We start from the raw sequence: 120189 nt of genomic DNA on the forward strand, positions 1-120189 counted from the left end.
ATAACATTTTTCTAGCAGAAATGAGTTTTAAAAAGACGTTAAAATTTACCGTATGCGACCGTGTCTGAAACTATATGCAATCTAAAAAATAAAAATAATAAAGACTTAATGAAAAGACTTTTAGTTTTAAAGGGGTAATATCTGTCAAATTCATGATCACCGATTTGACTCAAATTTTCCTATTACATCCAAATTACATTTAGTCTAAAATAATCATTTAACAATGCATGTACTCGACAACATATATTTATCAGAATTTCGTGTATATTTCAGTCTAGACGCCATCTAATTAACTTATCGAGATGACCTCCTCCAAAGACTGCCAGAGGTCACATAACCCGATATAAACATAAACATGCATATAAACAGATATCGACCTCGTGCACATGGATTTTTCTATGTCTGTTTAATTTCGTGTTAAAAAGAGTTTTAAAAAAAGTTAATTATCGTTCAAACCTATATAAGAATGATTTATTGCGGATCGAATTATTCAACGAAATTACTCACCTTTGTTTCACTTTCAATGTTAACATTCTTTTCCTTTTATTGGCTGAACATGACTTATACATACGTAACCAATCTCTATCTAATGGTTTAAATTGAAGGTCACATGAAAATGGATTCACATGATGAACTCGAATTATTTACTTGCAAGTGAATAATTCATCAGCAATGTTTTCCCGCTTATTTTGACAAAAATGAACCTTAAATTGGCTTTTCAAGTGAATTATTATTTCAATTTTTCAATTTGATAATGATTGAACAAAAAAAATCGTACTCATATATATTTTCATATCTCGAAGCTAAAGCCCCTTTAATTATTAACAATAATTGGAATAATATCTTCTGTAACTGTAATACTTGTTGTTACGTATTATATTGTTGTTTTATTGTCATGAATACATCTTGTAAATTAAATAACATTAAGCAAATAATGCATTATATACACCGAAAACAAAATTTTGCTTAATAATATATAAGGAGAGATAACTCAAGTAATCTAGGTTTTTTTGTAAAGAATGTAATGTAAAGCTTACTAATTTGTTATGCAGATTGAGAAAGAAAACTTGGGGTTCCGCTCTCTAATAGAATACTTAGCATAGCTTACAGATATAAGTGCAGGTTTAGTTTGACATAATTTTTCATAATTTTGTTTGATCTGGTCCAGGAATGTAATTTTGAAAAAAAAAACCAAATGATTTCCTAATATCCATCAATCCAATCACCATTTTTTTTAAACATGTAAACAACCACATTCCATTGAGAAACGAAAAGAGAAAAAGAATGTATATCATTTGTGAATCAACACCGTAGATAAGCTATCTAAAATAAAAATAAAATGTCTATAATATTACAAAAGTACAACAAATTTAGGTCAAACGAAAACTAGGGAAAATATAGAACAAACAGAGATGATGGAAATCGAAAGGAAATATGATACGATTAGTTTAGATAGATGTGTTGGTGAAGCAAAGCATATAGACTTAGCATTAGCCTGCCTTTCAAAATACGTCCCCAAAAAATATTGTAAAAAGGATTGATTTTAAAGGGGACACTGACTTACTCCAAGATTATTAATAAAATAATAGAATATATTTTTTAACGTGTCACTTTAACAAATTGCCCCTGCTTTTTCGTCCACCTGTACGCTAGGACTGCGTATGACCCAACACCAAACCCTTTATTTCAAATACTGAGCAGTAATTTTGATAAAGATATTATTTTAAGTAATAATGATACAATAATCAGTGCCATACCAGCCCAAAGAGAGTAAATCTGTTATTTTATAAAAGAAACAAAACAAATTGCCACAACGATAGTTGTATTTTTGAAAATAGGGGGCAACTTTTGAAAGTGACACGAAAAAAAACTTTTCTATAGTTTAATTAAAGTCTTTTATTATGCAGTACGGTTTAATTATTTTTTTCATTAGTGCAGACCTTTATTTAGATATTATTCTTTGCCGTCTGAAAAATTTAAATAATGTTCACCCTCTCAATACATCAAAGTGTATTATTTGTAAGAAACTATCTCATATAAAGTTTATACCACTTGTGACATACCATTGCATCTCTTAAAAGGTTAGCCACTTTAAAAGATGCTGCTTTTAGAGCATGCAACGTTGAAATGATTTACCAATTAGAGGAAGAGAATTTGCTCAATAATGCAGTTTATCATGTGGCATGTTTGACCACATACTTGGCATATAGACCAAACACCTCTGATAGATATGCGTATGATTTGGCCTTTTTTTAAAGAAAGGTGAAACTATGGACAGAGACCTTATTTTTGACAAAAATTCTCTTGTAATGTCATCAATTTTGACAATTTTCGGCTCTCCCTTGACACCATTTGCGAGTATGGTCTTGACGAAACGATGATAGTCCGTCGGAAGGGGACGATAAATGGCTGACCCGTGTTAAGAGATAGCCATATCTCTTGCACGTTAAAGACACCCTTGTACATTGTTGTAGATTTCGAAAAAGAGTAGGCTAATGCCGCTACAAGGCAGCATTCGCACCTGCAAAGTGGAAAGGGATTAATATAAGTTGCAAAACTTGTTTTCCAATCCACTATAAATAAATATGTTTAAACTAATTTTGACAATATATCGTTTTCAACCAGATCAAATTAGTAAGACCTACTGTAATTCCTCTTACTTTAAGACTAAACTTGAGTAGCACAACAGGGGTGCCATAGTGTTTATTGCTCAACAAGGACAATGTTAATCTAAAATTGTATTTGCTATCAATATTTATATTGCAGCCGCTGAATAATCTATCCATATGTGATTTGATTACTTTCTCAATTTCGTATGGAAAAGGGGGTTGGGGTTTCCTAAAGAATAACATGCACTTCATATTGAACAGATGGAAAGTTTGTGCATGCACAATTTCTTTCAGTTTACTTCAGTATGAACTTTATTTAAACCTGACAACTGTAACTAGTGCATTTCAAAGTGGTTTTTTTCAGATTGAATTTTTGAAGTGAAGAGTCATTTGCTTGAAGAAGCAAAAGACATGTGTTGAATGTCAAAAGCATTAGCAATCTTTGATTTTAAAACAAATTGAAAGTTTATACTTGAAATCAAAAGTCTCTGTTTACAATATGTATTTAGGTTCCCTTGATTCTTTGAGAGCATTATGTAATCTTGATGTTTTTTTGACAGACATCTTGTCTTCTTAGATATTGTAAAAGTGCAGTTCTTCCAGTAGAGAGGACATGAAAAGTAAAACTGATTAAAAAGTTCATTTAGAACATACAGAAACAAAAATATATCTGAATGAAAAAGTAAAGTTCCTTTAGAACGAAGGGCACATGAATAAAAACTGAGTGAAAAAATTCAGTTCATTCACTGTAAAGGGTATGAAAATTTATACAGTGTAAGCCAAATTTAAATTAAAAAAAAAAAATAAGAAAACGTATATGACAAAGCTACTTGTAGGTCTTATTCCTCCTCTTATTATTATATACGACCGTAAAAAAAGTTTGGGGTCGTATATTGCTATCACGTCATCATGTCGTCAGTGTTTTCCGTTTTGGTTTCCGGACAATAACTTTAGTTTAAGTGTACGGATCTCTATAAATCTTAATCAAAGATTCAATGCCACAAAAGGAATATTGGGATTGTGTTTTGGGGGTGATGGCCCCAACCGTTAAGGAACTAGGGTCCAACAAGGGGATTTTTTTTGGGTGGTCAATTGTTTTCCTCGACATTAAAGAAATTATCAATTTTCCAAAGCAAAATGATGACGAGAATGAAGACGAAGGAAGCCAGCTGAGATTTGAAGAGAATTCACCAATGTTTTACAATGTGTTTCTGATTTAGTTGATATTGAGGTAAAGGAGACGTGCTATTGTGTACCCCAGTGTATTATTAGATGACAACTAACGCTTTTTACTATGTTAAAAACACCCTCATTATTCCCTTTTCACGAATGTGACCTACCGAATTAGACTATTTACCGGATTTGTAATAACATAAGCAACACGACAGGTGCCACATGTGGAACAGGATTTGCTTACCCATCAGGAGCACCTGAGATCACCCCCAGTTTTTAGTGGGGTTCGTGTTGCTTAGTCTTTAGTTTTATATGTTGTGGCTTGTGTACTATTATTTGTCTGTTTGCTTTTTTATTTTTAACCATGGCGTTGTCAGTTTATTTCCGATCTATGAGTTTTACTGTCTCTCTGGTATCTTTCGTCCCTCTGTTTGGCAGATTTCTACATTCTATCATTTCTAGCAACAGAAACGGGTGTGATTATTTTCATGTATAATTATAAAACGGATACACTGTTTGTTTCAGAAGATTTGACATTTTGTGATGAAAATACTTGAAAGCTCAATATGGCTAGCTTGAAGATTTTTTGTTATTTTGGCCGAATTGTTTTATTAAAGAAACAACGCATTCATAAATCGATTGAGAGAAAAACAAATCCGGGTTACAAACTAAACCTGAGGACATTAAGAGGAGAATTACAACACAACAGAAACACAACACTAAAATGTAACACACACAGAAACAAACTATAATATAACAATGGCCATTTTCCCGACTTGGTACAGGACATTGTAAGAAAAAAATGGGGAGTTGAACCTGGTTTTGCGGCTAGCCAAACTTTGCGCTTGTATGGCAATGTTAAATATAACATTAAAATGACAACATTTATTTACATGATAAAAATACAGTACAAATAAATGCAAGAACATTCAGGACAAAGAAATACACAAATAAACATTACAAAAGAACATTTCGACATGCTAATAGTTATCAAAGGCACCAGGCTTATAATTTAATACACCATACGTGCGTTTCGTCTACATAAGACTCACCAGTGACGCTCCGATCCAAATAGTAAAGAAAACCAAACAAGTACAAAGTTTAAACTAGTTCCAGATTAAATTTTTGATAAAATGAATATTTTCCCCATTCATCAAAATGAATTATCAAAACCTTAAGCTAAATTTTTGAAAAAGGACAACAAAAAAGAAAGTATATAATTGCTCCTGCAATGTACATCTCGAAATCTGAATACTTTAAGAGCACAAAACAAAGTTTTGAAGAAATTGAACATTTAATCAAAAAGAAGCAACAACAGGAACATGACTAGCTCAAAATGCCTAAAAATGTTTTGTCAGAAACAATATAGCACTGCAGCGCTGAAGAGAGTGAATATCGATAAAACAGTTGATCAGTCATGATATGTCAATGTTAAGTTCATAACTTATATCAAACATTTTCAAAGAAAGAGAATTGTCAGCTGTTCAGATTTTTTATGGCATTTGCTGTCGTTGGGCAGTAAAACTGTGCTTACATGTATACATCATTGTTTGTCCAAAACCTTTTTGTCGAGCCTTTGACTTTCGAAAAACCGAGTCATAGCGATCCTACATTCCGTCGTCGTCGTCGTCGTCGTCCGCAGCGGCATCCACAAATATTCACTCTGTGGTGAAAGTTTTTGAAATTATATTAACTTTCTTAAACTATCCTGTATTTCTGTCAAACTTGTTTTTAATCATTAGATAGTGTACAGAAGTTAATTTTGTGAAAACATATCACTTTTTTTCCGTATTTTACTTATGAATGGACTTAGTTTTTTCTGCGAGGAAATATTACATTCACTCTGTGGTTAAAGTTTTTAAAATAACTTTCTTAAACTATCCTGGATTTCTACCAAACTTGGACAGAAGCTTGTTTATGATCATAATATAGTACGTATCCAGAAGTTAATTTTGTAAAAAAATAATCCTGTTTTTCCGTATTTCACTTATAGATAGACTTAGTTTCTGCGAGGAAATAGAATGAAATTCAAAACAGTGAGGCTGTGGCCATTGATTGACACATTAAATTCATCCATTGACTGGGACAATTTACGTGAACTTTTGTCTGTAACGACCACTGTTCACGACGTACCTACGATAGACATTTAAACTGTGGGGTTACCAAAGGTTTCTTAACGCCTTTAATTATAAAATAATTCGAAAAAATAATCAGGAATAACCTTTATGTTTTGATTTATATAATTGATATAAATCAAAACATCGGTTATTTCTGATTAATTTTTCGAATTACTTTATTAAGGTGTTGAGAACCTTTGGTGGCCCCATAGTTTAAGTGTCTTTAAAAAGTACATAGTGAGCAGTGGTTGTTACATACAAACGTTCACCTAAATTGTCCCAGTCAATGGATGAATTTAATGAGTCAATCAATGGCCACAGCCACACTGTTTTGAATTTCATTCTATTACATTCACTGTGTGGTTAGTTTCTGCTAGGACATAATTTTTTTATTACATTCACTGTGTGGTTAGTTTGTGCGAGGAAATATTACATTCACTATGTGGTTAAAGTTTTTAAAATTTTAATAACTTTCTTAAACTATCCTGGATTTGTACCCAAACTTGGACAGAAGCTTGTTTGTGATCAAAATCTAGTATCTAGAAGTAATTTGGTTAAAATTTCGTTCGTGTTTTTCTACATTTTTCTTCTAAATAGTCTTAGTTTTCTTCCAGTTAACATTACACACAGTCTGCAGTTAAAGTCTTTTATACATTTATTAGATTTTATAAATTATCCTGGATTTTTACACACTTTGACAGAGGCTTCTTACAATCAAAAGATAGTATCTAGAGGAACATATTTTATTAATTTTTCTCATCTTTTTTGTTGAGCCTGCGACTAACAACAAAAGTAGACGAGACACTGGGTTCAAAGGAACCTTTAAGATTATTTTTTTGTAACTGAAATTGGAAGTTTAAAACATTTTTAAAAGTTATCAGCATCATGTTACATTACAATATGATATGACTATATTTTGCATCATGATTTATGACAATAATAATTTTATATAAATTTTTGGATTCACAAACTTTTTTTTTATCTTAAAAATCTAAACTCAAAAATACCGTGAAACGTGGATTTCAACTTTGGATTTTCAACTATCTGTACTTATGAATTTAACATAGTTTTGTACTATTAATTATAACCCTTTCTTCTCTGAACAATGCATGAAATATAGAAATTACAGAAATAAGTTGTCTGTCATATAAACTTCGTTGTCCTATTCAATTTAAAAAAAAATGGAAAGGGTAGTACACAAGGTTGTTAAAGTTTTACCAGAATTATTTCCCTTTGAACTTGTTTAGTAATTTAGTCAAACGTTTGAATGGTTCAGAGCTAACATTCAATTTTTTTCTTCGGATATTGAACTTATGAAACGTTGGTCACTGTCATTTAAATCATGAATAAAGATTGTAATCTTTGTCGAATATTTTTCATGTGCAAATTTTGAATTTAAATTATTAGAAAAGGATCAGTTAAATGTATGCAAACATAATTTTGAAACATTAAAAAAATCAATTCAATTCAATTCCTAAATTCGTGTTGCTTAGGCGTCAGTTTTCTATGTTGTGTCTTGTGTACTATTGTCTGTCTTTCTCTATAGCCATGGGGTTGTCATTGATTTTGAATGTCCCTATGGTATCTTTCGTCCCTTTTCTAAATGTATGGCAATGAGTATCACATTAAAACAAGGTCACTAGGTTCCAATGACACTATGAAATGTTTTAAATTAGAAAAGGCGGTATAGGTAAGAAATCAAATTGCTAGAAACCTATGCAAGATAAATGAAAAACAGCTAGGAGTTGGAGGACTATATTTACCTACAAATTGTTTCAATTATTTGCAAATGAAAGAATCACCAATGATCATATTGTGCATCGATATCCCTTCGTAAACGGTTTATTATATACATAATTGATAACAGAAGTCACTTACAGGGTTAACATATAACTGAAATGTCGAGAATGTTTTAACAAGCACACACTGTATATTACAAGCTGTTAATCGCATGAGGAGATGTAAATTAAGGAAACAACCAAATATGAAAACTCGCATCTAATTTTCTTTAGACCATGGAAGTAATATTACTCCCATGATTTAGACAAACTAAAGTTACATTTATTGATATGATACTTTGCATAAACTTGTAATTAGGGTTTACACTACCAACGTATGTCCCTATTTATTGGGTGAAACACAGAAGATACTTCACAAAATAAAACAATGAAAACAAAATTGGAAAAAACTATTTCCTGTTCATTTCCATTATTGACCATGGGATTTTGTGCTATCCATGTCTGCCACTCTGTTATTTTGGAATCAAACAGTAGTCTTTCCCTATTATGCCTGCAAATATAGATCTCATTTGTAGATAGTTGGTATTCCTATGGATACTACTTGTGTATCACTAATGACCGAATAGTATGTGTACTCAATTCATACTCATAGATACCAGGCATATATTTCGTCTACAAAATACATTAATAAAGCATAAACAGTCCTAGATCCATGCACAAGAAAGTGAAAATTTCATATCTTCTCTCAATTATAAAACGGTTAAGTAGTGCTATAAATCTGTCATTTCATACTGATAAGGCGACCGATAATATAACTTAACTAACAGATGTTTTAAACACAAAATTGTAAATCTTTAAAAGTTTTAGGAAAATGCACTGGCACATTTTGGGTTGACCCTCCCCCTTTTTTCTAAATTTAAAAAAAAATAAATTTGGAAATATTTTTGATGTATCCTGCCTTTCAAGATTTATTTGAAAACTTCATTATTTTTTTGATATGGTTTTTAAACCAGTTTAATCTTGCAATTTATTGAAAAAATTAAATTTTGTAAAAAAAATCAAAATCACATATATATAATGAAAAAAAAGATACTTTTCTTGATTGGTATTGTGTATTTCATTTTTATCCCTTCTTGCAACAATTTAAATTGTCACCTATAGATTGAAAGAGAAACCATGTGGTGTCTGTGAACTAACATAATATAATTGATGTGACAGTTTAATTGAAAATATGGTGTTTTCTAAGTGGTGCAGGAGATAAGTTCACTTTTTATTCAACATTATTTTGATGCAAATTCTTGGGCTTAGTTCATAGACTGTAAATACATCTTCAGGTCTTACCAATAGATAATAAACAAGACTTAATAGATCATTGGTTGGATGGAAACTGGCCGAAAGTCAGCAAATGAAATAGCCAGACATTGTTTGCAAAATAATAAATAAAAAGTTCATACATATTTTTGTTGTGCAAAATGAATCAATGCAATCTCTTTTGATGATTATGTTTTTTGTTGCACTTCAGTGTTTCTGTTGTTTCCTGGTTTCCCTCTTAAAAGGTGATGTATTTCCCTCGGTTTTAGTTTGTAACTCGGATTTGTTTTCTCTGAATCGATTGATGAATTTCGAAAATATGAAAATATACTACTGCTGCCTTTATTTAGGTACTACACTACACTGGTTTATCGTAGTAAGTTACAACATTGTGTCATTTGTTAATCCGCGTTTAGTCACTATAACTAGTTGTGATCGATAAACTCATCATAGATACCAGGACTAAATTTAGTATATACGCCAGACGCACGTTTCGTCTACAAAAGACTCATCAGTGACACTCGAATCCAAAAAAGTTAGAAAAGGCCAAATAAAGTACGAAGTTGAAGAACATTGAGAACCAAAATTCCTAAAAGTTTTGCCAAATACAGCTAAGGTAATCTATGCCTGAGGTAGAAAAGCCTTAGTATTTCAAAAATTTCAAAAATTTGTAAACAGTAAATTTATAAATATAACCATATCAATGACAATTCATGTCAGCACAATAGAGACATCATAGTACATTATTGTGCAAAAATAGCTTCAGGCACACATCTACTACAGTCTAATATTTAAATATACAATTCCTTGAAAAAAGTATCATCGATATGTGAACCGTGCAATGTTAACAAATATAGTTCTATCACATTTTCTTTTGTGCATCTGCCCTTCACGGGAAACCGAAGGAAGACAGCTACTGAAAATAAATGAACACCGTTCCACTAGATGCCAGAACGTTAACAATAAAACAGAATGTGATATGCTCATGCCGACTATACCGTATCGGTATCTCATTGATGAAGGCCGTACAATTGCCTATAATTGCATGCTACATGCTAAATGCATTTCATATAAACTTGAGTAGATTGTTGTTTCATTGGCAATCATATCACATTTCCTTATTTTTTTACAATATGAGTATTAACCAATAAACCTAAAACTGGGCTACACTTTTTCATAGCTTGGAAAAAATAGAAGCTACAGAACCTGCATGAAGAGCTTTTATATACAAGCTGCACATGAAACAATTTTTTGGTATTTTTTTTATTCTCTCATCACGATTTCTAATACGAAACCAGATAATGATAAGAAGAAAAAAAAAATTCCAACTACACTGTTTAATTGGGGGATTGTACTGTGGTGCGTGCCAAGGATAATAAACTTTTGAGATTTTTCGAACATTTTTTTATAAAATTTATGTTCAAGATTAGGCTTTTACAGTACACAAACTTTTTTCTGACAGAAAAGATACTGTTATACTTACGATATGTGATAAAACTACTGTCACATTCATACAAGTGACAGATATTTTACGTTTCTAAGTGTCTATATACAGTATGTTAGTTTCCCTGTTTCAAAATATCAAGCTTTTTAAAAGACTGTTATGAATTGAAAGTATGAAAACAACGAAACTAAAAAGAATATAAGGAAATGAAATGCCCGTGTCCTTGTTTTATTGATTTTAGCCATTGAAAAATTGGCGGAAATTGATTCTATATTTTTTATATATTTTTAACATTGGCATTTTTTCAAAGCTATGAAAAGTGACAAGGATTTTAAAAATTTTGTGTTTAATGATTTTCAGACATCATGTTATTTATTAAAAAACATAATTGGCGAGCAAAATAGTTATAGTAGTACTACATGGATAAAACACGGGATTTTAAATAAAACAATACCAGCAAACATCTTCACCTTTATATTTTATTCAATTTGAACTTTCGGTGTAATTATATTGCATGGGTCTTAAATATTACATGTGGAGTACCATATATAACAAAAAAAAAAAGGTTTACACTTGGTGTTGGACCCGATTAAAACTTATGAATCATTTTGCTTTTGGTCTTTTATGTAGAAGGTATTTCGTTTATTTTCATTGTTTAAAAATTAATCAATCTGGTTCATCGACACGTAAAGTAAACTCCCACTTAATAATGATAACATCTTTCTCACATATAACATATGGAGTGAAATACTTAAACACATTTTTTGTTATCGTTTAACTATTATTTCTATTGGTTTACAAGATATAAATCGTGATGATGAGAAGTGAACTTCCACTTCATCAAGATAAAAATTTTCTCAGAAATAAAAATGGCTGCCTCTTTAGCCCATTTGTTTGGAGATCGATTTATTATACTGTGATCTTCTTTCCATTTCAGTTTACTTATAAGCGACTGTTTATTTCTTCATCAAAAGAGGAAATCATCAGCAACAAGGTTATAAAGGTACCTACCATAATTTTATTTATTTTGAGGCATGGTAGTATTTGATAAAGGAGCCTGACTATATGACTAAAGAAGGATTAGATTTTTTTGTTTAAAATAGAATAGAAAAGCGTGTTCAGTTACTTTTGGATTAATCATTTTACATTTTGAGGGTTGCTTTTTTATTCTAATCATTACTTAGTACTTGGCGATATTTATCATCATTCTCACAAAAGAACCAGGTTTCAAACCCCTCAGGCAAATTTTACCTTTAATGGATTTTGCAATTTGTTAGCCTTCATAACTCTCATATTATCATGCATAGATTTTGCTATTTTATATGTCCTTGTTTGTCTTATACAATGTATCTCTCCAACTTTTTCGGTTCTGATTCATCTCTGGCTTCTTAATATTTGTCTTTGCGCGTTTTAGATGAATGTACATCATGGAAAGCATGTCAGACGTATGCAATTCATAACGTGTTGTTTTCATATTTTAGCACTCGCTCGATATCTCTGTTGGTGGACTATCGGTCCCGGAAGGTATCATCAGCTCATTAGTCAGGACTCCAGTACTCGATATCTCTGTTGGTGGACTATCGGTCCCGGAAGGTATCATCAGCTCATTAGTCAAGACTCCAGTACTCGATATCTCTGTTGGTGGACTATCGGTCCCGGAAGGTATCTTCAGCTCATTAGTCAGGACTCGCTCGATATCTCTGTTGGTGGACTATCGGTCCCGGAAGGTATCATCAGCTCATTAGTCAGGACTCGCTCGATATCTCTGTTGGTGGACTATCGGTCCCGGAAGGTACCATCAGCTCATTAGTCAGGACTCGCTCGATATCTCTGTTGGTGGACTATCGGTCCCGGAAGGCATCATCAGCTCATTAGTCAGGACTCGCTCGATATCTCTGTTGGTGGACTATCGGTCCCGGAAGGTATCATCAGCTCATTAGTCAGGACTCGCTCGATATCTCTGTTGGTGGACTATCGGTCCCGGAAGGTATCATCAGCTCATTAGTCAGGACTCGCTCGATATCTCTGTTGGTTGACTATCGGTCCCGGAAGGTATCATCAGCTCATTAGTCAGGACTCAAGTACTGTAAACCAACTTATTTTCGCGACTTTCGCGAGTAGAAAAATAACTCGAATATAAATCGTCGCGAATATGTGAAACTTGGATCTTTCCCTATTAAACTTCATCAAGGAAATCAGATAATCGCGAAATTAAATAGCCGCGAAGTGGTCAAGAAAGGGTAAAACGCGAAATAAAGTATCCGCGAAAATAAGTTGGTTTACAGGACTCGATATCTCTGTTGGTGGACTATCGGTCGCGGAAGGTATCATCAGCTCATTAGTCAGGACTCCAGTACTCGATATCTCTGTTGGTGGACTATCGAACCCGGAAAGTATCATCAGCTCATTAGTCAGGACTCCAGTACTCGATATCTCTGTTGGTGGACTATCGGTCCCGGAAGGTATCATCAGCTCATTAGTCAGGACTCCAGTACTCGATATCTCTGTTGGTGGACTATCGGTCCCGGAAGGTATCATCAGCTCATTAGTCAGGACTCCAGTACTCGATATCTCTGTTGGTGGACTATCGGTCCCGGAAAGTATCATCAGCTCATTAGTCAGGACTCCAGTACTGACATTACATGATCTATATCGTAAAGTTCGTTTATAAATTGGAAATAAAAAGATATTCAGGTTTAGACTCCTTTAAGCTAGAATGTAAACAAACACCAACATATCTTTGATTAAATCGGTAAAACAGGCATTTTATTTTATTATTTAGGTTGCACTTTGTAAAATCTACAATCCCCTTCCCTTTCATTGAATGAGACCTACCGAATTAGTCTATTTACCGGATTTGTTATCACATAAGCAACACGACGGGTGCCACATGTGGAGCAGGATCTGCTTACCCTTCCGGAGCACCTGAGATCACCCCTCGTTTTTGGTGGGGTTCGTGTTGTTTATTCTTTAGTTTTCTATGTTGTGTCATGTGTACTATTGTTTGTCTGATTGTCTTTTTCATTTTTAGTCATGGCGTTGTCAGTTTATTTTAGATTTATGAGTTTGACTGTCCCTTTGGTATCTTTCGTCCCTCTCAACTGTTTCTCAAACCACGCCTCTTTTGGGGAGATTTAGAATATACATAGCAAATTAATTTTGTTTACATACTGGTTCTCAGATATGCTATCTGTGTTCCATCTCATAGAGACATAACTTGGGAATGTTAGGCAGCAACCATTTGATTTTCTGGGGGGGGGGGGGGGGGCTATGGTTTTTTTTTCTGGACAAAATTTTTCTTTCGCCTGCGGCGAAAAACAATCTATTTTTTTTGTGCATATTGTTTACATTGAAATCTGGTGTAACCCTTTATTCGAGGTTAAGAAAATTAGTGTTAGTTTAAACTCTGAAAAGTTCAGGGCATGTAAACGTTGAAAATATGCCGCACAGCCCTATATTTTGACCTTTGAAAAAAAATGTAGTGCATTTGAACTTTCAATTCTAGGATAAGATTTTTTTTAAAACTTCATAGTAAAAGTGGAACAGTTTCAGCCGTAAAAGGAGTTCCTATGGGAAATTGCATTGTCAATATTTACAGAAATGCAACCTTTAAGTCAATAACTCCTTAAATGAGTCTTCGATCTGCTATTTTTGATCAAATTGATAGTATGAAGATTTTGAGATTGGTATCATTTTTGCTATGCCAGATTTATTCTATAGATACAGGTTTTCAAGATACAGGTCTATTTATTCATTAATTTTTTTTAGCCAAACAGTTGAATAAACAAAGTTCTGAGCAGGTGAGCTAAAACGTAAACTCGGACCATACCGTCTGTAATTAAACTTGAAAGCATTGAACCTTTTTTTATTTTATTTCATGACAACTTAGCATCAACCCCTAGGGGTATAAATGTGCATACATTAAAGAAAGAAAGATATGAGTAAATATCAGTTATGATCTAGATTGACCCAAAATTACATGCTTAAAATGCCTCAAAACATTTCTATCATGTATGCTTTTTATTACTTATTTTTTTTACTATCGAACGTCAATTCATTACAATAGTAAAAGAAAAACACTATACAATTATTTTCGTGTAAAATATCACATTTTCGTTAAAAATATCCCTTTATTAAAAATACAATATTATTAAAAAGGTATTAAAAAATGGCTGATTAGTCATACATATAATCTCATTGGTACTATTATTTTGATTTAAACAAGGCTATTTTCTCCTTTATTTCTCTTATGTAAATTAGCATTTTACACGTGCTATAAAAAGTTATCAAAGGTACCAGGATTATAATTTAGTACGCCAGACGCGCGTTTCGTCTACATAAGACTCATTAGTGACGCTCATATTTTTGAGAGTCTATTTGTAGCTTAGTTGAATTTTGATCTTTCAAAGTTTTATAGGAGAAAAACGTTGGTTTTTTTACATAATGTTCTAAACACTCGATGCACTTAAATAAAACAGCCATGACGATAAAAAAAATTGGTGCCCTTTAGCTCTTTGAATGATTTAAATGCGTGTTAAGCAAGTGAAATATAAAGGGGTTATCGATACACGAATTCATATACGAATTGGACAAACAAGGAAATGAAATGTCGTTTAAATGAGGTTATATTTAATACATAAACTATTTAGAAGAAAACATTATCGTTTTATTCATCATTCTCTGTTTTAAAAAAGCACGGAAGACTTCATGTTTTCCAACCCTGACAATATATAAATAGAAAACACAAGATGTTTTTAAACGGATATTTAGATATGTTATGGTGAACATAGCTTTATTTATAAAGGGTCAATTACATTTTAATATTTCGTTAAACAAAATAAAATATTACCGTACACTTTTACTTGTTGTATAAATCGAAATATTTGTTCAATGTGGTATCATAAAATACATAAAAGGTATGATTTGACTTGATTTAATGCGCACCTGGTTTAACTCAGGAAGGACTATTTTTAAACTGATTATATATTTCAGCGCAGTACTTCCTTGTTTGAGTTTTGTATTGAATATGAAAATGACATGACATCCAAAGAAGGTACCGATGAAGACATAGTGTGGTCTGATGAAACACAGAGCATCAGAGATGTGGTATACTCAAGTATGCCAGCCATTGTGCGGGTGGCTGAAGGATTTTATGGAGATAATGATGCAGAATCATTTTCAAGAGGAGATTTGTTAAAACTGGACTTTGTGAAAAGTATTCAAAAAGTATATGCAACGGTTGTTTCATCATGGAGCGAAGCCATTCTGGAAGACCGAACGGGTTATATTCAACCAGACCGAGAAATTATCATTCCACTCGGGTACAAAGGAAAGGTTGTTATTACAAGACCGCCAACCGAATTTAAAGTGTATACTAATGTCACAGAACTAATGAGGGACTTTCCACGTTTTGTTAGGGTTGATACTCCATTCTTTGCACAGTCAAATCAAGATCAAGCTATACGTATAGAATCTGGCAAAAGATTAGAGTTGGATCGGTTTTTACCTAACCAGGGACTAATTGCAAAATATGACGATGATGTTGTAGTCCTTAACAATAGTGTGAAAGGTCGGTTTGTTCCACTACCAGACGAAACAGAATACACACTGACAGATGTAATAGATAAACTGCCACTTCCACAATTCGTAAGATTTGTAGAAGATGAGTTTGAAAAGGTTCTTACGACAGATTTGCAAAGCGCAGTTGAAAACGTCCAAGCATTTACTGGCTGTGTAAAACTTAAACGAGTATTTAGAGAAGAAGTAGTCGTTGGTCATCATAAACCACAACTACCATACATGCCTGAAAGTTTAAGGATTGAAAATGAAAAGTATGTTCATAGAAGTATAGTTCTATTGCCGTTAAGTAGGGATGCTGTCAACGAAATTGAAGTAAATGTACCAATTTATTCTGAGCCAGATGAATACGAACTTCTGGCAGTTCGTAATTTTTCACAAACGTCGCCAAATATGGATGTTATTGATGGAAGTCTGTATCTGGAATTTGCAAAGAATCCAAGGAGTTTTTACGTGATTGATGACACAGAAGGAGGAGAGACAAAGAGATCTTCGTTTATACCTGAAGCACCACCCCCTGTGCCGCCTCGTCCTGGTCATCATATAGAAGGTATATATTTCTAGAAATGTTTACATTCCAATCTACACTATGGTAGTTTTATTTATACTTATTTGAAAATTAGAGCCGACTTTCATTTGTAATAAATATACACGTGCACAACTCTATAGGTTAAGTGTACATACTCGCTTGTTATTTCATTTATTTGATTTCTAATGAGACAATAGTTAAGAACCAACCATTATTTTTAAATGAAGTCGAATTGTTGTGTTATTATAATTAATTGTTCACTTTTCTTTAAACGGATATTTGCTTCAAAGGCTCTGAGAGTAAAATTTTATACCAATTTTATACATATATGTGAACATGCTTTCTCCGCCGGTGTAATGCATACATGTTGTCAGGTCATTAAAGATTGTATATTTTGGCGTTAATATTGATTCACTTATAGGATCTTTGCATCGGAACTAAACACATGTATTCAAAAACCAGTTGTTGGCATGACACGGGTTATGTTCTTCTCATATATGTTATGATGGTATGATACTTAACCCCTAACGGGAAGGATTGTGCCTGATGTTCATATGATGAAATCATAATCTTTCAGTCAGTTTAATTGAAGTCTGGAGCTGACATGTCAGTTAACTGTTAGTAGCCTGTTGTTATTTATGTATTATTGTCATTTTGTTTATTTTCTTTGGTTACATCTTCTGACATCAGACTCGGACTTCTCTTGAACTGAATTTTAATGTGCGTATTGTTATGCGTTTACTTTTCTACATTGGCTAGAGGTATAGGGGGAGGGTTGAGATCTCACAAACATGTTTAACCCCGCCGCATTTTTGCGCCTGTCCCAAGTCGGGAGCCTCTGGCCTTTGTTAGTCTTGTTTTATTTTAATTTTAGTTTCTTGTGTACAATTTGGAAATTAGTATGGCGTTTATTATCACTGAACTAATATATATTTGTTTAGGGGACAGCTGAAGGACGCCTCCGGGTGCGGGAATTTCTCGCTACATTGAAGACCTGTTGGTGACCTTCTGCTGTTTGTTTTTTTCTATGGTCGGGTTGTTGTCTCTTTGGCACATTCCCCATTTCCATTCTCAATTTTATTTTTTACAGAGTTTGTCTTTAGTGCAGTGTGGAGGCAGTAGAGTGCCTCCCCGTGCTTCAGGTTTATGCTCTTATAATATACTAGATTATGGAGTGTGTGTCCGAGCGAGAACTGCTCTAGTTCATTACTTTAGGAATATTTATCAAAAAGTAGTATTTCAATATTCAGCCCCATTCTACTATTTAGTCAGCCATCAATCCTACCCTGATATACCCTATCTTTTTCGGGTAATTAATACTGATAGCGTTTGACATTTTTAGCCGAACAGATTTGTCAATTTTACATATCTTAAATTATTGTATGCTGGTTCATATTATGGACGCCAGTCTTTGCTCCTTTATAATATAATTCACTAACAAAAAACAATTATGAAGCTTAGAAATGGAAAATTATTAAATACTAAACTTGTTCAAAGGGTATCTACACGTTTCAATCTTCAAGATCGGTTATCTAAAAATACTACCATCGCTAACATTTTTAACAATACAAATCGTGGTTACCCTTCTATCGATAAGTGGCATGCCAAAAAATGACTAACATGTCCCCGTCTTTCCACTAACAATACGGTAAGGTCCACGTTTAATGGTCGCACATTTTCTTTGAATTTTGAAACTGATATAACTTGAAAAACAAACAGTATTATTTATTTACTCACATGAAACAAACCGTGATGTGGTATTCAGTACGTAGGAGAAACTGGACGATATTTATCTAAACGCACCCAAGAACATCTGTATCGTTTTAAAGACCCAATAAATTCAAAATTATCATTTACCAACACCTTAAGAAGCACAACCATCCTTTAAAATATTTAGCAGTTCAACCTTTAGAAGTAGTAAATAAGCAGCCTGGTGAATCTCATTCAAAGTTTGTACGATCACGGAAAATAATTGAATTAAATTGGATTAAAAAATTACAGACGGTCTACCCTCTCGGTCTTAATGATAATATCATGGGAATTGGTAATATATCTAGAACCGATTCCGTTAACATTTTGAATATAGTTTCTAAAACTGTTCGTAAAAACCGTTCTCACGGTCGTAGAACAAATCGCAATCAAAGAAAATTTCGGACCAATCATACCAATATTTCGAACCTAATTTCTATTTCAAAAAACAACGGCAGACATTATCTGTTAACAAAACTCTGTTCATTACCGGTGAATAAGTTGAATACTTCGGTACTGGCATGAAAATACGGATTTTTTTTGTGTTATTAAAATTTGCTGTTACAAAATATTAGAAATTAATATAAATTAAGGAATGTATCTCCCTCGTGCAAAGCTCTGATTCCTTTCACGGATTTGGCTATACTTTTTGGACCGGCTTTTGGATTATAGCTCTTCATCTTTTATATAAGTTTTGGATTTCAAATATTTTGGCCACGAGCATCACTGAAGAGACATGTATTGTCGAAATGCGCATCTGGTGCAAGAAAATTGGTACCGTTAATTTTATTACTACCACTGGGTCGATGCCTCTGCTGGTGGACTATCAGTCCCCGAGGGTATCACCAGCTCAGTAGCCAGTACTTCGGTACTGGCATGAAAATACGGATTTTTTTGTGTTATTAAAATTTGCTGTTACAAAATATTAGAAATTAATATAAATTAAGGAATGTATCTCCCTCGTGCAAAGCTCTGATTCCTTTCACGGATTTGGCTATACTTTTTGGACCTTTTGGATTATAGCTCTTCATCTTTTATATAAGTTTTGGATTTCAAATATTTTGGCCTCGAGCATCACTGAAGAGACATGTATTGTCGAAATGCGCATCTGGTGCAAGAAAATTGGTACCGTTAATTTTATTAAATAAAATTTTGGAGGATTGCAACACAATTTCATATAGCAGTTCTTAGTATGAAATTGTTCAAATTATTATGGCATATTGTTATTCTAAACTATTTCCCAAAATTGATCGCCCTGAAGATCATAAAAAACATTTTATTAAAATAAAGTATGTCAATAAAGGTTTTGATTTTGTAAATATTGCCGGTATATTTAACGACCATTCTGTTAAAGAACAAATTCCTGGATATTTTGACAATACTGAGTTACCTCTTATTTGTTATATTTACAAGAAATCTACTCGGAAATTTGTGTTTAATTATAGTCAACTGTGTAAAGATGTTAATATCAGTGAAAATACACCTACTTCATGTTATTGTAGTACCTCCGAATATATCTATGGACCCATTTCCCATGTTATAACAGGAGATCTTAGCATCGTTCAAGACCGAGAGTTAAAATCATTCCTCAGTAAAGAACCTAAATATCGTCCCCCGTCAATTATTAATTGGAATGAGTGTCGTAATATCATCAACGACTTACTCCATACTTACTGTATGAAATGGATAAAACGGGAAAAAGCTGACAAAAAATCTTTGGACTCTTTTTTTAATTCAGTAATGAAGATAGTTGATATACGTATTCAACATTTTAAAGAACATTTTACTATTAGCAATAACCACAAAAAACCAATTTCTCGTATCAAACATAAACTAAAAGAACTATCCAAGAAATTGTTTTTGTCCCGGCCGATAAAGCTGCTAATAATATTATTATTGTTTGACGTAAATTTTACATTGAGGTTCTGAAAAAAGAAATCACCAATTCACCAACATTCCAACTGACTCCATTTTCAGAAAACGACATCTGTAACAAACATAAACTTTTAGCTACCGCTTTACAAGCAGAGCCAAATACAATGAAAGTCCCAACTATGTACTGGCTTCCGAAGCTACACAAAACACCTTACAAATATAGATATATTTCGTCTTCAAGCCATTGTTCCACTACTAAATTGTCTATTCTTCTTACCAGCACACTTGGTACAATTAAAAACCTGATAATAAATTGTTCAAATAAGGCCTTCGAAAATAGTGGAATTAATTATTTTTGGAGTGTCAAGAACTCGTTGGAAGTACTTGATAAATTGCATGCTTATATTGGTGATTTTGAATCTGTTCAAAGTTTTGATTTTTCTACCCTGTATACCACATTGCCTCACATTCTCATTAAGAAAAAATTCACACACCTAATTAAATGGGCATTTAAAAAGTCAGAATGTGAATATATATGTTCAAACTCTTTTATGTCATTTTTTAGTAGCAATAAACAAAAAAACTATGTCAATTGGACATGCTTTGATACTATATATGCCCTTGAATTTTTACTAGATAACATTTTTGTTCGCTTTGGGGATTCCGTATATCGTCAGATTATCGGAATTCCAATGGGGACTAACTGTGCACCACTTATTGCGGACCTGTTTTTGTATTGCTATGAGTTACAACTTATGACAAAAATAAGCAAAGACCCATCGAAACAACATCTGATAAACAAATTTAATAATACTAGATATTTGGATGATATTTTGGCTCTCAATAATGACGACTTCAGTATGTATATTAAAGAAATTTATCCTGTTGAACTTACTTTAAATAAAGCTAATACTAACAATGACCACTGTCCTTTCCTCGATCTTGATATCTATATCACTAACGGAAAGCTGAATACTAAAATTTATGATAAAAGAGATGATTTTTCATTTCCTATCGGTAATTATCCATTTTTAGATGGTGACGTTCCCTTGTCACCATCTTACGGTGTTTATATATCTCAACTTGTACGATTCGCTCGTGTATGTAACAATGTTTTAGATTTTAACGAGAGAAATTCATGTAATACTGAAAAATTATTACACCAGGGTTTTCGATATCACAAACTAGTCAAAACATTTACTAAATTTTATCATCGGTATAAGGACATCATTCGTAAATAAAGCTCAACATGCAGACTTCTTATACGTTCAGGTATTTCACATCTAAGAAACTTTAGCAACTAAGAAAGCATCGTAAAGATAACTCCTTGCGCCTATGTAAAATTAATAGCAGAATGCTTTGTTAGGTTTATTGAAAATGATATAGAAAAAAAACATATTAAAGAAATATGCCCCCTTAAAAAAAATCACGGACTTAATTTGCTGAAATGTTGTAAGAAACGGTGTTGATTTAAAGGAAGCATTTATTTAATTCAGAGTAAAAGCAATGAATATTATGAAAAGGAAACATTGATGTTTAGATAGGCTTACTAATAAAATCTATTATTATCAAGATATCACATTTTTTTAAAGGAAACAAAAGATGAATAAAAGCGATGAATTACTGAAAATAATATCTTAGGATTATTTAAAGAATGAATTCATTTGAAAATTCATAGCTTATGATTATTTTGAGAATTAAGATAACACGTTAAACATTATAGATGTTAGATATGAGCATCCTTAGTATTTCATTTGTTTTCAGAATTTGTTAATTAAACTGCCACAACTTTGTAAGGCTAAAAAAGTGATAGAATTAAACATGTAAAAAATTGTTATCTTTAAACATACATAGCGTACCGATGTTCCAAATAAACATCAGCCAAAACTGACATAGATTCGTATCATAATTTCACAAAGTCTTAACTCGATTGTTTGCCTATAAAACATTCTTTTCTTATTCCAACAATAGCCCATTCACAAAAGAGGTTGTCTCAAACAACGATTTAAAACATATTTTATTAATTGTAATTCTAGAAAGACAAAGGATAAGATATTCTTCTGTAAAAATTATAATTTGTCTCCTGTTATAAACCCTTTTGATAATGGTAAATTCAAAACACACGGAGAAAATATACTTTTTAATAACATTAATTGTTCTTAAAAATATGAAATAGGTGTTGCATAAAAAAAGATATATTGTTCGTTTATTCATGATTCAACCAATTATGGAATATGCATGCGAGTTATGAGATAGTTAAGTTTGAATCAATATGGATAGTAACAAGGTTGCTCGCGTGTGCTTGATATACGGACTTCCTAAAATATTATCGAGTTGAAACGAAAAATAATAAACTAAATTTATGCACCCAAAACCTACTTTAGTTGTTGTATTAGAAAACGCAATGTTAGTCATAACCCCTGTTGTCATTGTCTAAGTTCTCCATTAAAGACTTGGTCAAAGATAACTTTGAACAAGGAACAACATGATCAAAGTCATCTGATGTCAATTCCTAAGATTTACAAAGACAAAAAAAGGCTCTATAATACTTCTGACAGCATGATGACAGCCGGCATTACTGCTTTGTACTTTCACTAGTGTGTTCCCTGTTTTATCATTTATAGTAGGTTAGTTAAAAATCGTGCAAGAGTGATAAAAAACTGTTAAGAAGAAGACAGAACATAATCTCCAACACTCTCCATTAAAAATTTCAAAGTGAGAATCGCATCGAATTCAGGAAATATTTTACAATGAACATTCATTCTGCTTTTAACTAAAAAGTAAGGTAACACAAATACCGAAATAAAGTAAAATTCAAAATGGAAAGTCCATTATCAAATGACAAAATCAAAAGGTTAAACACATCAAAGGAATTGCAAAAAAATGTCATATTCCTGATTTATTTGGTACAGAATTTCCTTATGAAGAAAATGGTGTATTAAACATCTCACTGATAAAGTTGAATCACTAATTGAAATAAATTCAATAAATTCATTTTCAGTTCATTTCTAGTAAATTTTCTTTTTTGCTGAAACGAATCCCAATTTTTCCGCTTAGTGCTTTTATAGTGTAACCTCAAATTGCACCATTCTTAAACTTCACTTTGATTAGCTAATTACCGTCAAAAAAATATGGTAAAACTTAGCATTAACCATCCGAACATTTGATTCCTTTCTTAGACTTAAATGAAAATAGTTGTTAGAAGACAATTTCTGTATTATGATGCATTTAAGAAAACCGAATTTTCTTACGATCAATTTCGAAATTAATATGAGGTTCAACTTTGTACTTGTTTGGCTTTATAAATATTTTGATATGAGCGTCACTGATGAGTCTTATGTAGACGAAACGCGCGTCTGGCGTACTAAATTATAATCCTGGAACCTTTGATAACTATTCAATCGAGGCTATTAATTCTTATTTCATTATATTTCATGCACTGATTACTAATTAAAATTTAATTGAAAAACTCGGTTTTCTTAAATAAAATATGGAAAATTATATATACATGCTATATGTGTGTCATCACAAATTTTGTTTTGACACTTTTGTTAAACAGTTGAGTGCCTTTATTTACTATTGCATAATAATGTCCCTGTATATACTTGATTTAAAAAGATTATTGATTTTTCAGATGTAAGTTTAAAATAAAGAATTGAATACGACCAACATTCCTTCAAATTCAGTTAACAATTAAACCTGCATATTTGTAAATCTCTCGTGCTTCTGGAACTAATTTGTTGGATTTTCAGGACATAAACTTTAAAAAACGTTTTTTACGTTTGCTATCTAATTGCACATTTATGCACTTGTGAAAATTGAATTCTCCCAAGCATAGAACATAATCTAGACTAAACGTCACATATGTGCGTATTATGCACTTGCTACACCTGTGTTTACCATTGTTTAGTCTTCAAGAGGGACAAAAGATACTAGAGGGACAGTCAAACTCATCAATCGAAAATAAACTGACAACGCAATGGCTAAAAATAAAAAAAGACAAACAGACAAACAATAATACACATGACCCAATATAGAAAACTAAAGAATAAGCAACACGAACCCCAACATTCACTCTCCCATCCAAATCTTTTTGTCACTAAATACTAACAATCAACATATCAGGTTGGTTTTATTTTTACAATATATACTGTTATAAGCATTGCCTCCCTCTACATAAACCCTGTTTTACCACTATTGTGGACTAGTTAAAACATTCAATTGCCATGATATAATCTATCATTATCTTTGATTCCTTCTAATGATGATTAAGTATATCATGAGAATATAATATATACTGCTAAAACTAATATACATCTTGTCTTTTTTCTGAGAGAGTTCATCGGCGGATATCAGAGCCTTTTTAATGAATGTTCCGTGTCGGCTTCACAAATAATATACGATGGTCTTAAAGTTTAGATTTTAGGTACTGGCGTTCTTTATCAGATCATCTTAATAACGTGTTATCGTATTTTTTTATTTGTCTTTTAAAATATTAATTTTGCTGTTTAGTCTAGTTTTCGTAGTGTCGTTGACATGGCTCGGTACTTGTACATCCTGCCATTTGTTGGCATATGTGTTTGTATGTATGACTTTGTGAATTATAACACAATGTTGATTGCTGAACCCCTATTTTAACATTTTATACCTATCATGTCTGTTTTGGTTTTACAGATCGTTATCAATATATAGAATTTTTGGGATTGCTTACAAGTGAGAGGTTTAAGTAAGGAATCTGACAGTTGTTTTCCATTCGTGTGATGTGTTTGACCTTTTGAATTTGCCCTTTGCTGATAGACTTTCAGTTTATAATTTTCGTAGGAGTTCGGTATTTTTGTTATTTTTACCTTTCTGTATTCAAACTAAAATTAAGAAAATGTAATGAATGACTAGGCTGTATTCATATTTTATGTGTACAGTTCTTCATTCTGCGATGGTTACTTTTTTAACTGATGAAAAATCTGATCCTGCGGGTATATATTGTAAATATAAGATGGCATTAATACATACACTTTCCAAAATGATGGTTTTAAATTACTATAAAACAAAATCAATATCAATACTAATACCAATAAAAACCATCTTCAAAGACATAATTATATTGTCGAATTGGTAAGTTTTTAGAATATTTTTATTTAAAGGAGTGTTGAATTTACCCGTAATAATTAGGATCTGTTATTCCGTTCAAAATACGTTTTCTTTTAAAAGGGACAATCAAACTTACAAACCTAATATTTGTATCAATGGAAGAATGTTGTAAAGCATGCTGACTTATCAGCTTATAATTTATCAGTAATACATAGATTACGTTCATTGAAAACCGAAACGTAACTCCAGATACGTCACCGTTCAAAAATGGAAAATTAACAATAGGAAAAGTAAAATTGTTCTTTTTTTCGTAAACTTTTGTGGAAAACTGAAATATTTAAACTAGGAAAGGACAGTTATTGATTCTAATATTATCTCATTATAAATGAGTATTTGGGTAACATTTTGTTGCAGCAAATCAAAAATATGATTGATAGCTGCATGTTTTCTATGAACATTCTTATTTGTCTCAATATTAAACCGTGGTAACGCAATAAGCATAATAAAAATATATGTTTAGATATTCCTTTGAAAATATCATACTTAAGGCTAGAACATATAAAATCATGACATGATGTTTAATAAAAAATGAAACCAGTATATTTTTTAATGTAATTTTTCTGACTTGATGACACAAGTTTTTATGAACTACCTGGGTCTCATTTTCATAGATCATAGAGGAAGATTTGCATTGAATGCTTGATATGACTTAATTAATTTTGTTTTAATTCAAACATGTCTTCGCTCTTTGCTTCTTATTGTGGACACGCCTTATACTATAATAACGCGGAAAGGAGTATAAGTTGTGTTTTTTTTAAGTTGGTTACCGAAATTTAAGCTTATCCAAATATGTGACCCAGACCCAAGAGAGTAACAGATATATATAGGACTATTAATAATAGGACCCCCAAACAATATGAAGTGTTAATATGGACTTATCCCTCTGCAGAAGTGTAAGAAGGTATTCAATATTCAATTCAATATTGTGTCGATGGTTGTCTTCCATATTTTTTTATTCTTATGTACATCATGTATGTATTATGTTCATTAATTTGAAGCGGATTTAATGATTGAGTTGTTTTTCCGATGTTGTATTGTTTCCTTTGAAATATCCTGTCAATGACTTCCGGTTGTGGTATTCTCTTCATTTGGTGCCAGTCTATATTTTCCTATTCCACTTCAACACATTGTGCATAGGTGTTTCCTCATATCTCGTGGGATATAACAATCAAAGCTCGATTCTCCGAATTGTTTGGCATGGTATTATAAAAAAAAAACAAAAAAAAAAACAAATGGATCGTTATGATTCATTTCCGCCGTATTTTTTTTTAATTTTAGTTTTTATTCAAAATTTCCAATATGTTGGTTGAAAATATCTTTCCAAGAAAAAAAAATGAAAATAATTCATACTAATATGTTTTTAGTCACTTAATTAAAGTTTCACATTATTTGGTGCTTAAGTACTTAAATGTGAGGGTTTGTACTTAGCGACATCTGCTTCTTTTATTAAAATACAATCTTTGGATTGAAAATGTATTTGCTGCAACTCATATAAAGCCTTCTTTTGTATTGTAAAATGTAAATCCGTCTAATTTAGATTTTTTACTAGAAAAATAATAACACTTATCGTAACCTGGATGATATTTTGGCTTTCAATACTAAAACATCTCTAATCACAGTGAGAACATTTACCAAAGGGGCTGCTTTTGAATAAATCAAAAAGGAATAATATTAATTGTCCTTTTTGAAATCTGAATTTATCAGTTTCACATGAGAGGATCTATACTAAAAATGCTGACCAGATGGACGATTCATTGTTTCCTATGGTTAATTTTCCTTGTTTTTGTACGATGATGTTCCTTTGACTCGTTTGCTATATCCATTTCGTTGTGACGTCTTATATTTCAATAAACGTAATCTTCTATAAATGGTAAGTTATTTCAAGCCTGGGATTTCGTTATCAAAATTTACATAATACCTTGCTATTTTTTTCATTTATACAAATATTTGGTTTTGAAGTTAGGCAATAACTGTAGACATATTATTCTTAATGTGATATCGCATCCTCATATTAAACGATGACATTGTTTGAAGAGACCTTTATTATAGATAACCACGAAAACATTGTGTTTTGCATATGCAATGACCGTAGATTTGCCCTATTCATTTTCCTGTTCGGAGTTATTTCAGTTGAGGACAAAAATGTATGATCTTGCCGGACGGAGTAATAAAGTCCTATCTACTGATTAAATCATTTGTTTAGTTTGTGATAAATAGATTATAGCATGTTTTTTCCTATTTGAGCCTTGGTATCACCCCTCAATCAATATGAGCCCACGGATGGCGCCTTGGGCTAGTTGTCTCATTGGCAATCATACCACGTCTTATAAAAGTTATCAAAGTACCAGGATTATAATTATGTTTTATATTATTTTGAAAATTTAATTATGTATCACTGTAGTCAATTCGTTGAATATTGTCTTCCTCGCTACTAACATTGATTTTGTTTTTAATCGATCAAAACATAACTAAATATGTAATTGTATGGCTATTCAGTTAAGAACACTTACGGTCATGCATCATGACGATATGAATACTTTGGCATTGTACAAGACCATGCTTTTCGCAGTCAGATAATAACATCTTTACACTCAATCCATTTAATATGTTCTGTTTGAAATTATAGTTTGGAAAACATGGTTTATTTATTAGTTGGAATTGGTTTTCAACTAGCTTTCAGTATCTGCGAGTTCTCTTAGATTAGTATCTTGTGTTTGGTTTTTTTTCTTTTTCTAAGGAATATGAGTACCTACTTCCAATCTATCAAGTCAAGTCTGTTTCAATTGATATTTTAATAATTCATGTTTTTGTTTTTCGGTTACACCACTGTGTCATATTGAAGAGGATTGAGTGCTGAAAAGCATGGTTTACTTAGGGATGCCTTTTAGGGCCATACTTATCTACTTTTTCAAATATTTTAAATGTGACTTTCCCGAGCTAGGAGTCTGTGATTCAGTTTTTGTCGTTCCATGTTGTTTGCCATTTTCGTTTCTCGTTTCTTTTTTAGAACCTTTAAAAACTAGAAGGTCATACTTTCTTTTTTTTTTCCTTTAGAGTAAAACTGTAATCCATAAAAAATGGACTCTAGCTGTCAGCATCATTTTACTGTTGAGTTTCGAAAATTATTATTCAATGCGATACTAAGATTTTTACTTAAATTTTTTATCGTAGCAAACCTTTAGTTTTATAATGTAGCGGTTTGGGATCTTTTTTTTATTCCTCCTCCCCTAAAATGAAATTCAAAGGGACGTCCTCTTAACTAGGCATACTTTTCATACACGACTTATGTTGCTTCAGTATGAATTCAAGCAAATTCCAAATCTAAAATAATTTATACACAGAAACTTTCATCTTATCTACAGATCGGGATAAAATGTAACAATCATTGTATAAAATATACAACTTTATTCGATACGATGATACGAAGGAGATGCTGGTCACTAAATCATATCTTACTGTTTATTTCAGTAGAAAGGAAAGCTCCGATACCTCCACCAAGGCCAAGTGTATCTGATGCTGATGATGATCGTGAAGATTATGAAGTAGTTGGACAACCAATGAAACGTAAGTATCTTTAACATCTCAGTTATATATATTTATGTATGTTGGCGTTTGTTTTTGTTATCCGTTTGTGTCTTCTTGCAGTTGACGTGTTTCCCTCAGTTATGGTTTGTGACCCGAAATTTTTTCAGTTAATTCGATTTTTGACTATTGAACATAGGTATACTTCTTGTGCCTTTTTTTATTGCAGTTTGGTGTTTCTGTTGTTATAGTTGATGTGTTACCTCGGTTTTGGTTTGTGAACCGGAATTGTTTTCGCTTAATTGATTTATGACTTTTGAACAGCGGTATTCTACTGTTGCCTTTATTTATACAAAGCTGCAAGTATTGGTTACTTCGGTGCTTAGCTGTTTTTCACTTTTCCCATCTGCACAATTCCATAAACATACAGAATATAAGGCCGAAAACAATTATTATAAAAGCAGACCGATCGATATGAAGGGCTAAAACTTGACTTTCATAGAAAATGAGGATAACAGATGTATCATGACTTGATGGGGAATAGATACTAAAATGCTGTTTTAAATCAGGTCTACGTGTGTGCCTTACAGAGTTCCTGTGAAGGACTCTTTAAACGTTCAGAAAACTTGGTAAATTTTCACCAAATGAATATCACAAAAAATCTACAGAGCAAATTAAGCAATCGTAATTAAACCATTATACTTTGATACAATAACCAGTACAAAGAAGCTTTATAGACACGAAATGTATTATTATATAACTAATAATACAGGTAAGTACGGGATTACTTTGTTCCTTTATACTCTTCCTGCTTCAAATCAGGCTCGTCGACAACCACCGATTGTCTATATTTTCAATTCAGATTACTGAATAGAATAAAGAGGGTCGAGATGGGGTTTTATGAGTAGATTATTAGGTCTCAATTTTTTTTTGAGCAAAACATATAAAGAACAGAGAATAGCGGGGTGCAAAAGTATCAAGAATAACAGTAAAAAATAAAATAAAAGGGTAAAGTAAAACTAAATACAGAAATTAACGATGTTAAGAATAAAAAGAAATGTATAATTTCATAAAAATTCAGGAGTAAAATCATTTTCATGATAATTTTGCAGAGGCAATCTAAACATTAAAATTTTGAATAGACGTCCTGTCGATTTTTAAAAATCATCCTCATTTATATATATTGATTTAAAAAAGTCCTTCGTCTAGCACCAAAAAAAAACACATTTGCTTCAGCCGACAAAACACAGTTATCATGTTTAAACTGAGTAAGTCATAGACATTTGTTTTAAAGTTGTTAATCAAATATTCTACATTAATCTTTCGGCATGTTCATTTTTTGTTTGTATAAGATACTGTTCACGTCATAATCCATAGTACGTTTATTACGTCTATACTTTCGCGGACCATTGCACTTTAGCGTGTGTAGGCATCGTACTTTAGCGTAGACCATCGCACTTTAGCGTGAACATCGTACTTTAGTGTCCCAATCGCACTTTAGAGTCCTACATATATATTTCGGACTTCCCAACAATCGTGACATTCATCTTATTTAGACATTAACTACAAGCGGGATCATTCATATTATCATTCGGATAAAAAAATATCAGTACACAGTTTGTACAGGCATCTGAACAGAACATGAACATTTATGACACATTGACATATAAATGTCTACCCATTGTTTTAATACCATCGTGAAATTACATCTGATTGAAATATTTGATAATCTAAAACAAAGTGACCAATACCAGCGGTACGTTTGTGTATATAAACTCATCATAGATACCAGGACTAAATTTTGCATATACGCCAGACGGGCGTTTTGTCTACAAAAGACTCATCAGTGACGTTCGAATCCAAATACCTTTATATAGGAAAACTGTTAAGCTTTTCAAAGCTGTCGAAGCATGCGCTCGTCAATTCAAACATGTTTAAAATTGTACAGTGATGCATAATTAAACGTACTTTGCCAAATTAAACGATATGAATAAAGGCAACAGTAAAATTGAGAAAGGAAATGGAGAATGTGTCAAAGCAACAACAACCCGACCATAGAGTAGACAACAGTCGAAGGCCACCAATGGGTTATCAAAGTAGCGAGAAACTCCCGCACCCGGAGGCGTCCTTCAGTGGCCCCTTAAAAAAATGTTTACTAGTACAGTTATTATGGACGTCATACTAAACTCCGAATTATACACAAGAAATACACAAGTAGTATACCGGTGTTTAAAAGTCATACATTGACTGAGAGAAACAAAATCAGGGTAACAAACTAAAACAGAAGGAAACACATCAACTATATAAGGAAAATAAATGAACAACAGGAACACCGAAGTGTAACAAAGTACGGGAGATGTCGTTTTTATTTCAGCGCCAGTAGTTGCTCCACGAATCACTAAACAGCATGACATTCATCAGAACCAATCAAAACAAGACCACAAAACACCAGGAGGTAAGTACGATCGTAAGGGGTTCAACCTAGCGCTGAGATATATTATGTTTTTGTAAAAAAAAAAATATATGCAAAATGACCGTTTAATTTATTTCAATATTTTGCAAAAAATATTCTAAAGAGATGAAAGTGTTTTAGTTTGGTTTTTTCTTTTTTTCTTATTACGAAACTTAAAAGAACTGATATCATTCAATGTATTAAACTTCTGTTTGAGAGGATATGATAATATGCATACATAATTTATTTACATGACACAAAGGCACAATATAATCACTTAGCACAAATCTATACTATTTGTCCTGTCTGCATCAAACTAGAAATAAAATACATCACAAACAGAAGATAGGGCTTGATATTATTAACAAAGTGACATAACGTTATACATGCTTCATTCAGTATATTTACCACACTTGAATATCTAAGGAAATGTCATTGAAATAGAAAAGTGGGTTATATATATAAATATATATAATATCAAAGGGAGTTTACACAGTTGTCGAAAAGTTATTTCCTTCCTGTGTGCAACGCAATACATTTTTAAGGTCAACAGGCCCTAAGGATATTATCTTGAAAACATTGTAGCCTACAGAAAAACTCTCCATGACAAAAATTATTAATAGGACAAGATCTACTGAACAATTAACTCAGCCAAAATCGCCAGACGACTCCTTATATGTGTTCTGATTCATGACTTAAGATTATTATCCATCTATTTAGGTTTGTTTTTTCGGCAAAAAATATTATAGAAAGAGTAAATGCTAAAAGGAAAGATGACTATTTCTACCAATGTTTTTTTTTTTTATATTTGGAGCCTAAGTAGATAAAGAGAAAGTGTAAATAACAAAGGTAATCAACATGACAAGATCTGCTTCCTGAAACTATCTGAATATTGGTATTGCATTGTATCATGTTATGCCAAATAACCAAGCTCGTCGGATACATTAGTTTTAAGAGCATGCAACAGAAGTGGTTTTGACAGTATTTATCTAAATAAAACATTTCTTGATCAACAAAATATATATGCAAAATGTAAACAAGTCTTTTTTATCCTTTTTTTTTGTTTGTGGTTGGGGAGGGGAGATTGAATTCAGAGTTTGGATTCGCTTTTAAATCAGCTTTAATATAAAAGATTCACCTTTAAAAATTAATATTTTGTGAATTTTTACCAATTTTGATTATCAAGATATATACCCGTTCCCTAAAAAATCAAGCCACTAACCACAAAACCCACCCAACCATTGAACATTCCCGATGCTTAGAAACGTGCAATACAATTGCACGAAAGTTATCAGGTAAAATTTCAATTAACGTTCCAGTTGTCATTGATATGTTCCTAAATGACTGAGAGTTGCAGTTTAAGTAATGTCATTATACATTTGTTATCCCCTATCGAGTTTGGGTTAACCTGTTTTGATATGTCTTTGGTTTAGATATACGATAATGTAATCAAATTTTTCCAAATAAGGAGGACCGTATTTCTATTTTTATATCTTGTGCTTGGTGTTTTCACTCTACGATTCTTATCGTGGAAGGAAAAAAATTAAAAGAATTTTCCGGATAATCTTGTATTCTTTCAGACGAGAATAACTAGATGATTTGTCGTAGGTCTGGGTTTTAGTCTAGGTCCTGAAATCAAGAACTTTACAAATAATAAAAATATAAGTAAATGATAATGTATATATGAATGAATATATTTTCATTTTTGTCCTCACTTTGTTCTAAAATTTCACAAACGACCACTAGTGAATATGGCATAAAAAGATATATACTTATGTTCATTTTAATCAAAAGTTGATGTCCATTAATCCCTTTTGGCTTGTTATTTAGGAAATATCCAGTCTTTACAGAAAGATAAACAGACGTTTGACGATAAAGAAGTCGACGGACCGTTATTAATTTATGAAGTCCCAGGTAAGCATTTTTTTTAAACATTAAGCATAACGAATGAAGGCAAGGAAATTCTCGTTATATCCGTTTACACTTTTTATCAACAAAACAAGGCACCAATCAGATATGCTATTGTTACCTTTTATAATTACCCTTATCCTCTATATTTCAACGCACAAAATAACACATAAACCATGCAACATTTATATGCGTTATATATAGCTTTTTTTTTGAAAAAGACATGCTGGAATTATGGTTTGATATATGTTTGCTCTTGTACAAGGACATGTACTGATTCACTACAATGAAGAGCTTACAAGTTCATGAGAGATACACACCATATTTATTATAACTAGAATGTTAACATAGCAACTAAATGAGAAAAGGCCTAGGAAACATTGATTCCTTATGCAGAGCTCTCAATCGCGTTTTACCAAAAGAAGATAATTTTCTATTTTGCGAGTCAAATTAGGATGCAGAAAAGAAGTTATTTATTTCAAGAAGTTAAACTCACTAGTACCGCCTCTTTTGCATTATAAATCCGCGTAGACTTGAGATCATTATGGTCATAGGACGTGACGGGGAACACAACAAAAACAAATACATGCACAGGAATGAATCAATAAAAATACCTGATCTTGAACTTTCAATAAGAAATTTTGCCTCTAAATATACTGCCTGAAAAAAGAAAAAAAAATATTATCTAACTACTGTTATAAAATAATTTTTGAAATCCAAACAAGCATAAGCACACACAATAGAGACTAAGACACCAAAAATAATTATTAGTTGTCAAACATAAAAGTTGTAAATGTTAACCGGTATTTCATGGGCTTATTTTCCTCATGATTATAACCGATCAGACCAATATTGGAACTAAATAGTAGAACCTTTCTAATTCCGAGAAAAAGAGTTAGGTATACGCCATTTGAACAGAAACTTAACGATCAAAATAGCAAACGACATCTAAAAATCTACATTAATTTTAAAAACGGTCAGGTTTTGGTTTGATTATTTCTTGTTTTGTCATGCAAGTTACTATATTGCATAGCATAGGTGTTACTTATGTTGAAGACATTACGGTGATATTGTATTGCATACATCCACTCTCGTTGGTCTCTGATGGATAGTTGTCTAATCAGCTGTCACACCACATTTCATTATAGTTCACACTTGACACTTTTTGGATCTCGCACCGTCAATACGTTTTCGAATCTCATTTGACACCATTTGCGAGTAAGGGCTTTGGAAACGGTGACAGTCCGACGATAAATGACCGACCCATGTAAAGAGAGCCATATCTCTTGCAAGTAAAAGACATCCTTGTAGATTTCAATAAAGAGCAGGTTAATGCCTCTAAAAGGCAGCACTTGCACCCGCAAAGTGGAAAGGGATTAATGTAAGTTGCAATAACTCGTTTCACAATCCACTAAAAATGAATATGTTTAAACTAATATGTGAGAAGAAAAGCTATCATTTATATTGGTAAACATTCAGTACCCACTGTTTAGATAGCAATGTACACAGTCGGAGATCCTAGAAGGGTAAAATCAGATCGTAGGTAAAATCAGATCCTAGGAAAAAACAATTTCCTAGCTAAAAGTCAAAGGAAACAAAACAGGTTATAACTTACTTTATACTATTTTTCAGATGATTCTTCTGGCGAATATATTGCTTTACCACAAAAAAAAGATAAAATCTCTGTACCAAAGGTAAATTATATATTAGATTGTAATCAAATGAAACGAACACTCTACCTAACAACACCCGCACACACACCACTGTCAATTCAGACTTCTATGATTGGTAAGTACAAGTACAAGATGCCATGCTCAAATCGACCCAAATCTTGGAGCTTTTGGATAGAATTAGCTGGATCTGACGTTAATTCCTCCATCAGCTTCAATCCCCTAAAAGAGATAATTAAAGACCAATACTCCTGACTTTGGAAAAAACGTGTATATGGTGGGGTTAAACTTTTTGTTAGAAAAATAAGAAAGTACCAAAAAACTCGGTTCTGAAAAGCAAATAACTATTGTATACATTATCCAAGAATACTTTCAGGCTCCAAGTTCTTCATAATCATATAGTAGGAAACCAGTAGTATTACATAACAAGAAAAATAAACCGTACAGTATTATTAGTATTAACTACGTTCAATTGAATATTATCGAAGACGACAAATACATTTCAACGACTGTTTTATTTGCTGATTTTTATTAGATAACATTTTTGTTGAAATAATTTACGGTCGTACAGAAAACAAAATTAAATCAATGAAAACGTACTCAAACATCTGTCCATGATTTTAACTTTAAATCAGTGATTTTAACTTTAAATCAGTGATTTTAACTTTAAATCAGTGATTTTAACTTTAAAACAATAGTTGTTGCTAGCTAGTGATTATGTAAAAATATCATAAGGTCATAGTTGTATTGTTTTGGCGTTTTATTCATTCAAGTTGAGTTCTGGGTGTAAAAATACACCGAAAAATGTGTAGATTCAATACATTCAGCGCTGATTAATTATAAGAAGTTAATTCTCGAGATTTTCTACAATGATAAACAGTATAACAAAATGCTTTAGTAATTGGTATATCGTTGTAACCCCTCTATTAAATAAGGAGATATGGTATGGTTACCCGATGACATCAGTTTTAAAGAAAAATCTATGGATTGATTCCCAGATAAATAAGTTTGAAGATCATTTTTGACAATTTTACATATACAAATGTATTTTATTACAGTAAGCATCTATTAAAAACAAAAATCATTCGACAAAAATATTTCCAGCAAAAAAAGGGATAAATGTATTTATTTATTTGTTTTGATTTCGCCATTCAACATGCAAATTCTGAATGAAAAATCTTGTTAAAATCAGTAATATTTCCCATTTGATGTAATTTAAACCTATAAGTAAATGGCAAGGGCAGACGTTAATTAAGACTGCATTGTCCTTGAAGACTTAACATTTGTTTATGAGAAGGGTGGAGATAAATACCAGTCGTTGAAATTGCCTGTTTTTTTCCCTTCCAAATAAGCGTGATTCATTGTAAAAATAAGCCAAAAATAATAAATTTTAACTGGATGGTCCATATATCAATACCATTCTTATTTATGATACAGCTATTAGGGTTTAGTAGTTTATAGCTAGGGAATCCAGTTTGACCCTTGCCAATCGGTTAACACCTTTGTCGTTTACGTCAGTTACTGTATTAGAATATTCAGTATGTTTTGCCTTGTCAATCGTAGGAGTCAAGAAATAAACTGAAAGTGCTTATTACGGGGCGCCGAATGGGACTCTTGTGGTTTTGTACAAAATTCAATTCTGTCATAACAAAATCATTTTTGTCTTACAAAACTATGTGCTACAGACTTGTTTTGTGAGAACTTCAATTTTGTGATGACAAAATTCATTTTTGTAGACAAAATTCATATTTGTCATGACAAAAGTCAATTTTGTCTAAAAGGTATGCAAATATAAGATATTTGCATACAAAATTGACTTTTGTTACCTGATATGGAAATTAAATCACAAAAGTCAATTGTGTGAGGTAAGATTCAATTTTGTGAGACAAAATTGACTTTTGTGAGACAAAATTAACTTTTGTGAGACAAAATTGACTTTTGTGAGACAAAATTGACTTTTGTGAGACAAAATTCAATTTTGTCAATTTTGTTGAGACAAAAGTCAATTTTGTTAATTTTGTTGAGACAAAAGTCAATTCTGTCAATTTTGTTGAGACAAAAATCAATTTTGTTGAGACAAAAGTCAATTTTGTTAATTTTGTTGAGACAAAAGTCAATTTTGTCAATTTTGTTAAGACAAAAGTCAATTTTGTGACGACAAAATTCATTTTTGTGACGACAAAATTCAATTTTGTAACAACAAAATTGACTTTTATGAGACAAAATTGACTTTCGTGAGACAAAAATCAATTTTGTTGAGACAAAATTCAATTTTGTCAATTTTGTTGAGACAAAAGTCAATTTTGTCAATTTTGTTGAGACAAAAGTCAATTTTGTCAATTTTGTTGAGACATAATTCATTTTTGTCAATTTTGTGTAACAAAAGTCGATTTTGTATGCAAATTAGTTCACAGAAACCAAACTAAACTGATTTGAATACAAAATTGACTTTTGTCGCCCAATTTTCAAATTAGGTAACAAAATTCAAGTCTGTGTAACAAAAATTAATTTTGTCATGACAAAAGTGACTTTTGTCCGCTGATAGATAATTTTGTATGACAAAATTTTAAATTTGTAGTATGATACAAATTTTGTTAAACTGAACTTATTTTTGTTGAACAAAAGTCACTTTTGTCCGTACAAAATTGAATTTCGAGTACAAAACCACAAGAGTCCCATTCGGCGCCCCGTACTTATCATCAGGATGTACTTTCAAAAGACATTATTCTCTCATATCTAACCAGGAAGTCTATTTCACTGATAATTGAATTACATAATATATCTATATAACACATTATGTCTTGTGATCGATCTCAACATTTAATCTCTCTTAGTTTTTCATTCGTCGTTGAAACTATATCAGGGTATCATTTAGCCTAAAAAAATGTGGTTTTCCAAGTAAGAAAGAGTAAGATATGACAACTTCAGAGGGGTGTAAAGTCCCAAGCCAATAAAAAAACAGACCAAGGAAAAGGCCGAACGAAAAACTGAAGAAAAGAAATGTACTAAACAAACAGGAATCTAAATCTTGTGAAACATGAAGCCAGGGATGAACTCCGGTGCTATAGAAGGGTGATTTACAATTCAATTGCCTGTATATAAAAAAATGCATTCTCCATTTTGTTTATGACAAATAAAAAAAGTTGTATCCGATATATGTTTCCTATTTAGGGGCCAGCTGAAGGACGCCTCCGGGTGCAGGAATTTCTCGCTGCATTGAAGACCTGTTAGTGACCTTCTGCTGTTGTCTGTTCTATGGCCGGGTTGTTGTCTTTTTGACACATTCCCAATTTCCATTCTCAATTTCATTCCTACCATTCATTGCATTTTGGCGACATTCTTTTGTTTTGTCTTTCATGTGTCCGTTTGTCAGGGAAACAGATTGTCGATCCAAAATGTTCTTTAAATTGCACATGCGTTGAAGGAAACTGACTGATATAGTTACCTTATGCAATTTGTAGTCACCTATTTCATATGTTCACAAATTTGAAATATTATATTTAACTTTATATACATAGTTCAAATAAGATGTGGGGTAAACTTCAATAGAGCAACACCAAACAAAATATGTTCACCGACATTCACATCTATAGTTCAGTACATTCATTTTTCATATTTTAGTTATATCATTATGATTGTAATTTAGTAACGTTTCAATACATTCATGGGTTGAAAAGTACGAGACAACATTAACATAGATTAGATCTTACCCTATGATCTTATGAAAATGAAACAAAAGTCATGTCATTTATTTTTAAATGGGAAAATGACAAAACATTTCCTTTCCACTTGTATTGTATTTATCAATTTAGATATTTTGAACAATTAATGTTGTAACGAAATTCCTTATCACTGAAATTAAAATTTCCCCTCCTCAATAATGGGGCGGACATTGCAGAACATAGACTTTGTCTTTATTACACACTCACCTGAAACACCTCTTACCCAACAATTAACTTAGTGTGTTGAACATGTAGTCAAAGATTACATCAATAGTAAAATTAACCATTATTTTTTATAGAATAAAAAAAAATTGTTTGATGTGCTTATAAAAATGAAAGAGTAAACGTTATTTCAGTGTTCGATTTAATTAATTTTTTAAATTATGAAAATTATACCTTTTTTTCATTAAAGGAACAAACCTGAAACTGAAGTAGCTCTTTAGTATATATTACTCACACTCACTCAAAGTCATGCATTAAGTGTCTAATATATGTCATAATTGTCGTGATACCACAAAATGACAGAAATAAGCTAACTTAAAACGTTGACACTTATTTCAAAGTAACAATTGCATATATATATTTTAGTAGAAAAAGCTTTTACAATATGCATGTCTTCAACAATACTATTTAAGGAAAGACTATAAACACAATTTATTCAAACAGGGTGTCATTATAATAAAGAAAACAAGAAACGTAGAATATTTAAATGTCAACTCAAATCATGCCATAATACTTACCCGTTTCACAATTTTTTTCTATATAAGAGGGAGTTTGGAAAAAGAGAGACCATAATTATTCTACACCATATGATAAAAACTCTGTGAGACTCCAGGCAGTGAAAGTGGTTATGTTTTATTGATTATTAAACTCATTCAGCTACTTACTGACTAGAAAACAGTTTATATATGATTTAAAGAACTTGGGGTTTTTTTTTACAGTAAAGTCTTTCAGACATGTCTTTACTTCTATTTCAGCCATTTTATAAGAGGTTAATGCGTGTTCAGTCTGAGCTCAAAGCTAGGTTATTACCAAAGAGTCATCATACAGCGAAACTTTCACCGATTTCACCAACTATAGCGGTTACACAACCTCTTCCATCGCCAACTTACGACAAAAAACTCGAGACGCCGTTTCCGTCACAATCTTCTCCGAGAACTAAGACAAGACATAAGCCACCTCAGTCACCAACAACACAAGTACATCAAGAAAAGCCGAGCCCGTTACGTGTAAAAACCGCAGATACATTCAATTTACCACCTAGACCTAGGGGAAAGAAAGTTGTGCCAGTTCCGCCAATCAAAGAGTCACACTCTAAACCGGCACCCACTACCACAGATTTAAACCCCAAACTAGATGAAGAAATAAGTGATGAAGAAATGCAAGACTATGATTATCCAGACATATCGAAAATGCTTCCTATGTCACCACCCCAACAGTCACAAAACAGACCAGTAGTTAGAGTTCAACCAAGTACACGTAATATTACTTCAGTGACGACGTCTTCCGTACGTATGTCACAAATGTCCGTACAAGACGTGGTGCGATGTTTGCATCAATGTGCTTTAGCTAAACTCGCCAATTTATGTGATGAAAATGCAATTGACGGAAAATTCTTGTCAGATCTAAAAGATGAGGAACTGCGTGATAAACCGTTTTCATTAAACAATATAGAGGTCGCAAAATTGAAAAAGATGAAAGAAGGATGGCGGCCAAAAATAGATTGAGCCATTTGACAATCTTCAGCTTGCCAGAAGAACAAGTATTACAGGCACAATTTTTTGCAATATTCTTTTAAGTTACATTTATTTTTACATTCAGTTATTTGATTTATAGGAAACTGTAATAAGCACTTTACATTGCAATTTGAGACAATTATCATTTTTTATTCGAACATCTGTTTATTGTGTGTTATAACTCCAATCTTTAAATTTACACTTTATTTCCACATATATAATAGTCAGTACCCATAAAGAAAATGCCATTATCATTTCATTCCAATAAATAATGTATATATGAAATAATAATGCATTTAAAATCACTTTTTGTTAGTGACCTATTATATGCATTACTGTCCAATCCAAAAGAGGTGCAAAATCACGAATGTTTTATAACAAGTGAGGTATCAAGAAGTAAAATAACAAAAATATCGAACACTCAGGAAAATTCAAAAAGCGAATTCCCTCATCAAATGACCAATTCAAAAGCTCAAACGAATTGAAAACTTATGTAGAAAATGATGTATTAAACCTGGTTTTATTGCTAACTAAATAACTCACTTGTATGACAAACACCATAAACTGAAAACTGAAAGGAAGCGAAGACCAATTAGAATTAGACTGAAATTATATCCATGTATCGCTATCTGACAATAGTGATGACTGAAACAAAAAAAAATAGTGATACACAATGTGCTTCGTATTGGAATGTAAAGGTTTGTATTCAAAATCGTGTGCCAGAGTAAATCATTCTTAGAATAATCCGTAATAATCTTCATGGAGACTCTCATTCTGGTATGGCCTCTGCATGAAGATGACGAATTCAGTGAAAAATCCTATGTAGTATATACATATACATATATGTTGGTTTATGTTGTATATATGTATATTAATTGTTTGGTATTACTTTGTAGACGAATTATGCGACTGACGAACAAACTTGTATTTAATCCTTGTATTATGAAAAGTTAATTAGTACTAGTAATCTGTTTTGTATTTTTTGTTTTGTTTATGGCTTTTACATTATATAATTAAGGCATTTTTTTTCAAAATGTTGTATTAAAGACAAAACAGGCAAGTGACATTAAAGTTAATAGGGATTTAACGTGTCCGTAAGGGAATGAAAGTTGTCTCTTTTTTCTACCGCAAATCAGGTTATCTTGTAATGAAATCAACTTTTAAAGAACACAATCTCAAAACTTCAAATTATATAACATGAACAAATTATATTTTTCAGTGTCAGTAAACTCTCTTTATGTACACACTTAAACCCATTTCTTTAACAGGCCAGTTTTAGTGGGCAAAATCAAGAATGGTTCAGTTTCAAACATTACCTTGCATTTTGTATTTGTCAATTTAGTCCTAAGATGGGTTAACTTAGCGTAGGGCTTCAAACTAAGCATTTGCGCACTTTCCTCGCTTTTATAACACTGCAAAAAATATTTATTCAATTATTATAAATACATTTTGAAGACTATACTACGAAATAACGAGTTAAATCATTTTTTTCTTATCAAATTAAAAAACAGATTACGTTACTAAATCAAATATTTGTTGGCATATAAATATAGATTTCTTTGAAAGTTAAAACTGGTATGTGTTTTTTACCAAGATTATTTGTGTCAGGTGTATTGTATGTAGATTGAGAAGTTTATTATAAGCCGCAGAAAGAGTGATGCAATTAAAATTAATAAAAAGTTACTAGAATTGTTTTCTGATTTTTTTTGGGAGATTTTAGGACATTTTCATTTAAAGAGGACGACACAATGATCTATTTTTAAAACATTAATAATAAATAACAAATTTATGCACCAGGATTTATAAGGCATCTGCCATTTATATTTTTATTTCTGTTTGTTGTTGGGTTTATTTTAGAGAAAGGGGGAGGGGGGTTGGGCACGGGTTTTTCATAAAACATTTTTAGAAATAACATATTTATGCACCAGGATTAATAAAGCATCTGTCATTCATCTTTTTATTTCTGTTTGTTGTTTTGGGGGGGGGGGGGGGGGTTAGAGAGGGGGACATGGGTTTCTCAAAGTTGTTTTTGTTTTTGATCAAACTCGAAAAAAAATTATCTGTCAAGAAAAAAAAACACATGCCCCCACATAAAATGAATGTTTGGTGACGAAAGTAATTGATATATTTATATTGTCAGCCAGTATATATTCCGTCATATACAAATAGTTATCAAAGGTACGATGATTGTAATTTAATACGCCAGACGCGAGTTTCGTCTACACAAGACTCATCAGTAACGCTCAAAATAGTTATAAAGCCAATCAAGTACAAAGTTGAAGAGCATTGAGGACCCGAAATTTCAAGAAGTTGTGCCAAATACGGTTTAGGTTATCTATTCCTGGGATAAGAAAATCCTTAATTTTTTCAAAAATTTCAAAAGTTTTGTAAACAGGAAATTTATAAAAATGATCATATAATTGATATTCATGTCAGCACCGAAGTGCTGACTACTGGGCTGTTGATACCCTCGGGGAAGAAACGGACAAACATCGAGCAACGTAAAGTTCCAATGGTGTTCATCATGATGTCTTTTTACATATGTGTCGCTTGGTTTCAGTTTTGTATTTCTGACATGATGTTATTCTCTGAACAATGCATTGACTAAAACATACACCATTGATTTAAAATAGATAAAAGGTGGTAAGATTGCCATTGCACACGTATCCAATATAAACCACAAGACGAGGAGTATTTCAGTCTGTTCTCTTATAAAAACGAAATAGAGTGTAAGAATGCTTAAAATTTCTGTCGTGTTTGTAAGGCTCAAGTAAACAATAATATAGAATTGGCATACGCTGGCTTGGTTTTTTGCAATTTTCTATCGTTTTCTGTGTTGATTACAATTGATCGTTTTGACAAATGCCCTAGTTTTTATGATTTATACTTTACGATCCATTTTCTATATTCAAAACAAAATTTTCATCATTTACAACTGTTTTAGATATCCAAATGTAAACACTTCAAATCACAATCACCTTCAAATATATAAAACTATCTATCTTGTCATAAATGTGACATTTTTATCGTAGATAATGGATTTATATCCAAAAAATGTGAAGTAGCAATATATACTAGATGAGAAGGAAACAGATATTTGTTATCAGCACCAAAACAAGAAGAATTTGATACTAGTATTCTATTTGAAAGTTCAGTGATCAATCTTGCCGTTATGTTTCACTTTTACGAGTTGTTTCCCTTAAGAAGGACCTAAATTTTTATTGTCAATTGAGAACTATCGGAAAGAACCATTCCATCTGTTCGTTATGTATGAAATCCTCTTTTAAGTTTTTCAAATATTTTAATTACATTCGATATGGTTACGGTAACAATTTTCATATCAATATATAAATTTTTTTTGAAAATGATTAAATCGCCTATATATCACTTTCGATTCATCTTGTTTTACATGGGAAGCATTTCATTTTGACAGATTTAGAAGATGTCTGTATTTGGAAATTAGGTACAACTTGTGTTGCAACAATTTGATTAGCCAAATATACTTTTATTCACATGTCAACGGTGCTTCTAAATTAAATAGTGGAATTATGAAATTGAAATATTTCCATAAGGCATTAAAGGCAATAATCACAAAATAACACACTAAAGATAGTCAAAAGAAGCAATGGAATACGAGAATATCTGGAGGATTTGAATGCTAAAAATACTTTAGGTATATTTTTTAAGAATCAATTACGAATTAATAGCAAGTCCATACAAAATCCCTGTCTCTGCGCCTGTAATGCTTTTAGGACCTGTACAACCTCAAAATAATTGCTGAAATTCAGATGCTTGAGGAGAATGTCGTCTTGTCAGTCATGTTGATATCGAGTAATCAATCATGATATAGGAATAAAATGAAGAATGAAAATAATATTTAGAAATAATACGTCACATGATTTTAATCAGTAACGTCATGATTGCGTTCTTGGTAAACAGATCTTTATCTCGACAGGCAATATTTTGATTTGTTGTTGGGCTTCGTTAGTTCCATTGTATGCTTTTTATTTGTTTGATGCAGCTTTAGTTTACCAAAGTTTTTCTTCAATCTCCAATCAAATGTTGCCCAAACATAAAATGCAAATCCATCATGAACAGGGAATATCAAGTAAGTATATGTTCTCAATCACGTGAGGAGAAAAAAACACTGACTAAAGATCTGGTAATACCATCAAGTAATTATAGTCAATTACCACTAGCTGTGTCAATCCAGTGCTTATAAATGAAATAAACGATGTATAAATGTCGTGCATCAGAAGCGCTTTTCTGAATTTACTTTTCACCAGGAATGTTCAAACCCGAATATGTGAAAGCCAGTAGTGCGTAAATACGCTGCAACATTTGGAGCTATATGACCAAATTAACATATACGGAATAACCAAACTTATCTTGGGTTAAATTTACGCGAGTAAGTCGGAAAAAAATATAACAAATATACTGAACTTCAAACATTTATAACGGGAAAGTTCATAAAAACTAACAAAGCAAAGCACTATCATTTAACGGAACAAGTGAAAAACAAATGCCCTAATACTACATCATACATGTTAAAATGATTTCTTAATTTATGAACAGACTTCGGATGTACCGTTTAAACGAAATAAAGGTTAGCAATTGGAGAATCAATGATTACAGATTTAGGCAGAATATTTCTAAATATACAAATGTCACATAACATAACTTAAGACATCCTTAACTATTTTGTCCATTTTTTTGTAATATCCTTTTGGTGTAGTTCGGTACTTATGCATCGCGCCATTGTGTTGCTTTGCTGTGGTAATATTTTGTATTATTGTCTTTCGTGTGTGCCTATGTGCTTTGTCTTAAAGTCATTTCGTTTTTCTTTGTTGCCATCTTTTTTTATTTTTATACTGATTAAAATCATAACACAATGTTGACAACCGTACCCTATTTTTTTTTTTACATTTTTACCTAATATGTAGATATAAAAAGATGTGGTATGATTGCTAATGAGACAACTATCCATCCAAGTTACAATTTGTAAAAGTAAATGTTTGTTTGTTTTGTGAACCCATTATTGTCTATATCATGGAGTTTTATGTGCCTGTCATGCAAGTGAGAGGTTTATGTAGCTATAAAGGTTTAATCCACCATGCATAAGAAAATGTCTGTACCAAGTCAGGAATATGACATCAGTTTTACATTTGTTTGATGGGTTTGAGCTTTTGATTTTCCTAATTGATTAGGAACTTTCCGTTTCGTATTTTCCTCGGAGTTCAGTATTTTTGTTGTTTTACTTTTTACAATCCTTATTATATTGTTCTTGGAACTATCAACAACAACTTAGGAGTTTGTACACACTTTGTCGAATATGTAGGATGCAGTTCTTTCATCACATATGACTTTTATTAAGACTCCAAGATAAACGAAGTCATAATTCTCATCTGGAGAGTAACTCTATCGTTTCCTAAACATTGTAGTTGAATTCAAATGACTTCGAGTAAGTGACCATTTTCGTCTAACTCTCTTATTAAATAAAACTATATGATACATTACGGTTTGTCAACAACAAATCTAAAATTATCCTTAATAGAACAGACACTTGGGATTTACCATGCCGTCAATAGTCTGTTGTCGCGACCAAATACGACTCATTGTCTAATATAAATAGTATATACAGTCTGACTAATATCATATCTACGGATAGCTTGGATTATGATTTCATTGAAACCGCGTCTGGCCATTAGTTTAAGAATCCTTTTACCTACAATATCTGAAACAACGCCCAAAATAACAACGTAGACAATCTAGTCTTTTTCTAGCTATTTAGAACAAACATACAGTTAACTACAGACATTTTTTCAAAATATTGCAGCATTTTTGTTGTCATTTTGACCTATGTTTCTTCTAATCTCATAAGGGAGAGACATATAGCACAACTGATATTGAGCGTCTTTTTGGAGTACTTGGAAATGTAATAATCTTTCAAGTCTAGTTTCTTTCAGTTTTGAAATATAAGAGGGCTCAATCCTTCTGATTGTACTTTTTAATTAAATTTTCATATTCCTCGATATCCGATGAAACAGTTTAGTTTACTTATTTAAAATAAATTGAGTTTACTTATGTATATTTTTCAAGTGTGTCACTGCTGATATATTGATTAAATAGTTGGTGACGAGTACCTATATTTCAAATTCTGTATGGTTGATTCTTCCTAATCCAATCGTTTTGTTTCAGAAGTCTGTTCATATTTTTTTCTTTAATCTTGTCATCAATTTTTAGTTGCTTAGTAGTATGTGAATCATCAGCTAAGTAGTCAGTACTTCGGTACTGACACATGATGTATAGCAAACTATCTAAAGGAGGGGGGTCATCTAAAATTGCTAGTTTATACATTTTCTCTTTTTAATATTTGGTTTATAGGTATTCAACCTTTTTGGTCCCTATCCATCCTTGGCTCCCAAATATATATGGCTTTGAACGTTGCTGACAATGATAAATCCAGAAAAACGCGTAGGACGCATGACATTTATAGCGTGTTCAGTTATTTTTTTTAACAGCACTGAATTGATAACTCTGCTGGTGGATTATCAGTCCCCAAGAATATCATCAGCTCAGTAGCTAGTCTTCGGGACTGACATGATTTATAACAAACTTTCCAAAACTTCTCTTTTATAGATTTTATACAGAAACTTAAGTTTCAACACCCTCATGCAATATTGGCATTGGATGGATTTGGTTATATTTAAAGATGGATACAAAGTAAAATCACAAAAATACTGAATTCCTAGGAAAAATTCAATACGGAAAGTCCCTAGTCAAACGTCAACATGCTATACTCGCTATACCCGAATATATGAAAAAAGGCTATCTAGCTTTTTATATTTTCCTATGCTAAGCTATAGAATCAAGAGTTGTAAGTGGTAAAGTTGAAAATATTCCTTTAAAAATTTCCGGGCTACTTCGTGAGTTTGTTGATCGTCAGGAAATATCTGCTGCACATATGAAGACGGATGTGGTTCATAGTTCCAACGATTTAAGTCCCTGTACATCCTTGGCTTTCAAATATACGGCTTTGAAGGTAAATTCAGAAAAAACGCTACGGACGAATGGAATTTATACCGTGATGTTTTCATATTTTTTTTCTCATTCAGGTGGATGTCTTTCCTTTCCGTGTAACATTTCAAACTTATTGTTTCCTTTTTTTTATTTTGAGACTGGAATGTTTAAATACCTTGTCATATTCGATGATAACAATTGAAGATTTGCTAATTTTGTGATCAATCTTGCTGTTATGTTTCACTTGTACGAACTGCTTCTCTAATGGAGGACCTTAATCATCATTGTCAATGGAGAACTTAATCGATGATAACAATTGAAGATATTGATGTTGAAGGGATTTTATTGAGAAACCCCAGTTAACTGCTAATTCCTGAAAAGAATTTACACGACACAATTGAACATCTTAAATAATCTAATATGATAAAATGTTATGTCTTGGTTCTTTCTTGTTAATCTGTCGGAAGAAAGCGAAACGTTCCCAAACTTTTCTGACTCATTATCCTGAAGCTCTGACATTTGAAAATATTGAATAAAAATACCCAAAATATCAAACTCCAAAGAAAGTTAAACACGGAACGTCCTTTATTAAACAGCAAAATCAAAAGCTTAAACACATTATACGAATGGAAAACAACTGCCATATTTCTGACTTGGTACAGGCAATTCCTTATGTAAAAAAGTGGATTGAACCTGATAATCCATAGTTCCTAAAATCATATTCTGCAAATGTAATAGAACTGTCAAAAGAGTACTCATCTGCAATGGTACAACAAAAACGAGACGAAAAATACCAAAGAGATATTCAAACTCATATAGAAAACAAACTGACAATGCTATGGCAAAAAAATGAAAAGTACACAGCACATAAAAGACTGAGAAACACGAGCCACGCCAAAAACCGGTGGTTATCTCAGGTGCTTCGGAAGGGTAGGCAGATCTGCTTCATATGTGGCATCCGTTGGAGTGCTCAGTTAAGTACAAATCTGCAGCTGGCGATAAGTCGAATTCGGTGAGTCATATTTAGTTATAAATGGACAGGATTATGGTTACAACAACTGGTGCACATCCGTCGTCATATGTGCAGCAGATATTTCCTAACGATCAACAAACTCACGAAGTAGCCCGAAAAAAATGTAAAGGAATATTTTCAACTTTACCACTTACAACTCTTGGTTCTATAGCTTAGCATAGGAAAATATAAAAAGCTAGATAGTCTTTTTTCTAATACTAGTATTCGAGTATAGCGAGTATATCGGGTTGACGTTTGATTAGGGACTTTCCGTTTTGAATTTTTCCTAGGAATTCAGTATTTTTGTGACTTTACTTTGTACCCACCTTACAAATACTTGTGTAATAGGAAAGATAACTCAAATTCTTTACTTCTAGTTCTTATCAGCAACATATTCAAATGTTCTGTTCCCAGAGGAAAGGAAAGGAAAGATCGATCACCCCTCGTACATTGACATTTTTATTGAAAAGTAAAGATACGGTATATACGATTATTCCACAAAGAGTGAGAGGTGGCACAACTTTCAGGTTGTACTGAGTATGGTCTGCTCTGTTCATTGTTACACATGCTTGTTATGTTCTTATTGTGATAAGAAGTGTCATATGTTTACTTGTATGCATTAACATTTTTCAATTATACTTTTCAAAAATTAGTAATACTGTTTACATACTGTTTTGCTAACTCAGTAAATGGGATATAATGATTATTATATAGATCAACTGTCAAAAAGTAGTCAATTCTAGGTGATAAATTATTTTGTATCTTTTATTACAAATTCTATTTTTTCATAATATAATGTTGATACGTACAAAGAGATACAACTCTTATCTTCCTTCTTTTCCATGCACAACATATACATTAAAACCAATAATTGTTTTAGATACTTTTATCTTTATTTTCTCAATTAATATTTAACACAAATGATATATTGAAACTACATTGTATCTAATAAGAATTAAGCCTCATATACAATTAAAGATTGTCGTCGATTATCTCAACGTGATTAGTTTTTTTCTCGCTTGAGCCGAGACGACGAAAGCGAGAAAAGTTATCGAGTTGCGATGACCAATGATAATCTGTTTATCGCTATTTTACCTATGACGACGTTGTCAGTTTCATGTCAATTTCATTAAGAAAGCCACGTGCCCCCTTAGTTTTTAGCAATAATTTTCTCATCACTCGACTCTGCTGAGAAAGAAAACTATCAGTCCGTAGGATCAAAGGAAAATTTCGTAAATTAGCGATAATAAGGATTAATATCATTTTGAATTTTTTTTATACATTTTTCGTACATGAATGACAGTGCCACATAAGCCTCTAAAGGCTGGTTGGTATAAATATACATATTTATTGACTGCATATGTTTAAAAATGTAATAACTTGTATTTCATGTATGTGTACCAAGTTGTACTTTGAAATAAAAAAATATCTATCTATACATACATAAACACGCGCTACATGATTAAAAAAAATATGATTAAAACAAAATCATCTTTATGTCAATGTCGACGTAATAACTACTATGCTGATGAAACTGTCAGCCCATATCTTAGTAACAACATACATACCCTCTATCGTATCATTATGTTTCAATCTTGCTTGTTCAGACTATGCTGACTTTAAACAAGTGTGACTGCTCATTGCGCAAACAAATCTCCAAAAGAAGAGTTAAAGATACCAAACTCATAAATCGAAAATAAACTGACAACGCCATGACTTAAAAATAAAAAGACAAACAGAAAAATAGTAAAAAAAGACACAAAATAAAAAACTAAAGACTTAGTAACACGAACCCCACCACAAACTGGGGGGATCTCATGTGCTCAAGAAGGGAAAGCAGATCCTGCTCAACGATTGGCATCCGTCGTGTTGTTCATGTTATTACAAACCCGGTAAATAGTGTAATTCGGTAGGTCACGTTCGTGGTGAAAAGAGCAGTGGATTGTAGTTACGACATAAGGAACATGATTTATATAGCAATAATCATGAGCTTACTTGTTTGTTTGTTAATTAATGGTTACTTTCACTTTATACGAACTTGGTTATATGGTAATAGTTTGTAACCCGGATTTGTTTTCTCTTAATCGATTTATGACTTTCGAACAGCGGTATACTACTGTTGCCTTTATTTATTGGTGAATGACATAAAGTATCCGAAGAGAACCATCCACATCTGGCAGGGAAACTGGCAATATTTTATCAGAACACACATCACAATTCACAACCTCAGAGTCGACAGGTTAGTGAGCACAATAGATGAAATAATTAGAGCACTAAGACCCCTGGATCGCACTTGATTAAGTCGAATACGTGTCATGTACACGAATTATGGTGTGATACATTAGGATTTGTTTCTTTGATAACTAAATGAAATCATCATAGATACCAGGATTGAAATATTGTGTTTGTGCCAGACACGCGTTTCATTCTCAAAGACTCATCAGTGTCGCTCGAATCCAAAAAAAAAAAAAAAGGGCCAAAAGTGTTGCCAAATACAGCTAAGGTGATCTAATTCTGAGGTAGAAAATCCTTTAGAATTTCATGAATTCAAAGTTTTGTAAATAGTTAATTTATAATTATGACCATATCAATGATAATTCATGTCAACACAGAAGTGCTGACTCCTGGGTTGGTGATAACCTCGAGGAATAAAAACTTCACCAGGAGTGGCATTGACCCAGTGGTTGTAAATTAACTCATCATAGATACCAGGATTGAAATATTGTATTTGCGCCAGACACGCGTTTCATCTACAATAGACTCATCAATTACGCTCGAATACAAAAAAGGTAAAAGGCCAAATAAATTGAAAAGCTGCAGAGCATTGATGACCAAAATTTCCTACTAGTGTTGCCAAAAACAAATACAAATAATCATGAGGTAGAAAATCCTTAGTATTTCAAAAAAGGAGCGTTGAATTGCTCAAAATGAGATTTGATTATATTAATGCTTTTTATCTGTTGGTTTAATACAAAGATTTTTTAGATACCTTTTTGCTGTGGCTTTCTTATTCTAAATTTCCTGCTGCTTTAAGATAAAATTTCCATCTGATATCCGACGTGACAGACTGTAAAACAAAAATCATAAACTGTGTTACAAGTACTGTATGAGGGTCTTAAAACATTTTTTTTTCAATTCTTTTTAAAGGTTGTGTGGAATTTAAACCTTTATAAGATTTTAAAATATGAATATTTTAATTAAAATTATCGATATAAATAAACGAATTTGCGTTATCTAACAAATGAAATTAGCAGCAATAGTATAACAATTAACTGCCCAAAATACGAATTTTGACACTACATTTCTTTTGAGGGATGTTCCAGACCAAATTATTATGAAGAGTTCGTTAACCATTCAACAAGAGCTGATAAAAAGGAAGCTTGATCTTAGGTCTAAGAAGGAATAATTAAAACTTAATAATTCATTCCTAAATACAATACTGACAATAATAACGCACCAATGAGAGAAGAAGGAAGTATCATCTTCAGTAGCAAATATAGCTGAGGAATATTATCTTCGTGAAATTGTACACCATCTCCCTACTGATATATATCCACTTATTTTAAACGTTTTCGGTTTTTCCAAGTCACGAAAGCCCCTTGTGCAAGGTATACACTCAATTGTTTTGTAGATGTACTACATTTGTATATTCGGCATAATACCTCTATTCAAGGGATTACTAAAAATAGGTAGTCAGTCAATCGCAACAGGGTGATATTTTTTTATAAAGCATTATGGTTAAATCACGGTCAATGTCGATATTTTAAATATCTTAAAATTGCACATTGCTAGAAATTGCGCATTACTTTGCACCAGGAAGCAATATCTGACTGTATGTAAATAATGCAATGGAATCGACAGAAGAAACAATTGATTGGTCAGAAAAATCTGCACCCCTCAAAGAAATACTCAGAGACGAGAAACTGCCTATTCTCGTTAAAGTGGCAACAGGTTTTTATAACAATGATAGCGAATCATTTTCTCCAGGTGATCTCATAAGGCTGGATTGTCATAAGTACATTCAAAAGGTGAGAGCTGATGTTTTATCTGCAAAAAATAAAAAAATAGAAGAGATATTTATTCCGCTTGAATACAAAGGGAAAGTTACAACTACAGGAGTAAGAACGAAGGGAAAAGCTTTCCATTCTGTTGAAGAGTTAATAAAAGTTTTTCCTCGGTATGTAACTGTGACCGAGGCTTTCACATCACGAAATACAGAACGTTTTTCAGCAAGAACAGTTGAAAAAGGAGACAGTCTTGAACTTGATAGATTTCTTGATGGAATAGGTTTAGTTTGCACGGATATGAAAACTGGTGAACTTTTTGTCATTTCAACATCAGGGCAATACAACCTTACTTCCAAACCAGACAATAATCAGTACACCATAAAAGAGGTGATTGATCGCTTTCCTTTACCTCAAACTGTAACATTTGTCGATGAAGAGGTACAGAAATTTTTTACAACAAATCTTGATGAAGCACTACCCAATATCTGCACATTTACTGGTAGTTTGACACTTTTGGGATTCATTACCGAAGAAGTTGTCGTAGGCCATAGTAAGCCTCAGACATCACAGAAGGATGAGGGAAAGTTTGTACAGAGAAATGTCATCATGTTACCTACAAACGGGGATATCGTGAAAGAACTTGAAGTGTATCTTGCCATCAATCAAGGCGACAAAGATTATGAAATTTTACTGTCAACAAATGTTTCACAAAGCCAAGATATGTCAGCTGTTGATAGCATGCTGTATGTTGATATGGTTAAAAAGCAAAGACCTATGATAAATCTGAAGATCAGAGAAGAAGTGCCATATTCTGTACCACCTCCAAAACTTCCTCCTAGAAGACAAAGTTCAGGTATAAGTTAACATTTTATAAATTAAAATGAAAATAAAAATAAATGAGTTGTGGATATCTTACGTTTATATCATGACTGTAGATGGAAAAAACTGTAGGTTCCATGGAGCCCGGGATTATTGCTATAACTATTGGATCAATTATAGTTTTGAATACTATAGTATCTAAAACACAATAATTGGCTAAACTTGTCATTTAAAAGTTATTAGAGACAATTGTCGATTTTTATCATGTTGACATAATACTTGTAGGACTTATTTTCCTAATCATTTTGGCTCTTTGAACAATAATTTTAAACCAAAAACCCAAAACTAGAAAGAAATGTCAATTATTCGTCTTAGAATTAGCCTTACCATTTTGTTCGTGTTGACTTGTTTGTAGATCTGGTCTTGCTGAGTATTTATGTTATTTAAAATCTCTATCTATGTGTTATAGTTTATTTATAAGACATTAACTTAAAAACATGAACAATGAAAGGCAAATTAACTGCCATTTCGGTCATTGCAACTTACTATTGAATCTTTTCTTGCTGGTGAGTTTAACTGTTTACAGATTTTCTCTATCTTCTATAGTTTCGCCTAAGACGGGAATAGTATCAGTGAAGGGTTATAAGACATCAACACTTATAGTTGATTGATTATTTTGACCATTTTGACTTATGTATAGGTCTAGTTAAGTAAGGCAACTCCGCTTATTTAGTTTTTATATCTATTTATTGTAATTATCAAGGTTATAATTACCCGGTACCTGACGAAAAAAGTGTAAAAAATGTTATTCAGTGCAACCCATGTTTTGGCCTAAGAGCCATGCAACCAAGTCCAAAATGAAGTTGACTGAAAAAAAGGTTGTGTCGATATATGTAGCTGGTCATTTAAAACTGCTGTTACACGTTCCCATTATAGCCATAATCGCAAAAATGGTTAAAAAAACGGCTTTAATATGGCCTTTGACTTCGGAAATTTTGAAGAAACTTTGGTTCTAACTCCCTCGAGTAATTATGGTAGATTTAGTTGATATATAGGGTTCTTTTTTACTCTTGATCAAGTATTTTTTATTATCCTTGGATTTCAGAGTTTTGTTTTAAGCGTTCCTGATGAAGATTCAGAAAAGCACTAAGGACACACCAAATCAATGAAGCATAAGTTTAATTTTAAGGGCATTAACTCTAATAAGGAGTCAGTTTGTGTTTTTGTCATGTTAATTTATTTAAAGGTAATGTTTACTTTACTAAAGCCCCGGTCACAACAGATCGTACGATTTTTTGTCGTGGAAGATCTATAAAGATCTATAAACTAGTTGTCGTGGCACTGTCGTGCAAACTGTCAAAAAATACTTCGAGTGGTCACACGATATGTCCCCGATGGGTACACGACAGAGAAAAACAATTGTAATTATGCTGTCGTGGGTTTGTCGCAAGTAGGCCGTACAACAGTCGTGCGACAGTCGTACGACAATTGTGAGTTGTTTGAGCCTATATTTCAGGTTTTCATGCCATTGGATGCGCGTGTAACTGTCGTGTCACTGTCGTGCCGCTGTCATACTGAATACGAAACATAAAGACAAAATATACTTCTGCCCTGTCTTTTTCGTACTTGAAAGTTATTGGATAGTAAGAAAGCTATTTGGATTAAACCTTGTGAAATTTGCATGCATTTACGTTATTGTATAGGCAAAATGTATCATTTGGTGTATATAGGAAACATAAACCGTTCTGCTATACTGCTACTATACTTGTGAAAAACACTTGGCAACAGAAACGCATTCATCTTATCTATATAAAAAAAATCGACCCAATTTACATAGAAATGGACGTCTTCGTGCATTTGTGATCGCAAATAAAATATGTTCCGGACCTTATGAGTATTTGGACCATACGTGTATGGTTGGACCATATTAGTATACCCTTATGGTCATGATATATGCGTATGGTCCAAATACTCATATGGTCCGGAACACATACATGATATTCTGTGCGTTGTCGGTCGTCTATTAATTTTTTTCTTTTGTTGATGGATTTGACGTCTTTCTGTGAGTGATTATTTGTTCATGACTTAAAACTTACTTGCCAATAATGTAAAACAAGACTTGATTTATAAAAATGTCCAAACAAACCATGATTTTTTTTTAAACATACATCACATCCATTGCAAAAGGCTAAAATTCGCCAGGTCTTTAATTTCAACTAAGTGAGTTGACTAAATTAATGTTGCGGACCATTTTCCAATTTCCATGCGGTATCCCTATTTTTTTTTTCTCGCACATCTTTTATGTTTGTTTTTTTCATCCCAAGACCTCTTGGAGCTTTCATTCTATAAAGTGTGTATTTTGCTAATGGTCGAAGGCCATACGGGGACTATAGCTTGATAACGCCTGTTGGTCCCTGGAAAGAATGTGTCTGATTGCCTATCACACTTCATATTCTTATTTTAACATGCAGTTATATCTATGATAAGAATGAAAATTGAATTGTCATTGAGACAAAAACCCAACCAACGAGCAAAAAAAAAAAGAAAAAAAAAGACCAAGATCTTTCGTATCAAGGGAATTGCTATAAATATATTTATTTCAGGTTAATAGTATTAGGCCATACTCAAGTTATAAAATAGATCTTGTCGTCAACTTTTGCAAGCAGCTTCTATGTTTCTATAATGCACTGTTCATCTTTTTTGGGCTTCGACTTTTCCATTGGACAGACAATTTTGTTTTCGACTGTTTTAAAAAGATGCATTTTTTTACAAAATCATACAAGTAAGGAGTCTCTGACCTTTGGTAGTGTTGTATGTTAATTAATGTTTGTTTATTTATTTGTTTAGGAAATAAGTATGACGTACATTTTCACTGAACTAGGACACTTTTTATAATAGTTTTTCGATATCGCTCGGGCAAAAATAATCACGAATATAATGCCTACCCATGTTAAAACTACAATAAAGTATAGTTTGCATCAATTATTTCTTGAACCTACCATTTTTTTTGTCTGTGTTGGATTTGTGTGGCATTGAAAAAAACGGGTATAAACTACACAGTGCAGCTTCCAACAAGAATACAAGATTTATTGATTTTCAAAATGCGACCAAAATTAAAAATTTGCTCGCAGCGGAAAAAATTCAACAGTTTGATTTTCATTGAAATAAAATAATTGTTATGATTTACACACCGTTACTTTTTCCAATATAAATATTCGAACTATTTTGTTTGTTGTTTCCTTTATAAATTTACATCATTTTTAAAAAGACCACGCGTCTTCGATATTTAGAAGACTATAAAAGCGATGTTCATTATCTTTCTTCTGCTGTAAGTTTAATTTAGTTATTTTGTGTCATAATTGCCATCTCGTATGTTTTAAATTTGAATAAAGAAGATTCAGGTTGTCTTATACGTCAATGATACACACACAAAAAAACGATAACAAATAAAATAAGGTGCAACATTCATTCTCCATGAAAAGAATACATCACATGGATGTAATTTTTGTAAGAAAAATACCAATTTCGTGAGAAGTGTTGGACTTGAAGAGCCAAGGCAAACTGACAAATATCTGAATGAACGAATCGATTTATGGTATATAAAAAAAAACAAAGCCCACATGGTTAGCATTGAATAAATAGAAGGCCACTCTTAAATGATCACAACGTAGAAGTTTTTGTTCTCTTAATCAATAAGATATTTTCTGAAATAACGCGGGTCCCTATTAACTTAAAAGTTTTTTTGTTTTTTTTTACCATGAATAAACTTTTTTTTTTTTATTATTATTTATTGATATCAGCTCTGGACATTAATATTCTTAAAAGTGAAACTGTTGTAAGTGATGGTATAACAATTAGAATGAAATTCAAAACAGTGTGGCTGTGGCCATTGATTGACACATTAAATTCATCCATTGACTGGGACAATTTACGTGAACGTTTGTCTCTAACGACCACTGTTCACGACGTTTCAACGATAGACATTTAAACTGTGGGGTCACCAAAGGTTTCTTAACGCCTTTAATTATAAAATAATTCGAAAAATTAATCAGGAATAACCTTTATGTTTTGATTTATATAATTGATATAAATCAAAACATCGCGTTATTTCTGATTAATTTTTCGAATTACTTTATTAAGGTGTTGAGAACCTTTGGTGACCCCATAGTTTAAGTGTCAAGTTAAAAAGTACATAGTGAGCAGTGGTTGTTACATACAAACGTTCACCTAAATTGTCCCAGTCAATGGATGAATTTAATGTGTCAATCAATGGCCACAGCCACACTGTTTTGAATTTCATTCTATTTAAAATAAATTCCTTAAATGATATGTGAAAAGAAAGTTTCATTTTATGTATCAAAATGTGTAACAAATGATTATTTAAATCCCCACTTGAAGGCCTCCGATAGACTGAGTGAGCATAAAATCATCGCCCACGACAAACAAGTTAAAGGTAAACTTTTCAGTACAATTACTAATAAACGTTTTACTGTCGACCACACTGTTATGAATTTCGTTCTAGTTTATATTATAATTGTTCAGCGAATTTTAACCAGGATGCCCCTGAAAAGAAAAAATAACAAAAGAAAGGTGGTAGCAACGCTAACAGGACCACATTTTTCTCTTGTCGGAGTCCGGCAAGGCGCCTTTTCAGCAAGGCTAAGCGTAACGTTCTGGTGGAATAGCCATCCTCTTCAAACGGCAGACGGTATGTTTTTCCAAACATTCATTCCCACCGAATTGATTCTTCTAAATAAAACAAAAATATGTTGCACGACTAACGTACCACTGTCGTACGACAGACAATCAATGTTGGTATTCGTGAGACAATCGTGCGACTGTGTCACTATAGTGTCTTGCGACAGTCGTGAGATTGTCGTACGGCAGTCATACGACAGTCGTACGATTGTTTTATTAAAATAGTTTATGTTGATACCCACGACAATGTTTTTTATCGCACTACAGTCGCACGATCGTGGTAAAACACTCTCACGACAGCTACAAGACGGTGACACAACAAAAAATCGTAGAGCAAAAATGGTGCATGTCCAATTTTCGTCCCACGACACACGACAGCGCCACGATGCTCAAAATTTCGTGCGACTGTCGTACGACGATCACAAATGACCCGCGATTTGACAAAATGTCATGTCGTGGCGCTGCATAGATGTGTCGTGGGTTCGTTGTGACCAGGGCTTTAAGTAACCTTCTATCTATAAAAAAATAAAAATAAAGTTAGAATCGTAGCTTTGCGAAATTTTCTAAACATGGGCAGTTCAAATTAAATGCCAAAATGGATTATACAATTTTAAGGGAAATAGATATTGACCAATAAGTCACATTCGCCATAGTAAGGTTTACTCCTACTCAAGTTACTACGTCCTTTAGTTTTCGAATTCATTTTTGTTGCTTTTTACTTACATTCTTTGATTGTAAATCGAATTTTTAAATGATGTAAGTGGTCTCTGAAGGTATCGTTGCTTCTTATATATGTTTTTTTTATGTTCAGATGTAGTTCAGTTAGAGTTTAAATGCACACAAAATTTCAGATACATCAGAAATAACACCCAATCATGCATTCTAGTCCTTCAGTATTGTATTTTGGAATGTTTTAAGTCTATCTACAATTATATTTACTACCTTTTTGTAGTAAATTTCCAATATTTACTATCTACCAATAACTTATTTTTCCAGTGGAAGCTCGTCCACCAAATTTGCAAAGATCAATGACAATTCCCAGAATGCGGGATAAGGATGATGGCTATATAATGATGTCAGGTAAAATTGTGCATATATGACAGTTGAACAAATTGTAGTTTCAGACGTAATATAGATTACAATCAACAATTGAGAGTAATGATAACATGGTACTCAGGACTAAACATAAAATTATGTATAATCCTCATTGGTCTTTGAGTGCAGTCTATATCTTTTTATAACTACACACATCGTGCACTCTTTATTATACCAGAGGCAAAATAATATACTTTCCATAGCCCCAATTTAGTTTTCTCGTAAGCTATAGTTGTTAACTCTCTGTGGTTTGGTCTCTGGTAGAGAGTGGTCTCATTTGCAATCATACCACATCTTCGTATTTGGTATGATATTCGTGTTTGTTTATTTACACTGTGAAGAGACACGTATTTTTTGTGCAGAATTGAGATTCAAGGGAGAAAATTTTGTTAGAAAAACAACAGGAATCCTATATAATTTGGACTAAAAATAATAGTGGTGTTTTTCCTCTAATTCTAACAAGGCTTCAATGAAAAAAAAATCAACTTTCTTACGTCTGTATCTCGTAAAATGCTAATAGTATCACCTATTGGAAAACAAATGTGTTTTGCAATTTAGATTGCTTCCTAAAGTGCGTTGTGAAGAGGCACGTATAGTAGACAGGAATAATGTTGAGCTTGAACATTTTAATTCCGGTAAGTTTAGCTAAATGGTATATATTAAAGCTGTCTTAAACAGATAAAATGAGTTTTAAAGCCGAATTTTGAAATAACCGATTGCAAGTTTTCACAGTTGTGTCCACGTTGATTTTTATTTTTTTATCTTTCAAAGGAGCCTTTATCAACAAACAGTACTTTTTTAAAAAGCAAAACGGTTATCTTATATTTAGTATTATCAGAACATATAAAAAGGAACACAAATAGAACCAATCAGAAATATTTGAATGTTCAATTTCAACAGTATTCCCGTGTACTTTACTTTTTCATACAGATGCTAGAGCATGGCCCCCTCCACTTTGTTTATTTTTTTGAATGGATGTGTTAATATAGATACAGTCAGAAAATGACTTAGAAATGCAAGCTATTTTTTCTTTCATATATTGCCATATTGCTAATACCATTAAAAAATATATTATGTTTGGGGGTTTGATTTGTCTTGTCCATAAGAATTGTGAATTCCAATAGAATCGTCCGTGTTTGTGTGTTTCCTATTTGTTATTGCAAAAAAAACATTTCTCGTGGTAAGTGTTGTATCATGTTGCAATAGTGGTTTCTATTTTGAAAAAAATATGTTGCTAACTTATGTGGTGGCGACTTCACGAAAACCCCTTTTTATTGTCTTTAAATCACAATGCTAATCAGTTTCACGTTATTTGCTTATTATCTTGAAAACAGTATATAGACAAACGAAACAGTTCATTCAAAGTATATTGATTAGCAAAAAAGAATCTACAAAACTGACAATATGAAACCTTCAAGTGACTCGTTAATATAGGAAACTAAAAACAGCAGTAACGAACATTTAGACAAGATATACATAAAAAAAAAGTCAAATGTCCAAAATGATCAGTTGACTGTTCATTGGAGTTTGTGTCCTTATATGATAATTTTCAGGATTTTTTATGGTGTTTTTTTTTTATGTCTATATAATCTTGAAAACAGAAATGAATAGATCGAGCTTAATTAAAAATACCACTAATATGTTATCTTTATTGTCCGACGTATAAACAGAAGCATTCTGATATTAGGGAAAACAAATTATTGGCAAAAATATTTTTCAGACAAAAAGGGTGATGATGAAACCGATGATTACGAAGTAATGGACGAATCAGGTAAATTCATTTTTAACTATTTAATTATCTGTAGATTCTCATTTATTATATGTTTCTTCATTTTTGCATTGCAAGCAAAGACGAATCTTTAGAAAATATTATGATATTACATAGTTGACAACTAAAATAAAAAGGTCAAAACAGGAAAGAAAGACGTCTTTCGTCGTTGAATAATATATATGCTCCTATGGCTTTGGATGTTTTGCATTCTGAAAAATCAATAACCACTTAACGACCAATCTGATTGGAACATCTCAACCATGAAAATTTATTATAACATTGTTTCTGAAAAATGTATGTATTTCTCAAAGCAGTGCTATAATTTTCGTTATGCAATTGAGGGAATTGTAAATGTCAATACTGAGCTCAGAATTGAATTTTGGTTCTAAACTAGCTTCAGATTAATCCAATTTAAATTTTCCAGGTACAAAGGAGATATTTTACAAAAGAGAAATGACTCAAAAATCAAAAGTCAAGGTAGTGTGTGTTTTTTTTTTTATTATTGCTCATAACAAGGTTATTTTTTTCTTCTTCAAATAATGCGTACCCAGTAAAGAAACTGGACATGGCATTATGTTTATGAAAATGACTTAAGTTCGGTTGCAATCAATCGAATGAAGTAATATAAATCTTTGTATACTTTTAAAAGAGTTAAACTGTACGGTGGGTATGGTTGTCCTGTGAGAGAACGTTCTGTGCTGGTGATTTGGTCCTGTCAGGTGCTGGTGGGTCCTGATTCTGTGCTGGTGGGTTTGTTTACATTGTATCAGAACGGCAATAAAACGACTGTTTTGTTGCTTAATTTTTCTCTGATGCGTCATTAGTACCATGCAAAGTATATTACAACAATATTACATTGCAAAAGTCGTGCAAGTTCGTTAAACGGAAGTGTCCTGACGCGGTGCTGGTGATAAGAAAAACGGTCCTGGTTCTGTGCTCCTATGTCCTGGTTCTGTGCCTTTATATTTTAGTTAAAAGTGGCATATATTCAAGATCATTGATGCTGTACTGTTATTGACTAATTAACTGTTGTCTGCTTTCTTGAATTTGACATTGTTGTGAATCTGTTTACTGTTATTATAAGAGAAAAAATACCCCTATTTTTTTTTTTTTTTTTAAATTAACTGTAATCTTATTTATTGGCCTGTTAATGGAACCCTTCTTGCCCCCTTTTAACTTATATAAGAAAATATGTTTACGATTTTCGGGATTACGATCATTTTGCAAGATCACCAAAATACGTTGTAATTTTTACAATACTTATATAAAGTAGATGATGTGTATGTTTGTTGTCAATGGACAAATTTCCATAAGAAACCAAAGGAAGTATGTGTTAACAACCATACGTCATCGTACGACCTTCAACAATAACCCATAAAATAAAAATGTAAAAGGTTTTGCATAAAAAGGAAGAGCAAAAATATATAGATTTTTTTTATTTTTTTTTACATAAATAAGGCCGTTAGTTTTCTCGTTTGAATTGTTTTACAGGGTCTTATCGGGGCCTTTTATAGCTGACTATGCGGTATTGGCTTTCCTCATTGTTGAAGGCCGTACGGTGACCTATAGTTGTTAATGTCTGTGTCATTATGGTCTTTTGTGGATAGTTGTCTCATTTGCAATCATACCGCATCTTCTTTTTTTATAAAACAATACAAATCTACACACACAAAAAACTGGCTTAATTTCAACTGGTTATCAACCCGAATCGCTATAAGATCATATATAAGCTCACATCTGTCGAGGGGTTGTGTGAGGTTCATGTATTGTCTTGGCGTCCGCAATTACAAAAAGATCTTTTCTGAAATTACTTGACCAAATGTTACCAAATGATTTTTCAAGAGTGAATCTAGGAAAAACATTATTCATCAACAAACATGACCACTGTCTGTTAAAATGTATTCGAGTTTTTAGTTACAGCCGATTCCATTGAGTATGTAGGCAAAGGTAATATCTTTGGTTAGCTTGCTTGTTAGCTAAACCGTGACTTTTCTGTTCAGCAAGCAAGATAACCAAAGATATTCCCTTTGTCTACACACTCATTGAAATCGGCTTTAATATTGCAATAGTTCAAGCAATTAGGGCAAAACTTACCGAGTAAAAAAAATCAAAAGGCTAATGTCTATCTACCTTGCACATTTCAGAAAATTCAGATCAGATAACGAAACTGGGTCCAGCAACATTTATAAGCAATTTAAGATTTTGACCCCACAGTTTCCATTCACCACAAATATTTTCGTTACAACGAATCATTTTAAATCCAAAAATACCAGTTGCAGCCTTTTGTTTATCTATTAATATATGTATACGGATAAAGTTATGAAAGACAGCAGGGTCACCAGGGTGAGGAGTCCATGTCATCTGAAATAAATGCTAAGCATAGATCTAGAAGGCGACAGATAATCATGACATTAAAAAAACTCTCTTCTTTTCGACTTTTTTCGAACAAATTGACACATAAAATGAATTATATAGTATTGTGGAATTTTTAACTTGTGTTCAATTCATTGGTTACATTTTTTACTAGGATAACAATCCTGTCAAGTATGAGCTGGGTAAAATATTTCAGAAAAGAAGATGTAATGTGAAAGTTTCCGTGCGTCAGGTGCAACAGCATACGAACAGCTAACATGCCTTGTCAGGGTGGAAGCTAAAAAGTCCACGAAAATTTGATTTAAAACCTTTATTCGTTCCAACAAAGTTATTGAGATTTTGTTGAGGATTTAACCATCTACGACAACAAGAATTTTTTTTTTAGAATTTACAGCTCTTCTATAAATATATGCAAAGCAAACTATTGATCAAATTGCTTGCTATGATTGTTTGCTGTTTTTAAACGACAGGTAAGTAGTCTGTTTACTATATACTAGAATTTGTTTGGACAATAAACATTAACTTCAATTCCTGTCAGTTTATATTTGTCAAATCAAATCCCAGTGTGTATTGAAACTCCGCCTACCTATTGTTTGAAAACATCCAAGCAAACATAGCAAGCAAGTCAATCAAACTTTTTATTTTGCATGCTTTTATAGAAGAGCTGTACTATATAATGCAAAGAAGCGTTTAAGTCTTTCGCAAAAAAATACTATCAATTTCTTTTTGTCCTATGTAAACTTCCGTACCATTCATGATCATTAAATTGAACTGTAAAATATTTCTTGGTACCTTCTTAATTCCTTTATAAGTCTTGTGTAAATATAATTATGAAAATAACTGTTGTGAGCACAAGATTCACTGCACACTTTTAAAGTTCTGCTTCATCAAACATTAAAATGTGAACTTAAGTTTTGAGACTTTTTTAATCGACACGATTGGGATTGAGAACATGGTTTATCTATTTGTTGAAAATGCGGCTTTGAACTAGCTTTCAGTACCTGCGAGCATTCGTTGTTCAATAATTTGTGTCTTTGTGTTATTATTTTATGTGATAAATTGTTGTGTTGGTACACCACTGTAACAATGAAGGAGGAAATGAGAAGGGTTGGTTGGGTGGAAATGGGGAGGTGTATGCGGAGCGCTTACAAACATGTCTATGCGGTATGGGCTTTGATCATTGTTGAAGCATCAATGTAAGGGGTATTTAATATCTTAATTACACTATTCTTATTTTAGATACAATATATTGTTATCTTATAATTGACGAAAGATGTTGCCCTTTTATGTAAATATGTAATACAAGTTACGATCATTTGAAAACACAAATGGATGCACAAGAGCTAAAATAGGAGTCATAGATCCTATTGACAAGAATTATCTGCCCAATTTTATTGATTTTGTAACATTTGTTTCAAATATGACCAACTTCTTATCCAAAATCACCAGCACCGTATCAGGACCCACCAGCACAATGACAGGACCCACCAGCACAGTATCAGGACATGAATAAATTGAGAAAATGCTAAATTTTAATACATTGCAATGTTTTTTCACAAAATAGTTTTGTCGTGTGGATTGCGGTATAGAAAGCGGACTCGATGAGCATTTTTGTTTTATTTTTTCAATTCTAGATTTTCTGAAAATGAGCATTTTTGTGTTACGCTTACTGAAACAGTGTAGATAGTCAACTTTTTAATGGTTTATATATGAACCCATAAGAAACAAAATTGAAGAATCTCAACTGTTTTCTCCCATTTTTTATGAGTGAAAATGTAAAAAATCATCATTTTCGACTTTGTTTACATTTTTTCATTGATCACCAGCACCCGTCAGGACCGAATCACCAGCACAGAACGTTCTCTCGCAGGACAACCATACCCACCGTGAACTGGGTTGTTCTCGTTGTTTTTCCGTAGATTTTTCAGCGTCACACTATTTTTTTTTAATTTCTTTTGCAGTCATCACATTGACAATCCCATTCTCCTTATATTTACATTTATTTCTATGAATGTGGTTTCTGTGCCATGTCATTATCTTTTTTTAATTTACCATCTCCATTTACAAAAATAATTAAACATGATAGCCTCTTCAAAGTGTCTTAATCCGTATCGTTTCTATGATTTTTAGAACTTCACCGAATAAGTTAAATGTTAATAGATTTGCAACTATATGTCATTTATAGTATCTGTAGTAGGCATTGACACACTTGCACTAATCTTGTCAAAATCACTGCACCAAACATTCCTCTGCATTACAGTAGTGTCACTTGTAATACCTATAATAGCTCATTTTTAAACTCCATCTATGTTTTCTTTTTAAATCTTCTAGAAACTAGTTGGTTCAATTGGAAGGAAATTTCCATCTAGCTTGAAAAATATCTTCGCTCAATCATCGTATAATACAAGTAGCGGAAAAGAAATGGGAAAGGATCACGCAAGTTGCAGGAGTGGAGTCAAACAAAAATATGAGAAAAACTTAGAATTTATAGGAGATTTGAAAGAAGGGGAATACACTGAAATATGTGATACAACGGTTAAACCTGTTTTAGTTGTTAAACCAACGTCGGCAGTTTCACCTCAGCGAAATGCAGGACTTCTTAATGATGAAGGTTTAAAAGATATGTCAGTTGAAGAACTTGTTGCTTGTTTTCGATTTTGTAAATTAGACATTTTAGCAGATTTATGTGAAAAAGAAGCCTTTGATGGTAATATATTTGGAAGTTTAACTGATGAACAACTGCAGAGTGGACCGTTCAATTTACGGCCTGTAGATTTAATTAAAGTACAAAGTGTTAAAAATGGATGGAGACCGATATTTAAAGAAAAAAATGTTTCTACCAATCAATAGCTTATCAACATCAAAAGAACAAAATACATTGTTAAATATAAATATACTATAATCATCAAATGAAAAAAAAAATTATTTTGAATGTAAACTGAGTCCCTCTAGACTGTTGAAAAGCATTAACCGTATCGCATTTAAAAGTACACCTTTTCGACATAGAATAAGCGAGTATTAATCATATTTCGCCTTAAGAAAAAAATAATTGCTGCTGCTTTTTCATTGAACATGCATCATCTTGAATCAAAAACAAAGAATATTGTCGCTACTGATCAATTTGTTGCAATGTAATATATCAGATTAGAAATATTCGGCCTATCTGTCTCGAAAAAAAAACCATGGTTTATTCTTAGAAACATGCAGTTATTCTGCAGAATGTTATATTTGCTGTTGGATTTTACACTGACCATCGTTGAACCGATTCCTGATCAAACACATTTGCAGAAAGCACTGCATGCAATTCTTCTTAATATTTTTTGGGGGTGTACAACGACTGTTCTAATTCCCGAAAGATATTTTGCGAAAAGAGATGCTCGTTGGAAACCCTCGTGTATTTGTTAAACAATTGCGTTCCTTTTCATTGCATGTTTGGAAATACTCTTTTATATGTTGATGGCAAGGATGGTGTTTATATTATTAGTTCGTCGAATATCAACGAAAAAACACCTATTTCAGTCGGTTTTTTTTACCATCGAATTGAAAGGTACACTCGGGAGTGAAGGTTTGGATGTCAAACAATAGTACATTTATATAACCGCCTTCCAGTTATCATCCCTTAACGGTCAGAACTATCTATACAGTCAACCTTTCTTTAGGCATTTGCATTTAAAATAAACACACACACGGAACCAAATGACACAGGAATAAACAACTAGGGGTCACAGTATGGCATTCATCAATAAACAAAGCCCAGGCAACAGTCATCTATAAGTAGCCCAGAAATGACAAATGTATCTCTAACAATTCAAACGAGAAACTAGCGACATAATTTATGTTCAAAATAATGAACGGAAAAAAATATGTTACACAACAACTAACGACAGCCACTGAATAACAGGCTCCTGATTTGGGACAGGCAGATAAGGCTTCTTTTTGTGATCCGTGCATGGATTCCAAAATCGTGTTTTTAAATAAATACCTACCTTACACAATTTTTCAGATATTTAAAAGATATTACTTTCTCGGGCAGATATCAATATAAGTATCTTTGAATGTTGTCTTAGATATTCTCTGAAGGTTTCTAATCAGAAAAAAGATAAGTAGATGTCATATCAACGCTAAAGAGACAACTGTCTTTCAGAGACCACATGACGAAGATGTTAAAAACTATAGGTTACTGGACGACCTCCAGCAATGAGCACCCATACCGTAAGTTAGCTATAAAAGGTTCCGGCATGACTTTAACCATTTCAGAGCTGGTTTTTATACGCCCGTCAAAATTTTGACCGGACGTATTTTGGTATACGGACGTATTATGGTATACAAATGTCCGGTGTCCGTCCGTCTGTCTGTCCGGCGTAAACATGTCGCACCGTAACTTGAGAAAGACTTATCCAAATTTCATGAAACTTAATATAGTTGTTTCTTATGATGGTCAAATGATCTGTATACTTTTTGGTGAAAATAAAATTAAAACTTTTTGAGTTACGGCACTTTGTAACTAAAACAGGGGTTGGTTCTTTTCACATGTCGCACTATATCTCAAAAACAATTTTTGATTATATTATTTTGATTATTTTGGTTATATTAATCTTAAGATCTGCATACTTTTTGGTGATGATTCAAAATTTCATTGTTGAGTTATTGAGTATTTTGTGAAAAAGGGGGAGGGTTTTTTTTACATGTCGCGCCATATCTCAAAAATGATTTATGGTTATTGCTTAAAACTTTACACACTTCTTTGTTATATCAATCTTAAGATCTGTATACTTTTTGGTGATGATTCAAAATTTTATTTTTGAGTTATTGAGTATTTTGTAAAAAAGGGGGAGGGTTTTTTTTACATGTCGCGCCGTATCTCAAAAACAATTTATGATTATTGCTTAAAACTTTACACACTTCTTTGTTATATTAATCTTAAGATCTGTATACCTTTTGGTTTTGATTCAAAATTTTATTTTAGTGATATTTAGATTTGTCAAAAAAAAAAAAAAAAAAGAGGGGGGGTTCACATTTCCCGCCGTATCTCAAAAACAATATATGGTTATTGCTTTAAACTTTCTCAGAAACTATCTATGATTATTGCATTAAACTTCCGTACCAGACGTCGGGCGTATCATACGCTCATGGCGCAGCTGGTTTTTTTTTATAATGTTATTTTGTTCTTTTCTGATGGTGTTTCTTAGCCCCCCTGAATCTCCGTTGTTTTATGGTGGTCTATTGACAGTTCTGTATTTGAAATCTTTGCTGGTCAATCAATATATCTTACAAATTTTCCTAATACATTTGTTGTGAAATACAGAGAGTATGTGTGTGTGTGTGTGTCTTTCAGTGTTAATCTCCATTATACTGCACCATACAACAAGATAACAAGCACATTACTCTGATAGATCTTTATTTTTAATTTTTCACGTATGTTGCATGTCCGCCATATTTTAGATCGACCGTTTGTTTGAGATAGAAATAAAAACTCTTTATTCAATTATGGACCCTTGTGGGTTTGACATTTCATACGATGGTAACTATGATTTTTATCTGAAACAATGAAATAATAAAATAAAACATAATATACAATGAATAGTAAGAGAATTAAAATTAGGGGAGGGGGGACAATCAATTAATATATAATAATTATATGGCCACAGACCACAATTAATTCCTCTATTAGTTCTTTATAACTTTTTGTCTCATTAAAAAAAATGGACCTAATCTTTTTGTCAAATTTTTTGTGTGTGTAATGTATATTACTAGTCCAAAAACATATTCAAAATTCAGAAAGATTGCTCTGATGTAACTTACAATTTTAGCCAATACACATCCATACCCCTATGGACAAGTCAAGAGATGTTCCGAAAACTGAAAATATTACCTTTTTGCACTTGACCTAATCACTCTTTCCATATTAAAATCAGTTAAAATACCTTCAACAAAAAGTTATTTCACCTCTCTTCTTTCATTTCCACCCCATAAAAACTAACAAATGAATGAAAAAGGCAAAGAAAAAAAATAAAGAAAAAATACACTATAATTAAGGGGAACTATATTCTTGGGCCATATCTACATGGTAAAAAGAAAATGTTTATTTCAACAATCAGAGTTATCTCTCTTTACTCACTAACTGAAATTGTATGATTTATAAATTATAGTATGGCTTTTATGCTGTATCTAATATTTATAAACATAATCAATAATCAGAGAGAGCGGAGTGAGGAAGATTTATATGAAAGTGTGAAGAGTTAAATTTTGTAATGGCAAAATATGCAATGTGATAAGAAAATAAAAAAAATGGATTTGATTTTGATTTGATTTTAATGCTTATTGCTACAAATCACGGTTAATTTTTAATTTTGGTGGCCTCACTTCTACCTTTCTAAAGTTATACCCCTCCCCTATACAGTTTGTTAAAGTTTGCATCAACAAATGTTATAAAACTGATACACAATGTTTATGTACACAAAACTTATATCAACTTAAGTGTACATTTTGGGTAAGTGTCTTGAGTTATGTCCCTTTATAACGTTATATGAAAGCGGGGCACATTCCCCATTTATGATATATATAGATAAACTAAAAGAGAATACGCCATTCACAGACTTTTTGGATCTTCATTAATTAAATTTTGACACATAATAATAAGGAGATGAGGTATGATTGCCAATGAGACAACTACATGTATATATATATCCACCGAAGTTGATATGAAGTGGATGTAAGCAATTAAATCTATATTCAACCTCACGGCCTTCAACAATGCAAAAAAACCTATACCGTATAGTCGGCTCTAAAAGGCTCCGACATGAAAAAAATCAATTGAGAAAACTAATAGCCTATTATATAATGAATTTAAAAAAAAATCTCCACTTTAATATCAAAATAGCAACAAATTTACAAGCCTTAGTCCTCTGTGATCTATCTATAGGCTTGTTTTATGACGCTCTTTTGCCAGGGTTTTATATGATCATTTGGCTTTATAAACTTCATCTAAATCTTTATCATTATACAGCTATGCATGATTGTGTAAATAACTGTGTGTATAAATAATATTGACTCTTACAACATTATTCATAATTAATAATCTACACGTATGCGGAAGTTGTTTTTTATTTATGTTTTATTTGTCTCATTTATATGTTCAGTTTATATTATATTCTTTAATTTATCCTGCAATCAAACAACAATTGTACAACAGGTACACAAATATGTTTTTGTTCATTATTTGTACTGTCCAAATGGACTACTATAACGTTATAGTAGTCTCGGATTTGTACTTGTACATGAACAAATAAAAACTTATGTTTCTCCGTTTCCATAGTAAGCAAACGGTACTATGGATATTTATTTTGGTTTGACAATTTCTTTTTTTGTCTTGTTCGTCGTCCGCGTTTAAAATAAATTAGGGATAGCTATTTTGGATTTTTTACAAATAAACCTTAAAATGCCTGACGTAAATTGCAAGATTAGACAATATATGTGCATTCATTTGTCGACATATTAAAAGCTATGCAGGCTCTAATGATATGGTACTCTCAGCTAGCTCCGTCAATAGAGATTCAGGGATATGCGAGCTCACTGCTCTTATGGAACTGTGTAGCAAAAAATGGAAGTTTTTAACTACCTTGACTGGCTATACAGCCCTTGCACGGTCGGGTAGCCCGTTTTACCGGTATTATCCAATTAAATTCCAACTGACGAACATATATATTGAGATGTTAAAACCGCCAAAACCACAAACTCGCGTGAGACTAGGTGGGTCAACAGGGTTACTATGGTCAACAGTGTTACTATGATCTCATCCTCTGCATTCGTCGCCCGTTATTCAAGTCCAATCTTACGTGTGTATCAAATAAAATGTCATAACAAGGAAGGTAAAATCATTCGGGCAGAGTATAGGAAGCTCAAAGAATACCCTTTCCAGCTACATGATTTTGAGTTATTTTTTATGTTGTGTTGTTCCGATGTTGTTCTATATAGCTTATCGGGTTATGTGAGGGTTGAGGGCTAACAATCATTTCAAACCTCGTCATACACTTATCATGCTGCATTTGTGATTGAGTCGTTTTTAGTTGTTGTCAGTCATATTTGTTATTGTTCATTGTTGTAGTATAAATCAGGCCGCTTTTTTTAGTTCGTATTTTTCACATTTTGTCATGTTGAGGTATTCCATATGCTGATATGGGTATTGCTCATTGCCGAAAGGTATCTGTAATTGTTGACATCGGTAGTTGTCTAATTGGCAAAAAATATACCGCATCTCCTTTCTTGTTACACTAAATCGACTTCCTATCATGTGTCTTCCCTTTTATTAACACTCCTTTAATTTTTGGAACACAATACCTGACGGTAAATCTTTTTCCAGTGTTGTTGATTTATTCACATTCTGGTCATTTAAAATCTAAACAATGTCAACGTCACAGATACGATATGAATCTTCGTTTTGTGTTGGCTTTATTTTTCATTTTTAGAGGCTGGAACACGGATTCGTTCGGAAACAATAAAATAAGTCTCCATAATCGTAACTCGTATTAAAAATCCAGAAGTAACAACCCTCGAGTAATAACAACCTTGCTGCCAATGCGATCACTGTACATGACATACAAGTTCAAATGACACGTGTTTAAATCAGAAATAATTTCTTCCATTCTCACAGTGCCGCAGGAATATTTATTCACTTAAAAGGGGGGATAAACGCACTGCGCTAAATGTTCAAATAAATGTCATTTTGTTTCCGGTTTTACCTGTGAAGACTAATTATGCATTATATCAATGTGAATTAAAAAGAGCAGGTGTTATCAAATATTTATCAATTAATCTCAAAGTTTACTTAACAATTAGATAGCTTATCAACACCGACTGTTTCGTTCTCTGCTTGAGTAAATAAATACCGCTGAGACAACTAACATGTGTTTGAAACTGTCCTATCTTGTCAAGAAAACATACAATGGACGTTGATCTGTGAACCTCTCAAACAAGGATTAAAACTTATATCTTCTTAGCGATTAAATATTTGAACAATAAAATATACTTAAATTATGTGACAGTTGCAACTTGACTTATTCATGTATGAAGTTGACAGGCTCATTTTTTCTTGTACAATTTTCTTTATTTCAAGGATTTAAACCATATAATTGTTTATTTCAAATACATTAATTGTGATGGGCTACCATATAATTACTGAAAATGATCATCAGACAAGTATTACTTATTTACAAAAATATAAATGATATTCAGTAAAAAAAAATATGTTGTAAAATTATGAACTACATGAAAATGCACTTTTAATGATGCATCCACTGGAGGGGAAATATCGATATCCACATATGAGAAGTGGTTTAATTGTCACAAAATAATAAAATTTCAAAAAGATCCATGGATCAATTTACAGATATCTATTATTCATTTTTTTTCTACAACATCTACAAACGGAACAAAGTAAAAACAACTTTATGCTCAATCAATACAAATCATTGTCGAATATATTCCGAACGAACTGCAAAACCTGCCAGTGCCTTAGTAACATGTGTCATTTATTGTGTTGCGACATCTGTATTTCACAAGATGTCACCAGACAAGTAACTGTTAAATTACAGACATAGGATCAGAATAGATATGGACATTATCGTGAATACAACAGTCCGGCAATCAAATTGAATGAAATACATTTTTCATTTTAAAAAATGGATGATTATCGTGAATAGGTACAACAGTCCTGCAATTAAGTTGAAAGAAATTAAGTTTGAACGTACTTCTTCATAAAAAAAAAAAAGAGTTTGTTTGAATGCTATATATTTTTTTATATTACAGATTTACTTTATACCATTTAAGCCCCTTGATAGCAGAGACTTATAACACCTTAACTTTGACCAAGATTAGAAATTGGACAAATCTAATTCTTGTTGGTGCATAAGAGTGTAGGCCGTATATAGAGGGGGCCGGCGGCCCATCTAAAATGTTAGGTACAGATGCACACATATATATATCGAAGCAACCTGGCCTTCTAAAGTTATAAGAATAAATATAATCCAGCTCCCTTCTTTTTTCCATGTTTTTGGCACATTCGTGACAAGAGTCCGTTGTAAAAATTACATATAGTTGTGCATTTTGTAACGGGATACACGCACATTCCAGTATGTTATTAATATATATATATATAATCATTAAAGTAATTAATTAATTACTTTTAAAGATAGTTATTTAAGACAAATCATTTTCCCGGCATTGTAAAATACTTCAAACATGAATTTTATATTGATATACTTTTCTAAAATACACATTGTACATACATTTCGCGTTGTATATGCACCCGACATTGCACAAACATGTGATGTCACATAAGGAATATAACTTGAACCTATTTTACAGTTTTTTCAACTACTTTTATTTAAGAAACAAACAACTGAAAGCTTCCATTTTATGATATCTTGTAAATGCACCCTTAATTTATAATTACTATATAGTTCCAAAATATTAGTTTTTAATCCATACTGAATCAAAGAAAATGGGTTTGAACGGATCCGGCCCAAAGGATCCAAGATTCGGAAATTAGGAGTAGGCTAAAATGTGCCCATCCTTAACAACACATATGTAAAGTATAATAATTGATGCACTGTTTTATTTCTTCACCGTTTTATTGAACAATTTGACAATAGTCCGAGTATATTATGCATTTTGTACGACATCAATGTTTGTGACGGACTTCTCATTTTTAAAAGTAGTTTCTGCAAGAGGTCATGCAACGACAGAAACGTTTTCGTATTTTACTTTTTTAACGGAAAATTATAAAAATACGACTTATATATAGGCTAAAGCATATAAGTCATATAAGAAAACCATTAAAATTTGATTATTTCCTCTGCTGTTTTTTGTGACATCAAAGGGGGTGGTGATGGTACCGTTCCATTAGGCATGCAGTATCAATATAGATATGGTTAGACTGAAACAATTCATGTGTCCATGCAGGGATACACGGACGAGTATTACATCAGTCGCTTGAAATATAGTTATCTAGTTGAATTTCAGGGAGCAGGGGAAATTTAGGGAATTACTCAAGCAAGACTTAGTGGAAAGGGCCCCCTTTTGCTAATTACGTATATTATGTTCTATAAACCACCAAGATTACAATTACGTTTATACTGACTGTTATAACATGTATACTCTTTCAAAACTTGATCAAATACCACCCCACTCAGTCGGTTTACGTGAGCCATACGTGAGAACAACTTAATGTTTAACTTCAAACCCAGACCGTACAGCAACCCGCTCTAAGATCTAAAAGGGGGGAGTGGGGTCGGAGGGGTCCTGATCCCGAAATCCCGGGCTTAAAAACAAGGAGGTCCCGAATTAAAAGAAATTAAAATCCCGACTGCATCCCGAAAAAAGAATTCCCGGATCCCGAAATCCCGAGCTTAAAAACGACCGATCCCGGATTCCCAATAAAGGTCCCCCCCCCCCCCTTTTTCCCTTTTTACAGCTGCAATTTACAAAATTCAATATAATCGTTTTGAATATAGTTTGAGACTACTGTACCAATGTGTTCTAGAAGTCTCATATATAATATTCCACGAAATGAAAGAATTTGCAAAAAATGCTCCTCTGGCTGTTTTGAAGATGAAATCCATTTTTTAACAAACTGTGAAAATTTTAAATCGGATAGAGATGCTCTCTTTGACTTTGTTTGCCAAAGAATTCCGAATTTTTCTATACTTGATAATCAGCATAAATTTATTTATTTATTAAACTGTGAAGACAATCAGGTCCTTAATGCTGTTGGTAAATTTATTAAAGTGAATATGAGTTAGTAATTGTATTGTAACTGTATGTAAAAAAATAAAAAATTGTTTGTATCTACTGTATCTATGCAAATCAATATTCTTTTGCCTTATTCAATGTATGCTCTGTATGCCCCTTGTGGGCCCTTAATTGGAAATAAAATATGTTCTGTTCTGTTCTGTTCTATAGTGAGAGCATGTGATGATCTGTGATCAATTCATATATAATATAATTGAAATAATTAAATTCATAAGTTATGACTGATTTATGTCAACATTATTGTAACAATTATAAAAATCATTGTAATAAATTACTGTGCTCTTCATGGGCCCTTTCATTGGAATAAAAAATATCTTATCTTATATGACGCGGAAAAGAAAGAACCCTAAAATGAAGAAAAAGGGGGAGGCAATGATCTTTTCAACAATCCTGTAACCTGAGCAGTCCATATCGTTATTCTTAATCCGAGACATAATATATTAGGTCAAATTATTTAGGAAATGATATCTCATTTTTATATACCCATAGTGTAAAAAAGTGTTAACGATAATAATACCCTTATAAAAAACAAGAAAAAAGGGGGAGTGCAATCCATTTCATGACATGATATTTTCTTCTTTCAGATACGCATGTGTCAAAAACGACGTTTATTCCCGCACAAATTGACATTTGGAGCCTGTACTGTCAGAGTAGATCATCCAATGGCAATGAGCAACGCAGGTGCTTGACCAATCGCAACGTTGTTAACTAATATTGTAATGAGACACGTGGTCCCGCGTTTGTCAAATATACTACCACGAGGTGGATAGGGAAGCGTTGTTGATAGTGTGTTTTCTAAAATTTCAGCAGAGAAATTGTTTTATTTTGGAACTCTGAAAATGAATGACAGCCTGAAAATTAAAAGAGGTAAGTAATTTTAGAATAAGTGTGTGTAAGTGTATTGCATTTATTAAAATTTAGCCTTTAATGCTTTATTGTTGTTGACATTGGGACTTGTCATTTACGAGCACGTGGTCGAACAAAAACAACAAAGGAAAACAACATATTCTGAGTTAGACATTGCTAACAAGCAATTGTCTTAAACATATTTTTCACTTGCAGGACGTAGGATTATAATCGTCTGGTGTTATTTTGACAGAACTTACTTTTCTTGAACCGTCGATGAAAACAAAACATTTCCCGCGTTGTCAAAAACAACTGACTCGGAGAAATGTTAAACTTTTAAAATGCAACACATTCTTTGCTAAGAGTGGCTTGTCATCTGTTACATGGGTCTGTAAATTAAAATGTCACTCGTGTAAAATCAGATGAAAGGAGGGCTGGCAAGCCAATGGTTTGAGGATTTCGGTTTACGAGTCTTGTGTATTTATAGTACAGTATATAAATTCCAATATGGGGGTACTGATCCTTCCCTAATGAAATTTAAATCAGCATGTATGATAATGCATACCATTTAATTCGATTTCATCATCCTTTGTTTTTCAAATGATAACTACAATAAGTTTTTTTTTTGGGGGGGGGGGGGGGGGGGAGAGGTACCTGTGCCCTAATTCATGCATGCCCGGGTATCTATAAGCCCTTTTTATACATGTACCTGTTGCATTGTTGTCTCGTTGCAAGTGCTTTGTTCATTATTTGAGTCTTGATATATTTGTTTTGCTGCAACTGAATAATTATTTCATTTAATCAGTATATTGTATACAATGTAGTAGAATACTGAAATTCAATGTATTGTTCTATTGATACATGTAAACAATTTTTATAAGTCAATTTATGCATATGCAGTTTATAATAAATGAACATACATGTATGAATCCCATGTTTTACAATTCATGCATGTCAGATTATTTTTACTCATTCCATGCTGACTAGTTTATCAAAACAAAATGTTGTTTTTTATTACTAATCCTGTAAAGACAATTATGATTACACGTATAACTCAATCAGTGACATTTATTATGAACAATTAATGCTCAGTAATTAAAAATTCTTTCCATATTTTTGTCATGTATTTCGAAAAATTAATACCATATAAATATCTGAATAGGTTTATTAACCGAACCGTAATATTTGATATTACTTTAATAACTAATATTAATATTTTTTACTAAAAGTTAAGTAGGAAGTATCAATCCAGGGCAATGCCCAAATTTGTAATCAGGCGAATGGACGATACCGTACATGTACCTGTGCAGTTTGTTAGTTTCATTCCCTTGCCATAGTGATTTGCATAAAATGTCTATCATTTAAAGTTATTAAAAACAACTTCAGCTATGTTTGGACTTTTATCTTTATTGCCAATTTTTGGAAAAATTTGAAGAGCGGTAGTCTTAATTAAGTGCTGATAATACTGAAAAATGGGTGACATAATAACAAAATTTTGAAACAGGACATTGAGGTGTCCGAATGTTTTCCCTTCAACGCTCCTGAAATATATGTCGTTCACAATTTTCATATAGAATGTGTTAAAAAATTGTATATATTATATTATTTTAGCATTTCCCTGTGCACAGACAGTTGATGGATTTTTTTATTATCATAGACATACTTTTATTTATAAGCCGTTTTTGTTTATTTTATTATTTTTAATTGCAGCCAAAGATCTTAAATTTTTAAGACCATGGGAAAATGATTATGATTCTGAGGAAAGAAGAAAATATTCCATTGGATTGCAAAATGACAACAGAAAAAGAAGAGGGAACTTGCCAAAAGAGGCAGTTCGTGTTTTAAAAGGATGGTTGTATGAACATAGATACAATGCCTACCCCTCAGATCAAGAGAAAGTTTTTCTATCGAATGCTACAAATTTGACAGTTCTTCAAGTGTGCAACTGGTTTATAAATGCCCGACGTAGAATTCTACCAGAAATGATCAAGAAAGATGGTCAGGATCCTCTGCAGTATACTATAACAAGAAAACACAAACAGTCCCTTTTAGACTGTGTAACATTCTCATCCGACCAAGAAGGTTCACCAGATCAGCATCCTCACGACTGTTTAAGTTCTCCGTCAAGATCTTCAGAAACAGATGGATATGTTTCAGACTTTGAAGCATCCTCAAGTGACTTTTTCTCTGAATCAGAATCTATGTCTGATCAGGGTGATCATGTACCAGCAGCTAAATTGCCCAGAATGAGTTATTCGCCTGTTAAAAACAATAAATTGGAAGATAATTTTTGGCAATCTGGTCCAGTGGACTTGACAATAAATAAACCAAAAGTAAACAAACCCAGTTCAGATTTCAATTCATTTTTCTTGTTAGTTGATGTTGCAATTAGTCAGATGGAAAAGAAAGACGAATCATCAGGATCAGAATCTGTGTCTAATTCATCAGTGTGACATTTTTGAAAAAAGGGGGGAGGGGTATAAAACAATGTGCTGTAGAAATAAATCAATACTGATACAATTTGTTAAAATATGTCAATCAGTTTTAACTTTTTTGTATTTACTAAAATAATGTAGTTTTTTTGTTGTTTTTTCTAGAAAGCGCTTCCTGTGTTTTGTTTCTAAGTGGGATATTTTTTATCATTGTGCCTCACTTTACCTGTTATATTAATTGATTACAAGGCCATCTGTAGACATTTAAACTTTATACAGGTAATATTTACCTTTGCTGGATAAACATGTTTCCCGCTCTTTTGTATTTTAAGTGACATTTTAATTGTTAATATGATTCGCTTGTTACGATTGGATGCATTTAAAGTTCATGACCTGCAATACTTTTAAAGACGCAGGTAGTGAATCATTGTTTCATTGATTTAACTATGCAATGTGTTACATAAGGATTTTACAAATTCTATTAAAAATAGGTGATATTGAATCTGTTGGACATGTATGTTAAGTCTTTTTTTGTAATTTTACTATGTTGATTTGTATATTCAGTGAAAAAAATAAATATATATATATATACAACTTTAAATTGTAAACAATTTTTATAGGCCATTTATAAATACATTTTTGTACATATATACATGTACATGTTATGTATGATCAATCTAAAACTTTTCAAGAACATCTACAATATTGCTCTCACCTTGTGGCTTGCTTATTGGATATATTGATGGGCTTTTATGGAACCCCCCTCATAAGTGACAGCATAAAGGTATGTTTTTGTCCATCTGCAGGTCCTGAAATGCTTGCTGTTCACTTACTTTAGTATGCCACCATCAAGTTTTATGAAACTTGAAAGCAGCCTGGCACCACACACCAATCGAACTTGTTTGGTGTTTTTACTGTGCTGAGTCTAGTCCCTTTACATGTAGAAATGAAAACAATTGCTGAATTGGTCATTTCACCATTAAATTTCATGTACTTCATCTTGCATATTTATAAACCGGTTTATCTGTTGATTCTTTAAAAGTGATGTTTAAAAACAAATATTTCATGCATATTCAGGATTTCCTATAAAACTCGAACACAGTATTTATTGCCACAAAATACAGATCAAAATTGAATTTTGGTGGTGTCACTTTAACTGTTCTAGAGTTATGCCCCTTTACAAATGAAAAAAAGCTGAATTTCTCATTTCTGTTTCTAACTTAAGTTAGCTGCAATTAAATTTAACGAAACTTTTACACAATGCTAATTACCACAACTCGGATCAAGTACAAATTTTGGTAGCATATCTTTTTTCTGTTCTTCTGTTATGTCCCTTTATATGATATGCAAGTGGGGGCATCATATGTGGCCCATGGACACATTCTCCATTTATTAAAGGAATGATAAGTTTTGTCAATATTTTCTAATTTACTAACAGTAACTTCTTAAAAATTACAATAAAAACTTCAGATCACGAAAATTACCTTTGAGACATGGACAACTCCTTATTGGTTTATTGGGGTTGAAGATTTTTGGGCTTTTGCCCATTTATTAGGCAACTTTTAAAGAAATTATCAGCAAGCACAGATCTATGAATAAGTCTTATGTGACAAAGAAATGTTCGTCAACTTCTTAAAGGAGATGTTGCCCTAATCTGTTTAGGCCCTTCATTGATAACTATTACCATTTTGTGTGATTTAGTCTTTGTCTTTAAAACTCCAGACAGGAACAAAATGATAAGCAAGAAGAGATTTAAATAGGTCATCATTTGTGAAATTGTTATTTGCCTTCTTATAGTAATAGTATAAGCAATGTAGAGTAGAGTCAGCTTTCCTTCCTAAAGCTGGTGTGTTATCTCGAGACATTGTGCCTTCCTCCACATAAAAAACTGACCACGAAATGGCAAACAATAGTGCTGTACACTAGCATTGAAATCTAAACAATCCTTTCACCATATAATTAATACACTTGTTACAATCAATATATAATTGACAAACAATAATTCCTTACAGTGAAAACTTTAAGTTCGGTGCTTTATTGCTAAAGAATATGGAACAAATCCTTGGTAATATGTGGTATGGATTTGTTGAAGGCAGTACAGTGACTAGTTATTAACTTCTATGACATTTGGCTTTCATTTTAAGTTTGCAAATTGTTTCCCTTATTAAACTAAGAAAAAATAGCTTGTGAAGAGTCATAAAGCAGGATGAAGCGTAAAAAGAATCTTAGGCAATATAGGAAAGGTGTACTGACGTAAAAAGAATCTTACTTTAACGGCACACCCAATCTAATATAAATAAAAAAGAAGATGTAGTATGATTGCCAATGAGACAACTATAGGTCACCGTACGGCCTTTAACAATAAGCAAAGCCCATACCGCATGGTCAAGTATAAAAGCCCGGAAATGACAAATGTAAAACAATTCAAACGGGAAAACTAACCGGCCTAATTTATGTGCAAACAAATGAACGAAAAACAAATAGGTTACACATCACCAAACCAAAACCACTGAATTACAGGCTCCTGACTTGGGACAGGCACATACAGAGTGTGTCGGGGTTAAACATGTTAGCGGGATCCCAACCCTCCCCTAACTTTGTTTTATAACTGTATTCAATATATTCCAATCTAATTAAAAACCGATCTTTCATCGCTCCTGTTTCTGATATGTCGCGTGGGAGCCAGAAACAGGAGCGATGAGAGATCGGGTTTTAATTAGATTGAATATATTCAAGGCGCTTATTTATGAAATGTAGCAAAAATCTAACAAGTGGTGGATTCTGTGAAGGAACATTCATACTAGTCCGAGATTACTCTGACGTCCAGCGGCTGTTTTGCCAGACAAGCTGGGGCGGCTGTTTTGCCAGACAAGCTAGCTTGTCTGGCAAAACAGCCGTTGGACGTCAAATTGCATACATGGAAAATGCCCGAAAAAATATCATCTGCATAAAATGGGTAAAAAAAAAATTTTTGCGTCGCTCCGTTCGGCAGGCTGCCTCCCCTTACAGGCCAGGCAATTTACGGCCCTGAAAACCACCAAGAGAAAATCTGATCAGGGAAAATTGTTGAGATATCGTGACTGTACATATCAGTCAAATTGTTGGTAGACTTATAGGAGTTGTAGCCTTTTGATTTTGAAAGCTATGATAAGCAAGACATAACCTACACATAGTTAAAAATGACTCAAACAATCGGACGACTCCTTATTGGAGTAACTGCTCTTAAATGATAATATTTTATCTTAAAAACTTGAAAACTATAAAAGATGGACAGAAAATTTACAAGCAAAAGTTATCAACACTGAAGTCAAGATCTGTAATTCAACATGGCCGAAATACGGCGTCAGGTGACTCGAGCTCCCTTATTGAAGTTATTGCCCTTTATGACGACTTTCACCATTATTTTGCATTTCCCCCTTTTATTTTGAAAACTAGACAGGAGCCTGTAATTCAGTGGTTGTCGTTTGTTTATGTGTTGCATGTTTGTTTTTCGTTTATTTTTAGCTCACCTGGCCTGAAGGACCAAGTTCGCTTTTCTCATCACTTGGCGTCCGTCGTTGGCGTTAACTTTTTACATTTTGAACCTCTCCTAGAGAACCACTGAATGAAATGAAACCAAACATGGCATGAATGTTCCTAATGAGGTGCTGACCAAGTGTTGTTACTTTGTAGCCGATCCACCATCCAAGATGGCTGCCAGCGGGGGACTAAGTTTAACATAGGACCCTATTGGAAATACATACAAATGACTTCTTTTAGAGAACCACTGAATGGAATGAAACCAAACAGCATGAATGCACCTAATGAGATGCTGACCAAGTGCTGTTACTTTGTCGCCAATCCAACGTCCAAGATGGCCGCCAGTGGGGGACTTAGTTAAACATAGGACCTTATGGGAAATACATACAAATTTCTTCTTTTAGAGACCTACTGTATGGAATGAAACCAAACATAGCATAAATGTTCCTTCCTTAATGAGGAGCTGGCAAAGTGTTGTTACTTTGTAGCCAAATTTTATCTTTTTTTAAATGATTTCAAAAACCCAAGTAGTCGGGTGAGCAATAGAGGCTCTTAAGAGCCTCTAGCTGTAAATAAATAAGGCTGTAAGTTTTCTCGTTTTAATTGTTTTACATTGTCATTTCAAGGCCTTTTATAGCTTACTATGCGGTATGGGCTTTGCTCATTGTTGAAGGCCGTACGCTGACCTATAGTTGTTAATTGCTGTGTCATTTTGGTCTCTTGTGGAGAGTTGTCTCATTGGTAATCAAACCACATCTTCTTTTTTTCATATATAATAGATAAAAACAAACTTTTTATTGCAAAAATGATCAGCAATACCATATTTTCAATTAAGCCATCATGCACAGGCACTCGTCTCTTTATTTGTTTACCTATTGACTTTTAATAGTTAATTGGTAAACAAAAATCTGACGGACATGTGCCTCTATCATCCTGATTGGAAATTGTAGTCGACTCGTTCTTGGAGGTAATTCCCTTCAATAAGTTTTTATGATTTATTTTTTTCGGAGAGTTTCTACCTACTATTTTGAGAAGTGTAAATAGATAAAAATGTAGATGTAAACTTCAAAGCAAAAAACGATCAGCAGGACAAGATCTACAAATATGTCTGTAATTGTAAGTTTTAAAACTCTTTAGATCTCTTTATAGAGTTATTGCCCTTTAAAATGGATTTTTACCAATAAATAGCAGAGGCTCTTTAGAGCATTTAGTTATCAATCAGCATGCACAGAATCATGGAGATCATGAAAAGTAAGATGATAGAGATGGAATTGAGCGATTTTTTTTAAATTTTACATGCGTTTCTTATTTGTTAATTTAACTTTGCCATATTAGTTGTAAAGTAGTTCTGTGAATTCATTTTTTTTCTTCCAGTGTCACTTCCAGTTTTTTATCTGGATTTTGTTTAAATTGAGATGCTGTCTTAACATGCACTTGCTCTATGCTGTTATAGGTAAAAGTACTAAAGAGAGGTTTCGTGTTTACAGAAAAGCTATTGGCGAATAAGGGAAGGACAAGAAACTCGAAGAAAATTATTCAATAACAATATTTTTATAAATTAAGAGAAAGCCCATGATCATGTGATATTTATAGAAAAATTTCACTTCATGTCGGTTCCGTGTCGTCACTTTTAAACTATTTAACCATTATTTTTTTTTAATTAGAGTTGTTACTGGTGGCAAAAAGGAGCTATGGTTTAAAATTGATGATTTCGAAAGTTGCCGTTCAGTAGATATGGTTCTTGATAAATAAGAAAGCAGCGAGAACATGCACGAAAACGACTTCAAAATAAAGAAAAGCCAGCCTGTTGTCTATTTGTAACTTATTGATTACCCGCTGACATGTACTTTTGGGGCAAAATCTATAGACGATAGAGAAAATAATGTTCAAATCAACAATATTAGATCGAAAACTGAAGAGATTTTAGTAATGGATAATTTTGGTTTTGTAGAATCAATGATCAGTGGCGAATTAAGGGGAGTCAGGGTGCCCTGGCCCCCTTTTGTTGTAAAAATTGTGGTTGATTATTTAGGGAATCACTGATGCATGACAAGGGCGGTCCCCTCTTAGGCAATTAATGCCCCCCTTTTTTACACAAATTTCTGGATCCGCCACAGATGATAGACAGAAACTAAATCTCGTGAAATGTATATAAAAATAAGATATGATATAATTGCAAAAAAACATCAAACCACCAAAGTGCAATCCATACTGTATAGTCGGTTATAAAAGACCACACATGAAAAATGTGAAATAATTCACTTCTAGGAGAACAGTTATCGGCCTAACTCATAACAAAACTATCATTAACGAAATAAGCAAAAATGATAGACATAAAACAACGAACCCCATTAAACTACAGACTCCCGACATGTGACATATAAAAAAGAAGATGAGGTATGATTGCCAACGAGACAACTCCACAACAGACCAAATGACACAGAAATTAACAATTATATGTCACCGTGTGGCCTTCTTTATACAATGAGCAAAGCCCGTTCCGCATAGAAAGCTTTATATATGGCCAGTGGTGGACCCAGGGGGAGGGTTACGGGGGTTGGAACCCCCATTTTTGTTGGACGATCAATGCATTTGAAGGGGACATATAGTTGGAACCCCCACCTTTTAAAATGGCTCAGTGGATCCGCCCCTGATGCGGCATTACGGAGAGCACATTTGTGAGCGCTCAACCCTTCCCTTGGACCTTGGTGTGACGGATCAACGTATGATGAACATAAGCGCAAATAAACATGTATTATCATATAAAAATTCATGAGTGTTATATTGCAATAATGTGTACAGAAAAGTGAACCGTGCCGGTGGCATGATCGAATTGTCAGATTATTCTTCATAGAAGTGTTTGTCCCATAAATGAGGTATATCAGTGACCGTTGTGGATAGAAAAACGCAAAAATAATTGAACTAGGGAATAAATTACGGATTTTGGGAAAAAAGGGGGAGGGCCAAAAACAATTGTTCTGTCCCCAAGTACCTATACTGACCTATACTGCATGCGGACGATATTGAATTTACCGGTTCATGATTCTATATAATTAAGTCTTGGACAAATAGATAAATGTATTAGTCCAAGTTATGATATTAACTTTGAGAAATAAATAAAATAGTTAGGTCTATATTATGAAATCAGCATTTCTTATCAAATCTCATAAAATTTTCGCCAATAACAGTAATATGGGGACGAAGTCCCCAATAACAGTAGAAAATTCAATAAAAAAAAAAAATTCGGGAAAATTTCCCGAATTTTTCATTGTACTAATGAACTCAAAATCGTTCAATTTTTTTTATGTCATGTTTTGGAATCCCGGACCTGCGCAGAAATGTACAATATACTTCCTTTTTCCGGTCTCGTTTGTATGAAACTTTGAGTAAAATATATATTTATCAGTCTAGTATAAAATAGGAAGAAACGTGCAATACCAATTTCATTTTTAATAATTCCTTGATATGAAAAAAACGTTACCTAATGATAGCGTTTCTTTGTTTACATTGCATATGACGTCATAATTTAAATAACGTCACAACTAAAATCCCTAACAACAGAACCAAACTCGGAAACGTTACGGTATTTCCGTTTCTTTTTTTTTTGACAAATAATTAAGTTACAAAAAAATAATTCATACAGACTTCGTCCCCATTTACAGGTAATGCCTGCCTCATATTAGTTGTAAATAAGATGATACTTTATGCTTTTTTAATTCGAATCTAACTCTTGGATTTAATATTATACCTATGTTTTGTCTCAGAAGTTCACTGAGGATTTTGAGTGATAAAGAGAATTTCTGGAATTAAGGAGCAAGGGAAATAACTCTAGAAATCAAAACAAGATGTCTGCGCCCATGTAGAAAAAAATGAAAATATTCATTATTGCCATTATTATATTTTCCACGTTACTAGCATATTCTGTTTTTCTTAGGAGTTTCATATCCCCGAAGAAAATATTGGACGACACATCTTCACATGAAAATGTTTTTCAGAAGTTGCACTCAAATGATATTATGATATCAAATGTGTATAGAAAAATGTTTTCAGAAATGCTCTATGAAAAAGTAGTTGTTGTGTTAATTGATGCACTAAGAGTTGATTTTGCTGGAGGTGAACAGATGCCATTTCTTCAAAGTAAAAAAGAATTAGATGGAATGAATTCATTTGTGGCCATAGTAAAACCTCCAACTGTTACATTACCAAGAATAAAGGTGTGTTTTACATCACAGTTAAAATTGATAGTTAATTGAGACCAGGGACTTTGTATACTATGTTTATTTTGTACATACCACACCACTTTCTATTGAGAAGAAAACAGTACATTTTTAGTAGAATGTACTGTGCCAGGCACAACACTATCTATAGATACAAAATACATTGTATGGGAATTGTTATGAACTGCTCAAAACATTATACTTCCAAATAAACATGGAATTTATCAAAAATTTCAAGCACAAGAAATTATGCAAATTCCATACTCATAGACATGATAGACGTTTTAACTCAATAAAAGTACAATTTAACTCCAGGAATGTAGACTAGAGTTATCTACCGTTTGAATAATTATGTCAACAAGGAATTTGCATGCAAAACATACAAATCAATTTCCTAAAATTAAATTGTACAGTATTGAATTCAAATGACTTTTACCATAAAAAATTATTAAATAAAGAACTGCTGAACCAACACCTATGTTTTGTGCTTCCGTAAGTAGATACAAGATGGTATGCAGGGTTGTCAGATAAAAATCAAATACCTCTACATTGACGAAAACACTTAAGTTATAAACTGCAACTTTTATTGTCGACATGTTTCGCCAAATTAGATTGCATCATCAGGAGACAAAGTATACAAAATTAGAACCCCTGAAGTACAAAAAAACTGCATCTTGTATGTGACGTCATAAGTGTCCAAACCCTTACCACTTCGACTGGCTTCCCTTTGGCCAGAGGTACTACTCACAATCGCGTCGGGAATGGTGTAAAGTGGTTTAACTTTACCCGCTAAAAATTTCTTGGCAATGTACCATCATTCTGTGCCGTCAGAAAATTAAATGTAAAATCATTTAAGTGTGAAGCCATAAAAAGGATCTTTCAAAAGTGAATGGAGATGACTTAAAAAAGCCAAGATAGACTTCATGTACTACTCAGAACCTACAGGATATTAAACATTAAAGAAGTAAGATACAAAGAACATAAATCATTCCCACCCTCATTTCCAGTTCAACCAACAATACCAAGAAATTTTGCATTGATAGCCTTTTAGAAAGACTTGGATTGGTTGAGCATGATATTTTTGAAAGATTTTAAAGTGAAGTAATGTCTATTTTTGTTTTGCATAGTGACAGTTAACAAAAGTATTCAACAGCAAGCTGAATTAAACTTCTCCCTTTGATATTTGAGGAAAAAGTTATAATGTACATGTCATACCCCAGTTTTGATAAATTTAGGGTTGGGGAAAATGAATGGGTTTTTTTTCAACAATCTTCGAAAATAAAAAAAAAATTGACCGCTTTTTTACGCCCGATACTTATATATCGAATGCATTCGGTGTTTATCATAATATCTATGGAACAACTGGGCCAAGAAAAATGTCAAAAGGTTATTTTTACTGTTTGCACTGTGACCGTCTAAAAATAGAAATTTATGTTTCCTTAAGGATACATTCGGCATGAAAGTGTTTTAACATCTCCTTCCAAATGAAAAGTTAAAGAATGCCACTTAGCATCAAAGGTTAATGTGTTTACATATGATAGTATATCCATGCATGTTGAACATGTTTTGTAGGCATTGACAACTGGCAGTATCCCAGGGTTTGTAGATGTAGTTATGAACTTTGGTTCTTCATCCTTGACAGAGGACAATGTTGTGACACAAATGAAGCATCATGGGAAAAAGATGGTATTTTATGGTGATGACACATGGCTTAATCTATTCCCGGACCACTTTGTCAGATATGAAGGGACAACTTCATTCTTTGTAACTGACTATACCGAGGTTAGAGTAATCATTTATTAAGTGATATTAACTTACACAACTTACACAAATTTCCATTATTATCCATAGCATGTTATCAATGTCACCATTTAGCAGAACTTTGTTAAATTTAAAAATCAGCATAAGTTAAACACTGGAAAACAACTGTAATTACATTGTGTAAATTTCTATTTACATCAATTGATTTTATACAACACAAAATAACAATAGAAAGTAAATATATTATTATAGAAAATTTTCATTGACGAACATAAAAAAAATATATATAGTGGAATGTAATATTTTTTTTAATTTGTTGAAAAAACCATTAATTGATATGTAAAGGATATGAAATGTTTAATCATGAAAATTTTTAACAAATGTTTATATGCATACTAATACTAAGTGTATAATTGGCAAAAATGGTATGGCTAACAGCAGACTTTATATTTGACTATATGTTGTATGATTTTGTGTCTAAATACATGTAATTCATCTGCATGATTACAGGTTGATAATAATGTGACCCGTCACTTGGAAAAAGAGCTTTCTGAACTTGATTTTGATATGATGGTATTACACTATCTTGGGCTTGACCACATAGGACATATAGCTGGTCCCTTCAGTCCACTCATAGGTCCAAAGCTAAAAGAAATGGATGATATTATCAGAAACATTTATCAGGAATTGAGTAAGGTATTGTTTAAATACTATAAAAATCAATCTATTGAAATATTATTTGAAAGATTGAAGATCACAAAAGGTTTTCATTTTTTTGCATATACACATGTTTTTTATTAGTTTTCTGTAGGTTACAATAAATACTTCTTTCGAGATAATTGTTAATTCAGAATTATTCTACTTGTCAATATGTTTAATTATTGCAATAATGCACAGGGATAGATATGTTAAAAATAAAATTTCGATTTAATTTTTATAGCATTATTTGTATACAATGTTTCCTGTAATCTTAATAATTGATCTCATATTTTAAACCCCCACTCTATGATTGATTGGTTGTTGGTTGCTTAACGTCCAGTGGCAAAAAAAACCACTCTAAGAGTTGGGATTATATTGTAACATATTGTTTGTCTAATAAGTATCTATGTCATACTTTTTCTCAGAAACAACTAAACACAATGACCATATTTGGTCAGCAGCTTGACAGTAATGAGTTCTAATGTGTGATCTGTCCAATAAGTATTTCCTGTTTGCTGAATTTATTATTTCTAATATTTTCATCACATTTTTCTTAGGAACTGTTATATTTTTCACATGAATTTACCATCAAGAAAACAATTAAAAGTTATTGAGTAATTGAATTTGTTTCTCAACATTTGGGCAAAAAGTTATTGACAATATTTCTTTACCAGAATGATGTCCCCAGTTTAGTGATTGTGTGTGGTGATCATGGTATGAGTGACCAGGGCGGACATGGAGGAGCAACTGAAAGTGAGATATTGGTACCAGTCATATTCCTTAGAACAGGAGAAATCAGTTCACAGAAGAAAAAGAAAGGTATTGACAGAGAGCTGGCAATGTGTTTATTATCTTTTTTCAACAATCGATGGAATTGTATTTGATGTGTATGAAATTTTTTTAAGGGAATATATGTCAACAAGACAGCAATGTAACAACAACAATTGATTGCAAGCTTCATTCAAATTTTAAAATATTACTTATTTTCCATACTAAATGTCAATTGTGAATACAGTAGATATATAAAAATAAAAAGATGTGGTATGATTGCAAATGAGACAACTCTCTACAAGAGACCAAACAGATCTGTTAAACAGACTGTATTTCTCAATGGACTGCAAAAGGTTCCTGGCTTTGGACAGGCAATTATGCTCTTTCATTTTACTCATTCAATAGTTAATCTAAGATATAACAAATATATGATTTAATTACTTAAATGATTATATTTTTTTACAGATATTCCTGTTCATGAAATAGAACAAATTGATTTAGCACCGACATTGTCTTTACTGTTAGGAACACCCATACCAAAGAACAATATTGGTACAGTAGTAACAGATGTATTTGCTGGTTTTGATATACAACAGAAGCTTGTAGCATTGATGGTCAATGGTCTCCAGGTATCAGAAGTTTTACAACATAATGTTGCAGACTATGAATTAGGTAAAGTAAAAACAAACACTGGGGAAAATGAAAATGAAACAAATTTTATCACTTTAGAATTTATAATGGAGTTGAATTTTTTAGATTCATATTTTTTTTTTCACCTTACAAAAAACTGATATTAAAAGATTTTTTTCTCATGTTTGTTTGCATGTTTTGTTGTGTGTGGGACTCTTTTGCAGTAATAAAACCTAACATCCATATTTTAAGAATTCTTGTTTTGTTTACAGGGAATAAAAGGACAAGTTTTTGATTGATATGGTTTGTCTCATTGAATTCCTCAGTATTCATTTTTGGGGTAGAAGAGAAAATAATGACATTTTGGTGTTGCTTAGTGTCCAAGCAGTTAAACTGAGTGGCTATTTATAGCCAGTTAGGAGTCTTATAATATGTTATAACAGACTTATGTCAGATAAAAAGTCAAGCTTATAATGGAGTTTCCCTTAAAACCAAGAAAATTCAGCCCAAACACAACTATACCTATTTTCTAAACATTATGAATATATGGTCTTAAGTTGAGTGTTTCACTTTTTAAAAAATGTATAACAAATATAGCGTTTATTTTGAATTGAATATATTGTATTAATAAGGTGCTAACATTTTTGCAAAAATGGGGGGAAAATAAACCAAAAAAGTTTTAATTTTTGGATTCAAATGTTCCATCTACCTATGTGGATGCCCTCAAGGTTCTAACAATCACACCTGCTGACATGAAAATTAAGGCACACTTGTCACCTGTTAACTTGTAATAAAAGAAGTATAAATACCTGTAAATTGACAGCTTTATTTTGTAATTGTCAAGTTTATCTGTCTAATAATTATCTAACAATGATAAAGAACTTTAGATATCCTAATATTTTATACAAACATTTTGACAGTTCCTGAAGTATTATTAATATCAATAAAACAGTTTGTCTACACAAGATGTGAAAAAAGGGTAGATTACCTTTAGTGTTAAAATATCCTTTTTCTCAAATAACATTTGGATAAAGATAAGGTTGAATATAGTTTGAATGATGTAGATCTAAAATTAAAAATGATCCCCTGTAAAATAATTCAATTAAAAAAAAAATTATGAATTATTGTGTTTTTAAGTTTTATGAATTACTATGTAAATAGTGTATGCTTGCCTGAAGCTTTCTATCACTCTTAAACTCCAAGTGGTTCACAGAAATAAAAAAAAGTGTATGTCTATTTTTTGTATTTAAACCACAAAAAAAGTATAATGTATGTGTTGTGGGGTCAATTTAGAAAATAAGTATTAGGACTTATGGCTACATTTTCATAAGTGTTGATGTGACCTTCTCTTTTACATGTGAAAAAAAAACCAACCAAACCCCTCTTCACATTTTTAGCTCACCTGGCAATTAGGCCATGTGAGCTATTGCCATCACTTGATGTCTTTCACTAAAATATGTTTTAAGGTTTTACAATATTTCAGATAAAGGTTATCAGTTGTACACCAGGACACACAAATCATTTTTAACATGGATAAACAGCAACATGTCAACAGCTGTAAGTCTAGAACAAGGATTCAAGTTGAGAAAGCAGTTTGAAGATTCTATAAAATTGATGTCAACAAAAGTGTCATCATCCATTACGCAGTATGATGGTTATGGATTGGTGGTTTCTATTGTTCTGCTCTGGTTGGTAAGGATATACATGTGTAGCAGATTGATGATATGTTTACAGTTGATAGATATTATCAGATTATTACATGGCATTTTTCATATCGCATGTATTATCAGCCCTAGGTTCAATATCAGCCCAAGAGCCGCATGGCTCGAGGGCTGATAATACATGCGATATGAAAAATGACATGTTATGATCTTTTTATCATATGCTTCAACAGTAGAGAAAGATAACAGATTCATATATTGATCCTTATACGTGGTTCCCGAAAAGAAGTTGAAAGAGTAAAAAGTTCACGGACGTCGGACCCAAAATTTGATTCATTCAATATGAAATCTTTCTATCATATGCCTCAACAGAGAAAAAAACCCACATTTTAATATGAACAAATCGACAAAAAAATAATTCAACAATATACATAATGAACATTGTTTAGAAAAGTCAACTTTTTTAAAGTATCTTTCTAAATAATGTTTCAGAAAAACTTCAAAATGCATTTATTCAATATTTTTTTTCTGTTTTTTTTTTAATTTAATTTAATTATTTTACACAACATACTTTCCAGTATTCAAATAATTGTTTTGTACACTACTTTGTAATGTTTTTCACTGAAAACGTAGCATTGAGGTGTAGTTTCCGGAATTTGCCGAGTATCACCGGAATGCCATGTGATAACGTTACGGAAAGGCATGTGATAACAATCGAAGCATGTGATAAACTTTTCATATCAGCCCGCTAAGCACCAATTCGAAAAATATGGAAAATACTTTAATTTAATGCTATTATCATACGGTAAAAATCATATGTTATTTAGTCTAAGTATATGATAAATCATTGTATCATGCTGAGGGCTGTTCCAGAAAATACTATGTCCCCCCCAGGGACGGCACTTTTTTTTAACCCCCACCACCCACAGAAATAAAATTTAATTAGAACAGCACTCCCTTTGCATTTTGGTATTTCAAATACAACCACCCACATAATATTTTAAAAAATTGCCTTCCCTGGGGGGGACATAGTATTTTCTGGAACAGCCCTGATAGGAAACGTTGAAATTTTGTATTATTACACAACTTTAATATTCATATTAAATGCCATATGAGAAATTAGATGCAATTTTAAAATATCTTATACTATACATGTACTATGAATATACTTTTAGATTTTGGTACGAAATTTTCAGTCAATTATCTATGGGAGTTTTGTTTGTCCCACTTTCCAGCTATTTTGGCTACTCAAATAGCTATAGTTAGAAATTATCAAATGATTACACCTTTTCATTAATTCTTTTCCTAGAGGGAAAAATTTCAAGACAGTCCCTCATCAGATTTAAAGGGAAAATTCGCAATTTTCTACTTATGGTTTAAATATGTTCATTATGACATAATATATATATTCACAAAGTTTTATCGCTATATGTGCAGTAATAAAGGAGAAATTCAATAATTAATGAAAAAATATTAACAACTTCCTGTAGGTCGTGACGTTTTCTCCTGGTTTTTGCATGCCGGGATTTAAAATACAATCAATAAAAGTCTTGGTTTTTAATGATATTTTAACGTAATCGTAAGCGCGCCGATGACTTATGCTTCATCTAATAACCAGCCGATAATAAGAAGATAAAACGCACAGACATCCAATGTACATATTCATGAGATAAATTTTCTATGTTAAACGTATATATCCGAATGAATTTTTTAGACAACACAAAAAGTTATAAATTTATTTTTGATTAATGCATTTTCGGACTGATAAGGTGAACAAATTAAAGTACAATAATCTGTAAAGACAATATGTTAGTGTACTTTTATTGACCTTTTACTGTCTCTGCTATGACTAGGTTTATACGATGTGTGTATTCACGGTTCTGTGGCAATACTCGTAGATGGCTTGTTGAAAGGTAAATTGTTATTTGCACTTCGGTATTTAACCACGCCTCTAGGGCACACCTTGCCAGGTGTGACTGTCTATTGGGATTAGTGGGTTATAAAACAAGGGAGCATTTAATACACACATTTAAAAAAAAAAAAAAAAAAAAAAAAAAAGATATTTTAAAAAATTGACAGGAAATTTAAGGATCTTCTTGGAATGGAATCGAAAAATTACGAATAGATATTCTTTTCAAGTGTGAAAAACGTCAACCAAATTTATTCATAATCGGGAACGTCCTTATTAAAATAGTCTTCGTCTCACAACGTATAATACTTTAGCTATTTGACCAACGATGTTTAAAAACAAAAGACAACGAATTTAATGTCATCTTTCCCTATTTTTGAATGTAATGATAAGTCTGTTCAACTGACAAGAATACCCCTAAAGCGGACAAGCAGTTTAATCTTTAAATTGCTGTCATTGAATATCAAGAAAGAAAATAAATCCCGAAATTTATTTCGGAAACTTTAATACTTAATAGTTTTCCTAGAAAATATTCACATCCATTGGGGATTATTAGTGTACGTCCAGTTGCATATATATTACATGAATGTCGGAACAATTGTGATAATGACGAATGTCTTCCTTTATTCGAGAACAATCTAATTGATATATAAATCTGTGATTTTACTATGTTCATAACTTCGATGAACCAAAGCAAGTTATATATCGACCTGTATTTAAATCAAATTGGTTCTCTTCTTCTTCTTCTTCTTTTGGTATACAATAGTCTATCGAATTCGTTGATTAAATACTGTTGGCATACGTGGACTAGTCTATTTACAAATCTTTTACCCCAATTTACACAAAATGTATGTTTCTTTCTTATGTTCAATGTATATATGTATATATTTTAAATTGCGCTATAGTTCCGTAACTTTCTATCCAGGCGTATAAACGAATCGTCGACAAGTGCGTACATTTTTTAAATCAATATTTCTGGTATGTTTCAATCTGTCCTTTACTATTCACAACGAGTATATATTACATTTTCCCAAATTCACCCTTGGAAAAAATATGTAAATAGATTTTTATTTCTTCAAATCTTTTTTTTGGGGTATTATTTATATTTTATAAATAATATTCTTTACACCAGAAATGTTATTTATAAACAAGCGTATGAGTTAAGTAATGACTAGTATATTATCTCACTTTCGGACACGCAAGACAGAGATGTATATTATACACCTGATAGTTCAAAATAGAAAGTTATAAGTTATCGGCCTTGTACACTGACCAATACCTACAGAAGTGAAACGATGCATGAACTTGCAAGCCCGACAGGAAATCGCTTGAATACCTGGACGTGTCACCTCACACCCCTCACAATACCTTTGGGAGTAATACCTTTAGCCATGCTGGTGATCAGATGAGCGAAGATCCGAATTTATTTGAATAAAGTTTATTACTTTACAGAATTATGAACGAATTAGATTTTCGAAAACAATTTTCACGGAACACTTATTTAAGATTTTAACTTTGACTTTTTCACTAATTCCAATATTAACAGTTTAAAAATAACAGACTATGGTTATTTAACAAAAATAAGAACATATTCCGTATCAAGTTAGTTAGTCAGATAAAACAACCGTACGGTTGACAAGATATCGACACGCAATTACGACTACGTCGGTTACTGTAGTTTTGGTCCTTTGTGGTTTATAGACATATCGTGATTATTATCGTAGAAGATGACAAAATGGCGGAACGCAGAGAATTGATACTCAAAATTTAAAATCGATGGTGATCTCTTATCTAGCGGAATAAAACTTTAATATCTATAAATTTAAGAATTTTTATACAGAATGGACATAATATCAATTTTTGATTTTTTTGCGAACTTTCCCTTTAAGTTTAATAGCTCTTAGATGTTCCAGTGGGAAATATTGACAAGCAAATTATACAGACTTTCAAAATCTCTAGTTCTGGATGTTCATTAAAAGAAAGAAACTTAACAAGCAAATAGATAGAACAGCAATTTATAATTGCAAATATCCAATTTCAAGTAATAGTACCAAAAAAAACCCAAGCTTTGTTTTTTTGTGATTTGTCATTCAGCTAATTTCAGCATATATTTGTACTATTCATATTTATTTTTCAAAAATGTATTTTCTTCAGATTTTATTTACACTAGTTTCAATGGACAGAAACAACAGACAAAAATGGTTGTCATGGCAGGTGTTCCTTATTGTGTTGCTCATTGGTACATTTAGTCACATGACTGTTTGTACTAGTGATTGGATACACAGTGACCTACTTTGTGACTCAACTGTCCTTTCAAGAGGACTTCAGCTAAGCATGCTGGGAATTTTTGCTGTGATGATGACCTGTTTAATTTGCTCCTTTGTTGGTGGCTCTGTACTTGTCATATTATTTTCAACTTTTAAGGTAACATTAAAAGACAAGCAAATTATATGATATGGAAAAAATTTTACAGTTCATTAAAATAACTTTACATGTTTTGATGTAAGGATGTTTTGTTTGTTTCACTAAAGAAAAAAGGTGGTTAAAAATTAGTTCTTTATGTCAATTACCACTAGGAGAAAGTAAAAAAATACTGAAATCAGTATCTTTATTTGTTTTACATGTAATCAACAAATGATATCTAAAGGGAAAAAAAACCTACACACACCATTATTTATTGAGGGAAAAAAACTAGAACTGAAATCAATTTAAAGCAACAGTTATTGAGGTTTCCTTATCAGTGTTAGTTATTCAAAGATTCAATTAACATCATTACAACAACAGTTAATATTGCTTGATTTAAAGCTTCATTAAATTTGGTTTAGTTGCATGTTTCAGAAAAATTGAGTGGACAAAAAATGCAGAAATGCTGCCAAATCTTGATGTTTGATGTGGAATTCAAATAATGCATGTCATTTTATTTAAATTGATTAAAAATGCAGAATTTTAAGAATTTGTAGTGAAGTTGATGACACTCTTTTATAACTTCAGGTTTTCTGAAATATTCGCACTGCAAGTTATGTTAAAAGCTCAGTGTACATATTGAGCTGCCAATATTGATGTATGGAATAAAAACTCCTGTTAAAACAGACATCTCATATATAGTTTCTAATATGAAAGCTCAAACACATTTATCGAAATGGAAAACAACTGTCATATTCCCTACTAGGTACAGGCATTTCTTTATGCAGAAAATGATAAATAAAACCTGGCTAGCTAGCAAAACCTCTCACTAGTATGACAGTCACATTGAATTCCAGTGAACAAAACAAATAAACATCTCATATAATGCCTAATATGAAAATGTATGTTATGTGTTTTTAAAATTAGATAACAGCACATTTAACATCAGAAAATCAATATTAAAATGTTCATTTCAGGATATTTGCAGAAGAGGAACTATATCTATATTATTGCAGACTGGTACAGTTATACACACGTTAAGTTTACTATCTAGTAGTTTTGTTGAAGAGGAACATCAAACATGGTACTTTTTCATCATAACCATTCATATTCTTATTATCAAAAATATGTGTGAACAGATTTTTCAGTTGAAAAATGCCAAACCCTTAAACATTTCTCAAAAAGAGAACAGTCTTTATGAAACTGAACCTGTAAAATATGGCCTGAAAAGTGATTCATTGAAAGAATACCAGTTACCAAATACTGATAACGAGGTTGAGAGAGATTTTAAAGAAATTCACCTACTGCATTCCAAAGTATACCATAATAAAAACAGTTGTAGCAACGAGAAGCAAGTATGTACATCAAGAGAAGAACCCATTCCGTCAAGGAGAAATATTGCCATGGTGATAGTGGTGTTGTTTTTGTGCCGTCTGATGAGAAGTTGGAACCAGACAGGAAATAAATGGCTGAACATTCCTGACATTGGTGATTGGTTGATCAGGTATTAATACTATTCTAAAATTTATATGTTTTGTTAAGAATTTCTATCACCAAGTTTATCCAATTAGATTTTTTGCTGAATCTTAATCATTGCCAAACATGTGACAGGATTATTGTCAGATTTAAATTATCATAAATTATTTTTATTCATTATAATAAACATGTCTGAAAGCATCAGAATGAATGCAAATGTTTTAACATGTTGCTCCCTAACTAAATATTCTTGGATCAATTTATTCCCAACTTTATATTATTATTTGGAATAGTGAAAATAAGCTTTCTTTTGATTGATATGCATATTTTCTGATTTTTTATTTCAGAGTAATGGGACTTTATTTAGTCATCTGATTTTAAAAGGCCATTTTTTTATGTTCCATTGATTATGCCCCATTTATGGGCATCATGTTTTCTGGTCTGTGCGACCATTCTTTCCTCCATCTGTCTGTCCATCCGTCCATTGTCAGTCTGTCCCACTTCAGGTTAAATTTTTGGTCAAGGTAGTTTTTGATGAAGTTGAAGTCCTATCAGCTAGAAATTTTATACACATGTTCCTTATGATATATTCTTTCTGAATTTAATGCCAAATTAGAGTTTTGACCCCAATTTCACGGTCCACTGAACATAAAAAATGATAAAATATAAAATATAAGTGAACCAACACCTTGTGTGGTGATTGTGCGGTAAGGAAAAAACGAGTGGATACCGCTAGGTATTCACAGTCATCTTGAAAAAAATGAATATGTCGACAATAAAGACAACAACACTCATATTTTTACCGCATAGTAAAAAATGATAGTGCGATTAGGGCATCCCTGTACTATGGACACATTCTTTTTTTCACATGTAAAGCACTGTGCTTGGATCAATTTATTCAAATGTTACACTGTTGTTGAGATTGCCATTAAAACTGAATTGAACAAAAAAATTGTTTGCAACTAAAGTTATTGAACTTAACTTAACCATCACATTATAAGTATTTTTCATATGTCTAAGGATATCTACCTCAAGTTTCTCTCTAGTACTGTTTTAACTTAATTTACTCATGATCTAATACCTTATACAATATTCTGTTTCATTCCTGCAAGAATTTTAATATGCATACTATGGGCTCATTTCAAAGCTGTATATTTTATGTAGTTATGGCATATACAAGGTAATTATCAGAGTGAAATATCCAGTGCCCTACACTATTTTATAATATTGATTGTGCTTAAGGGTCCTTTATTCATCTAGATTCTAGCAGCCTTCTGCCCCAAGATTCAAGCTAGAAAACTGTATATATAATCACTGCTTTCGAAATTATCTGCTAGAAATTTTTGTTACACTTTAAAACTTAAAATTGTTATTTATCATAATCAACCAAGGTATTTTGTGCATGTATTATTCTATATATAAATTTTACAATTACTTTTCATATATGCTGATCAGTAAAGGCATATTTATCTTTAGCTTATGTGTCTCTATTTCAGACCAGAGAATGTGTATTTGTTGTCAGTGTTAGTGGCTGTATCCATATTAGTGGTGTTCCTTTGTAAACTGATGTGGATGAGTATTCTACAACAGTTTATCTATAGTATTGGACTAGTGTGTGTCTATCTACACAAATCTGCAAATGGATCTCTAGTTCAGATTTTATCTCCTTCAGATAAGTAAGTCCTTTGATATACTACATGGATTCATCACTTTTCGTTGGATACCAATTTTCATGAATTTCATGGGTACAAGTAAACCACGAAATTAAGTGTTCAAAGAATGACAAATTTTCTGTAGGCGTGTATGTGTAACAGCCACTATGTTCTGTCAGTAACCTTGTTCTGGCGGAACTTGTTAGTTCCGGTTTTGACTAATTTGGCAAAAAGGAACTTTCTAACTAGTTAATATGTTCCGTTGGAACTTTTCAATTAGTCACTTTGTTCCAGTGGTACTTTTAAACCAGTTAGTCAGTTCTTTCCGCCCGGAACTTTCCAAAGTCGGAACAAAAGAGCATTTACATATGCAGGTTTTGGCAAAACCAAGAAATTAATTATCAATGAACATGCAAGTTTTCCTTAATTCATGAAAATTGGTACCCATGAAAATAAATGAATCTACAGTTTCTTTAGTGATAAATATTGTTGATTGTTCTAAAAATGACATGAGTCCAAATCAGCCTTAATACAGATAAATCAACATGAACAATACTGATGATGTTGCCCTGTTGATATAAATCATGAGTTAATATTGCCTTTCTTATATTGAAATATATTCCAAATCACTTTTAAATCTTGTTGTATGATAAATTTACAAGACAATCACGACATTAATACAGAACATACATACAAACAGAAACTACATGTGACATATACTATGTTTTGCTACGGGTATCTAATTTGACATGGAACTTGTTCATTATTTGTAGCATTAATTTGTGAAAAACAAAAGGGCCTGGAATGGTTTATAATTTTTAATCAATACCATTGTCCATATGTTAGTGATATATAGAGTTGAGTTCTTTCAGATAATTTTCAGGTCATACCAGCTAACAAATTGGACCGCCATGTCAATTTAAAATCTTGTTGTAAACACAATCAGATGACAAAATTATAATAATATTGTTACTTTTTTTTTTACAGAAATGGATGTTTAGAAGCACAGATAGTGTACACATCTTTACTGTTGTATATTTTAGTATCAGTGTGGAATAAATTTCAACATGACAAATCAAAGTACTACAAAATGTCTTCTGAAGTACACACAGCATTTATATTATTACTCTTGGTTTTGTCTAGACCTCATAACATTATTTTAGTGGCCATGATGGTTGTTCAAGATCTATTAATAGAGCTGCACATCTGGCCAAACTTAAAATTCTCTATATCTGACTGGACTTTATATTTTCTCTGGATGGGTCAGGGAACATTTTTTTATCAGGTAAATTTTATTTACTTTAGTGTGAAACATCACTGCACCAAAAAGGCTTGCATTTACATGTGTTAATATTTACTAATTTATCAGAATAAACTTTTTACATAATGTACCATAACTTGAGTTTGCTGTGATTCCTTAACTCGAAACTTTACGTTATTGTTGAAATTTGTATAGAGCCATTTTATTTACATCAGATTCAGTGACTTTTTGAATATCCCAATATATTCCTGCAACAATTTCAAACACACAATGAAGATGAATCATGTGGTCTTGGTGCAGCTGCTTACTGTTTATTTATTATATGATTATTTCTTTAACAATCACCTTAGCACTATTTTAAATGCATTTTATTTTGTATAAGGCTTTTTCACACTTCACCAAGCATCAAATTGTGAGTTCTTTGTTGAATGTTATCCTGGTTATAATTAAAAACAGAAATTTAGCTATTTTGAAAATCAATAACCAATAAATAATATTCAATTTTAAAATTTAGTTTCTATCTTCTTGTAGGGAAATTCTAACAGCATTTCAACAGTAGATGTGTCAGCAGGTTACATTGGTCTCCATGACTACCAACCCATAATAGTGGGATGTTTGTTGACCCTGTCCTCGTATGGTGGAATTATTTTCTGGATGTTGTCATTGTTAAAACTTATATATTGGAAAAGTCATCAGGATAAAGACAAAGACAATAAGTCAACAATTAGAAGGTAGAAATAATTTTAAAGATTATCTTACAATATATTTACAATGTCAGGAAAATATCAATTTTTTTGTATGAAGCATAGAAGCTGACAATACTTGGACAATTGGATTCAAACTCAGTTACATTCATCATTGGGATATCTAGTAAAAAATAACATGCCCAACATGGGTGACATGGCATTGGCGGATACAGGGGGGTTCCGGGGGTTGGAAACCCCCTTTTTTTGGGATGATCAATGCATTTGAATGGGAGCATATAGTTGGAACCCCCCCCCCCCCCCCCCCCCCTTTACTCTGGGTTGGGAACGCCCCTTTTAAAATGGCAGGATCCGCTCCAGCATTGCTAAAATAGAACATTGGTGTAAAATGCAAGGTGTTTTTTTTATCTTGAAATTAACCTTTCAAAGAAAATCTGACAGTGGCAGAAATGTTCAAAATGTTGAGATTTACCTACTGTTCATTTGCACCAAAATTGTTGAATAACAACTAAAAGGATTTGTTCCTTTAACATGTTATAGGCATGAATTTTACCAAAACAAATCATTAATGCTTATCATAAGGAAAACTTTTAAAGGTACGAAGAAACATCAAAAACAAAAATGATCAGAAAGACAAGATTTTGAAATTTGTCTACAGTGCGGAAATAGTTGATTGGTTCCTTTAATATAGGCATTTGTGCAGCAAATTGCCCCTAATTAACATTTTTACCATTTTTTTGGGGTTTTTCTTATTACATTTTATATTTTGAAAATATATACATGTAGCAAACCTGAAAGCCTTTTGTTTCAATAAAAAAAAAATCAAATAACAAGGAATTAAAAACATAGAAAATTTTGTGAATCTAATGTTACAGTCACATCTAAATCTTCTCTTTAATTTTTCAGGGTAAAGAACAGTTTGCTAAAATGTGTCCATGTTGTTTGTCTGTTCCGAGCACTGCCTCTGTCTGTCTACACTGTATTAGTGACATTTATGAGATATCATCTTTTTGTATGGACTGTCTTTTCACCTAAACTTTTGTATGAAGGCATGTTAACAGTTGTCTTGTCTGTGATATCCTTTATTCTGTTATTGTGCAATATTATTTTATAGATGAAAGTATATGCCATTATTTTTATCATACTATTTATTATTTGTTACAATACAATTTACAAAATTAATGTGCCAATAACAGGGATGTAAGGGGGTACATACCACTACAGGGATGTAAGGTGGTACATACCACTACAGGGATGTAAGGTGGTACATAACACTACAGGGATGTAAGGTGGTACATACCACTACAGGGATGTAAGGGGGTTTATAACACTACAGGGATGTAAGGTGGTACATACCACTACAGGAATGTAAGGGGGTTTATAACACTACAGGGATGTAAGGTGGTACATACCACTACAGGAATGTAAGGGGGTTTATAACACTACAGGGATGTAAGGTGGTACATACCACTACAGGGATGTAAGGGGGTTTATAACACTACAGGGATGTAAGGTGGTACATACCACTACAGGGATGTAAGGTGGTACATAACACTACAGGGATGTAAGGTGGTACATACCACTACAGGGATGTAAGGGGGTTTATAACACTACAGGGATGTAAGGTGGTACATACCACTACAGGAATGTAAGGGGGTACATACCACTACAGGGATGTAAGGTGGTACATACCACTACAGGGATGTAAGGTGGTACATACCACTACAGGGATGTAAGGTGGTACATAACACTACAGGGATGTAAGGTGGTACATACCACTACAGGGATGTAAGGTGGTACATAACACTACAGGGATGTAAGGTGGTACATAACACTACAGGGATGTAAGGTGGTACATAACACTACAGGGATGTAAGGGGGTACATAGCACTACAGGGATGTAAGGTTGTACATACCACTACAGGGATGTAAGGTGGTACATAACACTACAGGGATGTAAGGTGGTACATAACACTACAGGGATGTAAGGTGGTACATACCACTACAGGGATGTAAGGTGGTACATGACACTACAGGGATGTAAGGTGGTACATTGCACTACAGGGATGTAAGGTGGTACATACCACTACAGGGATGTAAGGTGGTACATACCACTACAGGGATGTAAGGTGGTACATAACACTACAGGGATGTAAGGTGGTACATAACACTACAGGGATGTAAGGTGGTACATGACACTACAGGGATGTAAGGTGGTACATTGCACTACAGGGATGTAAGGTGGTACATACCACTACAGGGATGTAAGGTGGTACATAACACTACAGGGATGTAAGGGGGTACATAACACTACAGGGATGTAAGGTGGTACATAGCACTACAGGGATGTAAGGTGGTACATACCACTACAGGGATGTAAGGTGGTACATAACACTACAGGGATGTAAGGTGGTACATACCACTACAGGGATGTAAGGTGGTACATAACACTACAGGGATGTAAGGTGGTACATAACACTACAGGGATGTAAGGTGGTACATAACACTACAGGGATGTAAGGTGGTACATACCACTACAGGGATGTAAGGTGGTACATACTACTACAGGGATGTAAGGTGGTACATAGCACTACAGAGATCTAAGGTGGTACATAACACTACAGGGATGTAAGGTGGTACATACCACTACAGGGATGTAAGGTGGTACATACCACTACAGGGAAGTAAGGTGGTACATAACACTACAGGGATGTAAGGTGGTACATAACACTACAGGGATGTAAGGTGGTACATAACACTACAGGGATGTAAGGTGGTACATAACACTACAGGGATGTAAGGTGGTACATTGCACTACAGGGATGTAAGGTGGTACATAACACTACAGGGATGTAAGGTGGTACATGACACTACAGGGATGTAAGGTGGTACATAACACTACAGGGATGTAAGGTGGTACATACCACTACAGGGATGTAAGGTGGTACATACCACTACAGGGATGTAAGGTGGTACATAGCACTACAGGGATGTAAGGTGGTACATACCACTACAGGGATGTAAGGGGGTACATTGCACTACAGGGATGTAAGGTGGTACATACCACTACAGGGATGTAAGGTGGTACATAACACTACAGGGATGTAAGGTGGTACATAGCACTACAGGGATGTAAGGTGGTACATACCACTACAGGGATGTAAGGGGGTACATTGCACTACAGGGATGTAAGGTGGTACATACCACTACAGGGATGTAAGGTGGTACATAACACTACAGGGATGTAAGGGGGTACATAACACTACAGGGATGTAAGGTGGTACATAGCACTACAGGGATGTAAGGTGGTACATACCACTACAGGGATGTAAGGTGGTACATAACACTACAGGGATGTAAGGTGGTACATACCACTACAGGGATGTAAGGTGGTACATAACACTACAGGGATGTAAGGTGGTACATAACACTACAGGGATGTAAGGTGGTACATAACACTACAGGGATGTAAGGTGGTACATACCACTACAGGGATGTAAGGTGGTACATACTACTACAGGGATGTAAGGTGGTACATAGCACTACAGAGATCTAAGGTGGTACATAACACTACAGGGATGTAAGGTGGTACATACCACTACAGGGATGTAAGGTGGTACATACCACTACAGGGAAGTAAGGTGGTACATAACACTACAGGGATGTAAGGTGGTACATAACACTACAGGGATGTAAGGTGGTACATAACACTACAGGGATGTAAGGTGGTACATAACACTACAGGGATGTAAGGTGGTACATTGCACTACAGGGATGTAAGGTGGTACATAACACTACAGGGATGTAAGGTGGTACATGACACTACAGGGATGTAAGGTGGTACATAACACTACAGGGATGTAAGGTGGTACATACCACTACAGGGATGTAAGGTGGTACATACCACTACAGGGATGTAAGGTGGTACATAGCACTACAGGGATGTAAGGTGGTACATACCACTACAGGGATGTAAGGGGGTACATTGCACTACAGGGATGTAAGGTGGTACATACCACTACAGGGATGTAAGGTGGTACATAACACTACAGGGATGTAAGGTGGTACATAGCACTACAGGGATGTAAGGTGGTACATACCACTACAGGGATGTAAGGGGGTACATTGCACTACAGGGATGTAAGGTGGTACATACCACTACAGGGATGTAAGGTGGTACATACCACTACAGGGATGTAAGGGGGTACATACCACTACAGGGATGTAAGGTGGTACATACCACTACAGGGATGTAAGGTGGTACATAACACTACAGGGATGTAAGGTGGTACATAGCACTACAGGGATGTAAGGTGGTACATACCACTACAGGGATGTAAGGGGGTACATTGCACTACAGGGATGTAAGGTGGTACATACCACTACAGGGATGTAAGGTGGTACATACCACTACAGGGATGTAAGGTGGTACATAACACTACAGGGATGTAAGGTGGTACATAACACTACAGGGATGTAAGGTGGTACATAGCACTACAGGGATGTAAGGTGGTACATACCACTACAGGGATGTAAGGTGGTACATAGCACTACAGGGATGTAAGGTGGTACATACCACTACAGGGATGTAAGGTGGTACATAACACTACAGGGATGTAAGGTGGTACATTGCACTACAGGGATGTAAGGGGGTTTATAACACTACAGGGAAGTAAGGTGGTACATAACACTACAGGGATGTAAGGTGGTACATACCACTACAGGGATGTAAGGTGGTACATACCACTACAGGGATGTAAGGTGGTACATACCACTACAGGGATGTAAGGTGGTACATACCACTACAGGGATGTAAGGGGGTACATAGCACTACAGGGATGTAAGGTTGTACATACCACTACAGGGATGTAAGGGGTACATAACACTACAGGGATGTAAGGTGGTACATAACACTACAGGGATGTAAGGTGGTACATAACACTACAGGGATGTAAGGTGGTACATTGCACTACAGGGATGTAAGGTGGTACATACCACTACAGGGATGTAAGGTGGTACATAGCACTACAGGGATGTAAGGTGGTACATAACACTACAGGGATGTAAGGGGGTACATAACACTACAGGGATGTAAGGTGGTACATAACACTACAGGGATGTAAGGTGGTACATAACACTACAGGGATGTAAGGTGGTACATAACACTACAGGGATGTAAGGTGGTACATACCACTACAGGAATGTAAGGTGGTACATACCACTACAGGGATGTAAGGTGGTACATACCACTACAGGGATGTAAGGGGGTACATACCACTACAGGGATGTAAGGTGGTACATTGCACTACAGGGATGTAAGGGGGTACATACCACTACAGGGATGTAAGGTGGTACATTGCACTACAGGGATGTAAGGTGGTACATAACACTACAGGGATGTAAGGTGGTACATGACACTACAGGGATGTAAGGTGGTACATTGCACTACAGGGATGTAAGGGGGTACATAACACTACAGGGATGTAAGGTGGTACATACCACTACAGGGATGTAAGGTGGTACATACCACTATAGGGATGTAAGGTGGTACATAACACTACAGGGATGTAAGGGGGTTTATAACACTACAGGGAAGTAAGGTGGTACATAACACTACAGGGATGTAAGGTGGTACATAACACTACAGGGATGTAAGGGGGTTTATAACACTACAGGGAAGTAAGGTGGTACATAACACTACAGGGAAGTAAGGTGGTACATAACACTACAGGGATGTAAGGTGGTACATAACACTACAGGGATGTAAGGTGGTACATAGCACTACAGGGATGTAAGGTGGTACATACCACTACAGGGATGTAAGGTGGTACATTGCACTACAGGGATGTAAGGGGGTACATACCACTACAGGGATGTAAGGTGGTACATTGCACTACAGGGATGTAAGGTGGTACATAACACTACAGGGATGTAAGGTGGTACATGACACTACAGGGATGTAAGGTGGTACATTGCACTACAGGGATGTAAGGGGGTACATAACACTACAGGGATGTAAGGTGGTACATACCACTACAGGGATGTAAGGTGGTACATACCACTATAGGGATGTAAGGTGGTACATAACACTACAGGGATGTAAGGGGGTTTATAACACTACAGGGAAGTAAGGTGGTACATAACACTACAGGGATGTAAGGTGGTACATAACACTACAGGGATGTAAGGGGGTACATAGCACTACAGGGATGTAAGGTGGTACATACCACTACAGGGATGTAAGGTGGTACATAACACTACAGGGATGTAAGGTGGTACATACCACTACAGGGATGTAAGGGGGTACATAACACTACAGGGATGTAAGGTGGTACATACCACTACAGGGATGTAAGGTGGTACATAACACTACAGGGATGTAAGGTGGTACATACCACTACAGGGATGTAAGGGGGTACATAACACTACAGGGATGTAAGGTGGTACATAGCACTACAGGGATGTAAGGTGGTACATACCACTACAGGGATGTAAGGTGGTACATAGCACTACAGGGATGTAAGGGGGTACATAGCACTACAGGGATGTAAGGTTGTACATACCACTACAGGGATGTAAGGGGTACATAACACTACAGGGATGTAAGGTGGTACATAACACTACAGGGATGTAAGGTGGTACATACCACTACAGGGATGTAAGGTGGTACATTGCACTACAGGGATGTAAGGGGGTACATACCACTACAGGGATGTAAGGTGGTACATTGCACTACAGGGATGTAAGGTGGTACATAACACTACAGGGATGTAAGGTGGTACATACCACTACAGGGATGTAAGGTGGTACATACCACTACAGGGATGTAAGGTGGTACATAACACTACAGGGATGTAAGGTGGTACATAACACTACAGGGATGTAAGGTGGTACATTGCACTACAGGGATGTAAGGTGGTACATACCACTACAGGGATGTAAGGTGGTACATGCCACTACAGGGATGTAAGGTGGTACATACCACTACAGGGATGTAAGGTGGTACATAACACTACAGGGATGTAAGGTGGTACATACCACTACAGGGATGTAAGGTGGTACATGTAAGGTGGTACATAACACTACAGGGATGTAAGGTGGTACATACCACTACAGGGATGTAAGGTGGTACATACCACTACAGGGATGTAAGGTGGTACATAGCACTACAGGGATGTAAGGTGGTACATACCACTACAGGGATGTAAGGGGGTACATTGCACTACAGGGATGTAAGGTGGTACATACCACTACAGGGATGTAAGGTGGTACATAACACTACAGGGATGTAAGGTGGTACATAGCACTACAGGGATGTAAGGTGGTACATACCACTACAGGGATGTAAGGGGGTACATTGCACTACAGGGATGTAAGGTGGTACATACCACTACAGGGATGTAAGGTGGTACATAACACTACAGGGATGTAAGGGGGTACATAACACTACAGGGATGTAAGGTGGTACATAGCACTACAGGGATGTAAGGTGGTACATACCACTACAGGGATGTAAGGTGGTACATAACACTACAGGGATGTAAGGTGGTACATACCACTACAGGGATGTAAGGTGGTACATAACACTACAGGGATGTAAGGTGGTACATAACACTACAGGGATGTAAGGTGGTACATAACACTACAGGGATGTAAGGTGGTACATACCACTACAGGGATGTAAGGTGGTACATAACACTACAGGGATGTAAGGTGGTACATAACACTACAGGGATGTAAGGTGGTACATTGCACTACAGGGATGTAAGGTGGTACATAACACTACAGGGATGTAAGGTGGTACATGACACTACAGGGATGTAAGGTGGTACATAACACTACAGGGATGTAAGGTGGTACATACCACTACAGGGATGTAAGGTGGTACATACCACTACAGGGATGTAAGGTGGTACATAGCACTACAGGGATGTAAGGTGGTACATACCACTACAGGGATGTAAGGGGGTACATTGCACTACAGGGATGTAAGGTGGTACATACCACTACAGGGATGTAAGGTGGTACATAACACTACAGGGATGTAAGGTGGTACATAGCACTACAGGGATGTAAGGTGGTACATACCACTACAGGGATGTAAGGGGGTACATTGCACTACAGGGATGTAAGGTGGTACATACCACTACAGGGATGTAAGGTGGTACATACCACTACAGGGATGTAAGGTGGTACATAGCACTACAGGGATGTAAGGTGGTACATACCACTACAGGGATGTAAGGGGGTACATTGCACTACAGGGATGTAAGGTGGTACATACCACTACAGGGATGTAAGGTGGTACATACCACTACAGGGATGTAAGGTGGTACATAACACTACAGGGATGTAAGGTGGTACATAACACTACAGGGATGTAAGGTGGTACATAGCACTACAGGGATGTAAGGTGGTACATACCACTACAGGGATGTAAGGTGGTACATAGCACTACAGGGATGTAAGGTGGTACATACCACTACAGGGATGTAAGGTGGTACATAACACTACAGGGATGTAAGGTGGTACATTGCACTACAGGGATGTAAGGGGGTTTATAACACTACAGGGAAGTAAGGTGGTACATAACACTACAGGGATGTAAGGTGGTACATACCACTACAGGGATGTAAGGTGGTACATACCACTACAGGGATGTAAGGTGGTACATACCACTACAGGGATGTAAGGTGGTACATACCACTACAGGGATGTAAGGGGGTACATAGCACTACAGGGATGTAAGGTTGTACATACCACTACAGGGATGTAAGGGGTACATAACACTACAGGGATGTAAGGTGGTACATAACACTACAGGGATGTAAGGTGGTACATAACACTACAGGGATGTAAGGTGGTACATTGCACTACAGGGATGTAAGGTGGTACATACCACTACAGGGATGTAAGGTGGTACATAGCACTACAGGGATGTAAGGTGGTACATAACACTACAGGGATGTAAGGGGGTACATAACACTACAGGGATGTAAGGTGGTACATAACACTACAGGGATGTAAGGTGGTACATAACACTACAGGGATGTAAGGTGGTACATAACACTACAGGGATGTAAGGTGGTACATACCACTACAGGAATGTAAGGTGGTACATACCACTACAGGGATGTAAGGTGGTACATACCACTACAGGGATGTAAGGGGGTACATACCACTACAGGGATGTAAGGTGGTACATTGCACTACAGGGATGTAAGGGGGTACATACCACTACAGGGATGTAAGGTGGTACATTGCACTACAGGGATGTAAGGTGGTACATAACACTACAGGGATGTAAGGTGGTACATGACACTACAGGGATGTAAGGTGGTACATTGCACTACAGGGATGTAAGGGGGTACATAACACTACAGGGATGTAAGGTGGTACATACCACTACAGGGATGTAAGGTGGTACATACCACTATAGGGATGTAAGGTGGTACATAACACTACAGGGATGTAAGGGGGTTTATAACACTACAGGGAAGTAAGGTGGTACATAACACTACAGGGATGTAAGGTGGTACATAACACTACAGGGATGTAAGGGGGTTTATAACACTACAGGGAAGTAAGGTGGTACATAACACTACAGGGAAGTAAGGTGGTACATAACACTACAGGGATGTAAGGTGGTACATAACACTACAGGGATGTAAGGTGGTACATAGCACTACAGGGATGTAAGGTGGTACATACCACTACAGGGATGTAAGGTGGTACATTGCACTACAGGGATGTAAGGGGGTACATACCACTACAGGGATGTAAGGTGGTACATTGCACTACAGGGATGTAAGGTGGTACATAACACTACAGGGATGTAAGGTGGTACATGACACTACAGGGATGTAAGGTGGTACATTGCACTACAGGGATGTAAGGGGGTACATAACACTACAGGGATGTAAGGTGGTACATACCACTACAGGGATGTAAGGTGGTACATACCACTATAGGGATGTAAGGTGGTACATAACACTACAGGGATGTAAGGGGGTTTATAACACTACAGGGAAGTAAGGTGGTACATAACACTACAGGGATGTAAGGTGGTACATAACACTACAGGGATGTAAGGGGGTACATAGCACTACAGGGATGTAAGGTGGTACATACCACTACAGGGATGTAAGGTGGTACATAACACTACAGGGATGTAAGGTGGTACATACCACTACAGGGATGTAAGGGGGTACATAACACTACAGGGATGTAAGGTGGTACATACCACTACAGGGATGTAAGGTGGTACATAACACTACAGGGATGTAAGGTGGTACATACCACTACAGGGATGTAAGGGGGTACATAACACTACAGGGATGTAAGGTGGTACATAGCACTACAGGGATGTAAGGTGGTACATACCACTACAGGGATGTAAGGTGGTACATAGCACTACAGGGATGTAAGGGGGTACATAGCACTACAGGGATGTAAGGTTGTACATACCACTACAGGGATGTAAGGGGTACATAACACTACAGGGATGTAAGGTGGTACATAACACTACAGGGATGTAAGGTGGTACATACCACTACAGGGATGTAAGGTGGTACATTGCACTACAGGGATGTAAGGGGGTACATACCACTACAGGGATGTAAGGTGGTACATTGCACTACAGGGATGTAAGGTGGTACATAACACTACAGGGATGTAAGGTGGTACATACCACTACAGGGATGTAAGGTGGTACATACCACTACAGGGATGTAAGGTGGTACATAACACTACAGGGATGTAAGGTGGTACATAACACTACAGGGATGTAAGGTGGTACATTGCACTACAGGGATGTAAGGTGGTACATACCACTACAGGGATGTAAGGTGGTACATGCCACTACAGGGATGTAAGGTGGTACATACCACTACAGGGATGTAAGGTGGTACATAACACTACAGGGATGTAAGGTGGTACATACCACTACAGGGATGTAAGGTGGTACATGTAAGGTGGTACATAACACTACAGGGATGTAAGGTGGTACATACCACTACAGGGATGTAAGGTGGTACATACCACTACAGGGATGTAAGGTGGTACATACCACTACAGGGATGTAAGGTGGTACATACCACTACAGGGATGTAAGGTGGTACATACCACTACAGGGATGTAAGGTGGTACATAACACTACAGGGATGTAAGGTGGTACATACCACTACAGGGATGTAAGGTGGTACATACCACTACAGGGATGTAAGGTGGTACATACCACTACAGGGATGTAAGGTGGTACATAACACTACAGGGATGTAAGGTGGTACATACCACTACAGGGATGTAAGGTGGTACATACCACTACAGGGATGTAAGGTGGTACATACCACTACAGGGATGTAAGGTGGTACATACCACTACAGGGATGTAAGGTGGTACATAACACTACAGGGATGTAAGGTGGTACATAACACTACAGGGATGTAAGGTGGTACATAGCACTACAGGGATGTAAGGTGGTACATACCACTACAGGGATGTAAGGTGGTACATTGCACTACAGGGATGTAAGGTGGTACATACCACTACAGGGATGTAAGGTGGTACATACCACTACAGGGATGTAAGGTGGTACATAACACTACAGGGATGTAAGGTGGTACATAACACTACAGGGATGTAAGGTGGTACATAACACTACAGGGATGTAAGGTGGTACATACCACTACTGGGATGTAAGGTGGTACATAACACTACAGGGATGTAAGGTGGTACATAGCACTACAGGGATGTAAGGTGGTACATTGCACTACAGGGATGTAAGGTGGTACATAGCACTACAGGGATGTAAGGTGGTACATAACACTACAGGGATGTAAGGTGGTACATAACACTACAGGGATGTAAGGGGGTACATAACACTACAGGGATGTAAGGTGGTACATAACACTACAGGGATGTAAGGTGGTACATAACACTACAGGGATGTAAGGTGGTACATAACACTACAGGGATGTAAGGGGGTACATACCACTACAGGGATCAGGGATTTAAGGGGGTACATACCACTACAGGGATTTAAGGGGGTACATACCACTACAGGGATGTAAGGTGGTACATAACACTACAGGGATGTAAGGTGGTACATAACACTACAGGGATGTAAGGTGGTACATACCACTACAGGGATGTAAGGTGGTACATACCACTACAGGGATGTAAGGTGGTACATACCACTACAGGGATGTAAGGTGGTACATAACACTACAGGGATGTAAGGTGGTACATACCACTACAGGAATGTAAGGTGGTACATACCACTACAGGGATGTAAGGTGGTACATACCACTACAGGGATGTAAGGGGGTACATAACACTACAGGGATGTAAGGTGGTACATAGCACTACAGGGATGTAAGGTGGTACATACCACTACAGGGATGTAAGGTGGTACATACCACTACAGGGATGTAAGGTGGTACATACCACTACAGGAATGTAAGGTGGTACATAACACTACAGGGAAGTAAGGTGGTACATAACACTACAGGGATGTAAGGGGGTACATACCACTACAGGGATTTAAGGGGGTACATACCACTACAGGGATGTAAGGTGGTACATACCACTACAGGGATGTAAGGTGGTACATAACACTACAGGAATGTAAGGTGGTACATAACACTACAGGGATGTAAGGTGGTACATAACACTACAGGGATGTAAGGTGCTACATAACACTACAGGGATGTAAGGGGGTACATAACACTACAGGGATGTAAGGTGGTACATAACACTACAGGGATGTAAGGTGGTACATACCACTACAGGGATGTAAGGTGGTACATAACACTACAGGGATGTAAGGTGGTACATACCACTACAGGGATGTAAGGTGGTACATAGCACTACAGGGATGTAAGGTGGTACATAACACTACAGGGATGTAAGGTGGTACATAGCACTACAGGGATGTAAGGTGGTACATAACACTACAGGGATGTAAGGGGGTACATACCACTACAGGGATGTAAGGTGGTACATACCACTACAGGGATGTAAGGTGGTACATAACACTACAGGGATGTAAGGTGGTACATAACACTACAGGGATGTAAGGTGGTACATAACACTACAGGGATGTAAGGTGGTACATAACACTACAGGGATGTAAGGTGGTACATACCACTACAGGGATGTAAGGTGGTACATAACACTACAGAGATGTAAGGTGGTACATACCACTACAGGGATGTAAGGTGGTACATAACACTACAGGAATGTAAGGTGGTACATTGCACTACAGGGATGTAAGGTGGTACATACCACTACAGAGATGTAAGGTGGTACATACCACTACAGGGATGTAAGGTGGTACATAACACTACAGGGATGTAAGGGGGTACATAACACTACAGGGATGTAAGGTGGTACATAACACTACAGGGATGTAAGGTGGTACATTGCACTACAGGGATGTAAGGTGGTACATACCACTACAGGGATGTAAGGTGGTACATAGCACTACAGGGATGTAAGGTGGTACATAGCACTACAGGGATGTAAGGTGGTACATAACACTACAGGGATGTAAGGTGGTACATTGCACTACAGGGATGTAAGGTGGTACATAACACTACAGGGATGTAAGGTGGTACATACCACTACAGGGATGTAAGGTGGTACATAACACTACAGGGATGTAAGGTGGTACATAACACTACAGGGATGTAAGGTGGTACATAACACTACAGGGATGTAAGGTGGTACATAACACTACAGGGATGTAAGGTGGTACATAACACTACAGGGATGTAAGGTGGTACATAACACTACAGGGATGTAAGGTGGTACATTGCACTACAGGGATGTAAGGTGGTACATACCACTACAGGGATGTAAGGTGGTACATAGCACTACAGGGATGTAAGGTGGTACATACCACTACAGGGATGTAAGGGGGTACATAACACTACAGGGATGTAAGGTGGTACATACCACTACAGGAATGTAAGGGGGTACATACCACTACAGGGATGTAAGGTGGTACATACCACTACAGGGATGTAAGGGGGTACATAACACTACAGGGATGTAAGGTGGTACATACCACTACAGGGATGTAAGGGGGTACATACCACTACAGGAATGTAAGGTGGTACATAACACTACAGGGAAGTAAGGTGGTACATAACACTACAGGGATGTAAGGGGGTACATACCACTACAGGGATTTAAGGGGGTACATACCACTACAGGGATGTAAGGTGGTACATAACACTACAGGGAAGTAAGGTGGTACATAACACTACAGGGATGTAAGGTGGTACATAACACTACAGGGATGTAAGGTGGTACATAACACTACAGGGATGTAAGGTGGTACATAACACTACAGGGATGTAAGGTGGTACATACCACTACAGGGATGTAAGGTGGTACATAACACTACAGGGATGTAAGGTGGTACATTGCACTACAGGGATGTAAGGGGGTACATACCACTACAGGGATGTAAGGGGGTACATACCACTACAGGGATGTAAGGTGGTACATACCACTACAGGGATGTAAGGTGGTACATAACACTACAGGGATGTAAGGTGGTACATAGCACTACAGGGATGTAAGGTGGTACATAACACTACAGGGATGTAAGGTGGTACATTGCACTACAGGGATGTAAGGTGGTACATAACACTACAGGGATGTAAGGTGGTACATAACACTACAGGGATGTAAGGTGGTACATACCACTACTGGGATGTAAGGTGGTACATAACACTACAGGGATGTAAGGTGGTACATAACACTACAGGGATGTAAGGTGGTACATAACACTACAGGGATGTAAGGTGGTACATAACACTACAGGGATGTAAGGTGGTACATACCACTACAGGGATGTAAGGTGGTACATACCACTACAGGGATGTAAGGTGGTACATAACACTACAGGGATGTAAGGTGGTACATTGCACTACAGGGATGTAAGGTGGTACATAACACTACAGGGATGTAAGGTGCTACATAACACTACAGGGATAGTGTTTGTCAAACTGATATTTATGACAAATAGCATTTGAGGTCTTAGCCAAACAGTTTTATCATTTTCGCATAATTCAATTTATTGTGTGCTGGTTCATATTCTGGACGCCAATCTTTACTCCTTTCTAATAAACCTCCGGGTGCTGGAGTTTCTCCCTACATTGAAGACCCATTGGTGGACTTTGGCTGTTGTCTGCTCTATGGTCGGGTTGTTGTCGCTTTGACACATTCCCCGTTTCCATTTTTTATTTTATATTCAATGAAGTGTATTGTTCAAGTTTTTTTAAACTTTATATTTTTGTAAATATTTTGTCAAACTTTCATGAAATTTACGAGTTGTATTGATTTAAATCAAAGTGATTAATACCACCTTAACACACCACATTTTGTGCATATGCAAAGTATGGTTATCTGGAAATGGAAAAATTAATTCCTCTCAGTAATCTATCTTTCTTTCTTTAGGTTTCTAGCGATCCTTCAATTATTGAAGATTATTCGCCGGGCGTCGACTATAAAATTTATAATTTACACTTTAGCAACAAAAATCAAAAATAACAAAATCAAAAAATCAACATAACGTATTTACATTTGAAAAAATGAATTGTGATAAAACTATATACATTTGATAACAGAATAGTTAGGGATAAAATATGGGGATGAGAGCAGATTCTGAGATCATACTCTTGAATCCCTGTACTGTACTGCATGATACCATTTGTTGTGGCAGATGATTCCAATTTATAACAGTTCGTGGATAAAATGAATGTTTATAACTGTCTTTTGATGTTTGTATTTGCCTAAATGAGTGTGGATTGCTATGTCTGGTTCTATTGTCTAGTGGGATCAAAAGGTTATGTGTAGGGACTGCAACAATTTCATGTATAATTTTGTAAAAGAAAACAAGTCTGTATCGTAAACGCACAATTTCGAGTGGGTACCAATTTAGGTCTGTCATCATTTCAGTAACTGAGCTGGTGTTATGGAAGCGGTGTCATGAGAAGCGTGCTGCTCTTTGAACTTTTTCGATTTGTCAAATTTGCTGTTTTTGATGTGAGTCCCAAATTGTTGAGCAGTACTCTTATTTTGGTCGGACAAGAGCTTTATATGCGTGAGCTTTGACTTTTGGTGATGCTATTTTTAGGTTTCTAAGGGACTGGTTTGCTTTTGATGTCATGTTATCGATATGTTTGTCCCATTTTAAATTTGATTGAAGAGTTAGGCCTAAATATTTTGTAAAGTCGACTTTTTCTAGAGAGTGATTGTGTAATTTATAAGTGAAATCGAAAGGTTTCCGTTTTTGAGTTACACTGAGAATGTTGCACTTATCAGGGTGAAAATGCATGAGCCAGTCCTGCTCCCACATGCCGGCCGCTTCTAAGTCAGACTGTAATTTAAGCGTGTCATCTGGTTTTTTAATTTCCCTATAAATAATGCTATCATCTGCAAACAATCTTAATGTACTATGTTCAATATATTCTGCCAAATCATTAATAAAGATTAAAAATAAAATTGGACCAAGCACTGTGCCTTGAGGTACCCCAGATGTTACAGGAATTTTATTTGATGTTTCACCTTCAAGGACTACTGTTTGTGTTCTGTTTGTTAAGAAATCTTGAATCCAATGATATGCATTACAATTTATACCGTAGAAACCAATTTTATACATGTGTGAAACTTTATCGAATGCTTTTGCAAAATCTCTACTTCTTGCTCGGGCCTAGGGTCCTTTAAACATCTTCATGAATCTTCAGTTTTGAATTGTGCATGTGACCATCAGTAGTCCGCTTCAATTTAATGAGATAGGTAAAACCTAAGCTAATTAGAATAATTGATTGACAATTTGTTATTGTTCAGCATTTAGGCATTAATGTAGCCATCTTAGAACAGCAGATTTTTTAAAACAACTAAATTATTAGAGGTAGACTTTTTGCAGTCTGCGCCATATGTTATTCATTGTTGTATGTCTGTATAAAACAATTTCCCACAGGAGTCAGGAAGTAGTGACAGAGTGTAAAGTTGTACTCACTTTCAAATTCCAACAAAATGATCAGATGACTTCTTATAGGATTATTGTCCCTGAATATTTGCATTGTACTATTACATCTACAAAATGGCCAATTTAACTGAAAACATCAAGTGACTAGGTTTAAGAATATTGTCCTTCAAACATGATTTTTGACAGCATTGAATGTTTTTAGGTGAAGATTGCATGAAATGCAATCAAAACCTTATGGGACTGACTTGATATCTAAATATTCCAAGACTTATCACTATCCTTTGATAACACACTTCACCATCCTTTGATAACATATACATCATCCTTTGATAACATATACACCATCCTTTGATAACACACTACACCATGCTTTGAAAATACACTTCATCATCCTTTGATAATACTCTACACCATCCTTTGATAATACACTACACCATCCTTTGAAAATACACTTCTCCATCCTTTGATAAACTCTACACCATCCTTTGATAATACTCTACACCATCCTTTGAAAATACACTACACCATCTTTTGATAATACACTACACCATCCTTTGAATATACACTTCACCATCCTTTGATAATACACTCTACACCATCCTTTGAAAATACACTACACCATCTTTTGATAATACACTACACCATCCTTTGAATATACACTTCACCATCCTTTGATAATACTCTACACCATCCTTTGATAATACTCTACACCATCCTTTGATAATACTCTACACCATCCTTTGATAATACACTCTTCACCATCCTTTGATAATACTCTACACCATCCTTTGATAATACACTCTACACCATCCTTTGATAATACACTCTTCACCATCCTTTGATAATACACTCTACACCATCCTTTGATAATACACTCTACACCATCCTTTGAAAATACACTACACCATCCTTTGATAATACTCTACACCATCCTTTAAAAATACACTACACCATTCTTTGAAAATACACTACAGCATCAATACACCATCCTTTGATAATACACTACACCATCCTTTGAAAATCCTCTTTCCATCCATATTAGATCATTTATGGTATTTTAAGAGAAATGCAAAAAAAAAAATCATTTCACCTTCTATAATTTGAATATTAAAAGTAAAGTCATCTCGAAAAAAGAAAAATCCTGTATGCTGCCCTGCAACTATTTATCCCATTCCAAGTCTATTGATGTTGGTTTTTATTTTAAAAGTTTTACTTTAGTTTGTGATAAAGTCAAAAATAACTTATACAGTGGTATAAGCATTGCCTCATCTCAATGATATGTAGATTATCTGGCCTGTCCCCTCATTCATTGTCACAGTGACATATAATACAATTGTATTATATGTCTCTGATTGCCATTGACTTAATATAGTTTACATGTAAAAGATTGTTAATAGGTCAGTAAAAAGTGAACAACTTATAATAGGTCAATGATATATGGTATGCAGTTGTGTTAGCATTGACAAATCTCATTTTCTCTGAGATTATTTGGTCTGAATCTTCAGTATTGGTTCGTTGACTTTGAATGTTTTGCATAGTTTACATATTAAAGTATTGCAATTTATGTTAGTTATTGCTCTTTAATGCTCATTATAGTTCACCTGTTCTATAAATAGGCCATCAAGCTATTGCCATCATATGTGTTGCCTGTTGGTTTAAAAAAAAAATACACTCCTCTGAAACATGTGGGCCAAACTGACTGGCATGGAATTAAAACCATCATCATGCAAGGATTGTTTATAAATGGAAACCGATTTTTGAGTTATTGCCTTTGACTGGATCTGAGATGTCATTTTTGATTTTCATGATTTTTCGTACGGGTGTAGATAGTAATTCCCACATTTACAGAAACGAGTGCCTATGGAAAGAAATCATAAACAGCAAATGTGTTGAGCAAAACAAGATCTACTTTTAACTTTTAAGTCAATCATTTGACTTCTCATAGGAATTCAATGTTTTTATGTTAATACTTTAATAATAATATAAATTATTTCACTTTATAAATCCGATACTTGACGTTACAAAAAGAACACTACATGCGTATTCAACAAATTTAAAGACAAATTGTATATATCAAATCGTTATTTTAGCGTTGATCTCAGTGGCGGATCCAGAAAGGGGTGGGGGGTTCCGGGGGTTGGACAGTATGAACCGTATTGGGCTTTAATCGAACCCTTTACTGATAAAGTGTTATTTGGGATATAATGTAAGGGTACCAAAATTACACCTATTTTGACAGTTTTTTCACATACGTTTATTTATGATCCAGACAAAATGTTCCATTCAGGGTTTGTTTTGTAATTTATCAGAAAAAAACATATTTGAAAGGACTTTCAAACGATCCGTGATTCTATAATGA

At 33.8% G+C, this 120189-nt stretch overlaps 4 protein-coding genes across 6 annotated transcripts; all 4 read left to right on the plus strand.

The window, feature by feature from the left end:
* The first annotated feature begins 14162 nt into the window (after positions 1-14162).
* LOC139494784 (GRB2-associated and regulator of MAPK protein-like) lies at positions 14163-41972 on the plus strand. 3 transcript variants are annotated; one of them, XM_071282982.1, is made up of 7 exons: positions 14163-14193; positions 15386-16520; positions 28740-28835; positions 31168-31248; positions 33076-33159; positions 34786-34847; positions 39523-41972. In XM_071282982.1, the coding sequence occupies exons 2-7, from the start codon at positions 15431-15433 to the stop codon at positions 40270-40272; spliced, it is 2163 nt and encodes a 720-aa protein (XP_071139083.1). In that variant the 5' UTR covers positions 14163-14193; positions 15386-15430; the 3' UTR covers positions 40273-41972. The 3 variants fall into 3 exon arrangements, with proteins under 3 accessions (XP_071139083.1, XP_071139078.1, XP_071139086.1); XM_071282977.1 differs by lacking the exon at positions 14163-14193 and adding an exon at positions 14951-15015; XM_071282985.1 differs by lacking the exon at positions 14163-14193 and having other exon boundaries at positions 15066-16520; positions 28743-28835.
* A 9932-nt stretch (positions 41973-51904) lies between these two features.
* On the plus strand, positions 51905-66129 carry LOC139494813 (uncharacterized). Its single transcript, XM_071282989.1, has 5 exons — positions 51905-53173; positions 58834-58917; positions 60653-60703; positions 61128-61180; positions 65408-66129. Exons 1-5 carry the CDS (start codon positions 52162-52164, stop codon positions 65924-65926), a joined length of 1719 nt encoding a protein of 572 aa, XP_071139090.1. The 5' UTR covers positions 51905-52161; the 3' UTR covers positions 65927-66129.
* A 9471-nt stretch (positions 66130-75600) lies between these two features.
* LOC139494825 (homeobox protein TGIF2-like) lies at positions 75601-78763 on the plus strand. The gene is made up of 2 exons (XM_071282996.1): positions 75601-75751; positions 77441-78763. Exons 1-2 carry the CDS (start codon positions 75724-75726, stop codon positions 78181-78183), a joined length of 771 nt encoding a protein of 256 aa, XP_071139097.1. The 5' UTR covers positions 75601-75723; the 3' UTR covers positions 78184-78763.
* Positions 78764-85498: 6735 nt separating this feature from the next.
* LOC139494836 (GPI ethanolamine phosphate transferase 2-like) lies at positions 85499-101969 on the plus strand. The gene is made up of 12 exons (XM_071283005.1): positions 85499-85895; positions 87471-87680; positions 88170-88355; positions 89033-89177; positions 89595-89801; positions 91243-91451; positions 95484-95753; positions 96710-97236; positions 98705-98884; positions 99848-100145; positions 100653-100852; positions 101732-101969. Exons 1-12 carry the CDS (start codon positions 85551-85553, stop codon positions 101937-101939), a joined length of 2985 nt encoding a protein of 994 aa, XP_071139106.1. The 5' UTR covers positions 85499-85550; the 3' UTR covers positions 101940-101969.
* The last annotated feature ends 18220 nt before the right edge of the window (positions 101970-120189 follow it).

Source organism: Mytilus edulis, chromosome 1 (assembly GCF_963676685.1).
Source record: "Mytilus edulis chromosome 1, xbMytEdul2.2, whole genome shotgun sequence".
Taxonomy (NCBI): domain Eukaryota; kingdom Metazoa; phylum Mollusca; class Bivalvia; order Mytilida; family Mytilidae; genus Mytilus; species Mytilus edulis.

What these genes read in the sequence shown, in the direction of transcription:
- LOC139494825 (XM_071282996.1), top strand. Translation starts at nt 75,724, where the DNA reads ATGAATGACAGCCTGAAAATTAAAAGAG. An exon ending in CAGCCTGAAAATTAAAAGAG is followed by an intron (nt 75,752 to 77,440) that starts GTAAGTAATTTT and finishes TTTTAATTGCAG; the next exon opens with CCAAAGATCTTAAATTTTTA.
- LOC139494784 (XM_071282977.1), top strand. Translation starts at nt 14,995, where the DNA reads ATGAAATGTCGTTTAAATGAG. An exon ending in TGAAATGTCGTTTAAATGAG is followed by an intron (nt 15,016 to 15,385) that starts GTTATATTTAAT and finishes TATATATTTCAG; the next exon opens with CGCAGTACTTCCTTGTTTGA. An exon ending in ATAAAATCTCTGTACCAAAG is followed by an intron (nt 34,848 to 39,522) that starts GTAAATTATATA and finishes CTTCTATTTCAG; the next exon opens with CCATTTTATAAGAGGTTAAT.
- LOC139494813 (XM_071282989.1), top strand. Translation starts at nt 52,162, where the DNA reads ATGGAATCGACAGAAGAAACAATTGATTGGTCAGAAAAATCTGCACCC. An exon ending in CGAAGTAATGGACGAATCAG is followed by an intron (nt 60,704 to 61,127) that starts GTAAATTCATTT and finishes TAAATTTTCCAG; the next exon opens with GTACAAAGGAGATATTTTAC. An exon ending in CTCAAAAATCAAAAGTCAAG is followed by an intron (nt 61,181 to 65,407) that starts GTAGTGTGTGTT and finishes TAAATCTTCTAG; the next exon opens with AAACTAGTTGGTTCAATTGG.
- LOC139494836 (XM_071283005.1), top strand. Translation starts at nt 85,551, where the DNA reads ATGAAAATATTCATTATTGCCATTATTATATTTTCCACGTTACTAGCA. An exon ending in TTTATCAGGAATTGAGTAAG is followed by an intron (nt 88,356 to 89,032) that starts GTATTGTTTAAA and finishes TTTCTTTACCAG; the next exon opens with AATGATGTCCCCAGTTTAGT. An exon ending in ATTTTATCTCCTTCAGATAA is followed by an intron (nt 98,885 to 99,847) that starts GTAAGTCCTTTG and finishes TTTTTTTTACAG; the next exon opens with AAATGGATGTTTAGAAGCAC.